This window comes from Manacus candei, unplaced genomic scaffold (assembly GCF_025592945.1).
Source record: "Manacus candei isolate 608988 ecotype Guabito, Panama unplaced genomic scaffold, ASM2559294v1 h1tg000089l, whole genome shotgun sequence".
Taxonomy (NCBI): Eukaryota; Metazoa; Chordata; class Aves; order Passeriformes; family Pipridae; genus Manacus; species Manacus candei.
The window spans coordinates 981,783-1,112,891 of record NW_026138137.1 but is presented as its reverse complement, the minus strand read 5'-3'; the positions used below and the strand labels follow the sequence as shown (position 1 = coordinate 1,112,891).

The 131,109-nt window shown below is 38.3% G+C and overlaps 1 protein-coding gene across 1 annotated transcript; it reads right to left on the bottom strand.

The window, feature by feature from the left end:
- Positions 1–33,903: 33,903 nt before the first annotated feature.
- VIPR2 (vasoactive intestinal peptide receptor 2) lies at positions 33,904–87,954 on the bottom strand. The gene is made up of 13 exons (XM_051812871.1): positions 87,653–87,954; positions 84,680–84,782; positions 73,034–73,141; positions 69,295–69,392; positions 56,333–56,430; positions 53,590–53,731; positions 51,456–51,606; positions 50,502–50,562; positions 48,203–48,272; positions 44,103–44,194; positions 41,156–41,285; positions 41,028–41,069; positions 33,904–39,468 (listed from the first exon to the last, which is right to left on the bottom strand). The coding sequence occupies exons 1-13, from the start codon at positions 87,701–87,703 to the stop codon at positions 39,298–39,300; spliced, it is 1,317 nt and encodes a 438-aa protein (XP_051668831.1). The 5' UTR covers positions 87,704–87,954; the 3' UTR covers positions 33,904–39,297.
- Positions 87,955–131,109: the final 43,155 nt, after the last annotated feature.

The window sequence follows — 131,109 nt, the reverse complement described above, 5'->3', positions numbered from 1 at the left end:
GAGGTATCTTCAACACTTCTCTTAAGGCAGTATAAACTGTCCCCTCACATCTCCATGCTGTCAAAACTTCTCTTGTCTCAGATGGGTGAAATCAGAGTCTCCCCTCCAGAGGCAGGGTTGCATCTGTGAAAATCTAGTAAGTGTGGACAAACTTTTAATGACAAATTACATTTACTTCATTTTTCAGTACCTTCATGGAAACACAAAAAAGAATGAAGATGTGTCCCTAAATTGCCAGAATGTTACTTAACAGCTTTGCACAGGCTGGAAAATGGAGCTGATAATAGGCTCACTAAGTGAACATCAACACTGAGAGAAAGTACAGGTTAGGACAGCTTAAGACAATCACATGGCTCCTGCACTGAGGTTGATGTACACCCTGTTTCATGAAGCTCCCAGCAACTAGGTATCACCCCAGAGTCATTTCAGTTTGGGCACCAGATTTCTGAGAGATAGACTAAAAGGAAGGATTTTTTTCTAGGTTTTCTATAAATGCAACAAACCAAGTATGTTGGAAAGACCTCAGAAGTCCAGAGGTACAATTTGAAGTAAATTCCAGAGATTTTCAGCAGCATTGTGTGAGATTTCCATCAGTGAGACTGTGATTAGGTTTATTTCTCTGAAGGGACAGAGGATGGTGAAAGGCAGTATCTGACTTGGTGTCTGGTCAGGGGGGAGCAACTCTGGAGCTGAGTACAGGAAAGGAGGTCACTTTTAGAGAGTGGTGGCTAAATGCAGCTAATCTCACTTCTCACACCCAAATCATGGTGATGTGTGGTTCTGAATTCAGGTCCACTGAAACTCAGAAAGGTTTTTTCCTTTGGGGAAGTGGGGTTAAGTGGGGTGAGTAACCTCTGCTTGCATGTACACAATTTGCTGCCAGTGAGTGTGCCACTTGCTCATCTCTGGGAACAGCACTTGCTGATAGACTGAAGCCATAAATGCAGTTATTTTGCTCATGTCATCACCATTCCTCTTGGACATGATACTCTGCACCCACCTATCACACAGAGCTGCTGCTTGATACAGTGATGAGTGCTGAACTTCTTCCCTCTGCAAAAAATAACACACAGGTCAGCCCTCTTGTTTTTGGCTCATGGCTTTTCATCATCTCATAGTACAAGCTGTAATGAAGTATCCTTTTAAATTTCTTTTGACATATGCTATTAAGAGCACAGTATGGTGCCCCTGCTTCTTGCTGGTACTTGAACTTCTGTCTGTTGTCTTCCTCTGGCCCACAGACTCCCAGGAGTGAGAAGCTGGCACGCGATGATGCCGTGTGTGGCAGAACAGAATAGCCCAAATACGCCAGCAAAGGTCATAATCCCATCAGCTGCCTTTGGAGATTGGTGATATTGTAGGAGAAAGAAAGACTGGAAAAGCTCAACACGAGCTGTTAAGTATGAACTCACTGCAGAGTCAGGCAGTGAAGTTAAGCTCTGTTTGCTTTGGCTGGCTCTTCTGCGGACAGTTCACACACACCTCATTTCGGGTGGGGTTTTTCATGGTTTGTAACATCACTGATCATTGTTACAATTTGAGATATAGCTAAATTCTGAATGTTTGAGCATCAGTGTTTACTTCTCACAAACAATGGCTGGGATTGCTCTGTGCCACACTTCAACTGCTTTTTTTAACTGCAGGGCGTTAGTGTGCACAAAAATTGGTTTGGGTAGAAGCAAGGGAGAATGCATTTTTCTCCAGCTCCTTCAGAGACCACAGAGTCATGCTGGCTCCCTTTGACATTAATTTAGGTAAAGATTCACCAAAGCCTTGGTAAACTCAGATTTGGTTAGCTAAGGGTGGATTTCAGCATTCACCTTAAAGAAGGTATGTGCTGCAGTGCCTGGTTGAATCATTGCTTGTTTTCCACTGTTTAAGAAGAAAATCTCTGCCAAATCTCCAAGTCTGTGCCAGGTGAGTTTGGTCCTTTCTCCACTCAAGAGAGCATAACTACTCTTGTACGTTGGTCACCAGTCATACCCATCCTAAACATAGAGTAGAAATCCATGAAGGGTCCAACCTCCAGTTCCAGTTACATTTCCCTGCCTCAAGTTGTCTGACCTGCATCAGAACCAGCACATACTTTTCATTGACAGTGAGGACACCAAAGTGCAAAACTGGTTGTGCTTCAGCATGACAGAACAGACCAGTTTACAATGTATAATTTTGCCCATGCTAAAGTCTGCTGATAAGCTTCCTCTCTTTATGTTTGCTAACCATGGTGGCAATTTGTGTGGACTGCTCCCAGGAGAAACAAAACTGTCTAACTCTCACAGGTGGGATGTAAGGTTAAAAAAAAAAGGAGCTCACCTACAAAAAAATAGTCTAAGCATCTGCTTCTTGTCAAACAAGTATGAGAAGACATAAAAGCTGGGCATGTGGACAGTCCTTGCATTGGAACTATTCACATTACATCCTCAGCTGCAAGCAGAAAAGCAAATTTCAGCTTCTGTAGCTGATTGTTTACTGACTTTGGGACACTCCCAAACGTGCTGACACAAGTCAAGTGGTTTAAGCTAACTCATTGCACTTTGCAGTTAAGGTAAATAAAAAGCAGGTGGTGGCTCAGCAGCTCTATGGAGATGGATGGAGTACCAAGCAGCAGCTCAGTTTCTGATGAATATGGAACATCCCAGAGGATAATGCAGTGAGGTTAAGGAGAAAAATATGAAACAGTGGGGTTTGCAAATTCAGTAACTCTTCCTCTTAGTAGTTCAATTCTTGTTACAGCAAAGGGATGGGAAAGGCAGGTAAATTTTATGAGTTGCTTATTTTCTGGAATTCTCAGGTTTTGATTAAGAACCAAGTGACCTCGTAACTCCTAAGTGTCCTGTCATATCTTTCTTTAGGAATTTTTCTTTTCATTATTTTGTAATTCAAAAGTGCAGGAACCACTTTTGAAATGAAAAATCCTTTCTATACTATTGTTTTGTGTCTAGCTATTTTAAAAATACCTTTATCATGGTCTTTTACATCTGTTGTTAGTAGGCAGCATCAACAGCAACACTTTCCTATTAATTTGGCTCAGTTTCTGCTCCTCCTGCTTTGTTCTATCATTGGCATTTCTACTACAGCCCTGGATGGTTTTTATTTGTCAAACTGCAGTTTAAAGTTTTATGTTAACTTGCTTTTTCTGATTTAATGCATTTCTATTTAGTGATTTCCATCATCAAGACACTATTTTGCCAAGCTGACCTTTGAATACTTATCAGAGTTATTTCTAAAAATAGGATCTCATACCCCATAAACAGTCTGTACCTCAAATTATTAGAGCAGCAATTTATAAGTAACATATGGTGACTCTATCTATATAACTCCTGTTAAATTGTCTGCAGTAATAGTAGTGGAAGTAGACTTTAGGGAGAGCTACTCAAGAGAATAATCTATGAACATCTTAATACACAATGGGAAGTAACGGAAAAGTTAGAATGATGAAAGTGTACATCACTGTCTGCAGACATACCAGTGTAGGCAGAAGTTAAGAGATGAAATGGAATAGAAGAAACTATGGTTACAATACATATAGACCATAGAAAGCTTAAATGTGAAAATGAGTTAGTAAAATATTCTTGAGAATGCTGAACAAAAAATACAATGTTAGTCTGCCTTCTGAACATCTCACAGCATCTGGGGATATTTTAGAGTAAGGAATAATCTTTTCAAATATTCCTTTTTCTACCATACTGGGGAAAACTGCAGAAGAAAAGTTTATAGGTACTTACTGACTGGCTGAGTGAACTGAAGGGAATACGTGTTGTGATGCCAGATCCTGAGGAAAGTTTAAGAAAGTCAGTGAGGTCAACTCCCTGGTATTTTTCTAGTCCCAAAAGCAACTTGATTAGGCCACACATTTTGGAAATCTCACTTGTTTCCAAACTCTGGGACTTGTGGAATTGTTAAGAAAGGAAAGTGGTGGGTGAAATCCTGGAAAGACTGCCAGGTAAAGAATTAAAGGCCAGTAGCATACTTAGTGCCAGGCAGCATGTTTTGCATTGAACACTGATCAAACAAATTTATGTGCAATGATGGAAACTGCCTTTGTCTCAAACATATACTGTCAGTATATACAGAACAAGGAAGACAGGTGTGTGGTGGTGGTGGGTGCTGTATGTCACATCACTATTGTGGTGGATGCATATTCACTTTATATGGGGTGGATGAGGTCCAGGCTGGGTCATTTGACACGGGTGACCCCACAGTGGAGAGCTGCAGGTACTGGGAAACGAGAGGGGTTGAAAGAAGTACATGAATCTGCACAGGGTTGCTGTGTTAGGGGTCAGTAAGGGAGCTAAGGAGGATCTCCAGGGCTTTTTAGCTCCCTCTGAATTTCTAAAGTTATTCCAAATGCAGCCACTGCTGACAAAAATTGGCAGCTTGGTTACATTCAGAACAAGAACCTGATGGTACAGTGCACAAGCCCAGTATTCCCTATCTCAAGCAGTGAAAATAGTTCACAGCTGTCATGTCTGGTCAGATGAGTTTTTGCAGACTACAGAGGGTCAGATTATTCATATAGTTTAAAGCAAGGCTGTGTTCCCACAGCTGAAAGGGATGGAATTATTGTAGACTGTTTGCAGCTAAATATCCTCCATTCTGGAAGTTATTTAGCCTTGATGTGAGAGGAAAACCTTGGCTCTGCTAAAGCTAGTGGAAAAATTCCCATCAAATTCAACAGTGGTAAAGTTTCAGTTTTAACTTTCTGAGATAACCTGCCCCAATTTCTAGAGTAGGTGTTACTCAAGGGGGCATTTTCTACCCTATGACATGACCTTTGCCGTCCCAGTTGCTAGCTGGGAAACCAAGGGAAGAGTCAGCCCTTTCAAGCTTCGGAAAAGCAGCCTGTCCTTCTTGACCTTTCCATCAGCCCTAATTAGAGTAATTACAATAAATATTATGGGAAGTTCACCATAGACACTTTTCATGCCTTTATGTTGCTTAAAAAACAGCCAAACTGATTTCTTGGTCACTCATTAACTGTGTAGGCATTGATGCTGTTAGAAAGTGAAAACTAGAAATCTTCTCTAGAAGATTCATTATGATTTATGTGCCTTTCTAACTGCTGAGTGACCAGATTCTGTTTTGAGATTCTCTGTTATAAATTCAAATAAATGATGGAAAGGAGGACTGGGAAAGGCCTGCTGTTTCATTACCCTTTCTGCATCTGTTAAGAACAATACACCTTTAGCAGGTATGTCTGAGGCATGCACACAGTGTGTAGTCCCAGGCATAAATTTTAATGCATGTATGGGAAATTCTTTCATCTCCCTTGGTGATCTACTGTAGGATTTATCAGTTCCTACAGCACACATTCTTTCCTAACCCAGATTCCTCTGTCTGCAAATAGAGTTGATTCAATGTTGTTTAACATCAATGGAAAAACCTGGATTATCCTATTCTGTAATAATTCTTCTATGTATATGAAAACTACTATCATGTTTCTGCAACACTTCTCTATTGTAGAATGAATAAAGATAATTCTTCCAAATTTTTCTGAGAGGCTGAGGGCTTTAAAAGTTTTTGTTCTTTTATTTCTTTCTTCTAAGGCTTCTTGTTTGTCTAGAACAATAAGTGAAATGTCCAGGGCAAAATGTTGTACTACAGCAACAACACTCTGTTGTTAATAGATGGACTCGTGTGAAGGGAATAAAAATGTAGAATGACTTGCACTTAAAATAAAATTAATTCAAAATGCCATTAACTAGGTTATCACAATTTTCACTAAGCAAAGAAAATCTGTCATTGACTGACCTGCTGCCTGTAATACAGCACCACTTAATATATTATTCTTTAAAAGACAATTCATAAAATAATTGTCCTCTTTTTTGTCTGCTTTTCTACTGTTCCCATCCAGCAAGAAACTTTCATGACCTCAGTTTTGGTAGTGCTATTTGGCTGCTGCAGAGGGAAAAAGGACTAGTTTTTCAGTTATACTGCCTACTATTTAATCCTGATTTATTTTCTGCCCTAAGTACTGACAGCACCTTTCAGATTTTGTGGCCTTGCCAGGACTGAAATGCAATGTCTGCATTGTAATATCTGCATGTCTTCCACTGGGTGACCAGGCTCACATTCTTACTGGCTTCACTGTGCAGCAAGGACAGGTTACACATACCACTGCTGGGGGCTGGAGTGACACCTGGTCTAACAGAGCAACAGGGAAAATGAAATGCTTATGTTCTCCCAAAGATTAATTACTGTTGAAGATGAGGACAGAATTTCTCCAATAATTAGAATTGGTACCTGGAACAAAGGGTAGCTAGCACTTATTCTCTTCATCTGCCTGGAAAACAAAACAACATTTAGCTTGAGATAGTGTGAAGGAAGTTTTTATTTCCCTTTAAGTACAGAAATTCTCCTCTAGGACTGAGTTTGAAATATGCAAAGGAGGCTTATGTGCAGTGGGACAGAAGCCATCTCCAGCTGTGGAATTGGCCCAAGTCATGAAATAGGAAGTGCTTGTTTTAAAGTGTGCGAGACACTGTCCTGGCTCACAGCACAAGTTATGCATCTTCCCCTTCCTGCAGGCCTGCAGTGTGTGTTGATGGCTGAACACACAGTCCTTGGCCACAGTGGAAAGAGGCTGTCTGGATAACAAAGGAAATGGAAGATTTGTTACTAGGCAGAACAGTCATTTCTAGCTGATCCTTGTCCTTAATGACACTGGAGTGTGCTGTTGGGATGGATGCAGCTCCTTTCCTGAGATTGAGCACTATCTAAAAACAATTGGTGCTGTGTTTCTGACAGCCATCCCAAGTAATTATCACCCTGGTAGATAAAAGGGAAACAAAATTTAAAACTTCGGAGGGAAATGAGGATAACTCCATCTCTGAAAAAGAATTCTTTAATGCTTTCTCATTCCAAACTTCATCTATCTTGTTTGAATTATGTTCAGACTTACTCTGACCAGACTCTGCTCCTCTTCCTCTCCCATATATATATACACCATTGGTTAAATGTGTGTCCAGACCTGGTCTAAAGCCCAGTCCCCTTTAACATTCACATCATTAACTTGCAAATGCACATTCTGGTTCAGATTTAGTCTAAGACCCAGGGCACTCAGAAGGATATTGCTGTGTGTGCCAGGTTTCTCAAGTTGGGCTTGGGCTTTTGTACTCTGAGCTGGGAGGAAATGCTCGGGGCTGAGTTTGCCGCAGCTGCAGAGCGTGACCCTGAGCGTGGATCATGGTAACCCCCACCCAGCAGCCCCTGTGTCAGAGGGAGCAGCAGCCTGGGCTATCAGAGCCTGGTGTCAGAGCCAGCTGAAGTCAACTTCGCTCTCAGCAGCAATGCAGATGTGTCTTTGTGCTCTCTGTGGTAGCCAAAATGCACAAATGTAAATGTCTCTTTGCTTTCTACCATCAGCCATGAAAAATGTTGGAAGCTGTCATACGAGTGCTATTTCTTTTATCATCTCTTTAAAAAAGTGTATGAGAGAAAAACAGAGGAAGAGAACCAGATAGAAATTAGTATTTAGTGTTACCTGAAATCATAGTAAATGCTGCCCGGTGGAGCAATTTTTCACAGATAAATCAGCTGACTTGGTAACAAGTGTGAAATGCCATTGTAATGAGCATGGGGCAGCAAATCCATGCAGTGTCTTCAGTGAAGAGAAGCCAGTGGGTGAGTTGGTAGTACTGGTAGCATGAGCTCCACCTCTGGAGGGAAATCCTCAAAAGTGAGAGGAGCAAACAAAAAGACAAAATGTGTTCTCAGCTCCTGGCTATAGAGCCATGTACTTTGGAAAACTGCACAGGAAGTGTAGTATTCCTTCAAGTGCTGCGGTAGAGAAAATATATGTTTGTTACAGCCAAGAGTAAGCTGTAAAATACAACAAATAGAGAACAGTCATTAAAAAGGTACTGACTAGTTTAATTTAAATTGGAGGATAGTCAAGTTTTGGCAGTGGTATAGTTCATATTCCTATAAAAGATGAACCCATCTCTGACTGTAACAGGGCTGTCCCTTTATATTTCATTGTCAGAAAAGTTATTAACTGCAAAATGCTGCTTGGCCCTCATAAAACTGTACTCAGGTTTGGAGTGCTTTATTTATGGGAGAAGCAGTGTGATGACACTTTAAATGCTTTCTCTCTGAATGGTGGTAATGATTTAAAGATTACTTAAGTGATTTTCTCAAGCAGTCCTATATTGAGAAAACTGAAATGTATGAAAAGTGTTGCCATGTAAATGTCAGTGAAAGTAATTAAGCAGTGAGAAATTTAAGATGGTATAATTTGTCTCCCTTTTCTCTCCTCTATGGAGATTTTTTAAAAGTAAGCAGAACTGTAATGTCCTGGGAAATATTTTGGGATAACCATATGACATGATTTAAGAAAGGGTTGCCATCTCTTCTATTGCAGTTGCCTCGTGGTATTTCTGTAAATGTTCAGAATGTAGTAAAAATGAACTGTACACTGGATCCCTAAATGTAATTTAATGGCACACATTCACTTCTGAGTGTAGACTGCTATGTCCATTAGAGCAGAAAATAATTTATCAGGAGACCACTCTCCTGAAAGTTATTGAATGTTTCAGAATAAAAAGAAATGGGCTGCTAAGCGTGTTGTCCAGTGATTCTATGAATTTCTGTTAATGGAAGATGTTTAATACAGATGAAGCTGTGCGTTTCAGAAATTGTTTAGCAAGGTTTATCAGGAGAGGTGCTTCAGTCTTCACTCCACAAAAATGCTGAAGTAATGGTTTAGATTAAGTTGATTCTTGAGGATAGAGGTTGAAAGGTAATTTCCTGAGGTTTCTTACAGAAGATTGGGTGTTCCTTGATTCTATGATCTATTTACAAAACCAGTCAAATTAAGATTAAAAAAATGACAAGGCATTTTGTAGAACTAGAACAGATTTTCTAATAATCTTTCTGTGATTTTTTTTTAAGTTCAGCATGGATATCACTGAGAAATTATCTCTTTTCTTGTATATATATATTCTAATGTAAATATCATGATGCTGATGTACCTGTATGTGATTAATTTTTCCATATGCCATGTTCTCTACTCAGTGAAATCATTCATTATTTTCTGTACAGCAGCATGTATTTCATTAGATGTTTTTTCCCTCCTGCAGAGACAGATACCTCTGAAAAAACATTTATCACTGATTACTGCAGAAAATATTCTTGAATTTTAAGATATGTGGAGTTTCTCTTCCCTTTGATTTCTTGACTTATGCTGTTTTCCATGTAAAAATTTTTTCCAAGACAAAATCTGCTGTGTGGCCCTTCATTTAATTACAACTTATTATTATGTTCAATTCTTTTTCTACCATTAACAAGACTGCATTATTTTATTAGTATTTTTATTAATTTATAGAGATTATCAAGCAATCTTTTTTATCTTGAAGAAATGATGGCTTTACTATTTACTTAAATAGAGATTTTACTACACAAAAAATCAAGAAACCCTCTGTTGCATGTAGGTAGTGTTTTTCTGATGTTAAAGGTAGTGTATATTGTGAATATACAACATACATATTTATAACTGAAACTGGAACAGCATTCTGCAGCAGCATCTTAAAGGTTGATATTTCTGTAGGTTGTTATGGAAATTATATTTCAGATATTAATACTTTACTTCAATGGACAGAATTTTGCATGGCCCTAATCAATAACAGATTTTATCCCATCGCTACAGGGTATGTGCTGCAACATTCATGCTAAGTGTGGGATGTCCTGATTCGGGAAGGGCACATGAGTTGACTGTTGGGTGTTCTGGGAAAAAGAGGAAGCAGAGATTGGAGTGGTGCAGTTTGGAGTCCACTGCAACATGGTCATTGAAGTTTCAGGTTCCATCAGATTTTTTGTTTTTGTAATTTAGTACACAGTTGCTGTCTACCCCAAAGTGTCTTCCTGGCATCAGTGGTACTGATGAATCTGGAAGGGTGAGTTTTTTCTCTGGTGTCCCAGTCATCCAGTGACATCTGATAACATGCTTATGTTCCTCCAAGATCACAGTATCAGCCTCCTTGCCAAATGACTTGATCAACAGAGTTGCTGAGAAGCTGCAGCTTCTCACCAGGAGACATGACTTGCCTGGTAGTGAGCAAACACAATTATTATTTTCAGATTATTAAGAAGCATAAAGTTTTTTACAGTTAAAAAGCAACCAACAAAATAAACAACGTGGTGAAACAGTGATTTCAAAACCTGACCACTTTCTAACATCGTCAGAGTCAACATCAGATAAAAAGACTTTCAAAAAGAAGATCCCTATAAGAGGTTGCAATGAAAACCATTCCCCTGGCCAGTATCTTACAGCTATAGCCCAGTATTTTGGTCCCATATATCCAGTATAGAAGTATTTTGGACAAAATGGAGAAAAAACTGGTTTAGCCCTCTTGTCTGAAGTAAGCCTTGGTTCATTTGGCAACACCTTTTGATGATGTCCCACTCCTTTTGGGCCTGCCATGTCTCAGTCTGCAATTCCACATGGGCAGAGAGTGATCTCTCAGTCCTCAGCTAGACCCAACCCTAGCTCTGAACTTTGATTAATGGAAAATCCTTAGGAATATCTGCATCTTCAGAAAGGATCTGGTGAATATGAATTACTCAGGACCAGTGCAAAATGCTATGGACCTCTGAAAAAAACCATATATTCATTCCCTCATCCTCTCCTTGCTCTATAGCCTAGATATGACTCTGGTCATCCCATTCCTCCACTAGTGACCTGTTTCCCTCCTGCCCTTGGTACAGTGGGATGGTCCCTCACCCCACATTTCATTTGGACTGCCAAACAACCCTGAGGCCAAGAACAAAAGGTCTTCTTTGTGTTTGATTTTCTCTGAGCATATTTTATCCAGTAGTTTCAAAACTCTACATATTTTATAAACATTAGTTGGATTTATCGCCTGTGACTTTGTGCTCTTCTTCCAGGAATTAGCTCTTTGAAGTACTTTCTCAGAGAATATTACAACTATGATATGTCTGTTCCATTGTAAACTTACTGACACTCCTCTGTCTTTTCAGATAGATAACATGACCAGTTCCCAGACTGCTAGAATTTAAACTCATCTCTTAAGCATGGATCAGCTAAGTACAGTGAACAGATATCCCTGATGTCTTCCCATGCTTTGGAGATTCCAAAGCCAATGGTTTCTAGGAAAGGAAGAATACCTCTCAAGCTGGTAATTGCTTTAAACCCTGTGACTTGTTCTGTCCAATTTCAGATGTCAGTACTCAAGGACATGATTGCTCTGAGTGTAAAATTAAAATCAGAGGAGAGAAATTTATCTAATGCATATTATAAACAGAGAACTTATTTGAAGATCTATAATGCTCCACGAAGAAAAATATGGGTCCAAGGATTCTTGTTGTCATGAGGACAACAGAAAGGACAGAGTCCTTGAGTGGCAGTATTCCTGTCATTCCTGTCCCTGGCCAACTACAGAGGAGATGCAACTGTGCAACACTGGGACAATCTAACAACCTGATTTTAATGAAAGACTTATATAGACAATTCAGTCACATGTGTAAGTGCTATCGTCCTTTTGCTCAAAGACTAACACCAGATTACAGAACGTGACAACCTTTATCCCTCCTGGTGAAGCTGAGCCCTTAGAACAAAATGGAAAGGGAGAGTCACAGAACTGGAACTAAAGTGCTGCTTGTTGATGAGTAGTTTTTCTGGGAAAAGGGGCTTGGGGTATGGCAACACCCAATCACCAAAGTATTTTAATTAATGGTCTTTAGTATAAAACACATGAGCAGCAGAGGAAGTCAGGACTGGAACCCTGATAACTTCTAAAACATCAGTGTCCATCTTATTTTCTCTATTTCTATATTTGTGCCTTACAAAAGCAAATGTAGGGAATGTAGAGAATGAGAAAACCTATCCCTGTCTCTAGATAGTTTTTTGAAATCAGCTTTTCTGAAGGTGATTCACATCCAGTCTCCAGTTTTGGTTGAAGAACTAGGAAGCATTGGCCTATTATCATGATTCCAACCTAAGGAAGTAAATTAAAAATCTGGGTTCTTGCACTAAAAGTTATTATCTTGGCTCTCATCTTCTTCTTCTCTAAGTGTCTGTTGGTTTTGTGTGTTTGATCTGCCATTGTAGAGATAATCACAGAACACTTTCTCTATTGTAAAGAACTAATGAAAGGGAAACCAAAGGACAAGTTGAAAGAATGGTATTGAAATACACTTCTGGGATTGAACAGCTTGAGTAAATCATAGAATGGGTTGAGATGGAAGGCATCTTAAAGTTCATCTACTTCCAAGGCCCCTATCATCGACTGGGACACTTCCCTCTCACCAGGTTGCTCAAAGCTCCACCCAACCTGGCCTTGAACACTTCCAGGGATGGGGCAGCCAAGCTGTGGCAACAAGCAAGCTCTGGGCAACCTGTTCCAGTGCCTCACCATCCTCACAGCAAAAATTTCTTCTCAATATCTAATCTGAACCTACTCCCTTTCAATTTAAAGCCATTACCCCTTGTCTTGTCCCTCCATGCCCTTGTAAATGTCCCTCTCCAGCTCTCTTGAGTAGCCCCATTTAGGTACCAGAAGGTGCTCTAAGGTCTCTCTGGAGTCTTCTCTTCTTCAGGCTGAACAAGCCCAACTCTCTCAGTCTGTCTCCATAGGAGAGGTGCTTCAGCCCCTGCGTCCCAGGTCACACTTCTTTTTGTGCAGCCCAGGATATTTGAACATTGGGACTTCGCAGGGTAAAGTCACTCTTTTAAAGGCTTTAAATTTTAGCAATAAATATTGCTAAAAATGTTCAAGGATTTGATTGCAGAGGTGGTAGAAGATGTTCTTTGTACATGAAGACACTTACATGGGAGTTAGAAAACAGAAATGTTTTAACAGTTTTGAAAACTATTAGGAATTCAATCCCAAATTCCATAATCCCCAACATTGTTTAACATGGATTTGTTGCTCGCGTGGGTGCCTTTTGTGTTGCTCTTACTGATATTATCATTGTTATCACAAAATATATTACACTTTGTTCTTTAATGATTAATCACTCTGCTTACCTATTAACGAAAGCAGTAAATGGGATTCTTATTTCTTTCCTCTCTGCTGAGGAGACCATTTTATATAGTTTTCTTACAGCAGACAAAAGGAAAAATAGAGACTGGTTATTGTGAATTGCTGCTATGGATACAAACATCTTTTCTCTCTCTGTTCTAAGACCGCATGGTGCGCTTGTTAACACATTAGCTGAAAGGTATTTAAAGCATAATATAACTTTATTTCATTAAGATTTACTGCTCATCTTATTTGGTTATAGTCCTTTCTGCAGAAACAAATGTCAAAGGTCCATTTTCCCTGTAAATTATAAAACTTCAAAACTAAGACATACAAACTTTTAGTGTTGATGTTAATCAGAACTGACAGCCTCATAGGGTACATAAAAAAGACCAGAACTGACTAAAGAGGCATTTACTACACAGATAAGCCTTTACTAGCAATATATCAAACATTTTCAATTAACTCTTTAAACAAAATTTGGAGGAAATTAACTTGTGATATTCTTTGTGTAGTAATCCTTATGCTATTGCTGACATATATGTAGGTCAGTGTTATTTCACTGAGAACACTAAACGGCCCATTTTGCCTAAAGACATCCATCTCTGTGATGGAAAAAAGCTCAAGCCTAAAACCATCAAGATAAACAGACAAAAGAAATAATTTAGTTCAGCACTGTAAGGAAATGGGTTGTACTTCTTCCCCAGATTAAATAAACAAACACTTATATGAGTGCTCTGTGTGAAGTGACGTGATTTGTTTCACACGTCCACTCAGCGTTGTGTTCACAGTGTATCTCACATGGAGGATAACAAAGGGAATAGCTCTCACATTTGTTGTTTGACTGTGGTAGAAATACAATACATGCTAGTTACTGCTAGTGAAAAGCTGTTGTTGCAATTTTGTGAGACTCCCTGATACTTATTTCATTTTGGGCTCTATGTAGGTGACATTTTCAAAGACCTTCAACACTGAGTCATGTGAACTATGCAAATGACTATTTGCACATGTAAACTGTGTGCTAGCACACACATAAGTGTGAATTATAACTACAAACTTTATCCAGTTTGCTTGAAAAAATCCCAACTTGAGGGACATGTGCACTGAACACTTGCACCCAAGGAACCCTTCAGTCTGTTCTTCTGTGTTACTTTTAGTGCCAAACCACGGGCACAAAGAATCAGAAGGTAATATTTTAGCAATATATGATAATATTTGCAGGACCTAAAATACCTAACCATATGGAGTGTTGTGTGCCTATTCTTTGCTCTATTGAGTTATGTAGCTCTTATAAAATAAAATTTCAGGACCTTTTCAAGTTCTTACTAGTTAAGACAATGTTTGTTGTAAGGAACTAGACCACTGCAGTCTGGGACTTGATCCAAATTCTATTTAAATCTCTTGAAAATCAGGTGATGACTGGTCATACTGTGTCTTGGGCACATGCTTTATGTTCATGCAATTCTTAATCAAAAATAAATGTTATACCCATGAAGCAGGCACATGAGTGATTTGCTTAGTCAAGATCTATGGAAAAAAAGAAATTATTCTGTCAGCGCATAATGGTAATTATCTTGTCCTGCTTGGCTTCTAAAGCAGTTCCCTGTAACTTGAACTAGTTCAATACTAATTCACTGAATACCTAGAACCAGGGATACTGTGACATTAAATTAACGTAAATAGCTTTGTAGCAACCTGACAGCAACTCAACTGGCATTGCAACTATCTTCATCCGTTTTGCCTGGTGTCACTACAAACTGATGTGTTTTACTGGGACTTTTGTTAATGGGGTGCATTAGTTTATATATGAGCCACTACTGAGTGTATCCATATTTTCCACTTATTTACTTTGGGTAGCTAATAAAATAATTTCAAAAAATTAATTATGGTTTTTCTTCCCTTAATGTTTGATCTCACAATAATCTTATTAAATGCTGAGATACGAAATGATCATAAAACCAAGCTTTGTTTTAAACATTGAGCAAATTTTCAGACTACCTATGAAGCAATTTAATAACCTACTCTACAAATGGCACACAGCAAACACTACTGCAAACCACAAGACATTGCACAATTACAGGTTTTGTTTAAAGACTGTCAGAGCAGGCAGACTTGGATTTATCAGAACAGATTTATTTACTTTGACAATTTATGCCTTGACTTAGTTTACTGATGTACTCCAGCAGATAAGATGTTTCGTAGATTACTTTTGGAATAGCCACTTGTAAATATTCATAGATAAATGTCTGTTGAAAATATGTTCATGATGAATTTCGATGGAAACCTTCATCAAGCAAACCCACTCATGGGAGCTCTTGCTGTGGCATAATACATGATTAATGGACAGCTGAGAATGGGCCTTGAATGCTGTGAGGGGCTCTTAATGAAGAAGGCTACAAATAATTTATATTAAGAGGGAAAATTATTATCTGGCGTTGTTCAAGAATAATCTTTACTAAATCCAGAAAAAGCAGGCTGTCATGGCTCTGAGAGCAGCCCTGTCAGGGCTTTTGCTGCTGCTGTAGGTGTCCCTGTCCATGGGCTGTGGGGCCAGGCTCCTGGCTGTCCCCAGCCCCGAGGAAGTGGCCAATGCCCGAGGCTGCTACTGCTGCTTCCCAGCTGTCCAGGTTGGGAGCAGGATGGGCCTTGCCTGTCCTTGCCTGTCCTGCCTGTCCTATCCTTGCCTGTCCTTGCCTGTCCTGCCTGTCCAGGTGCCCCTGCACTCCCAAACCCTCCCACGGGGAGCTGTCAGACTGCAGGGCCCTGACCTGCAGACTGAGCCTGCATGGGCAGGTAGGAAGAAACAGTGGGTTTTGGCGATGTTTTTCAAGATTTAAAGACTTTATTTAAGAATTAGACACAAATTGACCAAAAGAGGCAAACATACCCTGAGGCACATCAGGCACAGGATCACTGGCTAGTTGAAGGAGGTGATTGTCCTGCTCTACTTGGTGCTGGTGCAGCCTCACCTCAAGCACCGTGTGCAGTTTTGGGCATCACAATATAAGAAGGGAAAAATACTGGAAAGTGTCCAAAGGAGGGCAAAGAAGAATGGTGAAAGACATAGGGGGGAAGTCATAAAAGGAGTGGCTGAGGTCACTTGGGTTGTTCACCCTGGAGAAGAGGACACTGAGGGGAAGCCTCATGGTGACCTACAGCTTTCTCACAGGGGGAAGTGGAGGGGCAGACACTGATCCCTTCTCTCTGGGGATCAGTGTCAGGACTCAACAGAACAGCATGAAGCTGAGTTAGGGGAGGTTTAGGTTAGATATTGGGAAAAGGTTCTTCTCTCAGAAGGTGGCTGGGAACAGTAACAGGCTCCCCAGGGAAGTGGGCACAGCACCAACCCTGCCAGAGCTCAAGAATTGTTTGGACAATACTCTCAGGCACATGGTGTGTTTTTGGGGTGGTCCTGCGGTGGGCCAGGAGATGGATTCTATGACCCTTGTGGGTTTCTCCCAACTCATGATATTCTATGATCCCATGATTCTACGGAAAAGACTAAGAGTGCCAGAGAATTAAAGATCATCACATTTTATTTAAGATATGACATTGAGATTTGTTTCACAAATAACTCAACTGCTGCTGAACCCTGCAGAAATGAGAGAAGAACCTCAGATAGTCAAGTGACTTAAAGATACAAATTAAAACTGTGAATTTAAAGTTGCTTTGAGGATTTTCATTCCAATGGTGAATGCAGTGTAGAATCATCTATTGTGGGAAAATCATAACCCTACTTCATTGAAAGCAACAAATCCTTTATGACTGAGGTGAGTCCAATGCCAAACACTTCTATGGCAATAGTGTGGTATGAAGTAAAGTCCTTCAGGGACTGCAAGGAAGACACAATTCCTCTGAGAATAGCTGATCTGAGTGCCATACTTCCTATCCCTGTACTGGGAAATACTCTAGAGAAAAGTAACCCATTGTCTCCATAAATGAAGGTTTTGTAAGAAACATTTATTGCAAAAACACAGAAAAAGTAATAGAATGTTTTGTGTCAGGGCATTTAAAGACACTTGAGTGTATGGTAAAAAAATTTCCTTGAAGTTGTATCATTGCAAGTGCAATGGAAAAATAAGCAACAAACACTAAAGCAGCAGCAACAAATGACTGAAGTTCCCCAAATACAATAATTTGAACTCTTAAGTCAACTATATAAAGAGTGAAAATTAAAGTCTGTATTCCTCCCTCTCAATGTTCCTGTAGAAAACGACCTTTCCATCACTTCAGGTTTGTTTTTCCAAAGTTCCTAAATTATGAAGTGTCATAATTGCGTGTGAACTGCAATGGTGAGAGAGCCAAAATAGCTATAGGAAGTGTGTGTTGGAACAATCATCAAATCAGTATTAGATATAGGAAAAAAAACCCCTAAAACAATCAGCAAGGAAAGAATCTGTCATATGGAAGAAAGAGTGAAGACAGAAACAGAATGGAAAAAACATTGTTTTCATTATTAGAGCAGACTTTGGGAGGACTTGGCAAGATGAATACTGGCTAGTCAAAATAACAGTGATTAAAGAGGTATCTCTTCACCACATCACTGTGGGCTTTTGCAGGTCAGTGGCTCCAAAGGTTGCTGTTGCTCAAGACACATTGAGGTTGGGTAGAGAGGGGAGGCAACCACAGACATTCATCTACCAAAATATTTTTTAAACTGATCATGGCATTCAATTAAACTGAATTTAGGAAGCCTTGCTTTAGGTTCACAGATGTTCCAGAGGATAAGACATTGCCTTATCTTTTTAGCTGTTACTAATAATTATGTATTTGCAAAAAGAAAAATAGTAGTTCGATTTAAAACACCAAACCATTTACCGTGTGTCTCTTTAGAAAAGTCCTCCATGAGATTTTTTTTTATTAATGTAATTTAACTAAAATAAATTCCATGAAATTATTGACCTGGTCATATTTTTCAATTTTGTAAGCAATCCATGGTAAACTAATAATCATTACTTTTACCTGAAATTACCCTACTGTCTCTCAAACATTTGTGATCATAAGCCTAGTGAAAAGGAGTTTTGGACAATGTTTGAGAATTAGAATTTCTTTTTTTATTTATTTAGATAAAACCATTTCTATTAAAGGAAGAGGCTTTCTCTTCCAAGCTCTCCAAATACAGCCATACCAAAAATCTGTAGTTGAAACAACTGTTTTTAGTGATTGGGTTTGGGCTGGTGTGCTTTTGTTTCTTTGGTTGGTTTAGTTTGATTTTCTATTTTCATTTCCCTGGGAATCAAATTACTCCACTTAAGGGCTGCATTGATTTTACTCAACTCTAATTGCAGTATTTCCTAAGAAAGGGAAAAACCATGTGAGAAAAAAAAAGTGAGAGGCTTATCAGGAGATGGTTGTGAAAAGAAATGGACATAATATACAGTTTTTTACATTCTGTTTTCCACTGATTATAAATTACTTTTCAATCAACTCAAAATACTTTGGCTATGTCATGTAATGAAAAGAAAAACCAAATGTCACAGAAAAGAATATTCTGCTGATAGAAGGTTTTAAATTCATGTTCAATAAGTGTTTTTTGCTCAACTATTTCATGTAAATCCATAGGACTTCTGTGCTGTAAAGCTTCCAAGGTAGGGTGTTCTGAAAAGAAGAAATTGAATGCATTATGAATGAGGTTCCTGATGTATCCTTTTCTGAGGTATATTTTGCTTTAAGACAGGTTTATTCTGGGACATATGCCTTTCAAAAGACTGTAGATGGGCAGTAAACCCCTCAGCTGTAAATATATATGGCATAAAATGAGACACATATACATGCACCACAGTCACTCAGAAAGGTGCCTTTAGATAATTTTGTGAAAATGGTATTTTACTACTCAGTGATGGTCAAAAGTCAAAGAAAATATCAAATATTAAACAACAATCTTTACTTAATACAAACAGAAATTATCATTGTAGAAATCAATGGGGGAACCACTTCTTTAACACTGTGTGCATCTCTGGTTCCTGTTGGAAAAGAGGTGCAGCAAATCTAGAGGCAATCCAAAGTGGGAAGAAAAACACAATCAGGGGGACAGAGCATCTACAGTATTGAGACAGATTAAATAGCTGCTGTGGGTTAACCCCAACAGGCAGCTCGGCCCCACACAGCCGCTTGCTTATTCTCCATCACTGTGAAGGGGAGGGAAACAGAAGGGTGAAAGTGAGAAAACTTATGGGTTCAGATGAAGACAATTTAACAGATAAAGTAGAAGCCACACACACAAGCAAAGCAAAACAAGGAATTCATCCACCACCTCCCATGGGCAGGCCATGCCCAGGAAAGCGGGGCTCCATCACATGTAACAGTGACTTGGCAAGACAAACACCACCACTCCAAACCTCCCCCCTTCCTCCTTCTTCCCTCAGCTTTTATTGCTGAGCATGGTCTCATATGATGTGGGACATCCCTTTGGTCAGCTGGGGTCAGCTGTCCTGGCTGTACCCTCTCATAATTTCTTGTGCACCCCCAGCCCTTGCTGGAGAGACAGTGTGAGAAACAGAGAAGGCTTTGACCTTGTGTAAGGGCTGCTCAGCAACAGCTAAAACATCCCTGTGGTCTCAATATTGTTTCAGTCACAAATTCAAAACAGCACCCTACAAGCTGCTACAAAGAGAATTAACTCAATCTCAGTCAAATCCAGGACAGCATCCCAGCACTTCCCAGCACTTGGTTTAGAAGAGTGATGACTGCAGAGAGGTGCTCTAGAGCCAACTCAAGCATGGGCAACAGGGCAATGTTGTTCACAACTTCTCTAATAGAAAACTTAAGGGATGCTCAATTAAATTATTGTTACAGTATTAAAATAAAAATAATTACTTCTTCAGACCACACATAGTGAAATTGCAGTATTCAGACTTTGAGAATGCTGTGGCAGTCAAAAAGATGTAATTGCGTTGGGTTCAGTTAATGGAGGCCAAGTCTAACACTGGATATTAAGCAGTTTCTGGATGCAAGTTTGACTCAAGGTGCTCCCAGGCTTATGATAAGCTGGAAACTGGGATAACAGAGAGAAAAGAATATTTTTATCCATAGTTTTCTTCCCATCACTTTTCCTTCTGCATCCACCAGAAATTCCTGCCAGACGTGGACTAATCACCTGGGCTGATCTCTGGATGGGTACAATATGGCATTTATGCTCTTATTCTCCAAGAACTTATTAACAAGTGAACACAAACCAAGACTGTGGAAGTGAAAATCATCATCCCTGGCAGAGCCAGTTTGTCTTCAGCCATCTCTAAACATCACTCTCCGGGGCTCTAGGAAGTTCAGTTCACATTGCACATAAGTGAAAAGACTGAAAATGTGTCTGTAAAAATAAAGCTCTTTGGAGATGTGAATTAAATAATGTCATCTTGGCACTATTTAGAAGAATGGAAAAAATCCTCAATGCTATCCCTGCACTTATATAAGCAGTAAATGCAGGTTATGGATGGATGTTATCATAAACTATGCTCACAATCACCTTGCTACTCTCTGCAATTGCCAGGGAAAAACATTTCTGCAAGAATATAAAGATAATGGTACAGTTAAATTTAGTCGACTATTTTAATCTTAAAATTCAGCCTCTAAACACATGTAATTGATAGTATATGAATGAGTCATGGAAATTTGCTTTTTTATGAAGAAAATTACTAATGTTCAGTTCTGGATTTTTTCATTACTTTTTATATCACTGGTATCCTTCCAGTATGCAATTTAATCATCCTTGATTCACAACATTTATAGTAATTTAAATGTATTTCAGATGCTGGTAACATGGCTTCTGCCATTTAAAATGCTCATGAGTTTCTAAGCTATTCTACTTTACTTTTGTTCTTTATGAGCAGATTGTTATTTATGAAGTCTTTAATGATAAACTCCTGCTTTCCTTAGGCTGGAGTGCATCCCTTTCACAGGCAGCTTGCCAGATCCTCTGCACTGTGCTTCCAGTCCAGCACAACTGGGAAGGTCAGTTGTGACCGGCAGAGAAAAAGCACTGGGACCAAAAGGGCCAAGGAAGTTCTGAGAGGTGCAGGATGGATATTTTGACGAGTTCTGATATTGTGGTGTCCTGCAATTTCCCCCACTCTGCCTTGCAGGGTTGTGCTGTCATGGAGAACTGTGCTAAGTGCACACTTCCAGGTATCCTTCCAGTTGTACACTGCTTTGACTGTGCTGCTTTTGAAGACAGGTTGAGCTCGGTATATTTCCCACTTAAAGCAAGCAGAAAAGAAGTTGATATTCAAATATTATTTCAATTAACTTTTAAAATGATAACCAGAACTTTCAAAAATGATGATGACTGCTCTCCAGCTGCACTCACTCAGCAAATCATTTGAGTGTGTTTGCATGTCAGGGCAGCCCCATGGCACTGCCAGGAGGGCTGGTAAAGAGACCAAGTGGATTTTGGGAAGAAATGAACCTGTCACAGCCAGTGGGACTAGTCATGATGTTGTCACAGAACTCTGAAAGTCCTCAAGCTGGGAAGGCATGGAAGCTGCTGTCTCATCCATTCACATGACTTTGGCATCTCCTTCTTTTTAGTTACATAACATATATGGAATGTTGCTTGTGACTCTTGACTGTGATGTATATGGTGTGCAGCTCACTTGAAGCTCACACTTCAAGTATTCCAGCAAAATGCTCCCATTGCCATGGCTGCCCAAGAACTGGTAAGCCAACTCTGTCCTCATTTGCAATGGAACACATTTCAGGGACATCTCCACTGCTTTCTATAAACAATTTGGAGCTAGAGACATGAAGTATGGCCCCTTTCTGGCCAGAAAAAAGCCCCACAAGTGCATTTCTAGTAATTTAAATAGGTAGCAGCATGTAGTCATACATGTTTCTGAGAAACAGATTTGAATAACTGCATTAAATTGACAACATTATTTCATCAACATGGAAGTCAGCCCATTTTCAGTGTTCCTTGCCACTAAAGGTGACAACTGAAAATGTGAGTTAGGCAGCAGAAGATGGGGATTAATATGAGCAGTGTAGGAAAAAACCTGAAATGGCAGGCAATCCCATTTAGGGTGGAAGGAGATATCAAAGGAATTCCTCAGGAATCAGACTTGAGACTAATCTTATTTAAAACCAATTATGAATTAAATCCATAAGGCCTTGGTCCAGAAATGTAGGAATTTACTCATGAAACCTGCTGGTAACACAAAGACAAGAAAAATCATCCATACAGAGGGATTTATTATGTAAAGGAAATATAGTTATATGGCACTTGAGATCAAAATGTTAGAAAAGGGATTAAACATAACGTGAGATGGCAGCCCATTAAGCAAAAGAGCTGTTACTATAAACTTTGGCTATGAAGTGCCACCCCTGGAGGTTCCAAGGCTTGGCTAGACAAAGCTAAAGCTGTCATCATCCAAGCTGGCAATGGTTTCTCTCTGAGAGGAGAACTGAACTAGTGATCCAGAGATCTTTTCCAACCACATTTCTATGTTTTTGTGAGAACAAATGTGAGAATGAAAAATGGCTCTATTTGTCACATCATGGACTATGACCTACCATTGCTATTCTGAGGAAGATTTTGCAGTCCCAGAAGGTCTTTGGGAAGATATTTCTTATAGAAATAGGAAGTGATTTGAGAAAATTTGGGTTTCCAAGTGGGATATTTTATACTGCTGTAGTGACTTGTGCTCAGGAAAGATTAATTTTAATTTAAAAATGTGCTAAAAGAGCAGGATGGGACTAGGAGTTAGTTAGGGTTTGGGATGTATCTGCCTAGACCTTTGAACTGTAGGAAGTGTGTTATAAAACACAAACTATTTTTGGAGATTTTAGACACAAAATCAGGCTTTACTGGAAAATAAATTAAATTAATATTTGAAAAAAATGTAAGGTAGAAGCAAATTATCAAGGAATCTAATTTAGAAGGGATTCTGGGGTGACTGCAGTCTGGACTGTAGGATACATTGCAATGTTATGTTCTTACTTTTCTTCCAAAGCTCTGAATAATGTAGGATTTGAGAGACTTCATCATGCTGATAATCTGATGGCAGGTAAGGAAGCAATAGAGAGTAAGATTTTTTTATTTTTTGGGGGACAGGGGTGGGGTGGAAGAAGGAGAAAGAGGCTATTTTAGAGTACAAATATGACTCAAAACAAGTCAAGTCTCAGGAGAGCTGAAGTTATAGCAAAATAGCAGGGCTAGGATTCAGAAGATCTGGATTATATCCTGGACTGCCACAGACTTCCTGTATGATCTAAGCATATCAGAAATATTCAGTTTTCCTCCTAGAAAAAATGTGATTAGTTCTATCATGGTAATAAACTGGAAGAATTTATTAACTGATATTTTTCAAGTACCGTAACACACTTGCTTGAGACAGTATAGAGCCCCAAAAGATTGATATAAATTATATTTCATCACTGTACATAGCAGGGTGTCTACACCTGGAACGTATTCTGTTTCTTGGTAGAAGTCTAAATTATTCAGGCACTGCAGATTTTTACCATGAAATATAATCTTATCTTTCACACAGTAAAATTAATTTTCTTTTATTTCTCTCTTCATCATTCATTCTTCAGCCCTTTCTCTTGAAGCTACTAATATTTCTCTGCATTCATACTTTACCAATTGTTTCAGTTCTACAGAGATTCAACTTGCAGCTGCTCTGAAAGGCCACAGGTAGGTCTTTATACTATCCCCACACATGGGCACAGAGGTATGGGTCTTTCTTTTTGGTTTAAGCAGCCTCTGACTCCCTTTTCCTACCCCCATTCCTTTGTCTACAACAACTCTCAGCGTGCCAAATTAACAATTTGCAGGGTGACATGAAGAAACAGAGCCCAGAACTGCTCCAAGGTAAAAATAACCATATTTTGCAGGGTGATTTTCTTTTGGGATGGATATCCACAGGCAGATGCCTTTGCCAAGGCATCAGAGAGAAGGTCACATTGATCAGCACCACACTTTGTGTGTGTGCTAAAATGCTGCCATTCCCTTCCCTCTCCCGCTGTCCCAGGAACTTGTGGAGAAGATTGCTCTACACCAGCTGTCTGCTGCTGGTTTTCAGGAGAGGGATAGAAACCAAACCTCAGCTTTCAGCTCCACTCCTGTAAAACTAATCTAACAGATAATGTGAATTGACAGCCCCTGCAGTATCATTAACAAAACAGTTTGATTGCTTAATTAACTGCCTGATCACAGTCGTGCTCCTTTCCAACAAAACCACTTCAATTGCCCTTTCCAGCCCCATACAGCAGTAAGCTGCTCTTTTCACAAAATCCCTCAGAGCTGGCAATACATGGGGCATGCAGCATTATTTAAATTCTGGATGTCACTCTCAGAAATAAATACTGTGAGCTGAAAACCAGCCAATATGCCCATGATTTATTCATGAATGGAATAGGATATTCATGCAATGGGGACCTAAACACGATGTATTAAGGAAAGGGATAAAGTGCCTTTGTTTCATTTTCACCACCTGTGATGTCCTTAGATCGTTTTACAACCTCACAGGGAGAAAACGGGTCTGAATCTGGCAAAAAATATGTTTTGAAAATTATTCGTATGATGATACAAAAGGTTTTACTAACCATTTTCAAAAGGACATGGCATATGAAAGCAACAGAAAGGAATGAAAGTATAAAATGGGAAACACTACACAATTTCAAGGATAAAATTTTCCTTATTGGGGAAAGAAGTATCATAAGGCAACAGCAAGGAAGAAGCAAAAGAAGCAAAATTTTGTAACAAACAAATGGGCTTTCAAGCTTGTGTGGACACATCAAAATTCTGGCTGTTGAATACTGTTTTTACAGAGGGCTAAAAGCAAGGGAAGGCAGGAAGAAGCTGCTGCTTAAAACTCCATCTTAACATCTTAAATCTTAAAACTCCATCTTAACATCACGGAGTTAGTTCCACCTTCACTGAAGCTGAGATGAAGGAACCAAAGAAAGCTTTTGTAATTAAATACAGTCAACTGATATTTTGCTATTTTAATTTTTTTGCAAATCTGTAGTGTTTCTGGAATGGCAGAGTCTAAGGCATTTGATGTGTAATGAAGCTTTTTGTTCTTCTGGGAGCGGAAATCCTGAATAAAAGCATCAGTACATCAGAGTGTTTTCATCTGCCTAAGCAGCCTGGAAACTTCTATCTTAAGAGGCTGGAGAAGGGAAGGAATATCTTCCAGCCATCAGCCATAATAAGAAAGTGTCTTGGTGTGCAGTAAAGCAGCATGGAGCAACACAGAGCAACGTTCCAACCTGGAGGCTAGAAGCCCATAAGGAACTGCAATGCCTTAGACTTGAAACTTCAGACTAATACAAGCATTGTATTATACAGCACAGAAACATTGCACTTAGAAGATGCACTAGTCAGCTCAACAAAAATAGCTGAAAAGAAATTTACCCTTTTAGAAAGGACAGTCTACAGCAGGGTAGGACTGGCAAAAAGAAAATCAGTCTTGGAGGAGTGCTATGGAATAGTTAAAGTGCAACACAGGGAACTGGGTGTTGCATGTGTCATGGGTGTGAGTCATGAACCCTTTGGGTTAGAAAGAAAACAAGCAGATGTTGGTACAGTAGCAATGCTTAGGTGTGTTTTTCCTGAAGCATTTCATGTAGGTGACTGTGAGATAATTGATTTGATTTAGTATGTCACGCTGTGCCATATGATACAGCAATGCATTTAGAAATGTTTCTAAATATATAAATATTCAAACAACAAAAAACTCTCTTGAAAACTAGCAGACATATACACAGTACTCAGTTTGCAACAGGTAGTTGCAGTCTTTATCCCTATTTGACACAGATTATTTCCCTTTGTGGAACATCTCATAGAATCAAGTTGAATGATTATTGGAGTAAAACGGTATTTGAAGTAACTTTATGATAATCTGACAGTACACAGATAAATGGAAAGTCAAACCTCACTTTTAAGCCCATATAGTTGGCTATTTCTGGAACACTAATTTTATCTGTAGGCAAATCTGATATCGCTGTTGACTTGAGAAAGTCACAAGTTCTCGCTTTCTTATTTTTCCCCATCAAAGATGTGGCTTTAGCAACAATTATCTCATTTGGATAACTTAAGATCCTTAAGTACTTTAAATACACTGTACCATTCTCAAGTGCAATCATTAATTACACAGAAACTCCTGCACTAAGTGTCCTGTGTCAGTGTATTGCATCCTATTTTTCAGTGTCCAGGCATTATCCCTGGAGTTTGTTAATTTGGTACTAAAACAGCATGTCATATATCAAACAGTATTACTGGGGATGGAGGGTGGGGGTGGAGAAAAAGATGAAAAAAACTGTGTATGGGAAACAAGTCTGTAGAAAGAAACAGGAATGGATGTGTCATTCAGAATTACTCTTTTTTACAAGTAGTGCTCTAGATTACCATGGTTATTGTCCATCCATAACATATAACAATTTTAAAAAATAGGTTTGCATTGGAGGTTACAAGGAAAGTCTAGTGGGCTCCTCTCTCTACTTGTTTGAATTCCTCATCTACATGAGAATGGCTGATTTTTAAAGAATGCTAAGTGATATTGAGACCTAGATGGACATGTGTGTTTACTTGTTTACTGTCAGTTGAAACGCATCTAGAAGCTTGCTCCAAGTTATTATTCACCAAGAAAAGAAGAAATAAAATCGGACCTCGTGGCCATCTGCATCTCGGCTGGTCCTGTATCCTCAAAATCTGTGACTATTTTTAATTTACTCTAGCTCTCTTCTTCTACTTTAATGTAGTCATAGGTCTGGTAGAACTACTCCAAGTAATGCTACATCAAATCTCTCAAGTTCAAGTTCTTAGTAATTAACTGATAAAAGCCATCTTGATTTAAGTAACTGCCATGATATTCTCAAGCCATGTATCAGATCAGTACTTGAAATACCATAACAGGGTTTAAAACAAACATTTTTAAGGAGATATGTGAAAGAATAAACAGAAAACTTGAGCAATGACAGCGAGACTTTCTGATGTTTGAGCCAGAGATCCTGCTGGAACTCACAACTGGAAGGTCATATTGCAAGTCTGAAGCTGTCTGCACTGCTGTCCAATGGCCCCAGATGAGATTGCTGTGGTTTTAATTACCCACTGAAATAAGTCAACTAAAGCCTTCAAAAGAGCTCCCTTAGCACTGGTGTAGCTGATCCAAGCCCTTCCCTTATGCTCTTCTAGTGGGGTGTCAATTTATGTCAATACCAAGATCACTAGGAAAGGGTTTCAGACCCTTCTGTGTGAGGCTCTGGTGGATTCTTCTTGGCTCTGCCCATGGCAGTATGGGTGCTCAAGGCTCATTTCTGCTGCATGTTGACATGCTTTGGTCTTCCAGCTCCCTGCCTTGGCACTTGCCCTCTTAGCTTAGTGTTCCAGTCTGTTTTCTTCCCTGAGGGGTATCATGACTGCCTTGTCTCAGCTGTAGCTCTGATCTTGTTTTCCTCCTGCCATAACGATTCTGAAAATGTATCAAGAGACCATAATAAGGTGCAGACCAGTGTCAGCAAATATGTCCACATAAATTACAGGGAAATATTTACAACATCATAAAATATTCACAGTGTTACAAAAGAAGAAACTATGTCTTGAGGAAATGCAAAAGATGAGTTACAAACATGCTGTGGGATGGGTAAGTTTTGGTAAGGAGTTCTCAAGATTGTATATAATTTACACAACGGAAATCATGAAGTATAAGCGGGGAAGAACAAGCACTGATGCTCTAAAATATGTTTATGATCAGCAAAAACAGCATCTTGAGTTCTGCTGATGTTTTAGGACTTATATATAGGTTTAAAGCTTGAAATGTGCTCAGCGAGATACCTGAATGGGCCTGAGAGAATATGTTTCCTTTGTAGGGGATGGGCACATATTCCTGACTGGTACCAAACTGAAACTTGTACACCCCCAGCAGATACAATAACACAGAAGTTGAAAATTTGAATATTTAAAGCAGTATAAATTTATGGTAAAGAGATTTCCAGATGCTTTTGGTTTTTGTTCATTGCAGGAGAAGAACTAAAACATATCGCAGAAGACTTATTTTAAAGCAGCAACTATTTTCATGAAAAGAACTACTATGATACCATGACATGTGTGAATCCCACTTGAGGAAGAATTGTACACAAAGCATCGGTCTTTCACCATTCACAGCTTGTGACAAACATCTGCCCTGACAGGACTTCTACCCTGTTAAAATTGTTTGCCCTGTTAAGATTGTTTAATGCCTGTTGCTGAGGGACATGGAGTACAGACTGAATGAAGCTCTCAGGAATAGCAGGGACATAGCTGAGGTTGGGATAGGTCATAGGTTACCTTGCAGGAATTTGACTCAGCACGTCTAAAATTTATGACTTCACAAAGGCAGATGGCAAACTTTAAGCTATATTAATAAACAAAATGTTAACTATGTTCAAGTAGAAAACTGAAAGGCAAATTAATGAGTCATTGAAAAACTGGCATTCTACTTAGCTGGTTTTGAGCTGTACTTTGATGGTTAGCAGACTGCTGGCTACTGGGATTGTACTGTTAGTGAATCGTTTGCAATTAAAGAGGTACAACATGGACAGCTGTGAAGGAGTGAAAGCCAAGATTATTGTGTTTTGGTTTGGGAGAATCATAGAATAAAGTTATGTTGGGTCTAAATAAAAATAAATCTCTGATACAGGGGAAATACTTCAAGCCATATGAAAGTATAGAGAATGTTATTTTTCCATTACTGATTTTGGCTTTGTGAATCACAGCTAATATAATCCATCAGCAGACACAGCTAATGCCACAGTGTTTAAGGTTGGTAATGAGACCATGATTTATATTTAAAACCTCCCAAATGTATTCCCTTATTGGTTTATTGGTGTGAAAATGCTTTCTTAGTCTGATGGTGTGAAAGCCTTCTGTATTTTCTATCTTAGAAGTTCAATCAGTGCTTCCCGATTCTATTATTTACTCAGAAAAGTTTCCATTTTGTCATACACAGAAAGCAAAAAACGTCCTTCATGTCATCAAAAATGTGTAAAATTTCTGGGTAGGAGGAGAGAAATGTAGACCATCAGTGACAGGTGAATTGTACCTGAACTGTTTTTTTTTCAGACTGTATGTCTTAGATCCAAAAACTGGAACAAAACTGCTCAGGTTTTATATGCAGTGCACATTTCTGAAAATTTAGGTTCTAGTTTAGCTTCACATATACAAAATGGAAAAATATTTTGGAAGATCATTCCCAATTTCTCATTAAAATGGTCCTCAGGTAGTGATTGACTCAAATGGGATCTTCAGCAGAGCTCTTGGCTTCCTATTATGACCCTTTTTCCACCCACTTCATCCTATATGTGGCCTCCCCAAACCAACCTTCCCTTCCCACTTCCATCCTTCTAGAGTATAATTGTATTTCCTCAAAGTAAGATCCTAGCTTTGACCCCAATTTATTCCCCAACTTCACATGCTTTCTTTTTATGTTTTTCTTCTATTTTATCACTTTACATTAATCTGATTTTTTTAAATGTTCTAAAGCAGTTGACTACAAGTTAGTTGTGAAGGTCAGAAGCCATTTTCCACCCAATGAGCCAACCAAATACTTCAGTATCCAGATTGTCCAAAGAAACCTCTATTTTTTTAAACCTGATGACACATTGAATCAGGAAAGTTAAAACCACTTGAAAACATTGCCAAATGCTGAGATGAATAATTACAAATCAGAGGAAATAAACTATTCAGCCCAGACATTTGGAGAACATATATAGAAGTACAGTTGTACTATTCATGGATCAGTATATGAATAGGTAATTGGAAGAACTTTTCTACTCTTGGGATGAATACAGAGCACAATAGAGGGAGAAGATGAACTGAGACTAAAATTCTCTTTATACTGCTCACATTTCTTTCAAAGTATCTACGTCACAGCAGTTTCCATTCATTCAGGCACAATGGAGCCACATCAGACTGAATCTACAGCTGAAACAAGTGACTGAAATAGCATTAATAGAGAGTTTTATGATAGCAATTGACAACAGATCAAAACCTAATGATTTTTGTGACTAATTCTTCTGTATAAACTCTCAGATTTGAAATAGTTTGTAACAGTTTGTAACTTTTTTTTCTAACTTTTCCTATTTCTTTCCAAGACTTTGGACATATTAATACAGTTAAGATCCTATAGTCTGATGTAAGTCTAGGAAGTATGAGTGCATGGGTCATGAAGTCTAATCCCCTACTGGTTTAGATTCATACCACATTACTCCCCTTAAGCCATATAAACAGGAATCTAAAAGTGGAATTTTCCTTGCATGCCATGAGACTTTTTCAAAACCTCACTCCCCCCGTGACTGCAAACAACTTTCTAACTTCCAGCTTCAGTTTATGTGATGCCACTCAATATTTGACTTATTCTTGTGTAAATTCGCATAGGTAGCAGAACCATAGAAATTTCCTCCTGCTGATTTTTGCACATCCAAGAACAATTGTTACTCGACTTTAATCCTTTCAGACTAAACTCTCTCCCTCCTCATTAAGATGTTTCAAAGCATTGCTATAAATTCTATATTTCACTCTAGTGAACATCAGAAAGGGTTGTAAAGTAAGTGTATTCCTACTGAATATCGTGGGAGTGGGACAATAAAAGCAGGGATCACCCTGTTTAAATTAAGATTTAGATTTTGTAAGCAGATGAAAGAGTGGGAAAAGTTCAACATGTCTATAGCACAGCCCTGTCAGACTGCCAGTGAGAGGGAAATTGTGTATGAGGAGCAGCAGCACTGCCAGGAATTGGTGGACCTTCTACAGGGACAAGGTAAGGTCTCCACTGGGGCAGGACATGGAATATCCCAGAGGCAGGATCAGTACTTGGGCTGGGTTTTTGGCTTTGCATTCAGTAAAAAAGGCAAATACAAACAGAACACTTAATTGAGATTGTTAAAGTTAGATAGAAATTAATTAGGCCTAAATGACAAAAAACCCCAATATTGCCCCTGTTTTTCAAGCCACACTCACTGTTTGGTGAATCAGGACAGGTAACCAGAGCTATACCCTGAACAAGGTATACTGGGCTTTCAAAGGAAAGGATTTTTAAAAGGGCTTATTAACAATATTAACTCCATATGTTTCCGGATGAAATGGTACTTTCAAGTGTCTAAATTGATAAATTATGGCCCTAATCCAAGAAACAGGATGTTATGGTCTTTATAGGCAAATGAAAATGATTTTTTAAAGATGTTGCCTATTTGAGGGAAATAACGTTTTTCTTCATGGTTTTATTGTTTAGTAATAAGGTCAAGTTAAGCATTTTTTAAAACAGGACATATGATTTTGGGTTTTATCTGAATAACAGAAGCTATAATCTACAGGAATGATTAAATTGTCCAGTTCATCACCTGGCTACAGCACAATCATCCTCTACAGCACAATTTTGTGTATTACTCAGATTATACTTTAATTTTCAAATTGCTTCTCGTAAATGTAGTTCTGTATAACAGAATATCCCCCAGTAGTCAGGATCCATTATTAATTACACAGTTATAAACTTGCTTACTGATTCCCTCATTATTTGCAGGGTATTTTTTCATATCCTACAGAGACAGGCAGGCAAAGCCCAAGGCATTAATTAGGAGCAGGTAAAGAATGTAAGCAGGAAACCAGGGATAAGCAGTGGCCAAAGGCTATTGCTAAATAAAGCCTTTCTGAACAGAAAATTTCACAGCTTAACAGGATTGTGTTGAGAAGCAGTCTCAGTCACAAAGGCACCAGCTCAGAAATACAGAAGAGCTTCAACATAAAGCACAGCTCTTTGTTCAAATTTCTGTTGTCTTCCAAATCCAATATTCATATTTAATGGAATATCCTGGGGCACCGACTATATTTGGTAGGATGTTACTAGAAAGATATTTATTTGTCCTGTGTGAAAAATCTGTAACTAGTTTGATACAACACATACTTATTTAATGGTTTGATGCAACATATATCTACTTTTTAAATTATTTGATCCAATAGTCAACCTAAATTGCCTGTCACCTAGCTCAAAATATATCCCAGTCTACACTAAGGATATTAAAATTCAATCAATTATAAATAATAGAACTAAATTAACAAAGAGCATTTCATTTTAATCAGTTGGACACATAGGGTCTGATTATTTAGGACTTTGTATTAACTCAATAGCACTGTGCAGCCCAAGGAACTTCCTTTGCACACTGGAATGACCTTTATCCTGTCAGAGTCACCTCAGTAAAACTCTGTCTTTATACAGGACACTGTGACTGTGGGGTAGATGGCTGCTGTTCCTGAGCACAGGCTCTCAGGCCTCTCACTGAGTGCTCTGTTCCTCCTTGTTCTCTGTGTAAATCCCCTTTTAGACTGTCTGTCTGTCACCTAAATGCCAACCTCTGCCTGGGTACCAGCAGAACTAGGAAAAGCACTGTAAACACTACTGGAATTGGGAGATGGATGGGGATTTGGCTTACACACTGCCAAGAGAAAACAAGATATCCTGTAAAAGGAACCTCATTCTACAATCCACACCCAAACTTACACAGGCATACACGTGCACACACACACAGAGTTTGCAATAGCTTTTCTCTTGCTGTCTGCTGTAGTTCTTTGGTTCAGCTCTGTTACAGAGACGAAGGCGAGACAGTCTTTCTGATTTTTTGCACCATCCCAACCTCCAATCTCCTTTACTTTTTCAAACGTCCCAGTTAGAAGCTCCTTGATGCAGTCAGAGGGAAGAGCTTTGTGCTATACTCAAACCTCCTGTGGGCCAATGTTTACGAGTACAGAGCTAAGAGGCTCCTGCAGTCAGTGCTGCCAAGTGTGACCATGCTAAAGTTGTCATAGAAGTGTTTGCTTCTGGAGTGCAGGCTCTCTTACTCTCCCCGTCCACAACACACCGACTTTTGTTTTTATTCTGGGGATAACCCTTTCTCTAGCTGTTATCCAGAACTTCTGTAAGGGACCAATTTTTTGCATTTGACGGGACTCGGAGTAGCCGTGGAAATCTGCAGGCACTGTTGCCAGAACTGATGGGTGCCAGTCCCCTTACCAATGCCCCTACTCATCTGCACTGTGCCTGTCCTGCACATTTAGACTCATCAGCTGTAGAGTAGCTCACCTGCAGACATCAAGGTGACCTGGGGCTGCCCCTTTAGCAATGAGGAACAGAGGACATGCATGTGGGTGAGGACACTGAAGTGCTTTGCAGACATGCTACTGATTGCAGAAGAGTCCACACTGATGCAGCTCATACAAGCACACACATAAGGCGGGAGAGGATGAGATCTCTAGTCCCAAAGGGTCAGAAGAGCCCTCTGTGTGTAGCTTCTGTGATACACAGATACACACAGAAAGGGAAAGAGTCTCTGGTCCACGTGAGATGGCAAAACAGTGCTTCATCCTTTGTCCCTCCTAGATGTTGCTGCCAGGGCAGGCACTGCCCCATGAGGTGCCACCTCCTCCTCCACAAGTACTCACCTCTCTCTGACCCCACCAGCAATGCACCGTCGCCAATATCTTCCCTGTGCCCATTCCCATTACTTTTAGGAGAGAAAAATGTGATATATAGTGTTGCTTCTACAGGAGACATTTCATAGCTTTCCTTTGTTCTAGCTCCATTGTACTGTGCTTTGGACAGATACCTGCACATCTGAGAGGTAATTGAGCAATCAAGTTTTAAGCCAGTCACAGCAAGTAAAAAATAGCTGCTGACCACAGAGGTGTTGACATACACAACACCTGGGTCTGCTCTGTGTGTGTGCCATTCTCATGCCCCTGTAAGCACATATAGGTTGCTGGAAGATATGCAGAGTATCTCTTGGAGGGACTGTTTTTCTTTAACAGTCCCTTTCTTTTTCTTAGAGCTGCTGAATTAAAAAGTGAAATATTAACTTACCCACATTTTTCAGCATGGCCCTGACCCACTGAATCAATAAGAAAACTGCATCTTTATACAGAATATTTTTTTAAACATAAATAACAGAATTTTTGTGCAAAACTTTTAAAATTTTTATTCTCTGATTCCTCTTCAGTCCATTATGGTGTTATTAGCTACTATTATCTCTAATAGCATAAAGATGTAAACACTTATTTGTTCACAGCTTTATATATAACATTTCAGAGAAGGCTGTTAGGTATGTGACATTAAAAACCAAAACCAGAAAAGAAAAAAAAAGCAAAACCAGAAGAAAAGTATAGTGAATTACAGTATGAAATCTATTTACACACATTAATCTATACAACATCATAGTCTGTACATTTTGTAAAAAATAATCACATTCATTTACATAATCTTTACCATACTTGACAGATAAAAAGTATCAACAAAGATGACAAAAGAGAATTCCAAAGTAATACTCATACTAATGTACCATGATAAAAAAACCTGTTGATTATCATAAACTTATTACAGTGCTTTGGGAAATAGAGGGGGTTGGGACATTTCAGTCACTGTTCTAGCTGACAATGGAAATGTTACTGACTTAGATTGAACTACATAACGTTATCACTGGGCAGAACCAGATTCAACACAGAGTGCTTAAACCATATTACAGAATGCTTCTTTTAAATGTTATCCTGATGTGCTCTTACAACACACATGTTAGAACACCTTTGTTTTTTTCATCAGTAGAATAGCACTGCACACTAACTTCTGCTATTTGGTCATGTCAGGGTAGCACTGAGAGTCCATGGCTTATATAGGCACTCACGGCAACATGAAGGTACTTTTTTTAGTAAAAGTATTTCCTGTCTCACTATGCATGGACAGTAACTGCTTGGACAATAACCCTTTTACACATAGCAGATTTCTCTGTAGGTTACTTGCTGGTTCTTCCTTTTTATCAGACATATTTAGTCCTTGCTTTTTCATTAGGGATGTCTGAAAAAAATCTGTGTATAGTGAATTTGGACTTTGCGTCTGATTGCTTAGCTGAACTGGGTAAATTCACAGTCAACAGAAGATGTTTTTTAGAACTTACAAAAATAGGAGGCAAATGATGCAGATGATTCATCTCAGTCATTACCCATAGAGTGTGTGACACGTGCACCTGCCAATGCCTTATTTCATAAATCTGTCCCAGACAGTCTCTGGTTTGCTGAGGGTCTGTGTCTGTTGTTTTCCCTTTCATCAGGTTAAAGGCAAAGGAAAGCTGTCTGGGCTGAATCAAGACATGAAGCAGATGCTTCTGAATGGGGTAGGCTGCCTCCATAGAAAGCTTTTTGTAATGGTATTTGCCAGCATTTAGCTATTGTTGCTACAGTACAGTCCCAATATATGCTTAAACTGGGTAGTTCTTCAGCTGGCTGCCCCCAGCACCCATCACCATGCCCTTCAGGGGCAGTCTGTTGGGCTCTCATGCACTCCAGCACAGAGCACTTCCTTAAATACATGTCAAATTCTTAAAATTTCATGAAAATCAGCACTGCTGGTGGGATCTTCCATTCCCTGAAATTTTGAATTACACTGCACATTTCTCAGAGGAGGGCACTATTACCCAGATAACTGAATGATCTCTTCTGGAGAGATTCATCTTGCCTCACTGTATATGTAGAGTGATTAATTTAATTACTAGCCAGATGCCCTGGGCTCATTTTACAGTGAATACAGAAAAAAAGGTGATCCAGCTTACCCACCTTAAATGCCCAGTTGAACATGGAATGAATAATCTTCAACTAGTGCCTATTTCCCTAAGATGACTATGGAAGGCACTTAAAAGGAATCTTTAACTCAGAGATAGATATCCAGCTTTTAGATAACGAAACCATGGCAGATGAATTTCCCCCACATTTATGGAGTACCTGGCTGAAATATACTCAGCAGAGGAAAATTTAACTCAATGTGTGCTATATATTTAGATTTAATCATGGGTAGTAACTAGAAAGCAAACTGTTGCTGTGCTTCTCAGGCACCAGTAGCAGTTAATGCTGACAGAAATCAGTCGTAATGAGTGGTGCCTCCAAAGAAGGTAAAGTACAATTAACCACAGTACCAGAGAGTGAACTGTATTGTCATTCTTGTTCAGTAACTACAAGGTGTGCTACTGGCTTTTCAATGGGGATAAAAAAAACCAGATTCCCTGCTCTGAAGACTTTACAACTCAGCTTGGACCCTGATGCAACCAAAGGGAGAAAGGCAATAAAGGAATAAAGAAAAGAAGGAAAACTACGTGACAAGGATGTGCAGAAAAGGTTATGCTTGTTTGCAGCCTCTACTTCCTCCCCTCATGCTGCTGGGAATGAGCAAGATCTAGATTTGAGGATGACAGAAGGCCAAATGATGCTTCCTTGCATTGTTCTTTTGACTCTTAAGAGTCACCATAGCAAAAATGTTTAATTCCATACTCCTGTGCAAAATGCAGTGAAAGACAAAGCCGTGAGAAGCTATCTTGTTCTGGGTGTTGTAAAGACGTAAAATACAAGTAAAATCAAGTTCCAGATTTCTCAAACTGTTCTGCACCTTTTACATACATTTCAATAGGATGTGTATCTGTACAAGAAAAGGCAGCTGGAAGTCAAACAGGTGATGAGAGGGTTGATGTTGTAAGTTTGCATAAAATTGTTTGGAAATCAGAAATTTCTGGGGAGTAAAAGCAAGCAAGCACAGTGCCCTCTAGACCTTTACTGCCATGATAATGCTTCCACAAAGCACTATGAAGTTAAACTGTCTCTCAGAAAGCATCCTTTCTGTATTGAGATTATCAATAGAGGGATGAGGTTTTACAAAGTTCTATACTTTTCCCCTATGTGAAAGAAAAATGTAGGCAGCACCTCTTTCCCCTGTGTGACATTCTTTGCACATCCACATAGTCCTTTACAAACTTAGTGATACCATCTCTGTTCTCCCACTGGTGCAACTTGTCTCATATGGTACTACATCCTACATGAAAAGTGGAATCAAGTCCAAATGCATCTGCAAACTGCTAAAGGACACAATGCTGTTTTGTTGCAACTTAAAATGTGTTTTCTTATTAAGACTCTTCTGTTTTATAATCCAGAAATAATTAAAATGCAGATTTTCTCCATGCTCATCTAATTAGAACAAAGATGGGTTTCTCTAGGATACAATGTATTATAAACACGTATAATTGGTGATGCATCATGCAGAACAGACTGATGGAAATGATTGCTTGAAACCCCTGTTTCTGCACCATCACACTGTCTGTGTGTCAATTCATTCATATAACCTCATTTGAGCAAAAAGGTGAGCATGCTTTAATGCTTGTCACATGTGCCTTTCTACCCTTGAAATCTGGGGAAAAAAAGAACATCCTGCACATCACACCTCAGGGAACTGAGTAGTCACAATGCCACTTCAGACAAAGAAGCCTAAAGTGGACAGATGTTTAATTTAGGTATGGAAGCAACTCCTAAAGCTCCAATGGTTCTTAATATATTTGCAAATAAGAATTTGTTATAAGGTTGTTGAGAGATCCAGGAAAATTACTAAATTTTAACAATGGTTTCTGAATCTAAAGCCTTTGGGAATATATTTAGTTTAAATATATATGTAGGGGTGTACCTTTAGACCCCCATGGGACTGCCTTTGTACAGACCATTTCCATCTAGAATCTCATAGCTATTTCACCAATTGACAGCAGAAAACACTCTGAGTGACTGGAGGTGATCAGTAGCTTCTTTAAAGTCAAGTTTGGCAAAGTAGCAATTCATGAAGTGGTTATTGTTTAACCCAAATGATACCTACTGGGTAAAGACTGGTGTCATGGAACATTTACCACACTACCTGTTCTTCAGAACCCATGAGAACCATGAGGCCTTTTCTATCTTTGGTCTGACAAAACTTTGTATCTCTCTGGGGTAATCCCGTGAAAATAAATTGTGTTTGACTGGATAAATAGCTAGATTAAATCAGATTTGTGGGGACACTTTAACAGCTGCTGACAATATTCCCAATACTGGTAATATTTTCAAAAATGTACGTGTATGCCTGCCAAGACATACCCTTGATGCTGTTCTTGCCTTTATCTGACAAGACCTTAAATTCTGCCAGTTCTATACAATCTGTTGTCTGAAATAAAAGGACATTTGCCTTTATGGAGGCACTAATACCAATATGTGTTATTCCCACATGTTATGAATAGTGGACATGGTTAAAAGTAACAAGGGAAGTAAACATCATTTGGATTATTTCTTTTAAAGAGTGCAAATGTTCTGTGTATTTTTGTAAAACTCTATGAGTTCTATCTCTTTTTTAAAGAAATGTGGTTGCATGAGAGTCTTGGCATTGTTAAGAATTCCTTCTTTATGCCTTTTATGGTAATTTTTAGGGATTCTGCCCAATTTTTTTTTTCTAGAATCACTGTTAGGACTAAATTTTAAATCATCTCAGATAGATACAGAATTAAATAAAACTAAAAGAATTTACTTTATTCTTTAAATGGGAGTTGTAACTTCATTGCAATATTCCTTGTTTTAGCTGCCAAGTATGTAGTTCTAGAGACATATTTTAATGAAAATACTATATAAAAATGGTATTTTTAATGGTTAATTGAAATGGTTAATTAATCCAAGGCTGTTATTCCTATGTGAGGCTGCTTGAGCAATAAAACACCTCTGAAGAAAATTGCTTAATGAAAGATTGACAAAAACCTCTCATTTTAAATAGAAGAGGACAACTGGTGATTGGAACATCACTATTGGAAAATGCTGAAGTTTTAATCAAAACTTTTATAGCAGTCTTTTCTGTTGGACTGTAAATGTAGCCCTACTTTCTGCACCTAAACTTAAAACTAGGCACTTTTGAAAGTAACAACAGGATTAGAATCAATTTCTGTAGAAAGTAATCTTTGAAATTTATACAATTAGCCAAGAAGTACTACCTTTTACTCTCTGTATAAATAATGTTCATGATTTCCTGGATTAGCACCCTGAACTCCCACTGTGGTTAATTATAGTCTTAGATTTCTTTACTTTTATTGTATTTTCCATACTCAGAAAAGAATTTCCTTATCCTTAAGGAAATAAATGTTTCCTTAAGTATAAACAAAATATAAGAAATTTTCTTGCTTCCCATCTTAACCCTTACAACATGTGCCAAAGCAGTTGCATTGAGCAGGATACCATGCATCAATCTTGGAGCCACACTGGAGGGTAAAGGGATCATTATGGAAAATGAGCTGCTGAATTCTTATGGCTAGCAAACTGCAAGAGAACACCAGAATTAATATGAACACCATTTAAACAAAACAGAAAGCATCCATGGGGCAGGTTTCTCTGTTATTAACAGAGAAACGGTTGGCACAAACCAATTTCCCGAATACCAACATGTAGAAAAGCAAAGCACTAAACTGTACATATTATAAAATATCACATCAAGCTGCATAATGAATGATATATTCCACAGTTTTTCACGTTTTGAGGGACCTAGCTCATTTATATCATGGTGGTCTCTGTCTGCATAAACGAGTGAGCCCTTGAATTCCGGTGGAGCTGAGAAACACTTTCTGATCCATTTCGAGAAATCGAAGAGTGGAGCCTGTAATCCCTTCCTGCTGTCTGCTTCCAACACAAACTACGCCATTTTCTTTTCAGCTCCCCCTGCACCTGTGTTAAAAAGAAAATGCACACTGTGAGCTGAAAATGTTCTTCATGTGAGGAACCCATGTATTGGCAGTTGAATGGGGACCTCTAGGAGTAGAATCATTGAATGGTTTGGGTTGGAAGGGACCTTAAAGTTCATCTTGTTCCAAACCCCTGCCATGGGCAGGGGAACCTTTCACCAGACCAGATTGCTCCAAGTCCCATCCAAACTGGCCTTGAACACTTCTAGTGATGGGGCATCCCTGTTACAGTGTCTCCACCACCCTCAGGGAAAAGATTTCTTCCTTACATGCAGTCTAAGTCCACTACATTTCAGTTTAAAATTGTTACCCCCTGTAGGTTATTATAAGGCTGGAAGGCTCCTATAAAGTCTCCCCAGAGTCTTCTCTTCTCCAGGCTGAACAATCCCTGCTCCCTCAGCCTGCCTTCATAGGAGAGGTATTCCAGCCTACTGAAGAGTTTTCAGGCCCTCCTCTGGACTCACTCAAGCAGGTCCATGTCTTCTTTGTACTGATGAAAATCACCTCTCCCAACCTGCTGGCCATGCCTCTTTTGATGCAGAATATAATTGGGTTTCTGGGCTGCAAATGCACATTGCCAGCTCATGTCCCAGTTTTCACCCCCCAGTATCCCCAAGCCCAGACTGCTCTCAATCCCTTCATCCCCCAGTCAGCATTGCACTGACCCAGGTGCAGGGCCTTGCACTTATCCCCGTTGAACTTCATGAGGTTCCCATGGGCCCATTCCACATGCCTGTCATGGTCCCTCTGGATGGCATCCCTTCCCTCTGGAGTATAAAACCACTTTTTACAAAGATTACAGAACTGATGCAAAGGCTGTGTCTACACTGTGAGGAGATGCCCCAAGGCCACTTTCAAAATCAGTTTTGTATCACTTGTGCTGCAACATTAGCTTTTGGTATCTAGCTATTAATCACATGTACTTAAAGCATAGAATCAAATGATTAGCCCAAAAATCAGGCATCTCATGAATATGAAAGATTAGAATAGCACTCAGGAGACCTGAATGACAATTCCCTGTGCAGGCAGGTGTCTTCTTCAGACAGATTCCTCCTGTCAGGTACTGCATGGTGGCTGACATCAAAAGGAAATCCTTTCATCTTTCTCAGTTGAGATTAGGAAAGCTGCCACATGCTTAGCACTTCTGAAAAAATCTGCTGCTGTTTTGGGGGTTAGATACTGTCAGGAGATTACCCCTAAATACTTACTAAATGGTGTTTCAAGTCTTGAGTAAATTTCTACACTTGTTGCACTTCACTTGCACAGTCCACACTGCTTCTAACAGAGCCAGATTAGATCATGTTAAATAACAGACAACACCAAGACCTCAGTTTGCAAGGAATTAGATTTTAAATAGCTCTTAAAACTCTTCACCCAAATACACTGATTTCTCCTGTTGCATAGAAACTGTCACATATAGATTCCATAAATAGGAATGCAAACTTCTAAAACAGCTCCATGTATCAGAATGGAATCATAGGGGCATTTATACATTAACTGAAAACAATATTTAACATTCTCAGTAGGAAAGGTGAGACTTACTTCACTGTTCAAAAAACAATACAGGACTGCAACAATCAACCCCTGGAAAGAGAAAATATTTCTTAGTTAGTAGGCAGCACAAACCTAGGGCGATAAAACTTCTTTTGAACAAAAACTGTAAAATTTACCTGAAAAGATCCCAAACACAACTCAAAGATTATTTTATAATTATTGGAACTGCGGTCAGGAAATAGAGCAAACACTGTGTAGTGAACTCCAAATAATGGAATAAGCAACAATGTGGATTTTGCAAGTCTCCTGGGCAAATAAAAGAGAAAAAGCTGAAATTTAATGGTAAGCTCTAGTTTTACTGGGATAAGTTTACATACATCTCGTAAAACTTCAGATTTATAAATAGTAAGAGTAATTTATTACAAATTGTTTTCAGACCTGCTATGAGATTAGTCCCACAGTCACCTCCCAAATTGACATGCCAAATTCCATAATATACTTGATCTTGCTGACCTTGCACTCTTCCAAAAGCTGCTGAAAGGCTGCAGGGCCTCTCTAAACCATAAGTCCCTTTTCCAGACCCGTTCTCTGCTGTGGTTGACTAACAGCCACCTCCCAGCCTGGTTCCGTGGCATGGGTTTTGAGTGCAGGATTTACTGCATTATTCCACAGGACCACGTTCAACAAAGTGTTACTTGTTGATATCAAACCTCTTGAGATATTTTTTACTTGGCGTGAAAAGTTCAGATTTGAAAGGAATGATGCCTTCCTGAAAAGTCATACTGACAGATCCTCATGTATGGAAGGTAATATCTCTCTTTTGAAGTTAATTGCTGTTAATTTTTTTTTAAAATGTGCAGCTTCATGGTAAGTTTGTACATTGCACATACACAGCATGCAAATAATACCTAGGAGATGTAATCCAGAATAATCTCAGCTGTGAGATTTTCATGAGCAACTTCAGATTTATCCCCAAGTACTAAAATTTCATAGATTTACTGCTGGTTTTCAGCATACACCATTAACTAATTTTCAATGTTGTCAATCACATAACAGATTTTAGCAGAAGACACTATGGAAGTTAAGGAAGGAGAACTTTAAATTACTAAGTGGGGCAGCTCTGACAAACTGCCTGTGAAACTACTGAAATGATGAATTGCTAATTATATCTTGTCTGTCACTTACTTCACTCTAATAATATCAGTTTTATATATTATACAGGGCCAGTCATGCACGATTATGGATGTCTGATATCAGATAAAATTCAGGGAGTTACGATGTTGAGTTCTATAATTCATCAATGTCTTGATTAATATAACTTGATTCAACATTGAAAGGCTGCTGTTGTGAATTCACGTATTTTAACAGAAAATTCAAGGTATTTCAAGTAGTTTTATTTTTTCTGTGTCAGTCTTCATAGCCTTCCTTTGTTCATAATGTCCCAGAGGCTGCATCTGAGGCTGCATCTGTTTATGTGTAAATAATCAGTTCTGACAGCAAAGTTTCTCAAGAATAGTAAAACCCTCACATCTAAAGATGCTACCAGTAAGTGGGACAAATAGGATTTCCTCAGCAGAAGAAATTAATTTACAGCTGGGGGAAATGACACTGGCAGCAAATTTCCTGGTTTCCCAAGTTAAATGGAAAACCGATTTTATTTGAATTTAACCTTATCCACTGCAAAAGTAAAGTGAGCAACAAAAAGGATGGAACCATGTACAAGCAGGTTCAGAAGAAGGGAAGAAAAATGGTGACTTGAATGAGTGGTATACATTGTAGATTCATATTTCACTCCATTGTTGTTGTAATGATTTTTGTCTAACTGATGTTTCTTTCTCTATACTGCACTTACATTTTAGTGAAGGAAAGGGACAGAAAAAATAGCCTTATTCTTCTCTGCATTTTAGAAACAGGCAATCAAATGCTAACAGCAAAGAATTCACAGGACTGAATAATAAAGGACAAGGTTGTTATTAGTGAGAACATTTCATATTATAAAATATTGTAGAAAACTGTGGAAAATTATGGAACTGAAAGTCAGTCTAGTCACATTGATTTTTCTGTGGCCCATCAGGTATTCATTTTTTGCATAAAATGTGCCACATTCTTTACAAAAGACATAAGGTTCTACTTCTCTTAGCTTTAAAGTTATTCTTTACTTCAGCACACTATGTTTTATCAGCTTTTAGGACAGGAATTCTGTATTTTTTAAATCAAGAAAAGGTGTTATCCAGGAACACGTTTTCAAAGGCCACTTTCATGGTTTTGAATTTTCAGTGTTCGTGTTGGGTTTTGTCACTGAAGTATCATATTGACACCCTGAAGTCTCAAACTCAATGTCTATATCTGGGCTTTAAAATAAGACCTACTACCACAGACCCTTGATTGTGGATTATAGAGTCCAGCAGATATTATAATAAACAACAATAACTGATACAGCAATATAATAAAAAACAAAATCAATTTTAGCAATGTATTTGAATTGCTGCCAACATTCCCTGATTCTAAAGCTGCGGAAAGACGGGACATTAGCATTTGATGTCCAAACCAAAACACAAAAGAAGAAAGTCTAAACACAAAGGAAGTTGATCTAAATCAGACACAACTGTTTTCCTATAGAAAATAAAGCTGGTATTTTAAATCAAACCTCATACTTAGCTTCTAACTTCCTGGGAACAATGTAACTTCTTTTCAGCTCTTAAAATATATGTAAATATTACAAAAAAGTATTTTAGAAATGAAAAATTTTAAAAAAAAATTTAAGGAGGTTCAAGCAAAATGTTTCAAACTTGGAACTTTTGTTATGTCAAAATGAAATATTTATACATGAAAAGAAAGATAATACTCTCCATATATTTTATATCAGCCTATTCATTCATGGATTAAACTCAAAATCAAGCTTGTTGGTCTTTATGAAAGTGACTATTTTTTATTGAATTTATTGTTCAACAAAAATTATATTCTATATTTCAAAATAGTGATAACCTTTCTTAAACCATATCTAAAAGTAGTTCTGAATTAAATGTAATTATGGTATCACAGCAATTGTTAGAATATTTCAGCAGATGAAACCTCATAGAGATCATTTGGGTTCTGTTTATGATATCTAAAAATATGACTCACTTGTACTGTGATTGGTCATTTCCTCCAACATCTGGAGATCTTAACTTCTGCAGTAAGATTCTTATAATACTAATGAAAAGTATAAAATTCACCTGCAAAGAAAACAAATATAATGGCTACTTCTGACTTCTCCACTCAATACGCAGCACAAAAAAACGTTTATCAAGTCAGACAAGTCAACTAAGCAGTAAGTTGTGGAACTCCCACCAGAACACATCAAGCTCTGCATTGCCAAAACTATTGTCTGTTTTGGGCAGCACTAGGTTTGTCATGTGAGAGCACCTCTGCATGCCCACCAGTTCTGGTCTGGCTGGCAAAAGTCTCTGAAAGCCCCAGTTGTCAGAAATACCCTCCTTCCAAAAGCGTAGATGAAGACAAGTTTCCTAGCAGGATGGGACACTGAATATGATTTGCTGCAGTCAAGCACTGTCCTACATTGTCACGTGGATTCACAACCGGAACCCCAGAGAGAGTTTGGAACCTCTCTTGCTCCTCAGCTTGACTTTCAGTATTTTCTGTCTGAATTAGGGGAAGAGAAGATTGTTACACAGCTGATCTATCTACTCCAATCAAGCACAAAAAGGGCCTCTCACAAGTATCTGTCTTAGATATTGATGCAGACATTATGACTGAAGGAATGACAGAACAGTCAGGGTTGGAAGGGAACTCTGGAGATCATGTAGTCCAACCCTCAACTGAATCCTTGCAGTCCAATTCTCATGATAGCCCTCTAAGGCAGAACAGTAACATTATTTTATTTCATATTTTATTGAATATTTTATTTCAAAAAACCCACAAACATTAGGACCAGATAATGATCAGTCTAGAAAATCGAAGTACAAAACTCAGTAGATCCTAAGTGTCATTGCCATTATTTCTTCAGCCTGGGCTTTTGGTATCTTGTGATCATCAGCCCTTCTGGTGCTGGGTTGTTTGGTGCAGTCAAGAAAACCTCACTCTAATATAGCATTTCCATACTAAAGTGAGGGAACACTTGGATTCACACCTTCACAGCAACAAAGTGCACCGAAAACCACCAGTACAGCTGTGTAAACAGCTGCATCAAATGTACACATCTTAGGATAAATTAATCTAGAGAAAAATTTCTATCACTGTGAAAATGAAAATTTTATTATTTTAAACTAAATCCATCCCAAAGCCCAAAACCTAGAGATGGGATATGCAAGCAGACAGTGCCTGTCCCACTGTTATAAATCTCTATCTCGATGTATCAGTGAAACTCTTCTTTTTCCACTCCTAACAATTTGGCTGTAAGCTTTTCAAGCTCAATGAATTTCTGTGCCTTCTCTGGCACAACCTGTACAATTTAGGATGTTAATAAATAAACCATAATCAAAACAATATTTGTCCCTCTGTACTTAAAATTTTGTTTGAAATGACAGGTGAAGGGAAGTGACAGGAACTGACAGGGGTGAAAATTATATCTAGGGTTTTTTTTAAAGAAGAATAAGAAAGAAATATTAGAAAATACAGGCTTTTGCTGAACTTAACATATGTTTTTCAGGCACATGATTACTTAGAAGGTTTCTTTGATGCAAGACTCCCATAAAGGTAACAGACAGAAGCCTGTTATTGCAGATTGTATCTGCAGACTTAATGCATCAGTGTACACACCAAGGTATATATACTTTGTCATATGCACAGGAGCCAATATAAGTGGACAAGGAGAGAGCTTTCATTTTATTATACACTCGTTAGCCACAAAATAAGAGAAGAAAAAAAAATCTTTATTCTGTATTTACAAGGGGAATGACAGAATAATTTATTGTTCTTCACAAGTATCCCTATTTTCTAGTGTAACAGAATAAACTGTCATCCCCTTGGTTTCTGAGGCATCACATCAACTGCAGAACTACTCTCAGGTGACTCACATTCTTGACTGACATTTATATATTACGTTCAAGTCTTTTTTTCAAACACATACTTTGTTATCTGTAAGCACAATTTTGTATTAATGAAAAACTTACATTCTTGTTTGGAGACTGTAACAGTCCTTGGTACTACTGAGCTTGCAAATCCAGCTAACTGAAACTGGATATCAAGATCTAAAGGGGGCAACTTTCACTGCCTTAGTCCAGTGGATCGAATTAATTTCTCTAGGATTTCATTGAATTCATTATTTTTTAAAATCCTTTGAAGCATGTGTATGATTTAGAATAGTATTTTTCAACAATATATAAAACAAATAATGCCCAGGAATTTTACTTTTAGTGTTGCAACTTTTCAGTCCCATAAAATCATCTGAGCATAATGCCTTTAAATAACATAGAATATGGATACTGTTCAATGAAGATCTAAGAACAGGAACATGAGAAAATAACGTGAATGTAGAAAAACTACAAGACAGACAAATGATGGCTCTTTAGTGGAGTAACAGCAAGATGCTGCTCATACTCTGTTCTACTTCTGACAATAAGTTTTTGAGTTCAAACAAATTGTCTGAGCATGTATCATTTAAACTGGCTTCTTCTTGCTTCTTTCTTTATATTTAATCCCTTACACTACCTGCAATGTGAGATAATAAGAAAAACATTTCTTAGTTACTTTGATGGGACAGAAGTACTGTTTCCACATGAACGTCACTCCTTCCCAAACGAGAGCAGTTTATGGAAATGGAACTATGGAGAAGGAAGCTGTGGCAGCATTTGCTGAATGGAGAATATGGGTAAGAGCACATTAATTTGAAATAGTCACCCCCAGCTAATAACTCTGAAGTGGGTACAGCATGAAGCATGAAAGTCTGCCAAACCATTCTGAAGCCAAAACTGTCACGAGGAGATATCAGGGAAGGTTTCTGATACACTGAATTAACTGGAGCCATTGCCACTTTGCAAAATGGTACCAGAACTCACTCTCACAATACTGTTGGATAGATCAGACTTTATCTGACTGACCAGTACTCCATTCTCTTAATTCCTGGCTCATTCCCCAGACTTTGCTAAGATCCATCTTCAATTCAGGCCTGCCAACGTGCCCCAGCGTAACTTCCAGGTCTAGGACTCCTTTGGAAAACATTGCTTTTTGGCACACAAAGTCTCATTTCTTTACCAGATAGTTCTTTAAAATGAGCATCCAGAGAACAGACTTTCATCTTTCTGTAAACACCAGGTGGTTTGTTTTGCTTTTATCTTTCAGCATATTTTCTTCACTCTGGATCATTCCCGATTCTCCGGCTCCTTTGTGGTACAGGTATTCTCTTCATGCTGTAGAACATCCATTTCTTCATAACATAAAATACCTCTTCTGTGAATCCTTACCTTATGTTATTTCACACATATGCCTACTATGCTTTCTTTTTAAACTGCAGAATCCACTCTGATGAAGATGAGAGGAAGTTCTCTCAAAAGGATTTTTAGCAGGCACAGGTTGAAAGACAAGCCCAAGAGTAATATGAACTTCTGAAATCTTGTGTAATCTAATAAAGTCCCAGTTTTACTGCCTACAATTTTAAAAATGAGGCAAGTGTACCTAAAAATATATCAATTTGCATTCTGACTGTTTTCAGAAATGGACATGTATTCATTTATGCCCAAAGTTAATTACACAATCATTAAACTGAATAGGAATATTATTATACTACCCCAGTAATTCTAATGAGCTCCACACAGGAAAAGTCCTGTGAAATATTCTCAAATGGTATTATTTTGCAAATACTTCAATATATATATATATCAGTAGGTTACCAATTAAAGAAAGATATACACAGTCATAGTTTTTTATGACTACAATAATATCAGATTCTCAATTGCAAGTCTATCCATTTACACACAAAATCAAATCTGCAATTCATTGAAAAGTATAATTAGATTTTTGCTTCCTCCAGGCTCATAAACAGGAGAAACGTTAAAGAAAGAACAACATACAAATAAAAGCAACTGCTCATTTAATAGAATGCAGATAAATTTTAAAGGCAACAAATTTTAATGGCCTTGGCATCTGTTTAACATTTCTCCTACAGCACAATTTCTTTTCATTAAAACAGAATTCTTGCCTATCTGTAACTAGCAGTAAAGAATAATGGCTATATGCACTGCAGAATGCTGAACAGATCTATAATTCATGCTTCAAAGTTTACTTACTATAATAGAAATTAAAATTGGTATTCGTATAACCCACCAGGGACCACCATGCTCATTTGTATCCCAGCAACTACAAAAAAAAAAAAGAGTGAAAAAGATGTTGACATTAATATCATCTGGCAAGCAAGACCTATGAAGAAAATGATTTTTTATATGCAAGTCAAAGCACACTAAAATAATGCCTGTTCTAGCCTAGAATTTGGCATTCAATAACTTCCTGCTTTTAAGTTTGTTTCTTGTTTTATTATGAATACTCCATTCCTCCGCTTGAAACACTGCAACCAGGTGTGGAGTCCTCAGCCCAAGAACGATGTGGACCTGTTAGAAGCGGTCCAGAGGAGGCCATGAAGATGTTTAGAGGGTTGCAGTACCTCTCCTACAAAAGCAGGCTGAGAGAGCTGGGGACTGTTAGGCCCAGAGAGATCTTGTGTGTTTTCAGAACTTAAAGGGGGCTTATGAAAGACAGGGAGAGTAATTTTGACCAGATATGTAGTGATAGGATAAGGGAGAATGGTTTCAAACTAAAAGAGGAGAGATTTAGACGTTAGGAAGAAATCTTTTACTCACAGAATTGCAGAGTTGTTCAGGTTGGAAAAGACCTCCAAGATCATCAAGTCCAACCTTTGACGGATCATCATGTTGTCAACTAGACAATGGCACTAAGTGCCACATCCAGTCATTTCTTGAACACCTCCAGGGATGGTGACTCTACCAGCTCCCTGGGCAGTTCATTCCAACGCTTGACAACCCTTTCCATGACGAAATTCTTCCTCATGTCTAATCTGAACCTCCCCTGATGCAGCTTGAGACTATGTTCTCTTGTCCTGTTGCTTGTTACCTGGGAGGGGAGACTGATTCCCAACTGGCTACAAACTCCTTCCAGGGAGTTGTAGAGAGTGATAAGGTCTCTCCTGAGCCTCCTTTCCTCCAGACTGAACACCCCCAGCTCCCTCAAACACTCCTCATAGGACTTACTCTCTAGAACCTTCACCAGCTTCATTACCCTGCTCTGGACAAACTCTGTCACCTCAATGTCTTTCTTGAAGCGATGGGCCCAGAACTGGACACAATACTCAAGGTGCATTACTCTGAGCTATCAAGGCACTGGAACAGGTTGCTCAGAGAAACTGTGGATGCCCCATCCCTGGAAGTGTTAAGGTCAGACTGGATGTAACCTGGTCTAGTGGGCCCATGGCAGGAGGAGTTGAAACTAGAGGATCTTGAAGGCCCCTTCCAACCCAAACCATTCTATGGTTCTATGAAATCAGTTAAAACATCAGGCACTCTAAGCTGTGCCATTAGACATTGTGGGGACATTGGCCTTTGAGGACACCAAGCTCAGTTTCACTTTGTGTAAGGACACTTTCCCAATATGCATTTAACAGTGGCTTCTGGGTAGCAGGAAGATCTAAAGAAAGTGACAGATACAACTGAAATGACATAATTTCTTGTGGGATATTTAGGTTACAGACGGCTAGAACTGCTTTAGGAAAATGTGAAACTGAACCTGAAGCTTCGTCTGAAAAACTGTATATTTAATTTTCACTGTGGGTTCAGCACTTTTGATCCAAATGGTCACAGTGCTCTGAAAGGTTAGTCATATTAGAGATTTATTACCCTTCAGAGTTCCTCTGTAATCACAATGACAAAGGAAAAAGAAGTTTGCCTTTGGTTTACATGTTAGAGGTCTTGCAAAGAGAGGCTTAAAATTACGTAGGACATGATTTTTCAGTTTAATTACAGAATCAGTTGCAAAATATTAGTTAGTCTGGCAAGACATGACTGTGAAAACTGTTTGTCTCATCAGCTAGGATTGCTCTCCAATTCCCTGGAGCCAGCATGAGCATCCAGTCTGATCTTCCTACAAAATTCTTATCTCAGTTCCCCTTTTCATGCCGGGAGCCAGGCCTAGCTCTGGTCAGCTATACTTTTACCTGATTGTGTGGATCTTACGTAAGTTTACATCACATCACTTCACTTCCCACGTCCCCACTGCCATTTTAAATATTATTGCTTTGATTTCCTAAGCATATAGCTTTAAATGTGGGTGTCAAGGGGTAACATTAGTCATAACCTATCTCTGCCCTCTCTGCCCTTTGAGTTTTTCAAATAAACAGCAAACATAAACCCATGCTGAAGAGTTCCAAACACCTGTCCCTTTATTGTCATCTGAAATATCAGTTCTGTGCTCGTCCCCTTCAGAAGAGTAAACCACCTTTGTGTGAATACCACGTATCCAAGGCAAGGATTGTACTGGCACAGATGGAGGCTTTGAGATTTTTCTCCCACACACACTTACCCAGTGTCCTCTAAAATGATCCGTGTCACTGTCCATGTAATAATGAATATGGTAGGAATTCCTGAAAAATGCCAAAGAGCACGATCACAAAAATATAAGTTCACAAAAAAAAAGTTCAGCCTGCTAGTAATCAATTATTCCCCAGACACAGAGCACATATAAACAGTTCATTGAATGGAGGGAGAGGCACATCTGATGAGCTACATGATGTCAGCAACGTATTACAAACAAAGGCTGCAGGGAAGTGGATTTATTTCTTACAAAAATGCAACCATAATGACTAATATGCAAACCCCATGCTTTTCTTAGGTTTCTTGCAATCTTTCAGAGTGACTTACAGGGTGACAGATACAAGTTATGCATTACCAATGCACTTCCAAGGACTGCAATATAAAATCGAAGTATAAATCATTTCATAAGGAACCTTGTCCACACACTGGTTTATTCCCATTTCCCAGCAACACCTAAATGTTTTATAACCACCTATTACTGGAAGCTTTAAAGTGCTCCATATAAATATCATTGCACTTTCTTTTAGGGAAAGTATTTAAAACCAGATGAACAATATCTTTGAGCTTTCCAAAAAGGCAAATAGTGTAATGTAGCTCACAGCTTTGCAGCTAAATTTTATTTTTCCTCCTAAACGAGGACAGCTGAACCATGTGTTTTCTGGTGGCAGTCCTTGCACCATCCTATATCCTGAACATGGTGCAGATTGGTACAGGTCAGAGCTGTGCCAGGGAGAAAGCCAGTAGTTATGCTCCAGCAGTTTTGTGCCTGCTCTCTCCCGTGGTACAGCAGCTGTAACCTGTGCTGGAGCTGAACTGAGGAACCTGGGAGTCTGAGGAGTCACCCAGGAGAAAAAGCAGGACTACCTTGGTATGAAATATTGACCCTGACTGATACATAAATACAGCAAAAAAACCCATTATTGGATGATATTTAAATTCTTACCCCATCCTATCAGCAGGTAGATTGTGAAGTGTCTGTTGGGGGAGAATATTAGCACAAGAAGGATGTGGAGGTAAAGTCCTTCAACTAAGAGCCAGTAAAAGTTTGCCATAACACCATACTGAAAAAATACCAAAATTGCCTTGCAGCCCACCTGAAACATGAGAATAGGGATCAAATTTGTTGCAGGAAAGATGCTGTATTATTCTGTTATTAATATAGCCTATAGATCTTAGCTCTTTGTGTAATATTAGTAACCCAGGTCCAGTAGAAATTTTTTTCTTCAGTTAATCAAATTGGGACATAGTAAATGTTACTATATATATAGAAAGAAAATTAATTATTAAATAAATATTTAGAAGACTCTCATTGCAAATTCACTCAGAAATGTTGAAAACTTCATATAATAAATATTGAAAAATATGTTGGTTATAAATAAATGCATATATTTGCAACAGTTTGTAAATGAATGGCTATTAGATTAAATGATCATCTATTTGGAGGCTAATAAATATATTCTAATCCCAGCTGGCTTCTCAACACAGTAAAAATTAACAAAGAAACTGCTTTATGAATTTTTCAAGGCTAAATGGGAAATTGAGTGAAAAATATAACTTTACGCGATGAAAAAGTTGACTGGACTTTTAAAAATTATGTTTTCCCTTTAGAAAATGCTTTAGTGTTTCTTAATTAACAAAACATGTAGGCTTGTATCATAAAATGATACTTATAATCTGTGTGTTGCTTTTCAGAATTAATTTTCAGATGTCTGTGCTGCTGATGTTCCCCGGTGCTGGCTGCTGCTACTTTGGCACTTCCCAGCAGGAATCTGGGATGTGAGAATTGAATATGAAAATATTTCTGCTGAGAATGTGCTGAGAAATGTGATGATATGGTAAAAGTAGCAGATTAAACAAACTGGACCAAATAAAATCCCTCGTTTCTCCCGGCTTTTCTCACTCCTCCCTTTTAAATACCCTACACACCTCCACTTTTTCTGTTAAAATTCCAAGTACACCTGATACCTAAGCAGATAAACTTACCCATTCAGTGACTGATTCCTCTCTCTAAATATTGATATCTATTAAGACATGAGATGCAGTCCCCAGCTGCTAAGTCAGAAGGGCAATAGACGACATTAGAGATATTTCTTCATACCCAGCAGCCCCCTGTGGTGTCTCAGACATCTCAGTGCATCCCAAGTAACATACATGCCTATATTTATTCCTGTGAACATGCCTACACAAACAACTAAGTAGCAGCCCAAAGGCTTGAATTCATCTCACCTATAATCTTTCAAGGACCTAAGAACTTCTGATTACCCCTGGCAGTCTATCCAAGAGCAACTTTGCCTGCTTGGGGTCTACTAACTCAGTTCCTATTTTTCTCCATTAGAAATATCCCAGAATATGAATTTCTACATACAGCTTGACATGCTGTATGTATGTCTTGTTAAGCACTTCACATTTTGGGACAATGGCTTCATCAGGACAAAAATATCTTCTTACATATTTCTCTCACAAGCTTAAATTGTAATATATTAAAATCAGAAGGTATTCTTGACTGAAACAACAGGGACAGAGAATGGAGAATATCATATAGTGGTCAGTTTTTTAACAGCAAGACTTGAGATTTTTTTAATCCCTGTGCATGAAAATGCAGTACACATATCAGCTTGCTAAGAATGCAGATGACAACACTTCTGTCATAGCCTGAAAGTACAGAGGAGTTAATGAAGACACCTCCTGCAAATATTTAATTTCCTGAGTTATTTCTCTCCCTCCATTGACACCTGTCCAATTCCTGCACCCTTGATAAAGCTGCTGGAACACTTCCAGACCAGCTGCCTTTAATCACTCCCAGCTGATGGTAATCCTGTTTGTCTTCAACTCTCCCAGCTGATTACTGCAGTGGCCATATTTATTCTGCACTGTAGATGGTTATGATTTGTCTTGGCAGATGACATGGACATGCAAACATTAACGTCTCCTACTTGTACTGCAACCTTCTTTCTCTGTCTCCTTCTAACAGAATTGCCTACACTGACACCTTGGTATTCCTAAATATTGAAAAGGATCAGGGAGGAAAATTTAGTGACAATCCAATATTGCACCAGGTAGCAAATGAGGTTTCTTACCCATGAGGTTTGATCCTCTGGACAGTGAGCTGTGTTGGAGCTGGAATAGAGAATATCATCCTTGACTAAAACAGAGATTGCTCTTAGAATGAAAGAGAGGAACAGGTTCAGATGGATGTAGTTCCGAGTACAATGAAGTTTTCTAAGAAGAGATTTAAAAACAGGTGTTTTAGATTATGATGCAGAAATTGTTGAACAGACTTCTATTACTCTGAAAACATTTCTTAGTACTATGAACCCTGAGTAAGAGCCTACCCTTTTCTTCTCTGTCATTTAACCAGTGCTGCCTTGCTGGTTTTTTTCTCTCTTACTCCTTCTGTCTATAGTATCACAGACTACAAGATCCAGTGGTATTTCTCCCACGTTTTAACATAAGCTGGCAATTAATGGATTATTATACCCTTCTGTGTGTGCACTCATTCCAATATTTTTCTTGAAAATAAAAGTTTTATTATCTTGGATATATTTCATACATGCTCTCACATGTTTTTTTCTGGTTTTGTTCTTTTATTTAACTCCTGCATTTTGCTATGTAATGGTTTTTCATCCTAGGATGGGAGTGTATGCAGGAGCAATTAAAAACTTATTCAAAACATTTGATCTCCTATCCTCTCTATTCAATGAGATTTAAAGCTTCTCTTCTTTGGCCCATCGGTCATGTGAGAGCCTGACAAACAAATAAAAGATTAAATACCAAGTAAGTGAATGAGTGCTCAGGGGAAGCAGGCTATAAGTTGAGGGCTTTTCACTTAAAATACATTCCCTTCAAGACCTTCCAATTTAAAAGATCCTTTTTATAGCAAACCCCCAGAAAGCAAACTGCTAAGAGGTTTTTGTGGTCAAAACCAGCACCTTGATCTGCACCTGGAAACAGGCCAGAAGCCAAGGCATTTCAGCAAGCAGTGAACAAATGAAGATGCAGCAGGATGTTCTGGCAGTGTGCACTGGCAACTTCCCAGTAGTCTCCCAGTTTTGATTTTTACCAAACCTATATAACCTATTCTGAAACTACTAAAGCAACGATAGTTACAGTGAGTGTAGGGAAATAAAAAACAGATCCACCTTTCTAGCCCCCACTTTGGCAAAAGACAACCAGGCTGAATAATACCAGACTGAACTTGAAGCATTGTCAAAAATCCAGTGATTGCTGTGGCCATGCACGTCCTTTCCTGAAATAGGTCCTGAGAAAAACTGAAATACCACTATTATGTCAGATTGCATCATATATTCCTATGGAATTCAGAGATACATGAAAACTGCAAATGTGAGGAAACCATTTTTCTTGAGTAACTAAGGTAGATGATTAGTTATTCATCCCATTCAGCAGCTGAAATAATAGATACTGGATATATACAAGCTTGTCAAACCAATATTTTGGAGGTAGTGGACAAAAAGTAATATTATTTGGGATGTGTATGATGCTCCAGAATAACATAGAAATTCTGTTCTGTAACTGAAAAAAAAGCTACCATGCTTATTAATTTGATATGATTCCCTCACAATACAAAACTACTGTGTGAGGAACATTTACAGACACTAGATGCACATGACAGCACATCTTATAGAAATGATGGAGATTCATATTTTTCTCCTTAAGAAATACATCTCAGAGAACCTGACTTTTTTTTAAGGTTTTGTTATACAGGACTGACCCCAAAGGAAGTATAGTAAGATCTATAATGTCAGTGTTATGTAGAAATATGGTGTTCTACAATTTATTTTCACTCTCACCTGGAACAAACCAACCTTCTTGAAACTTCTGGTGATGGGCAACGTTCAGGTGTCTATAATTCTCTGTATTAAATGCATTGTTAGGTTTTAGAAATTTTGAAAATGCATGATCTGCCTGTGTCATTTGCTGGTAGAATATAACCATGAGTGACTCAATCTTTTTCAGAGGTATTCCAAATATAATTATGGGTTACCTATCTGCTCTGAATAGTCTATGACTATTTAAATATTGAAAAAATCTGATGTCAGACTGAAATGCTTACAGAACTCGACATAGGAATAGTCCACCAGAGGAACGAGGCTCTGGCAAACAACATGCTGTACTCTACACATTATGTGTTGTTTGCAGTGAGGTGGGGCTCAGTCTCTTATGCCATGACTCAAGAGAAAAGATGAGAGGAATGGCTTTAAGCTGCAACAGGGGAGATTCAGATTAGAAATTTGAACTTTTCACAATAAATTGCCCAGGGTGGAGTCTGTCTCTGGAAGTGTTCAGGAGGAGCCTGGATGTGGCACATGTGGACACAGTTTAGGGATGATTGATAAGGTTGCTAGGTTGACAGCTGGACTAGATGATCTTGAAGGTGATTCTGTGATTTACAACTCCACTTGGACAAATTAATGATTACCTTTGATTACAGTAACCCTGGACACTACTCAGAAGCTTCTGCAAAATACTGCTACCCACTTGTCCAGTGTTGTGACCGGCATCCTACTAATGCTCAAGAGCAATTCATGCTGTTGATTTTAATAATGAAATAGAAAATGCTTTATAAAATCCATTCCTAAATGGCTATTCTTTCTTACATCAGTTGTAATGCCTGTAAATTTGTGAAGTGCTTTGAAACTTTTTAATATTATCAGTGCTAGCAAAAATCAAGACAGCATTACATTATTGTCAGCTGTTTAAATGAGAAAAGTGCAAAACCAATGCATTTTCTAAATATATGAGCAATCAGACAACAGTTAAAGCCACCTTATTATTGTTAGTTTACTCATGAAAAATACATACCTGAAAAGGCAAAGAATTATACTCCCTGTTGTAAGAGCAATCAGAGATACACTGTGTCCAAGGGTATAAATTGCTTTCACCCTCACATAGAAGTTGACCTGAACAGAAAAATATATATGCAGAAACCACTTACTAATATGTAAAATTGACTGTGAAGTGATATAATTGACCATTAAATAGCTCTGAAGGCTACAGCATTATTTTCACTCTCTGCTCTACAGTACATGATGAGGATGTTATATCTCTATTCCAACACATTTTTGCAATGCAGCATCTCTAGCCAATTGACTTCAGTAGAAAATTCAGCCTCAGGAACTCAAGACTTAGACACACAAGCTGGTACCATTCCAGTTGATTATACCATGTCAATGAAGTCAAAAAAAGCATCAGATTCATACACTTCCATAAACACAAACTAGGAAGAATGAGCCAGTTAAAGAATGGATTATCGCTAAAAGAGATAATTTCTCTCAGCCCTTCTGCTCTAGTGAACTTTGTAATGCATGCATATATGAATTTAATTTTAAAGACTTGTTTAAATCTCATTAATTTACCATTCTAAATGTTCAAATACTTTCCTAAATTCTGACCCCAAACAACCCTTTCGTTCTTTAGTAGTTTGCTACAACTTGGAAAGGAAATTTTTCAACAGAACAAAAACAGGCTGAAATGCCCAGTCTGCTGATTGACTTCAGTTATCTTTAAATTTACCTGCTCATATTACATATAAGTCCTTTTCTGAATGACAACATCAAGAAAAATAATGCTAAATATCCTCAGAATTAATCTGCTTCATTTCTGCTTACAATAAAAACATTAGACTGACTTAAATTTCCATTCAAGCCAGATAAAATATTTAAAGCTTTTTATAATATTACGAAATTAAAAATTTTAATAGCTATGTAGAAAGTGATATGGATAACAGACAGAATTTCAATATTTAGTGCACATAGTTATCACTAACCTTCTCAAATAATATTTTTAAAACGTAGCAAGGAAGCAATACTTTTAAATAAACTAAGATAGCAAAAGGAAGTGCAAATCACCTAATTCATTTATTTTTATATCATTAAAAGGCCAAGTAAAGAGGTAATTTTAGCAAACCTGATTCATGACGAAATTAGCTGAGCATCCACTTTGCGCATATTATACAGATGTGGAAAAGATGAACTGAAATGTGAAATGAAGAATCTCACAAGTGCACTGTTGTAGATATGGTTAAAGGGGAAAAATATGGGAAACAAATGCCAGAGATCATAAGTGCATTCATAGCAGCTGTCCTGCTTGTTAGGAGCTGAAAGTGGTAAACACAGTGTCACAGGAAACAAAAATCTCTTTTAAATTGGAAAAGTAAGCTGTGATGACCTTTTTGACAACTGTCCTGACATGTTAATGTTTTGTTTGCTTTACTTCAGAAATAAAGAAGGAAAATATGGACTTAACAAAGTTTCCAGTGTCATCTGAATGACCACAAGAGAGTTCCCTAGACAAAATCCTGAATAAATCCTGTCTTCTTTTTTTTTTTTTTTTTAATTTGTGTCCCTGACTGATTGAAATAGTAAAATCTGAAGCACTACTTAATTGATCTCTATAAAGAACCTGGTGTATATCTGCAGAGCCCTACTACACTCCTACTACAGTGTGGGTATGAATCATAGGCTCTATTTCACTGAGCATTAGGTGTCTACACTGCAAATATAAACATCTCAGGCAATGTAGGGTCTCTTCATAGGGTCTTCTAGGAAGCACTTCTTGTATTTATGTCAGCAGTCAACATGGACTTCTTTGGATATACTTCTAGAGACAGTGAAGAGGCCCCACAGTGACTAATTAAAGTGCAGCTACCCAGAGTGTACCAACATTTGTCCTTCTATGGACACCCATGTGAATCCTGTGTTTGCTAAATAGGACTCTTAAGTAGTGCAATAATTCTGAATGGAACACTAAGCACAGAATTATTGCAATTGTGACTTTTTTTTTTTGCAAATGAAATTTATCTTTCTCAAATGTGACATTTACGTGGTGGATGTGAAGAACTTTTTGATTTGGAGGCAATTCAGGCTTCTATTTGTATATTCAGTAGAAATGTCTTCAGTAGATATGGGGTCTTCAAATGCCAACAAGATGATGACAGAGCTTGTTGTGGAACTGCTGTGTATCATTTCTAATCTTTACACTATATTTGCTACTCCTGTTGTGCACAAGGTCAGGAAATAAGATTCCTTTTCTTCCAGAATACTGTTGATGGGGAAATGGGGGTGCCAAAATGTTGTCATTTATTGGAGAAGCCTTTTTCTATGGTTTTGCAGAACATGTCAGGTTGAATAAATGAAGGAGGGTGCTCAAAGTATTTGTAGAGTTCTTGATGCCATGGACTTCTGTAATTACTGCTGAGAAACCGGTTGTCACTATATTCCCAAAAAACTGCCTGGAGAATGGCTGATGTTCCTTTTGCTATGACAGAAGCCAAATTAAGAAGTGTAGGGATGATGTGCAGTGCTTGTCTGTAGGCATAGTTTTTAGAGCTCTTCAAAAATGAGCCAAACTGGGGAGTGTAATTCTGCCATTCTAGCAGGGAATTGAAGAGCAGCTCTTCAGAACTGATTTTGTGTGAAGTTACGTTAATTTTGAAAAAATATTTTTAGAATTGTATTTGAAAACAATTTTAGAAACATTGTTCACTATTGTTAATGCTGAGTGGAAGATTCCTCTTTCACTTTCGTGGAAAAAATTAATTGGTGGAGACACACTTTTAAAAGTAACAGTGATGTTCAACATCACGTTACTGCAGAGTAGAGACAGGTGTCTCCCCAGGAATCCTAAAACCACACACATACCACCTGGTAAGAGTGCACGCAGGGGCACTTTACATCTCTCCCATCTTCTTATCTTGGGGAACTACCAAGTAGCTTAACAAATCCTGACATGTTAAAATAACCATTGACCTCCTGTAATTTGTATTTTTTTAATAGCCTTCAACAGGGAAGCACCTCAGCCTGGGCTTCTGAGGTAAGTTGTGTCCTTGGCCCTTCACATTGCCCAGTAGAAATTACCTCCTCCCTCCTTTTCAGATTTCTCATTGCGCTAGAAAATCTTAAAGCAGCTATAAGGCTCCTTTTTGCTGCTGAGCCCCAGTGTGCTATGAGTTGATCATATGATTTGCTCCAAAAACAGTCTTTGGTTTGCCTAAGAGGAGAAATAACTCTGAGACAAGAAATATGTGAGACTGACACATTCCAACTCATGCATCCACTGTATTCCAGACTAGTTGCCTCTGGCTAGATATTAAACCTTCTCCCGTCACCTCCTTGGTTCATTCCCTTGTGCCTCCTCTCACACCTGACACTTGGGCTGGGCCTTTGTCCTGGGTTTGGCTGGGAAAGAGTTGATTTCCTTCCTAGCAGCTCATAGGGCGCTGTTTTGGATTTGTGATGAAAACCCTGTTGATGACACGGGAATGTTTTAGCTATTGCTCAACAGTGTTCCTTTTCCTGCTTCTCAGGCTGCTCCACCAGGGGGGGCTGGGGGACCACGAGAGTTTGGGAGGGGACAGAGCTGGGACAGCTGACCCCAGCTGACCAAAGGGATATCCTAAACCATATGGGTTCCTTGTCTTCCAATTGCTTCTTCTGATGCAATTATTTGCAATGCAACAAGTTTGCTGCTAATAAAACAGTGACCACTTCTGTAGTCATGTCATTCTCTCAACTATGTATTGTATTTTTATTATGTTAATAATCCTTTAAGAGGCCTAAGCATATCAGATATAGTGAGAGATTTTATATTCTCACTATTTATATTTTTTTGGTTTTATCTTGGAAGGTTTTGTTTAGGAAATATATAAATTGGTGCTAAATATATCAAACTTCTGTCTGTGTTTAGTCTACATTGCCTTTGCTCACTTTTCCATACTTTTTCCCATCTTTTTCAGAAGGAATTGCACTTCTACATTCTTTTTCTCTCCTAATTCTTTTCACAGGCACAGCACCTATTCTACTGTCACAAATTAGAACACAGGATCAAGGGATTTACAGATCCTCTGTCACTATTTTCTTTAGATGGCATGCACTAAGATGTTTATAGGAATGATTCTGGACCAGAAGTAATCATTGGGAAATTGTAGTAAGACAAATGTTCTCATGGGAAAGCCTTGATTCTGATCTGTTACTTTTGCCAATAAAGTATACTGCACAAGGTTTTTGACTGACCTGTCTGTAATAATGCCTCCAGAACTTCCTGGAGATTTATATCTAACTCACAACCTTTTGGTGTTCATGGTTAAGTGGATAAATTGCCAGCTTTGGAGGCTGTCAGTTTGTAAATGCATCAAATAGACTGAAAGAATAGCATATAAAACAAACAAAAAAAAGATGTTATTTTAAAAAAATGTTCAGAAACATTTTAAGAGAAGAAAGTAACTCAAATGAATTTCCAGGCAGTCTCAGAATTCCACACAAATTTATCTAATTGCATTTCTGAGACTATTTTTATGTCAATGGAGTGAATTTCCAAAGTCAGTAGTAAAATCATCTGCTAAAGGACATGGTGAATGGTCCAGAAATCCCCTGAAGGCAGTAAAGGTTTCCCATCAGAGACATCCTTGACTTCAGTTGTCTCGTGCTTTAGATATTAGCAACTTTCAACTGGGATAATTTTAGTCCTTAGAAAATATCTGATGGCCAATTCCATAGCACTGCTAAGAAACACAGGAGACATCACATTTGCGTCCTCCCTGCCTCTCTGTAAGTGCCATTTGTCACCTCTGTGGGCAGTCAGAACTATGTTTCACTGTGTCTGTAACACGGAATGTTGAAAGATCCTTCACCTTGTCAATTTTTGAAGGCACTATAAAACCTCATTTTCAAACTGGGAGCTGGACTATTGTCTAGTAACTCCACCTGTGGACGTAGATGCATAAATTGCATTAAACTCCACAAACTTACCAAAATTGTTGCCATCTATAAACAAACTTGCACGACAGATGTTATTACAGAATTGAAAGTATTACTTTAAATATATTCCTGCCATTAGACTATGGAATAAGAGAATTTTTTTTGTACTTTGGCATAAAGAAAGTAGTTGTTAAAGCTGCAATGGGTTGATTGAAACATGCCCAACAAGAAAGCTGGGTTTGTTTAATTCTTTTGTCATTCCAGACCATCTTGAAAAATCTGTCTAGATTTGATTTCAGAAAAACTCCATTGACTGACACTTTTGAAACTGGACCTATCTGATTTAAGAATTCTTAAATGAAGGGAAAAAAAGATTAAACCCCACATGAACTTACTAACAAACATCAGTTGCCAGCCACACTGCTACAACTATGCCTGTAATTTAGCCTCTAGTTCTGTTCTCTGAGCTTGACAGGAGCTGTCAGGCAGCCTGCATGGAAAGGGACTCCCGTCACTTCTCCCCCTTCTCTCCCAGAGACAACAGAAGAGATTGTCTTCCTCCAGAAAAAAAAACTATGTTATTTAATAAAGTGTTTCTGGCATTCTGTACACAACAAATAGTCTGGCTAAAATCAAAACAAGAACCCTGTGTACTTCTAGGCCAGCACAGCAGCTGTTGGTATCAGCAGGACTGAGTCTGTCTGCTGGCCATTCATCTGCCAAAAGGATGACTGTGAAATAGCTGCATGGAGATATGTCAGCAAGGAAGACAATCAGCTGGGAGTGCTTTGATGTTACCTTAATACTGACCATGGTCATTTTGTTCAAGCTAAGTACAAGTAAATAGGAAATAATTACACAATTGAAATTATTTTATCACATGACAGAGATTTTTAATTATTCTCTATTCTACACTTGTTATGGTGGAAAAGAACACATTTCCTTCTTTTCAAACAATTTTATTGGTTTAGTTTTATAATAGTCAGAAGTCTTAAATGCTTTAAAATTTTCTACTGATCAGAGATTAATCTTGCTCCTCAAAGTGTTGCAGAACTTAGTAAACACTAACCCATTTTTAATCCATTACATCAAAAATTACAGTTATTCAAATTCAGGTGTTTTGATTTTCAAAAAAATTTAGATGATTGGAATGTTCTAGATGATTAGCATGAAGCACTTTAGCAGCATCAAAGATAATGCAATCATGCTGCTGCTTAAATTTCCTGTATCAACGCAAATAGAGGTGTCTTAATTTGCCTGTAAAGCCTCTATAACTTTTACTGACTCAACAAAAAAAATTAGTAAATGGTGTTCTCAAATTATATGCTAATTAAATATACCCATGACCCCTATAAAGACAAAGAATTAAATTCCACATTGTGTTGGGGCAGTTGAAAACCAGGAATTTGATTGGACTAATATTGACTTAGTTATAGCTATTAGATATTTGTCATTCATCTTTATTTTATCTGGTACATTTAGAAACAAACTCTTTATATTGCATTGCTGCAAAACAAACAGGCAAAGCAATACCAAATCTAATGGCACATAAAAATCCATGTCTTTTATGTAAGATGGGCGTATCTTGTTTCTTTCTTACTACTCTGTCTGAACTATAATCAGCCAGGTCTCAACTAACCTTCAGTTTTAACCTCTGAACTTAAAAAAAAAAAGTGCAAGATTGGCAGGAGTAAAATGACTGCAACAACAGTATGGATTGACCAAAACAGAATTTCAAACTAAATTATATTTCTAAAATGTTATAATACAGAAGAAATATCGAAATGCCTTTAGATTTTACAGCTGTATTCAAAGCACAAACTGATTCGAATCATACACATGACATTGAAATACCATTAGGAAATTGAAATGACATAAACTTTTCTGCAAGTCTAAAAAAATTAGTACTTTTGCAACGGTAGTAAGAACAGCTGCCTCTGCAAAATATTCATGGGATTATGTGAGCGATACTGATTCCAAAACTGAAACCTGACAACTTATTTCTAAAGTTCTGAGAAAAATATTAGTATTAAAACCACTAAGCTAAACTCAATAGGTGGTCAGGCACAGAAAAAATCAGTAGCTTATGATTTTCAGAAAACAAATAATGGAAATGTTTACAAAAATCATAAATGCTTTCTAAAAATCTAATCCTAAAATGTTTCCTCTTCTTTTGTGGCTACCTAATGTTAATAGGTTTTAAAAGGGTACAAACCCCCACACTTATAAAAATAAATTGAATTAGTGTAAGTTTGTGTAACTTATGTTATCTTCAATAAATTTTTTGTAAAATCTATTCTTGGGCATACCTGTGTTTTGTTTTCTTAGAAAAGACACCTGTTTCAGCTAATGTTTCCTTTAGTTTTGTATTATTTTTACTATATTCGGGAGATAGAAGTCTTCTGTTTATTTACAGAATAGCACAGAAGCTTCCTAGGCAAAATTGACAGTTACCCAGTGGATCTTTCAACCTCAGCCTTGGTTTGGAAGGACCTCTAGGGGTGAGAAGGTACCTCCATGCTGAAGGACAAAACCCTGGAGAAAGTTTAGGGCTTAACTCTTTGTCCAAAGGTGTTTTGCTGTTGACCAGAAGTCACCCTTAATGTAAAAGAAAATACCTCACCTCTTTATTCATTTACCCAGAAATATGATTGATCATTACTCAGAATTTATGACCATTATCATCCCAAGTCACTCTTCATTTTGTTTACTACAAACACATAGTAAAGTTGGTATTTCTCAGAGTATTCAATAATCTGTATACAAGTAATTAATGATATCCCTTTTCTGACTTTTCTCTTCCAATTCACCCTAAGCCTAAACATCACTCAAAAAAGATGAGACCAGAATTGCCATAAGTCTCTCTTAATAAAAGTAGTGTCATTAATTTTAATTATGTCAGTCAGAATGTCTTCCTATTTAAAGTTCCCTAACTGTGGTGGGAGGGATGACAATTTTAGAAATGCACAAACTTCAACATTTTCCTGTGTGAATCTGTATCAGCAGATGTATCTGTGAATGTGAACTTTCTCATGACATACCTATATTCTGCAGTTTATTGGATAGCCTGCAATTAAAGTAAATTTCCTCTGTGTTCCACGAGAGACAATATCAGCTAATATTCAATCCTAGTCCTCCCTTGACGTCAGTGGAAGATTTTGCATTTATTTTAAGGAGTACCCGCCTCCTAATTGTTCCACATGGAAAAATAAATGAAAAAATGCAGAAAACATAAATAAATATAACAAGACTTACAGGTACGTGCAAAAAGCATTGGTAGATGGCTGCCTTGAGTTTCATTTTGTTGAGAGGCAAGTATTCAATTTAGAATCAATACAAACAACCCATTAGTCCAGTGCAGTGACCCACTCTGCAGACAGCACTAATGCATCTGTTTTCTAAAGGTAGCTGCAGACATTCAAGACGGTTTGTGTCAGCCCTGACCTCACTGCCCTGACTCCACGTGCCCTGGGTGGTGTGTCTCCAGCACACTCACGATGTTCTCTCTGGCAGCTGCCTAAGAGTGAACGCTTTAGGAAACCAGCAAAATGGGGGAATACTTCCTCCATGGATGATGCTCCTACTTAATGTACAAGCTGCAGCAGTATCACCATGTTTAATAGCCCTGAGGATCCTTCTCTTCATGAGTTTGTCTTTGTACAACACTACACATTCAAATCACACAGCCTGTAACTTGTGTATGTTGGGGCTTTTGTGTGATCTAATAAATCTCGGGCCAATTCACACTAAGATTAGACAAAGCTGTATTAAGTGATTCAGTCATTATTTTAAATAAAAATTTAAAGCACATTTCAGCGCTTTACATTCACCAGACACCTTGCTGTATATTAATAGTCCTGACACAGAGAGTTTAATACTCTCTGATGACAGTTAGGACATGACTCCAGTTTGTCTGGTCTAGATAGAAGATGTCAAAATATGCTAAGGAAAGGTTGCAGTGGGGTTTGAGTTGGGTTAACATACCTTGATGTGTGTTTCTAGAATGGTCAAATCCAGCTCTTTATTTTACGGTTGTGCTGCCATGAGCTCCACAGAAATAAAAAATGGAAAAAAAGGACACTTATTTGAGTACCTGAGATGAAGCTAAAACTTGATCTTGAAGGTTAGCAGTAACTAGTTGACTTACAGAAAAGGGTCGGGAGGTATTAATAAAGGTTTTGCTGTGGTAACAACATACAAACATTTTGTTCAGACATCGTCATTGTCCTGCTTTAACTCCAGCAGCAACAAAGGATGCTTTGTGTCATAACACAACTCCTCAATCTCTCCCTCCTCCTCCTGCCTCCCCACCCCACTGCCCTGTGGGATGGGGAGGGGAACTGGGAAGCGTAAAAACCTACATTGAGATAACAACACAAGCAATGCCCAACACAATTGCTCAGCACCCACTGACCGATGCCATCTCCAAGCAGCAAAAGGCATCTCCCAGCCAACTCCTCCCAGTTTATACTCTGGGTATGACATTCTGGTAAGATTGACGGAGAGATAGACAACAGGTTAGCAAAGGCATACAGTGCTCTTGGAAAACTCCACAAAAGAGTATGGTGTAATAAATACTTGAAGAAAAGTACAAAGATCAGTGTTTACAGAGCCATAGTGCTGTCTACTCTCCTGCATGGTTCCGAATCATGGGTCATCTACCACCACCACCTGCGTCTCCTAGAACGCTTCCATCAACGCTGCCTCCGTACAATCCTAAACATCCACTGGTCAGATCATGTGACCAATACATCTGTTCTAGAACAAGCAGCAGTCACAAGTATTGAGGCCATGTTGCTGAGAGCACAGCTGCGATGGGCAGGGTACGTCTCCAGGATGAAGGACCAACCACCACCTCCCTAAGATCCTGCTCTATGGTGAACTTGCCACTGGCTGCCGCATGAGAGGAGCCCTGAAGAAAAGATACAAGGACTCCCTGAAACAACATCTCAGCCTTGGTCATATTGATCATCATAACTGGTCTACTCTGGCCTCCAATCGGGAGGCCTGGAGACACACCATCTGTAACGCAGCTGTCTCCTTCGAGAACACACGCAGGATCACTCTCGAGGAGAAAAGACAATGCAGAAAGAACCGTGCCTTGCAGAATACACCATCTAAGGAGTCTTTCTGCTGTGCCTTTTGCAATCGGATATGTCTGTCACATATTGGCCTCATAAGCCACCAGCGTGCCTGTAACAAATGTGGATAGAGCCTTCCCAAATCTTTGTTCGCGAAGCCCAGCCATGATGATGATGATGATGATGATGATGATGATGATGATGATGACGACTTTCTGTGCTATGGAATACCTCTCTGGCCAGTTCAGGTCAGCTGTCCTGGCTTTGCTCTCTCCCACCTCCTTGTGCACCTGCTCGCTGGCAGAACATGGGAATCTGAAAAGTCCTTGACTCAGGGTAAGCACTACTTAGCAACAGCTAAAACATCAGTGTGTTATCAACATTAGTCTCATGCTAAATTCAAAACACGGACCTGTAACAGCTACTAGGAAGAAAATTAACCCTATCACAGTTGAAAGCAGGACAGTCATACTTGTCAAATTGATCTCCTATAAATAACGGTAGGACCAGTAAACACTACATGGATCTAACATAGAATTAAGCAAGGGTTCTGTATCAGACACTCATTGCTAATTTCAAAATGTTAAGAAAATAGTTTCTTTTCATATAAGCTACAAATAGACAATTTGACACAGAATAAAAATTGAACGTTTTAGTTTGAACATAAAATCAAGGTAAACTGTTGATACAAGTTTTTTCAGCAGAGAAATAATAGATGACAAGTTTATAGTGCTTTTAAATAAGCTTTCTCATTTCAGTGTATAAACATTTTTCAGCATAAACATTTGGTGCCTGTTAGTAAATTGTTTGTTCAGTATTTGCTCATCAATTTTTATAATTTAAATCTTCTCTAGAAGTTTCAAAACTGTCCAAAAGAGATGCATATCTGGAGTGATAGGTATGTCTGTCTATATGTATATATATATATATATATATATATATATATATATATATATATATATATAAGATAAATATAAAATATGTATAGAAATAAGCCCCTCTTGCATTAAAAATATGAGTCTATATCTTTAAAGACAGAAAAAACGCACAGGAAAAAATACTACGTTGGATCTATAATGGAAACTCATTCAGCAGTGAAGATGTAGGCACCAAAGTGGCACCAAAGACAGTTTCTACCTACTCCTCTAACATTGCCTTCAAAGGAAAGCATACAGAAGAGAATTTAGGACTTACCATAGGAACAATATTTTGCCACCTTCCCTAAAATATTATCTCCTTAGTTACCTTGACTTTGAGGGCGACCTCATACACCATCTACAAAGCATATTGTTGCATGACAAATTGTGTCCAGAATACTCAGTATCCAAATACTTAGGACTTTATTTTTAGCTCTTATTGTTGAAATACTAGCTTAAAAAAAAAAAAACAACAACCGAATCACACACACCAAAACTCAAAAAAACAGCTTGATTTATGCCAAGTAAGGTGTTACCATTGAGCACTAAGATCCAAAATGAAGGAAACGTCTTCTGTGTAAACAAGTGGTTGGTGCAGAACCTCAAATACCTCCTGAAATCTCACAACTGCATGATGCTTGCATTTTTTCTATTTTCCCTATGACATATTATATCTATTATATCCTGTCTGTTGTACTTTTGCTAATGATTTTTTCAGTACCTGCTTCCCACACCTCTCTTCTGATCTTCATCCTAACATGTTTATTTTTGTTTTTTTTTCAAGGCTTTTGTAAATATTGCTGCCACTTCCTATTTCCAGTTCTCTAGGTTAATTTCTGAAAGTATAGTCAATTTGCATTTCATTCACCTCTTTCAAATTATTAATGAATATGTCAAACAAGAACTGCTTTTCTATTGTACTACTCCATTTGCTAATCAAGTGTTTCCCAGTACTTGAAATATTATCTTTTGATAATTTGAATTTTTACGTCTTGACCCATTTTCACATGTCATGACAATGTCTGGGGCACATGACAGTGTTTAAAATGGCTTTTTTAGCAGTAATACACCTGTGTTCCCAAGTTGTCAGATCATACATATTTTATAATGTTTCTTCAGAAAAGTTGGGGAAACAACATATTCTTTCAATTTTCTTTACTATCTATTTTCAACTCTAGTAATGGTTGGGCTTTCAAACACAGAAAGAGGTGGCAAAAACTGCATGCACATCTCTGCAAACCTGACAGAACATTTTTGCTACAGCTATTCCACACAAACTGAAATCCAGAAAAAAACCCCAACCAGCCAAGTATTTTTATTCATGAGAGAACTCAATCTGTTTTGGGTAGCAAGAGCTTACTGACACTATGAGCTTAAGGTTGTAAACAAAATCTTGCTCTGTTAGCCTCAGCAGGAAAACAGAGAAAAATACGTAAAATGTGATGGAAAAAAATCTCTCCCTCAATAAAAAGAACAAGAAATAGAATCTGCAAAGTGAACAAATTTGGTTTTCCATGCATAGTGTATTAAAGATATCTTGATAGCTTTCTGAAGCACTTCCAATTGCTAACACAGTTTAATGTCCAATATAAATCTGCAATAACTCTAGTAACTTAAATTAATTCTATTTTACTTATAACTTGAACAGATACCAGCAAGCAAGTGGTGCATGTACTATTGATAGATTATTACAGTATTCAGTTTGGAAATAACTTCTTTTGCATATTCTTTTGAAATAAGTGAAACTTCTTGAAATAACGCAATGCAAAACATATGGTGCATAAGCTGAGTAACACTGCAATATTAGAAATACAGATGCATTACTGCAATTATCAAGTTCTTACAGACTTGAATTTCAAACAGTTACTGAATTCTGTATTTCTGGTTTTATCTCAATCTCAACTGCAATCCAAGCATATTGCAACCAATGCTACCAGAAATTATTGCAGAATTTTCATTCAGTCTGATTTTCATTGAGTCTGAGTAAAATGGGAGTTATCTAAAAGCAGAATATGTCTGATAGATGTATTGAACACCAGCATCAAAATGAATAGAAAAAGTACTTCTCCTACCTTGTAATCATCTTCATAGTCATTATATCCACAAGTACTTAAGATGTCAGGAAAAATATCTGACCATCCATTACTTGTACAATTTTTGCTAATATTTCCTGTAAAGAAAAATTCGAGAGTTTAAATCAGAAAGATTCAAAAGTGTCCTCATCAATGAATCTTTAGACAACCTTTTTGTCATTAGTTAGTCACAACCTAACTCTGTTTCCTGTATTCTCTAGGACTCCTGTTAGAGCAACCCAGCCATTTCCCTTCACATGCTCTTCACTCACACTGCTTTGGCTTTTCCTCTGGCTTGGAGTTTCCTTTGCACCACGGAAAAACAAAAGTAAAGCCCAGCTGTGATAGCAGGATCCTCCTTCAGTGTAACAGATATTTCTGTTACGTCTGCAACAGCCTGAAGTATTTTGCTGTTTTATTTAAAGTCTTTTGGCTCACTCCATAAAGGGGGTAATTTGTAGGTAAAGTAATTTGATAGAAAAGTAATTTAAGTGAAAGTTGTTCCGGTCTCCTATTTAAGCTTTTCTGAGAAGCCAATACCAAATGATCTACTGAAGAGTTATAAAAGCTCTTAGACATTACGGTGATGAATAACTGCTACAGCAAACATTGGTAAGGTTGGTAATGAAGTTTAAAGGCCAAATCATGTTATAGGTTGAAGAACAAGGAAATAAAAATGTATGCTGAATCTCACTCTTTGAACCAATATTGAAACAATGTAGTCCAAGAAACATACAGGACCTGTAGAAGTGTGGCTGGAAAGGAATTTTGGATATCTATTTATTTCAGAAATGGTTTTCTGGTTGGAACTGAGCTAAGTTAACTCTTTACAGAAGTCACACAGATGAGATGGGGGCAACCCATGATTCCACTTCTTAATTTAATTAAAATGAATTAATGTTCATGCGCTGTGGAACATCTTCAATAAGAAAAACCTGAAGAGATTGATATCAGACTAACGAATAGTCATTAATGTTATTATAACTTACCTCTATAATGTTAATTCATGGCCAAATTCCCCTCACATTTCTTAAAGCGACTTGTATACCCATAATGCTTGAAATGCATAATAATATATTGCTTTGGTCTGGAGTGTACCACTGGTCTTTAAGTGACTTAAAGATGCCTGTTTTTCACCATAGAAAAATAAATTTATGTGTCACAGATCAGCTTTGGCCAAGAATAACCAAACTTGTTTATATACACTCCAAACTAAAGCTTTTGTTATTTTTATCTTGCTGACTGGTTACTGGAAGTTCTTCTTTGTATAAAGTTTTTGGTGGAAAGTTGTAAATATTCTACAAAATAGTTCACCAATCCACAATCTAATCTTTCCAGCTAGTAAAAAGGCCTTGACCTAAATCCACAGTGTCTCCTCAAACAACAGGACGACTTCTGCCATTTGGCATAGACATGACATTTTTAAAAGAAAATGTAACCTATTTATACATTGTGAAGAGTCTTCACTTTAAAAGTGCATCAAGATTCTCTGACTAGGCAGAGCAGAGGAACGTCTTAACAGAACCACAAATTACGTCAAAGCAATAAAAAGATTCCATGTACTCAAGGGGCTGAAGTATTTTCTGCTTCAAGTATTCTAAAGCCTTCTAACCTAAAGGCAATGTTGGGCAATGTTCTATGGAAGGCATTATTTATTTCTACTCCACCTTTTCATGCAATGAAGTATTTTGGAAGGCAACCTGATTTAAAACTTGTAACTCAACGCATACATTTGAATAAGAACTTCACAGAATAACTTTCTGAGACTCCTAAACTTACATTGTCACGTATAATACAGGGGAAACATTATAGGATAATATGACTGCTGTTACAGTAAGAGATCTTTTAATAAAAAGTTACTAATGTTCAATAGAGAATTAATTATGTGGGGTGCTTAAACTATGATCTCAAGCATCACAGAAGAAACTTAGAGTCAGGTCTCCAAAAGTTGTAAGGATGAGAAGACAAACACTTTTTTAAATTCATGATTTAAATTAAGAAATTCTTTAAAAAATTGATGGCATATAAAAATCTACTTTCGACTTGGAATACTTGTATAAAAATTAGATAGTCTAGATCATCTTGTAGTAGAATTTTAACTCCTTTAAAACAGTAAAAAGCTAAAACATACATCTCAAAAATCTGGCTAAATAAAAAGTTGGACTTCTTGTTTAAATATATTTTTGTAATTTTCTGCTATAAGAATGAAGTTTATTTGAAATGTGCTGTGTATGAATTAAATAGATAACATATTCCTGAGCATAATCAAATTATAAAGGTGCTAAGATAGTTAGATCTTAATTGAATCAACCATGCAAGATGTTTGCTGCTTTTTTCTCTGAAATTATAGAAAGACAAGATTTAAAAAGCACCCTTAATTACCCCTAAATTACCTCTAATTACCTGTAAAAAACCACCCTGTTAGTTTCACAAGCAAGAAGTAAACAGGTAGTCATGAAAAAAATCTATATCTGAGAAAATTATAGAAAATTATAAAAAGGAAGGACTCTTTCAGTCTTGCTGACACCATGCTAAGGTGAAACAGAGTTGCAGTGCACTGTGAAGGTTTCAGACTTAAATATTTATATTTGTTTTATAGTAAAATTAAAATATTGTTTCAGTAATAACTAACAGTTATGAAATAAACTCCAGAGAGAGAGTACATGCTCTGTCTGGTAAATAGACAGAAGCAGAATGATTTAATTCAGATTTTGAATTTTTGATATTTATAAGTTTGCCTTGTCTCACGACAATACCTTAATATCTTTGTTTGAGTCATTTGAATACTTTTATAGATTTCATAAGATTTAGTGAAGATAACACATACTTTCTCCTTTATAAACTGTTTAGACTATCCATGATAAACCAATCAACATTCACCAGCTCCAGGAATGAAAACCTTTGCTCATGTGTAGATTGTTTTAGTTATCTATTTTTTACTGGAACAAGATTTAATCAACAGTTTTGAGAATAAAGGTATTTTAGTCATACCCCAAGTTAACCTCAAAAACAGAATTAAATCACTGTGATGACTTTCACATTTTTCACCAGCTCCTCATGACGACAGTTTCTCACCTGAGCAATGGGGATAAGATTTTTCCTGCTGCATTATGAGATACATGTGAAATACTCTGGGTGCATCATCTATTTCCAAAACTCCACTAACATGCCACAGTGCAAAATGAAACCACAGTAAGATGAATTGACAAGATGGTGCAGAATATGGTAGATTTAAAACAGTATGAGGCACTGATAAGCTCTTTTTAAGCTCTATTAAACGGCAGAATAAAAGGTTTCATAATAACTACCCTAAATTGCAAAAGCAATAATTTTTAGGTATTATGTGTTAATGTGGGCTCATTATTCTCATGATAGCAAGGCAGAGCTCCCCTCCTAATCACAGAAGGGACAATCTGCATATGATCTTCTGGCAGTTGTTAGAGATGTCAGTCAGGCTCAGATGCCTTAATAATAATCAAAAATAGATGAAAAAAGAGCAAACAATGTCTCCAGACTTGGTGTCACTGTATTAGAATATATATTTAGTATCTGACTCAAAGAACACTGCACAGACCACAAAGACGACAATTTGGTCTTTTCATGGTGTATCACGAACAGCTCTGAAAAGAATTTTAACTCTTTAAAAAGAAAATAAAAATTCCAAATAAACCATTTTTAGCACATTATGTTACAAAATACCAGAAAGAAGCCAGTAAAAGTACACCTTAAAATAAAATACCTGGTTTTCCAGAAAAAAGGCTAAACACTTTTGGGCAAGGGACAGTGACAGTCTCTCCAATCTTTGCAGGACGCCAACAGGTGATGTTATCCCAAACTCCAACACATCCTGAAACAAAACAAGCAGTAACAGACTTGAAAGCTCAGTCTGGTCCAAATTACCCTACTGTATTTATGTTATAAAGACCTGGTGGAAGTTTTGGATAAGTGGTTCAAGAAATGTTAGACTCTTTCAAGAAAGCTGCAAAGATGTCGTTTTCTACGAAAATGTTAAGGAAATCATAAGACTCTGCTGATTAATATATTGTTTGTGAAATGTTTCATTAAAACTATAACATTGTGATGTGAGGATGCTAAGAAACAGTAAGAAATGTTTAAAAAATAACTTCCAAGCATTGATATGGATTATTAAGAACTGCAAAATTTTGAGAATCTCTTAATCACAAAATGGACTTTTCTATCTGCAGTAATATGCAGATTGAACATCACAAAGAAATATTTAAGTAGTTTGTTGGAGTCAACATGGCTCAACCATGCCATGTTTAAAGGTGTCTATCTATAGCCCATGTCTTCTAAACTAAGCAAAGAGTGATGAAAGTTTCCGGATATAAGCCTTAGGAGGACAAAAAAGTAAGGAAATGTTATTCATATTATCACAGTTCAAGTTATCTCAAAAAAAAAAAATCATGTGCAAAACTCTGGGCATTTATGTCTTCAAATAAGGCAATTGACAATTTAAATTTGTAACTAATGCTAAAGAGAAAAACAAAACTTTTATCCTGCCAGCATTATGCCCATGAGATTATTAGAAGTCTAAGAGACAGTTTGTTCCTTTCAGTAGAGAACATAAAACTTGCATTAGGAACTGCTCACATCCATACTGTTCTTCAGAATATTTATAGTATTAGCAATTCACTGTTAATTTATTCTGTGCTAGTGAGGTCATGCTCAAAATCAAGCCACATGAGTTCAATGAAGCTGGAAAAAGAATATTTAGAAGTTCTATATTTGTATTAGACCTTATTAGTGCAATTAAACTTGGACAGCTTGTGTTAACATAAAATGTGCAGCATCCTGCTTTCAAAGTTTAAGTTATTTTCAAAGTGCACATAAACTAGGGAACTGAAGAATGTGTTACAGGACCAGCAGTTGGATTTGCCCCTGGGGTGTGTCCTAGTGCAGCAAGAAGAAAAGCCAGTGGCACAGCATTCCCATGGGCCTTGCTTTCCTTTGGAAGACATCCATTTAAGTGTGATAACTGGGAGGGAACCTCTGTGGTACCACGAACAGGGTTTGGAGATGACGAATGAAGATGAGAGGAGGATGATGGAGGAAATTCTGCATTTGGTCACCAATTCCATAGAACCCTCTGTATACAGTTTCCCAAGCAACTGTAGCAAGTGCTATTCTCCAGAAGAAACACTTGCTCATGGGGATTGCCTCTTTCTTCACTCTTAGTATTGTACAGTTCTAAATGCAGCATCTGTTCTATATTCAGAAGGATGATGCCAAAAATAAGGGGTTACTAAAGGGAAACTTCACAAAGTTTATCTCTGTCTCTACATAAAGTAATGCCTTATTCCATTGCCTTGTATGCTGGATCAGCCTCTTTTGGTGTTACTAACAGTACCTCTGAGATATCTCTGATGTTGACTTGGCCATCCGTACACAACTTAAGAGGTTTACATCTGAGCAAGTCACCTTCATAGCCTTTGAAGTCAATAGAACTTCAAAATGCATGGGTGCTTCCTGAGTTGCAGTTTTGGGTCAAGATCAAGTCCAAATCTCTGTGATGCAACACTGGGGCTTATGTAAAATAAAAGAATGTTTACCTCAGCCAATTCAGGTCATGCTTCCTTCCCAATTGATTTTAAGTCAGAAACAACATCAACAACACGACATACAAATAATCAGAAAGACAAAGAAACTATTTTCTTCATCTGCCAGCACTCAGAACTACAGTGATAAAATGAAACTCTTTTGGCTTTGATGGTTGGACCGCATGATCCAGCATAAACAAGCCCTGGAGTACACAAGATTAATCATCATCTTGTAGTACTTCAGACCTTTCCATTTCATCTCCATTTCCACTAAGAGTGAGAGCTGAGGTGAGTCACGAAAGTGTTGATGCACACCCAAAGAAGCTGATGACTTTCACAGATTTTCCCTTTTGTTTAATACAAGATGATGGATTTGCTGCAGTAATGTGCAAACAAGTTCAGAGGCCTTTATAAATTTTTGTTATGCTGCTATATGGACTGGGCTAAGGTTTTACTAAACATGCAGCTGAACAAAGTAGACTTCAGAGCTCCATTTGTAAATTTGCCACAAAGAAACCACTTAAAACTCTTACTCAAGCCTCAATTAGATATAATATTATATAGAAAAGTTGAAGTCCAAATCCTATGCTTACAAAAATTAATCAACACAATTTGTATCAGATCTTGAAGCTTGCTGGAAGGAACTCAGTATGCAAGCTTTTAATGTTCAAAATTTCACAAGTCACTAATGGTTTCTGGGGAAAGTGTTTTTTATCTCTCTTTTCCCTCCATATTTTAGACTTTACAGGCATCTATGGCACAGGAGAGGATGATGCTTTTTCAGACTCCTTAAATCAAATGAATGAAATAACACCAAAGATGTATTTCCTACATCAAGACTACACTCAAATGCAATCAAAAACTGGAGTTGCTGTCATCAGAATTCCAACAATATTAAGCCTCAGGTTATGTATGTTTACAGGTTTAGTTATTATGGTATGGGAAATCTGAGAAAACTGCTGAAATATCCTGGAGGCATTTATAGTCACTGAATGACTACACTGGGGGTCTGAAAACTGGACTAGGTGTGAATGCTGAATGCTGCTAGATTTTTAGCAATATTGCAGTCATATACCTTTTTCTTCTCTTATGAAAACATATTCTAATGCAAAGGTGGGATACAATTAACGAGTCCATTCTTACTGCACTTGTATCAATCTGTCTCTTCCATCCCAAAAACATATCTCTTTTGTACAGCACGAGCTTAACTGTGCACAACAGAAACTAGCAATTTATTTCCTACTGATCTTGTAAATTAAAGATGTGGCACAACTGGAGATCTTGGTGGAGTTTCAGAGGTCTTCAAGTAGATATGCTCTTTATCCATCATAGTAACCTTTTACAACGACATATACAATGACATATGTCAGAGAGTGACAGACAACAATTCACTTCATCCTAAAACACATGAAATTAGGCCAGATTAATTGCTCACAACAATTGCCTGTTGCTTTCCAGCAACTACAAAGCAGTCTATGGCGCTTTAAATACCACACTGTTGGAACATGAAGGTGTGGTAAATACTGTCCTAAATGTTTCTCTTTCTGTACATAGAATTTCTACTTGATCAAACTTGATATTCTCCTCTCTACTCACTCTATACTATCTGTCCAGCCATTAATTCATCCAGTTTTAGGATTTCTGGACTGTCATCCGTCACTGCTGCATTCGTAAAATCATTATGTAAACTCTTATTCTCTGGAAATTTTATCCATCTTTCACATTATAGGACGGTTTCCTACTGTCTCCAAAGGATATTAATCAAGTAAGAGACAAAATATTCATAATTGCATCTTTAAATAAGTTTTATATTTTAGTTCTGGTAAGAATTTTACCAATAAAATTATAATTTTTATATAAAGCATCTAACTACAATGTTTATTTCATATAATGTCTGCAATTTTCTTTATTTATAATATTTTAAAAATATTTCAAATATCCAAAAGTATATTAATGTACACCTTTATTCTTTTATGTTCATTGATGGAATTAGTCTCTATATTTGCATGCTGCTTCAATAAATTCTCAAGCATTGAGTGGTTTTGTCCTTTCACTTTGATACGTACACATATAAAACCAATCAGCTCTTGGTCTGTGTTAGCTCCTCAACTGTTTCTGCACGTCTAGTGTTATATCCTTTACCTTCTTCTTTAACTATTGTGCTGGTTTTGGCTGGTACAGAGTTAATTTTCTTCACAGTTGCTAGTATGGGGTGTGTTTGGGATTTGTGTTGAACAGAGTGTTAATAACAGAGACGTTTTTGTTATTGCTGAGCAGGCCTTTCACAGAGCCATGGCCTCTTCTGCTATTCGTGCAGCCACGCTGGTGAGGAAGTTGGGGGTGCCTGGGGGGTTGAGAGGAGACACAGCCAGGACAGGTGACCCAACTGACAAAAGGGATATTCCAGACTATATGACATCATGCTCAGTATGTGAAGTGGGAGGAAGAAGGAAGAAGTGGGAGACATTTGGACTGATGGTGTTTGTCTTCCCAAGTTACATGTGATGGGACCCTGCTGTCCTGGGGATGACCAAACACCTGCCTGCCCTTGCGAAGCAGTGATTTAATCCCTTGCTTTGCTTTCCTTGCATGCATGGCTTTTGCTTTCCCTACTAAATTGTCTTTATCTCAACCCATGAGTTTTCCAGCTGTTACCCTTCCAATGCTCTCCCTGATCCCACTGGTGGGGAGTGAACACATGGCCTCATGGCATGTGGTAGCTGGCTGGGGTTAAACTATGAGAACTGCTAGCAAAACCAGCAAAGGGAAAAAAACAAAAGGTTCTTCATCCTTATTTCTATGGTGTCTAGAAGAACATTACTGCGCCCTATGTATAACAATCCCTTTACAATCTCTTCATTTGTATAATTTATTTCCCTGATATGTCATTCACAGCATATCCAAGGAAACAACCAAAATTCTCAGAAAACTGTTGCTCAGTTACTCACTCAAAAGTTCTCCTCTACTGATCCTCCCTCCTATTTCTCTAGATGATACTGCAGATGTTATTGTTATTATTAGCTGGTTTCAATGAGATCACTTACTTTATTTGAATGTTTGGTCTTGAATGCTTGTGATACATTTGCAGATACTTCATAACGAAAGGAAACATAACAGACTATAAACTACGTTTTGTTTCTTATTTTCTTCAGCTTACATAAGTACTGCCACCACATTCATCATCCTGCTCTTTGAGACCCAGTCTTTGAGCAACAAGTTCACTTACCTGTTTTTGCTTCTTCATCTATAAAGACATGAGACACTGGGCTTGCACTAGAAAATTTTGTTTATAGACATATTTTGTATATATGAAACCACTAGGTGGCACTTTGCATTTGGATTTAAAAATTGCTACTTCCAAGAGACCTTTAGCATTTTTTACGCTGTCTAGGCGTGCATGAAACAAGAGAGGCTTTGAAGATGAGTCAGAAAGTTGACAGCTAGCCTTGGGTTTATTTTTCAAACAGGGAAATGTTTTGATTTCTGTATTTAACTTGACAGAGCAGGAGCCATCTCACCTCTTATGGGCAATGATTTCTAGATTGCAGGTCTGTACACCACAGCATGTAACTTAAGTTGCATGGATCATACACAGACTGACATTCTTTCTGCATTTTTACACCAGTGATAAAAAAGAAAAGAAAAGCAGGTGTTAGAGAAATAGCAAGCTGGTAAACTGGAAGCAAAGTAGCAGAACTGCTTAGAGCAGCAATAGGAATAGGACAGTTGCAAAAAAGCTGTTGCTCCATGATACTTCACTGAAGTTATTTGCCATCTGCTTTTGTCAGGGCCCTGAGTGCACAAATGGGCTGTGATGGCCCTGCCCAGAGCCCCATCCATGCTCAGGTCTGGACCTTCATGTGGCACCTGATTCAGCCTCCCCAGAGCAGACCTATGTCTGTCTCTGCCCAGCCATCTCAGTGTTGTCCCTGATCCTGGTTTCCTGTGCCAGGCCGGATCCTGACCCTCCACCTGCAGGCTAATGTCCACTGCTGTCCCTGTCCCAGGGAGGTTGCACATGTCCAAGGCTGGGGCTACCCTTGGTTGTTCTCCAGCTGCCCTGGTCTGGGCGGACCCTGCCTGCCCAGGGCCCCTCAGAGCCCCTCTGCGTGGAGCTGCCTGCTTGTACTCCAAGTCATGTGAAAATGAAAACACTGGCTGCAAAGCAGTCAGGAGGCAGCTCCAATTAGTCGGAAATACTGAGGAAATGTAAAAATTTTTAATTAACAAACACTACTCATAGACAGCAAACACAATTTTGGAAGTCTACGGTATGCATCAGGTTGAACCAGTTAAAGGAATGAACGAACCAAGAGAGTTTAACTCATATTCACCTAAAATGTTTGCAGTTCATAGGTTTTTCAAAAGCCAACTCTACTACCAATAACAGTAAAAATACTGTTTCTGAGATTTCTGAGGATTTTCTGGCTTTTCACTAAACTAAACAATTCAGAAGAAATGTCTTATTTCTCTTTTGAAGAACAGTTTCCCACTAGAGAATCAAAAATCTATTAGCCAATTTTAAATTTAATGTAATTTACATATTTTTAGGGTTCTATAAGGAAATACAGAAGTTGCCAGCAGAAAAATTAAAAAAAAAAACACCCCTCACAAAAAAGAAAACAGATCTTTCTCCAAATTTTCCAGGTAAATTCTGCTTTCCAATCACTCAAAATGTCCTTTGGAGACAAGAGCATTTATTTTTGTATGACTGGACAGCATTTTATTCATACCATGAGAATGCCATTTTCTATTCTTATTCAACGGATGTATAGACAAAGCTGTAAGAGGTACCTTCACCTTCATGTTGACACAATTTTGACACCCCGTACATTCTTCCAAAAATACCAATAAATATCAATCTCTAGTTTGTATAAACACCACCACAAAACATTAAAAGTCTCTGTAAAGCACTTGGACCATATATTTCTTATAATTCGTATTATGTCTAACCCATCTGCTATCTGCTGTATTAGGCTGGAACTTTTTCAGTGTTCTGGTACTGAAGACTTTTTCCTTGTGATATTTGAATTTTGGATGTCATGGAGAGTGGACTGCCATGGCCACAGCTGTCTTTATCAGGACTCAGGTGCAAAACAGTGCAGGACAATATTTCTTTCAGAGTCTTCTGGAAAACACAATAAGTTCGCTTATGGCTGTTCGTTTTCCTTGGAATACAAATGCCATTTATTAATGTCTACTGCTGAATTTCTATTTACATTTTGGGTGGAGTTGAAATTTCAGGTCCTCAAAATCATTGCGGACAAGTGTTGCTTCTCTTCCTTCCAAAAGAGTTTGTTACTGTCACTCAGTAACATTTATTATGTGAGATTTTTGAATGAGGCTGATCAGGACATTTTCTTGTCTTCATCATTTTATTTCCTGTTGGTTATTTTTCAGTAGGCAACTCCTTTCATTCACAGTTCTTTCCCACCTTTCTCACCCAGCCTCCTCAAAAGATGAACCAGCTCTGCCTCTCTTCTGCCCTTAAATAATTAAATACAGCTTACACAAAGCCCAGACATTGTCAACACCATGAGGATGCTCAGTTTCATGTGGTGTCATTAATGATGACACTTCAATTAATGAAAGCCAAAGCACTCGAACATCCAAAGCAGTCCCTTCAGCTCCCTTAATAAAAAAATATATGAACCAAAAAGTAGCAACATGTCTCTACTACAGCTAGAAAAGCAGCAGCACAGAGATTCAGGAAAGCTAAAGTTGTTCTGCCAAGAGCTACTGGTACTGCATGAAAGAAGTTCCATGATCCCACTATCTCATTTAATTCTACTTTGAATGCTACATCAGATGACTGTAAGCAACACTGCAGGTTGAAATTGTGACTCGTTTTGCAGAGAAAATAACTGCAAAACCAAACAAAACCTGATACAAGACCTTGATGAGACAGGGAGGATAAAGAAAGGGGAACCTTGAGGAGGTTTCTTTTCATGTACCAAGAGAAAGGCCTCATCTGGCTCTGTATAAGTCTGCTATTTACTAATGTGGAGGAGAGAGTGATTGTCAGGTTGGCCTTGTTATACACAGAGGTGTGTGTGTTATACACAGATGTGGGGGTGCGGTGTGTTGGGTGGGTGTAAATACAAAATAGGCACCTTTCTTCCTGGAGAAATAACCTTAATAGCTAAATTAGTTGGATAAAAAACTTCTGGACAACTTGCCACAGCTCCAGCTTTTGAATATTCATCCCACTGTTCTGAAGAGCTTTCAGAAAAATGTGCTCTGTTTCATCCACAAGATCTTGAGCTCAGTGCTGGAATCACTGAGTGAAGTTTTACTGACAGCGTAATTCAGGAGACTGGATTATATAGCAACATTGGTCCCTCTTGCTTTAAATTTATGAATAACTAACATCATTCTGGTAGTCTTGTCTATTTTAATTTCCCATTACTAGCTGCGTTATGAAGCTTCTCTTTGAGAGGTTTATGAAATTCTTTCCAAAGTCATTTTTTCTTTTTTTCTACATCCCTTCCTCAAAGTTGTCATATCTAAAATCAAAAATGTTGTCTGACATATGGCCTCACAAAAACACATTTTGGAATGCAAGTTCCAAAAAGACACATTTAACTGTGCAACCACTCAGTCCAAGATGAATAAAAAACTCCTAGACTTCACTTTTTCATAATGAAATCTTTTTAGAACTTCTTGTTGTAAACCCTCTTAAAAAGCCTACTGACTGAGTTTTAACATTTTTGATGGTAAGTTTTCATTTTTTATTTAAAGGTGAACAGAAATGAGTCAGTTACTTTAAAAGGAAAAATTCTAAATACTGAACAAAGACAGAAATTTGCAGCAGAACAATTTTTGTGTCTTTTCATTTGCTTTATTGGGAGCTTTCTAATTTTTTTGCAAGAACACGAGACATGGGTAGCAGATAAAAAACAGATTAGTTTTTTTCCATATGGACCTCAAAATCTGTAGCTATTATGAACTATTTAGAATGCATTAATCTGCCCTTCAAAAATAAGTTTGCAAAAAAAAAACCCTCTCCCAGGCTCTCAGTTAAGGTGCATCCATACCTCAGGGGTCAAATTATAGGTGGAAAGGAGAAAACAAATGTGGATAGATGCTAATGCAGTCTTCATAAAATAAACAACTAGATGTGCTAAAGAGCACTACAGAGAGGAAGGCACTGCCACAGATCTTTGGAGAGTGACTTCTTCCCTAAATGGAGTGTAATGCTGTCCACTAATGGAAAAGTATGTGCTAATGCCTGAAAATCCCCCAAAGGGTGCAAAGCAAGAGGTGTGGATGTCTCAGACCAACCCGGTCCTGTGGGTTTAGTATATCTTTAGCATTGTTCAAAGGATATTTACACAGTCTTTATAAAGTGTTTCCTTGCAAAACATGCTATTGCTTTATTAAGCCATGGAGTAAGCAAGTCCTTTATAGACTTCATAGTCAGGGATTTTAAGTGCACTAAAGAAATTACTCAGTGAAGTTCTTCAGCCCATGTCATGATGCAGCTCAGGCAAGATGACTAAAAGATCATTTTAGAATGTCAAAAAAACCCCAACTTCGATGGCCTTTAAATATTTCCTTTATGTCTCCCTAACTGGGAGCTGAGAAGACTAGATAAGGTATTCAATAAATAATTGCCATCTAGGTCAAAGGAGAAGCTGACTGTCCCATACAATCTGGATCGTCCAAAATTCAGTACCTGTGCATGTCAGCCATATTCTGGAGCATGTGACATAGAAGTATGAAGGTTTCTCAGGTCCCCAATAAGTTAATGAAAATGTTCCACTAATTTTGACAATAGAGGTCCAAGCCTTTGGTGGAAAATCTCAGGGAACCTTAATTTTCAAATTCAAGACAGTACATTCAGATTTTGTTCCAGCTTTTGTAAGTCAGGTAGCACACACTAAAGTTAGCAAAGCATGACAAAGGCTGTATAACGATCTTTCCCATTCAGGAAAAAGTGAAATAACAGTTCTGAATTTATTATAAGGAATTACATTTCAAATGTAGTACAAGTTACATGCGGAGCTAGGACTTGGACTAGTTCCAGCTTGCCAATTTTCATAAGTAATTCTTCTTTATCAGCAGTCAGAGTATTTTTGTTCAAAATAGACCTTACATCTTTGTATGATTACAGAGAGTTTATTAGGAAAATAACAACACACGGATAATGGCTATTTTTGCTATACAAATACACATATTTAACATAAGCTACTCTCTAAAGGTTCTGGGTAAGGGTATCTATAACATGAAGCATAAAATAAATTCTCCTGTAACATTAAACACAGAGTTCATTACCACAGGGACTTTATTCCAGTCACCAACAGAATGGAATATCCCTTTAGTTTCAGATGGGAATTCAGTAAAATTCATAAATCCTTCCACTGCTGTTTTGTCACTATCTGCAGAGTTGAGTCAACACCAGACATACTGTGTCCTTTCAAGACATGAAGTTCTTTCACAGCAGTTTGCCTTCAGGAGGCACCCCTCTTCCAGTGAAAAGAGGCTGGGAAGAAAATATTGACAGAAAACTTATTTCTTCCCCTAGGGAACCCAAAATAAAGCTGGTATGCATCACAAGGATACCCTTGGAACCATCTAGCGTCTGGATGACAAAAGTGTATCTTGAGGAAAGCTTGACTTTCAAACCCTTATAACAGCTAACAGTGAATTTAATAATTCAAGATTCCATTCGTTAAGCTGGGCTACTAATTAGTTCTCCATCTGGCTGCACAATAATATTATTTATGTAGCAGCCATCTCTCTTCATCACTCATAAATAAAAAAATAGAAATCTTGATGAATTGTTCCAGTAAGGTTTTGCATTTTTCTAATTAGTGATCTGGATTAATATAAAGAAGAAATTATGGTAAAATACAAACTGTTGATGATCCTTTGAATTGTTTTATTGTATATAAACTGATATTAGAGTATGCACTGAGGGAGTTACACATTTAAATTGAGGAGAGGGGGAGAAAGCATCATAAGTTGAGACTCATGTTTATGCTCAAAGGACACTGCAGATGGCAGGTCTCTGAGGTCCTGTAATCATCTTCAGAGTGCATTTAAAACAGATTGAACACAAAAAAGACAAATAACCTACGTACCACCCAACTGAATTTATCTGTTGCCTTTGTATTCTGCTTGCTGAACAAATAGCTTTACCATCAGCTTCAACTTACAAGAAAAAATGTCATTTTTCCATAAAATTTTGTTCTCCTCACATGAAAATGTAGCAAAGAAATCTAATAAAATCTAAAAAACCCCATAAAAATTCAAAATGAAAAAATTAACTACATCTATTCCTCCTTCTTTCTTCCGTTAAATCACAGTTTGCTATGTATTTATCTTTCTATGCAGAAAGAAAATAAAAACAACAAAGTAACAGGGAGACTTTGTCTTTTGGATGTAACACTAGTGTCCAGCTTTTCCTTTGCACAACTCCAGGGTACTCTGGGTGTGAATCTGATCTTCTGTCTGCAACATTGTCTGCCTGGGAAACCCAGAGATCATTCCTACCACTAGTACTTTACTTTCAACATAACTAGAGAGAGATGCTTGGATCCAAGGCTTTCAGCTTTTCCTCAGATTTGTTCTTTCTGCTGGTGCCGTCGTCACCAGCCTGCAGTGCCCCTGCCAGTCAGAAAATACCAGCCCCTGGCACACCTCTCACAACATCCTTGCTGCAGGTGTACCTTTAATGCAAAATCACATGAATTCTGAAAACCATAAAGTCATCAGCACAGTACAGACAAGCATGGAAACCGCAACTGCAACAGTAAAGAAGGTAGAAGAAGAAAATCTTCAGTTCTCCAGTTATCTGTACATTACAGCTTATCTTCTCTTACCATTGTAGTCCACTGGCTTTGCACTCTTTAGAAGTTCCATACACCTTGTTTCCTCCTTGTGAATCTCCAACTGAAATCTGCATTCTGGATGGATACCATTCACCTGTGTCGAATTAACAAATGGGTTTTGTCTTAAAATGTGAATTAAAATGCTTTATGAAGAATGCAACTGCCAATGAGGAAAGCCACAACTTTCACTGGCACTGGTTTTGCCCAAGCACGTGCTGGCATTTTTTAACACAGTCAATGTCCATTTTAGCTTCTCACACATTGACTTTTCGTAGCAAAATGTTGAAATAATCTACTAGCATTCAGTGGCTCCTTACTGTAGCATTTCATTTAGCTTTCTAGCTCATTCCCCAATACTATGTCATGAGACCTTCTCCAGAAAAACTGTGAGCTAAACTGAAGCAGGAAAGTAAACACAGTTGCTTTTTTTCCCCCCCTTTGTAGTAAGTTAGGAAGCTGAAAGTTTAATAGAAATCACAGAACATGAAACTTGATGAAACTGCATTTGCTTTGACATGTTAAGTTTTGCTTTTCTTCCCCTTTTCACCATGTATATTTTATCTCCTGGAGGTCCCAGAGCATGATTATTTGATTCAAGCAAGTACTATTCAGGAAGAAAACTCCACTACTTAAAAATTAAAGCACTAGTGTCTTTACTCATTCTGAGCCCTGCCCCCAGTTCTTTGATTTTAAGAAAAGGTTATACATGTCCACAGGAAGAGAAACATGTAGCAGTACTGGGGAGAGAAAGAAGACCCTGGGAAGATGTACTGGAATCAGTTGGATTCAGAGAGACACACAGAGTCCATAAGAGAGTGCATGGAAGAAACTACTGACAAATGGGAAGGTTGGAAACATCACCGGAGCTAATGGGACAGTTTGATTAACTCAAATGAAATCACATCTTAAATAAATAGAATGGAAATATGCTGTACTTCACTCATCCTCACACTTGTAGTTACCAAGAAAAGGATGGTCTCCTTCCAAGTTTCTTTCTCTTTCCTCTCACTTTTTTTTGGAAGATATTTAATAACAGAATCTGGTAACAATCTCTGATGCATTACACAGTAATTTTTTTCAAATGACAATACTTAATTAAGCTGTGATTGCGGACCCAGAACCTTGGACCCAAAGCTAGGACTGAGAACCTGGTGATTCTGTAGGCTCCTTGTGGATCAGCCACTTTCACAGCTTTTAAAAATACAGTGTAATAGCCATAAGCATAATAGCAGGAGCTGTTGTTAAAACTCAAAAAATCTGTCTCTTCTCCAAATGTCTCATTTCACCATCTACAACATTGGAATCTTACGTTCTTTTCCCTGTCTTTTCTCTGTGTTTACTGTTGAAATTATATGTTTTCAGTGCAGAGTTTTTTCTTTTTAAAGACAGATATTTAACATAAATTAGAATGTCTAGAACTTGTAATAGAAATTTCAGCATTATACTGAAAATATCTACCTTTTGTTATGTATTATCTACTTTACAGAGAGCTCCTATGTAAAATAAAAGTCCCATGTATACATAATGTTTTTAATAGCATTTTCATTTCGCATAACATATTTTGGGTTTATTTTTTCTTTTTCCAATTGCAAATATTCAGTAACCAACAGTAGGTTTCCTTCTCATCAAAAAGTATTATAATTACTGGGTCTTGGAAAAGAAGGTTCCAGTAAATAGAAATGGTAAATAAGGGATAAATCAAAGCAGCCACTGCAGTTAAGAAACCAGCAGCATAAACAACTCTCTCTTGTACTTTTTAAATAACTGCAAGTTTTCCAGTATCAGTGACGTAATAGCAAAGATTACTTTGAAATGATAAATTTGCTGGTAGCTGAAGGTAACACAACATTACTTTTCAAAGCTGGGATGTACAGTCAAACTGTACTACAGGGTGTTCTAAGACACCTGTTTTGTTCGGCTTCACAAAGCAAAAGAGATTTACGGTTCAAGACTATGTGGTTCTGATCACTTCCTGAAACACATCAAGAACTCCAAAATGCATTTTGAGGGTGCTCACCACCTCTCAGGACTGGTGCTCATCTATCTTTCCCTCTGCTTAACCAAGAGTAGCTTGTCCTTTGTCACCAATGAACACAGAACCGTGTGTGCTGCGCAGTGTAAAGGTACACATTGAGCTGGAAATCCAGCCGAGGAGTCTTTCTGCATTTTAAGCAGCTTAACAATTTCTAAGGCATCCAGACCAGTAGTTTTAATGGATAAATATTTCCTCTGACAAGCAGCTTACACTCACTTTCAGCGTGGTTTCCTGACTTTTGGTGTTATACAGTAAGACCGAAGATTTAGATTCAGAGGGCAGATTTTTGGTTGGTTGGTTGGTTGGCTTTTTGTATATCATGTTTCCACCAATGTAACTGACTTTCACAAACTTTTTAAGAAATTCTTGAAAATAAAAAGATGCTAAAAGCAGGCACCCTAAAGAAGGCTGCAATTATCTGAATGCTTTGTAAGTCTCAATCCGGCGGTCGGGTTTTTCCCCGCACGATGACCGCCAGCGGCCTTCTGGACCGCCCCAGGGCAGCGCTCCGTGAAAACTCTTCGCAAACTATCGGTGCCCACCGGCCACGGGGAAAAACTGCGGGGAACAAGTGCCCGCTCGGCGGGGATGGGGACCGAGCCGGGGCGGAGCCGTCCCGGCCCTGCGGAGCGCCCGGGGGTGCGGGGCAACACCGCCGCTGCGGGCGCGGGCACGGAGCCCGCCCCGGGGGCTCGGAGAGGGAGCGCCCGAAGATCCCGGCCGGGGCTGTGGACCCGCTCCCCTCGACATCCCCGCCCAGGGACCCCCGGGAGGCACCGATGTCCTAGAGCCGCACCTGCCGCGGCTGCCGCCCGGGGAGCTGCGGGATACCGCCGGCGCGGGGGGCTCCGCACGGGCACCTCGGGGAACAGCCGGAGGTCTGGAGGGGGTGAATTTTACCCTGTGCCGCGTGCGCGCAGGAGACTTACCCGCCCCAGGCTCCAGCAGAGCGAGAGGAGGAGGATCGGCAGGTTCCTCATGCCCGCCGATTCCCGGGGCCGGCGGGCTGCGCTGCCCCGCGCCGCTCCGCGGGGCCCGTCGGAAGGCGGCGAGCGGGGTGCGGGTCCCGCCGCGGCACCATAGGGCCCGGGGGGCTCTGCCGGGGCGCCCCCGCCCCGCGGGCAGCGGCGGTGGGCGGCTCCCGCACCTGCCCCCGCTCCGGCCGCCGCCAGCTCCCGGCCCCGCCGCGTCCGTGCCCGCCGCCGCTCTGCGCTCAGCTCCTCCTCTGCCCCCCGGCTCCTGCCCGCCCGCGTCTCCCCAGCCCCTCTCCTCGTCGTCCTTTTCTCCTCCTCCCTCTCGCCGCCGCCGTCGCTCCCCCCCATAAGAGGTGCGGGTCGTTCCCCTCAGCCGGGACGCCCATCCCACCCATCCCGCCGCCCCGCAGATGGTCCCCGGCGCTCCCGGGCTCTGGACGGCACTTCCCCCTCGCTGCCCACTTTGAGGAGCCGGAGAACACCCTCTTCCCACGCATTAGTGCGCAGGGCGGCTGGGTGCCCGTCCCAACAGCGCACCGGTGCCCACACTGGGGTGCCTTTTGCCGGTGAAAACATTAAGACTTAGAGCACGGTCCGCTCAAACCAGACACGCATGAAAACCCCGTACAGATATGGGGTGCGTGAAGTGATCCCTGACAGGGTCAATCTTACCCCGGTGCAGATCAACAGCTGTATTACCAAATCTTTCGTCCCCCCGAGGGTGCTTTTTTCCCAGGTCTCAATAGAGGACCAACAGTTTAAGGACACTCCATATTACTTTCTGGCTGTTTATGCTAGGTGTCCATCTGGGTTTTGGCTCACAAGGCATATAAAGTATATAGTTAAGTGACATGTTATAGAAAAAGAAGAACTTATATGCTGGCCTTTAGCTGAGAATGAGAATATATAAGAGTTGCCTTTCCACTGTCTTATATGTGCTGTAATGTGAGTACTAGGTATTAAAACAGACTGAGAAGGCATCATAAAACTCTCCTAAGTAGTGTTATGCCACCCAAAATAACCAGCTATAAGCAAACCAAGAACACTTCTACAAAAAAGCTGAATAACATTTTCATTTTTTAATGCATACGCAAAAAATGGTGTCATATATTGAGAAGAAATTCCTGATTATAACGTGCATGATATCATTAAAAAATTACTATGAACTGTAATGAGCAGTGTTAAAAACCTACATGTTGAGAGCAGAAGGAAAGATTAATGCAGAAAGAATGTGGAAACACTAATGTAGAAAGAAAAACTTATTGGATGGCATATGATCAGATAATGAAAGCATTTTCATTGTAACAGAAAATAATACCTCTTTGGATTGATTTTGCTCTGTATGTGACAGGTGAACTGAAATTTCAAATTGCACCTACTCCTGAAGCAGCTGGGTTGGAGAAGAGCCTGCTTATGCCATTAGCTCTGAGATTCCCAGGCAGGTTCTCAGGCCAAAACTCTTGGACGTGGAGAACTGTACAATGCAATCCCTCTGATTCCTGAGACCACTGTGCAAGATTCCTCTTTGGGCTCCTCTTTGGGGTTCTGGACACAGGCAGTCTGGATGTGCTCCTCACAATTTCTTAAGAGCTACAGGTTTTTCCAAATTAAAAATCTCAGAATCATTTCTCTTATCTTTCACAAGAATCTGGTGCATCATTATTGCAAGGCTTTGGAAAATCCTGTCTTCTCTCTCTTTAGAAGATCTTTCTGGCACTTTGTGATGACTGGCATCCCACTAAGAAAGCAGTTGGTCTCAGGAGTGAAATGTATACATGTCAAGGCTCCTCAGGTGCTTCAGCAGTAAACTCTGGAGCATTCCCTGTGGAACCATCACTCAGATTGTCCCCCAGCGGGGCTGCCCCAGCAGCTGAGGACACAAGAGTTGCCAGACACCAAAACCCAGTGTTTGATTCTTCGAGCAAATGATTCATTAGGCTGTTGAAGCTGAGTAGCCTGGGAAACAAATTAACAAATTAGTGTTAACATTCTGTGTAGAAATAGTCTTGGGAGCGGTCATCATTATTCTTTCTGTGGAATGACAGAAACTAGGATCTTGGGTCGTAGTCCACATATTCTAAAACTGGCAAAGAAGTTTTGAAACTTGTATCTGTTCTATCACAAAACTGTAGACAGTCAGCTTTTTGTGATGTCTTGTCTTCAAGGAATCAGCAGTTTTAGGCAAAGAGAAATATCAAAAGTTATTTCTCAACCATTTCCTCTGTTGCTATTCCCAGTGACTCTTTGACATGAAAAAGACACATGATAAAGGAGATGTATCAAATACTAATAATTTTGTTTAGATACAGGTAAATGTTTTTTTTACTTAAGAAAATACCCAAATTATTGATAAGTGAAGTCTAGAAAATATGATTAAAATTCTTTTCAGTTAAACTTATCACAGTTCAGTGCCCTGTTATAGAGGATGTAGAAGGGAAAAAAAAAGAACAAGAATGGAACTAAACCAGCTGTGGATATATAGAGTTATATACAAAGAAGATTCATATTCTTACACAGCAAAGAGCAGATAGGTTTATGAAGGAACAAAGGAGTCATAAAAATTAAGACAGTCAGTGTTGATTTGATGTCATTTCAACAAATGGCCTGTCAAATTCAATGGAAAGATTTTATGGAGGTATCCAGGAGTCACAGAAGGACAGCAAGGACACAGAGAGAGAGGATGGAGAACAAACATGGATAGAAGTTCATCACAATAGAGGTGGTAAAAAAGTAAATGCATTTTGATTGAAATAAATATTATTTTGAATCAGCAGAGCCTGGGTATTACCCAGAAGTCAGTAAAAGTGGGAATGGAAAGTTCAGTGACAGGTAATGGACATAGTGGCAGGCAGTGCCAAGGAACTGCAAGTTCTCTGCTCCCACAGCACATGCAGGAGCAAAAAGCTTTGCTCCAGTTGCAGCTGTTGGAAAATCTTCCCACTAAGGAAAAGTATATGCCAGTACAGTTATAAGTAACAAGTACCTGCTCCCTGGCCACCTTTCTCTTCAGAATCCTCTAATACACAGTTTTAGCAATATATAGTTGATTTAGGCTTTCCATAGTGAAGCAATGACATCAATCCCCTTTGAGTTCAATTCTTATTTAAATTGCTTATGGAGTTCAAGATGTTTTGACAATTTGTATTTTATCCACAAATCTTGTTCATGTCAGTGTATAAAGAATATAAATCTGTTGCTTTCATTGTTTAAAAGGAGTTTTCTTTTGTTCAACCATCTAACAATTATATTTTACATGATGCATAACATACAGTTGCCAGAAATACCCAAATTATATGAAAAACAAGGAGGGATTTCCTCAAGGCATGTGTACAAACCATCTTAGACAACGTGCCTCTTTCAAGAGTGGCTATCTCTTGAGCTGCTTAAGCTTTTTCATGTGTTTTGAGTCCTACTTTCCAGACTACAGAGAGTTTATATGGAATGCTGTACTCAGTCTCCTTGCAAAAGGAGTGCTCTTCCTGAGTCTTTACACTTTGTGAAGATGTCAGGTCTTAATCAGACATTCCTAAACCTCCCAAATGCTCTCTCTGTTGTTATCCTGCATTTTGTTAAGTTGGTTGTTTGGGGTTTTCTCTGTAGTCCAACTACTTAAGGAAAGATTTCTTCAGCCTTGAAAATAGATTTTAGAGAGGTTTTCCAGGACAAGGGGATTGTGACTTTAATGTGTGTGTGGTTTAGATCGTTTATAATGGAGAAAATTAAAGTTCCATAAAATTTTTGCATCAGTAACTATTAACATAGATGATCTTACTGAGCCTCTCTCAGTGATCAGATGGAATACAACAAATAAGGTGACAGACCTGAGTGGGGGAAACAGAACCCGTCCTGCTCATAACAGTGGGAATTCAGACCTTGGGGACTCTCCAGGGGACATGCAGATAGACCACCATCCTTTGAGAAGTAGCACAGTGATGCTACTGCATCAAATATTTTAGCTGCAGTAAGAGGAGGTGAAATTCAGTCTCTGAATAAACAAACTGATCAGTGTGTTTTATCTGCAGCTCCAGAAAGCGTTCAGTAGTTCCAGTTATTTCGAACTTTTGCCACTGTTACCTATTGTCTTATGCCCACAGTCTCTTGAACCCAATGTTTTTTTCTTAGGCGAAGAAACAATACCTGCAAAGGGAGAGTTTTCTAAGGAAAGGTTGTCCTTAAGTGTGTCACCTCAGCTTTTTCATTCTCTTCCGTCTGAACATCCCAAGGGTGCCCTGGTGTCCAGAGGCATGAAGAGTAGCTGAGCACATTCCTTCTAGTTACGAGGCTCAAACTGCTCCACAAACCGCTTTTAGGCAGTGACCTGGGAATGGCAGTCTACCAGTGTGAACATACCAAATGCATCCCAAAAGCAGATATTCCTAGCCAGCAACAGTGATATGAAGAACTCCTCAGAGCAGTCTTTCTGTAAGGTACAAGTAGCTTGGCTACTCGAAAAGATGTTTCTGCAGAACAAACATATAAAGACATTCTAAGAATGAATGATAGTAGCTTGTTTAAAGGGATGTCTGTAATGTGGAGTCTTCAGACAGAATATGACAGAGGGACATTTTTCACCAAAGACACACAGTGTAAAGCATGCAATTTGTCCTCTCTCCCTCACATTTATAAGACTTCCATGTAATTTCAAAAGGCTGAGAGAGGTCCCTTTAGTATAATGAAACTTTTCAATTTCTTGGCCAGGGTATTCCATTTTTCTTATTTCCATTATACTCAGGTCCTTTATTACTTATTATACTCATTAAATTAATAGGTGTTCTGTTACATTCATATGTATAGGTGAAGTACAATTTGATTTTTTAAATTTATAGATTATATTTAAAATAAATAATTTGGATATCTGGCATAATGGAAAATACCTGGGTAATGCCACTTTACCTATGACTGGCTTCAAAGCTCCAGGTTTGATCAATGCTTTTTGAGACTTTTACTGGACACAAAGAAATTAAATCGTTTTATTCTGAAACAGTGAGAAGAAAATTAACCCCTTTATTTTTACAGGGTTTGTAATGGTTAGTTATGATTATGGATTTTTTGGTTTGGTTTTTTTTGGGGTTTTTTTTTACAATTTAGACTTTGCCACAAAACTCTGAAGACAAAACATGAAAACTACAGAAAAAAAAATAACTGGAAGAATAGAGAAAGGAAAAATAGAAAAAATACTAGCAGTATTTATTAAGAGGAGTCAGTACTAGCTTAATACAAGACTTTACTGAGAAAAAGTAAAATGTCTTTGTGCACAAAGAAAAGACATTAAGTTTATTCTAGATAGCTGTGAGTAAAACATTTGATACACTGGCATAGAAATTGCTTGATGAAATGATGGAGCCTAATGAAAAATCTATTTTGTCAAAATGTGATTAAATAAATCTAACCAATAATGTTGATGTATAAACAGAAGGATAAAACAAAATAGCAGTAAAGTTAATCAGAGATCATGCTAGAGTCCTGTTTATTCTTTTTAGTAATTATTTTCATTTTTGACAAAACAAAATTTGCTACTTATTCAAGGTAAGCAGCATCTGGCTATCTTATGGAGCTGGATCAAATGAAAATGAAGTCCTAGAAAATAGTTGGAAATTTAATAAAGCAAGATGGAAGGTCATGTGCAAAAGAACAACAAATGTTACCACCACGAGCTAAAGGGCAATAGCAGGAAGTCCTGTGTGTGCAAGTCAGTGTGTGGCAAATATGAGTATTAATGTGACTGTGAAAAATAAATGTGATCTTAGGACACATGGGAGAGTGACTTGCTGTAGAGTAAGAAGACTAATGAGTTTGGGTAACACATAGAGAACTGGTTGGATCTTATCTGGAGCGCTGCACATAAATTTGGCCATCTACAGTCAAGAGAGATTAATTCAGCAGATGCAGAGCAAATAAATGAAGACCTAAGGATTTTAGAGAATGTTTGGTTTAATCACCTGTGAAAATGTAAACTGAGATGAAATATGTCATCGGGAAAGGAACTATGTAGACTAAAGGAAATTTGGCAGAAATACAGGTGGATTAACCTAGGTGAGAGTAAATGTGTGGATTCATATCCAGGTAGCTGTTCTGGACAAATATTTTAACAGTGAGGACAAAGAATTTTTTTTTAAGATAGAACTTGATCAGCCAGTGGAAAGGATTTTGTACTGTCTCTGTGCACAAACAATAGACCATGATTTTCTATACATCTCTTGCAAGCCACTCTCCCACTTTGTCATAAATGTTCCCTCTTCAAACTTTTCCATCAAAAACCACTGTTCCACAGAAAATTTATTGCTGATTTTTTTTTTTTGTCTTTTTACACATAAGAAGTAGTTTTCTATACAAAGTGCACACCTTTTTGGAAAATTCTATTTTTCATCAAAAATCTGACTTTTTTTTTCCGGAAATACAAATATTTAGCTTTTGGATAAATGTGTCCATTTGGAACTTTTCAAAACAACCATAAATTTTGCTAGAGGGGAAACAGAAGTCACTACTAGGCTCTGCTTTCTGAAGGTTTTTTTATTCGCTGGAATCTTTTCTTCGTGCAAAGGAGTTTTTAGGCCAATTTGCAAAAACCGAATCTGGATTCTCATTTTTTGGTAATCTGGGAGTATCTGTATCAGGAACCCTTGTAGTGGGCTCTTCTCCAGAAACAGAGGAAAGTAAAACATTAATTTTTTTACTAAAGGATGATTAAAAAAAGAGATAGAAAATCCCAACCACTGCCAGTTGTGGTAAAGGGAGAGAGGGCAAAATAGTCAAAAGTTTAAGTGCTAGTTTTTCATTATTTTAAATTTTGGACTACAGCCAAGTAAACAATTTTTAGTCAGAGTAAGTTGCAACTTGGGGTTTTTTTTGGTTGTCAAGTTTTTGTATCTTTAGGATAGAATATTGTTTACAATGTAGTGGGTTTTTATGACACTTCAAGAAGAAGATTGAAGCTTGGCATGCCTTTGAAACTGAGAACATCATTCTGCCAAAAACTTTGACTAACCATGAGCCTAATGGGATACACATAAAGTAAGAATTTTAGAAAGAAGAGGGATGAGATTTCAGTGTAGTTATTATTAGGAAGCTTGATTTCTATTGCTTAGCTCAAGTCCACCCAGGAGATATGAAAGAAAAAATGTCATCATTAATGTAATCGAACATTTAAAGACTCTAAAATTGCTGTCTCCACTAAGAGAAAAAAATCTCTGTGTAGTAAAGTAATAAGTGAAGCCTAATCATTCAATGTAATGGGATGGGAATGACACTCTAATCAGGAATGGATTACAGAGATTTTTATGAAAAATTTTCCCGCATGACAGGAGGATAAAAGAAATATATATTGACAAAACAAGCCCTTGTAATTCACGGGAATGTTCCATGACAAAATCAGTACCACCCACTTCAGGTCCCAAGTTAAACAGAAAATGCCTGAAAAGCAGGAAAAGGGGGCTGCTATCGTTAGTGGGTGAAGACAGACAGGTATTCAGGTGAGCTGGTGTCTATCTGGAAATGAAGTATTAGGAACAGATGTGTGTTCTGTCCTTCTCTAGAGATTATATCTTTGGTACTTTGCCTTTGATTGAGATGAGCTAGCTGCTTTGAAAGGTGTTAGAAATAGATGGATAGAAAAGGAGAGCAAGATTCATGGCTGCACAGTGGTCCAGCTTCAGAGGGGCACAGGGAGGATGTCTTTGAGCAGAGAGCCTGGTGGATTGGACAGCCAGGAGTTGTGTGTTCAAACCTCTCAGGCTTATGTGACCCCAGACATCTACACTTCCCTTTCTGGAAAAGTGCATTTATTGCTGTGGTATTACACAAAAGATGGATTTTAACAACTTTGGCTTTGAACAGATGTAATAAAGTGCTTGTAGGCCCTCGATGCTTACATTTTGCTGGAAAATGGATGTCTATGGACCAGATCTTGCCCCATATTTACTCAATCATTCTTTAACAAGTGCTAACAGAACTCTGAGAGTCTAACTCTGAAATCTCTTGCTCTGGTTCTAGAGAGGTGTTGAGAGTCCTTTGGTTTGTGTAACTGCAGAGGATATTGAGGAAGCTCAGACTGGAGTCATTGAACGCTCAAGAGAAACTCAAGTATTGCCTTGTTAGTCTTAATCCTGCATTTGTGGCCCAACTCTGTTCACCTTGAGATCAATGATAATAGTGCCATTGGCTTCAGCTGGGAACAAAATCAAGCACTTGGCTATGAAACCATATAAACTCTACTCAAACCTTAAATTCCTATAAATCACACTGCTTTTTTTGAGCACGTAGCTGACTGAGCTTATGATCATCAGAGAAATGACGTCAGTCTCCTCCTTTTTCAAGTATCTTACACCAGCTATAGTGTGGGGCACCTCATATATTGAGGAATGGTATGCACTAACTAAATATGCCAGCAATTAGTTAACCAAGTCTCCCAAACTGAAATCTCAGTAGAACGGTTGTAATGCCATTTTGGGTTGAAAAATTCAGAAACTAATTCTAAGGGAAGTAATTTCCCTCCTTGAACATATACTGTTTTTAATGGAATTGTGCAGAATGATTAGTGAGAGGCAAATGTCAAAATACCAGACAGAAACTGACTCACCAGTCATAGAATTTAATATTAAGGTCAGGCTATGGAAATACAATGGCTCTCAGTCTTTATTATCTTGCACCTTATGCAGTGATTTACACTGGAGCAAAATGACTGGAGTGGATATAACATTCTGTTTTTCCAAATTTGATGGCATTTTACATATTACTTCCACAGTGGTTACCAATGACACAGGGCACAAAGCAGTTAAAACAAGACAAGAACACAAAACAAAAGAACAGGCTCAGAATATCCTAGAAGATGATTATGAGTAACTGTCTGCAGAGATGTTAAGGTTTACTTTTTTTTTTTCTTTTTAGGCTGGATTGAAATGTGACATTCCATCCAAATACAGCATAAAAAGAGCACACGCAGTGCGTGCTTTCCCTTCCTAGTCATTCTGTTTCCCCCTCGTTTTCTTAATGCATTTGCATACGCCAGCTGGTAACAAACCTTTAATGTTGATGGTTTTTATTTGAAAAACAGCTTTCATCACAGAGCTTTGATTGCATGGACTGCTCTGTAGTAAATGAGGTTCAAATTACATTGTGCTTGAACTAACTGCATCTGCTCACTGCAAGTATCTCAGTCCATAGTGGCACAGGAAAGGTTGTAAGATCAAATGCTAACACCAGGTTTCATGTAATACTAAACCTACATGTTAATGGTACTCTATGATGCTTCTCTATTACTGAAATAGCCCCAAAGTCTCAAATCCTGTAAGTCTTTGTAAGTTCTGTCCCTTAACTGCTAGTCATCAGTCTGTGTTGTTGATTTGTGTTTTGGTTGCAGTATGATGACGAATTACAGGGCTCAGATTCAAAGTGTCATCTGTTTGTGTTCTCATTGTTTACAGTTTTGCCATGTGGCCTTTCTACACTGCTGTCTATCCCCCTTCTACTGCTGGACACTAGATAGCATTTGGTAACAATTTCACTCTTTTTACCTCAACAGATTTTAGGGTCATTTGCCAACTCCCACTTGTCAAGCCATGATTGTAACTCACCTGGGGAGTGCAGTGTCTGGTTGCACTCCCAGCATCTGGGTTTCAGAATAGCCAGAAGCTGTGATTTTGACTGCAGTAGCCACAGCAACTTCAGTATTATTTCATTTTGAATATATTGCTCATAGAGGTCACTTGCCTAACTGAATCGGAAACTAAGAGTCTTTCTGTTATTTCTGAATTATGGTTTCTGAAAATTAATGTTATGTTTTTCTGTTTTCTTATAGCTACTCTGAAATATGAAGGGTTTGCCATTCTGCCAAGGGCTGAGTGCATTGATTGTGTTAATGCAGATGGGAAGAAAGATGCAGATGTGACACTGCAGAAAGGATGCATGAGGGAAGAATCAAATTCATGGAGGTAGCAAAAAGTTGAAGAAATAGACTGTTGGTCGTGGAATGATCCAGTGCAATAAATGTGCATGGAATGATAAACTATGGAAAAGTCTATAGGATGATACTCAACAGTCTGTCACTTTCTATGGAATGTGATGTCCCTGAGCCTCTGGAGTAAAGGACAAATGATGCCTTTGAGTAAGGTCTAAATATTGGTGTATCTTTCAGTTGTGGTAGGAGATATATGAACAAGAATGCCACTCCTCCTGTCTTCAAAAACAAGAATTGCATACAGAAGAGGAAGCTCAATAAAAGAGATAGTCAAAGGATAAAGCTCTGGCAAGAAGCAAAGAGCCTATTCAAAGATAACATATGAGAATTCAGACCAAGTGTGTCCCATCTTAGAAAGACAAAAAGAAATTGAGAATGGGCGGGACAAAAGGGTAGGGAAGGTTACCAGAAGATAGAAAGGAAAGAAATAAAGGAAAGAAAGAAAGGAAGGAAAGAAAGGAAGGAAAGAAAGAAAGAAAGGAAGGAAGGAAAGAAAGAAAAAGAAAAAGAAAGAAAGAAAGAAAAAGCTGGAAATGTGCTCAAAAAAAGGAAAACCATAAAAAAATAAAATTCTCTATATTACACATAAAAAGCAGAACAGGACAGGAGATGAGCTTCCAGATGGGTGTCAGTACTGATTACGTCTTTCTCAAACATATCAGTAGCAGTAATTCTGCTGGAGCATCAGTACAGCAAATAGAGGATCAAGATACATCAACATTTCAAAAAAAAGTAAGCCATAGAAAAAAACCAAAATGGATTCTTTACACTTGTGAAATTCTTTGCACCTGATTCATTGCAGTGTAGAAATGTAGAGAGTTCACCTTGGCAGAGCCTTGCTTATTAACAATGTTTCAGGAAAATCTGTCTCTTGTCAATATTTTGGTAGACATCTATGGAATAAAGAAACAAAAAGAACAGTACCTGCTAAGTCTGACAATATTCCCAAAGGATCCTGGAGGAATTTCCAAGTGGAAGAACTGAGTTGCTAACTGAGTTGCTAGTAGTGTGTGAAGTCTCACTTTAATCTTTGGTGCAGAAGGCTGGCACTGAGATGATATGGTACAAATATGGTATTGCAGGGGATAAGTATGGGTGGCATGAAGATGAATAATGGAAGTTTGCTGGTACTCTTAATAGAAAGATTAGTCAGGGCATGAAATTAACTGCCAAGCTACATTTTTCACACAATGCACCTTTCCAGAGGATACTGGTTGCTAAAAGTTTATACTGGTTAAAAACCGAACAAATTAGTAGAAGAAAAGTCCACAGAGGGTTAAATGCAAAGAAATTACCACTGTCTTAGGAAACACTTTAAATGCAAATCACTGGATTCTGGGAAAATACTCATCAAAAGCCAACTTTCTTTGTCCCATTTTTACACTGTTCTCTACATATTTGCTGTTTGCTGCTCTCAGAGACAATGTGTTGGATTAGTGTGGAAATTCTGATGGTGTTAGATTTTATGTTCCAGCAGTTTTAAGAAGCAAGTGTATTTTTGCTGGTTCTTCTGCAGGTAGTTAAATGCACACTTATTTCTTGCTGACAGGCAAGATTATTTATATTTTTATGAAAACGTATTTTTCATTTTAAGTTTGCTTAAGCACTTTTAGTGTCCACTTAATCATAAGGAAATGAAAAGCTGAAATCATACCAACCTTAAAAGATTTTATGAAAAGGCAGAATCAGCGACTAGCAACATGTATTAGCCAAGTCCACTGTACACTCTGTTCCCAAACTAGGGAGCACAGAAAGATCTATTTCAATTGATATTTTATTTGGCATATAAATATATCCTTATGCCACTTGTTCCATAAATTAATCAGGTACAACATACCTAATACAGCCCATAAGTACCCTCGTCCTTTAAGTTTAAAATAATATTCACCACTGGAGATCCAAAGAATTGCAATATATCTGGAATGAGCCAGGGTATTTCACTGCTCCCTGCAAAAAATTTGCATTAGCAATCAGTTACTGTCTGCAGTATGGCTTGCCTGTGTCAGAGGTTGAACTGAAAGATCTTCCAAGATGGTCTTTATTAGCTTTTGGCAGCATAAATGTGATATTCCTGTGGTATATCATGTTCTCCTAAGCCAAACAAAAGGAAGGAATGTCCATTTAACATGACTCCTTACCCAGGATGAATATTACAAAGTGATGGAACAAAAAGTAGGCAGAATGTAAAGAAAGAGATAATGCACCTCTCTAATGGAAAATCAATATACTGTTATGCAGAAGGACGTGAGAAAGAAAAGGGTGATACTCTGAGGCATAAGGCTACAGGTAAAAACACACTCAGTAGAAACAAGTCTCCTCCCAGCTCAAGCACAGAGCACAAAAAGGAGGGTGACTTTTGCAGACACTGTAAGGAGTGAAAAGCCTCTGGTCCCAGAGCATGGATGTGAATCTGTACATAACCACAAAGATAGTCTACTGAAGGGAGCTGTCCTCTATATGAGTGCCATTAGTTATTTGGGATGGTCTGTCAGTGTTATCCTGGAAAAGCTTTTTGTTAATGCTTTTATCACTAAACGGGAAGTAACTGATATAAGCAGTACCAGTTAGTGATTTGGGAACATGTGGTTTTTCTACAGTGGTTGGTAAGCAGCTTCATAGGAAGAACCAATTACCTCCATATTGGTATGGGAACATGAGATACTTCTTCACAGACTTGAACATTGCTCACAAGTTTGAGTTGATATGGCTGCTGCAACAAAACAAATACAGAGTGTCTTGGAAAAAACTCTGTGCACACAGAAAGAACTATTTGCTTCCTTGAATCTCATGAGGCATGTATGGATATGATAGTACCTTTGATTGTGTTATTTCTGAAGACTATCCAGATCTCTCTCACAGTTAATTATTTTTTTTTAATCTAGAAAAATCTGGCAGATGCTAAATTTAAAGAGTATTGTCCAAAGAATAACCAAAAGGAAAGTTTAAAATAGAAACAGTCCTATAAACCCCAACACCCATTGCTAATGGACAAAAGAAAAATGTATTTCAGAAAATTCTGGGCTCAGTCTTGGTACTTGCAGACTGCACCAGTGAGAATAGCTGCCAGCTCCTGCTCATTTTCCTGGAAGACTGTAATTCCCAAAAGCCCATGTCAATGTGCTGCTAGACTTTGGCTATGACTTTAAGATCCCACTGCTAGGTGAAGACTAAACAGCCTTAACATCACAAGACTGGATTGGGTCCCAATACAAATGCTCAAACTGTTTAGTTAACTCTAAATATTTATACTTACAAAATGTATTTTGGTAACAAACTGTGTATTATTTAGTAACATTTTCTGTGGAATTGGCCAGAAACAGAAATATAAATTAATTTCCTGCAAGACCAGTATGAATATATATCCTTGTCTATTATTTCTGTTCCAAACTGCTTCATTCCCCTATAATAACTTTTTCTCAGAGATAAATCTAATTTCCAAATCCTTCCTACTGCATTGTAAACAAATCAGATAAACCAGTTATAAACTAGTTCCATTCACAGGGAGAAAATGGAGATTTTAAAATGTATAATTGGGTATCAGGTCAAAGAAAACTAAATATATTCCCGTGTGCTGGCAAAGGTCTTGGTTTCCAATTCCTCATTCCAGATGAAGTGAACTAGCCTAGATATTCTGTTTGAAGGCTTTGGTACCAATTTTTGATAATGGGACCAAATATTGGCCACTGCATGGTTTTCGTGCCTTTCTACCAGACCTGCACTCATCAGCTTTAAATAAAGTTCTGACAATGAGTATTGCAAACATTTCAAAAGTTTCTCAGAGATGATATGGCTTTCCTGAGGTCAGTCTGTGGGCAGGGGGCTGAGTTTTACTCTCCTGAGCCTGAAGGCAGCATTTGGTCTCCTAGACTGCAGAAAACGAAGAGATGCTCTTCATAAAATTTCCTTGAGATTAAATTGCGGCATCTGCTCAAAATACTGAGGAAAGCTGGAACAAATAGCTACTGCATTTCCAAAAATATCAGTAGGGTAGGAAATCCACGATTCTTCTGGTTTGTGTGTATTTTTTTTGCTAATGACACAAAAACTAAACTTTCTTTCAGCAGTTTCCTAAATGAGATTGTAGTATCTCTCGTGCACTTCCTTTGATTTCTTTACTCCATTGTATGTACACAGGCACACGTGTGAATGGACTTGGTAAGTAAGATATCCTTCACCTTCCACCCCAGCTAGTAAAATAACTTCCATCAATTCCTGCCCCAAAATGCATAAAGATAAGAAAACAAGCTGTATTAAAGTAGCTGGATAAAAAAGATGGCCTAAACTTGTCGAAATACTTAGTCAACATAATATTGATTAAGGTTATTTCAGTTTCACAGCAGCTGACCTCAAAATAATAATAAAAATTGCTATCATGGTTCCAATTTCTAGAGTATTACCCTGAAATTTCCATTTTTGACCCATATTTGTATACACATTTCTTTAGGATATTTTTCATTTGCTGGACATGGAGAGAAACATCTGTTCCATTATAGCCTGTAATGCATATGTCAGCTGAGGTCATAGCTTTTTAAGCAAGAAAACTTCTCATCTTTCATGAACTCACATACTAAGATTTAAGATGAAGAGGCTTACTGGACATACTTTGCAAATTTGAACCTGTGTCTTAAAGGTGGTTTGCAAAAAATAATACCTGGATTTCTGAGGCTGTGAGACCTTTGTGATCACACTGCTGATACGTATTTGCTATCTACCATTTGGAAAAAAATGGGATGCAGGAGCTTGTTTGGGGGATTTGTTTGTTTTCTTTTTTTTTTGCCTGGAACTTAAAAAAAACTCCAATAAATATCAACTTTTCTCTCATTTTGTAGAGTCATTATTTTGAGAAAATAAAGATGCAACCTGTTAATAAATTTTTTCAAATGTGACTTATGCCAAATATTTTTTAAAGGTCTCCTGAAATCAAGTAACAAATAATGAAGAGCCATAAAAACCCAGAATATTTCGCTAGCAAAAAAAAAAAAAAATCCTTTCTGTTCTGAATGGCTCTAGTTTGACTGCCTTTGGTCACGGGATGTCATTTCTAATCTAGGATATGTCACTATTCTGTTGATCTTTTCCGACAGACTTTACAGTCTGCTCATATTAGAATAAAAGGGATATAGCTCTTTTCTTAGTTGCAAACTCATTAAACCCCATATATTATAGAAAGAGGAAGTTTTGTTTTAGCTTGTGTTATCTAGCAAAGCAAACCCTAGAGGAAGAGCTGAGGTTTTCCATAAGTATCTAATGCAATTGTTTCAATTGCTTAAACACTACTGAAACAAGCAACAAAATGCTGCAAAGTACAAAATTTTTATTCTAGACAAATATAAGCTCCTAGAATTTTAAAATCCAAATAGGATCAACCAGGAAAAAAAGTAATTGCAGGACCAATGGAAGAGAGCAACATTTTTAAGGATTTGTGTTTAGCCTTAAGTGAGAACTTTAGTGAAGGGAACTCACATGGAAGAAAAATCTTGAGGGAGGAATGCATCCATCAGTGCCTAATAAGGTAAAGTTCCCACTGACATTTTTCCCATGGTTAGAATATTTCTGATGTTTCTGTCTTCCGTGAATTCTCTTTGTAGCAAGGCCTGAACTACTACTGCATTCTTCTCTGGGAATGGATGGACTGATGGAATTCTTCCTTTTTCAATTCAACCATTTTCATAAAATTTCTGGCAACTTGGTATCTATCTTTCCATAGTAACTATGGTGGTCTGGCTTTGTGGGGTGTTGTACTTGAATGTAAACAACTGTCCTCATTATACGGTGCTGCATATAAAAACCCACTGTAAAGAGAAAAAATTGAATTAAACAAAAATACTATTCTGGATATCACTTTTTTAAGTGAGAAAATTTATTTATATTGCTCTAAGAATACGTCCTCAGCTTTAGCTTTATTTTAAGCATCCACCTTAGCTATATGATCCTACCTACTAGCAAAAATAATGACTCAAAATCTGTATAGCCTTTGCTTTCAGAGCTCAGCTGATAGTTCAGGTAGACCCATCCCCCTGTTTTCATAGATGACTGAGACACAAACAGATTAAACCAAACCAACCAAACAAACAAAAAAAACAACAACAAAACCACTACTAAAATAACAATGAAAGAAAAAAAGCCATCTTGTGGAGGATAAAGGACAAGTACAAAACTGTGATTCCCAAAACTCTGATTCAGCCATTGTTTACTGTTGGAGGAGCTGAAACTTCCCATATGCTGCATTTTCATTATGAGTTTCCCTGCTGCACGATGCTTTGCTTAGGCAACTGTCCTGTACTGTCTCAGGGCTTAACAGAGTTAAGAAACTTGTGGAGAGATTGCCCCAAAGGCCATTACACATTTCTTCATCTGTTGCCTCCTGTGTTTGGGACCCTGAAAAAAGTAACTGAGACCCAAATAATATGTTCGGTTGCACAGGAAGTCTGAAGGAGGAAATTAAGCATCTGTCTTCCAAATCCCACCTCAACATCAAGATTCTGTCCTTTTTCTTGATGTCTTATTCAGAGAAAAAAGAACTCCCCAGTGCATCATAATTGTTCTAATGTTCAAGCAGAACTGGAAGCTTTCAGGCCATGGGTCATAGCACTGTCTTGCAAGGCCTTGAAAACAGTATATTTGATTGGTGTTTTTAACTGAGAAAAAATAGTAAAGTATATTCTATTATATCCAATTTTTTTATTTTTTTACCGTGTTTCTGTTTTTCATATAATTTTGAACACAAATACTCACATGGAAAATATTTTGGATTTGGTATAATCATTATATTGACAACCAGAAACTGGAGTTACATGGCAATTGATACATACCTTTTTTTACCAATTACCTACTATGCTTCTTTTGAGTAGAATAAAGACCACAGTGCATCTTGGAAGTTGTAATTCAACCAGGTAACCTGGTTTATGGGAAAGAAATCCATTTCCCAAGAAATTCTGTGTTGGTTTTTCCAAGTGGAATCCTACCCCCACACCTGGATTCCTTTGTCACTGGAAAAAGTATTTTGTGCCCAGTGTAGTGAGTAGTTTATTTAAGAAGGGGATAGATATCTTTAAATAAAACCAGATGTCAAACCGATCAGATTTTTTTTAAATAAATGCTGTAGGTGAACTGAGACTCGGTGAAAGAATTGCACAGAGAATTTCAGTCATCTGTAGAGCAAGTTAGACTATCTATATCAATAACAGTCCATTCTTGTTTCAAAACATATGAACCTGTTTTTTAGTTATCAATATGATACCATTAAGGTGCTTACAAAAGTACATGTGCAGAAGATAGGACAAGAAGAGTTGGTCTTCCATGTAATCATTTAAATTAAAACAACCAGAATTTTAGAACTGCTGAGTTCTCACCTGCTCTTTCAGTTTGAGATGCTTCATTAGCTGTGAAATGGAAGCCTTAAATATTTAGGAAGCATTACTAGAGGTTTGCAAATCCTGCCAAACATTCACAGAAAGATTCATCAGAGCTCTAAAGTTACCAGCAAGTATCACTTGGAGATTTCCCATGATAGCATCTACTCTCAGGAACTGTAGACAAAAAGAAATTGTGACTTCTCCAAGATTAAACAGTAAGTAGACACTGTCTAACTATATCTGTTCATACTGAAGGTACAGCTGGGGCTGTGTGTCTGCTGCTCAGAAGGAGCAGTCCCTGAAACGACAGTGCACGAGGAGTGCCCTGCCTCCTGCCCCTGTGGCTGCCTGGCTGAGAGCCCACGGCCAGGCTGTGGCTGGACCTGCTGGCACATCCCTTGAGTGGGCATGAGGGTCTCCTGCTGTGCCTGTTGCCCAGTCAGGCAGTGCAGAGCTCACCCTACATATCACACTGCACAAATAAGCTTATTATAAAGAGCAGAAACAAGCTACAAACTAATTTTTTATCCCACCCCATACCTCAGTATTACAATATTTTCTAATTCTTCCATCACTCTGCCTTGTCAGCACTGTGCAACTGGTTGCAATTGTAGTTTTAAAATATTTTCTAAGTCACTTCATGCAGCTCTATGGATCAGTGGCCCAAAATATCTCTCATTGTTTTAGGAAATTTATTCCTTTTGAAAACATAAACCGGCAAATGTGATCTGTCCTGTGTGTCATGGATCCAAGTTCTGCTGGATCTCAGTGGACAGTAAAGATGAGTCATATGCTGAGCACATGTTAGAGTAAAAAACATCTGAATATCCAGATTTTTTCTGGATATTATCAAGCTCTAAAAAGCTGGGAAAGATCCTGTCAATTTGAGATGCTTAGAAATACTTGCCTTCTAAACAGCTGTTACCTGCTGTGTAGAATTCACTTTCATGGTGGCAGAAAATGTACACAGCATTCAAAAATGCTGTCCTAGGAAGAGAAAATGGTAAAAAGGGGAGAAAGGAAGGAGGGAAATAAAGAACAAAAGCAAAGAAAGGAAAGCAAATAAAGAAAATGTACTTGGTTTGGCTAGTATGGAGTTAATTTTTTTCATAGTAACTTATGTGTTGTTATGTTTTAGATTTGTTGTTGATACACATCAGTCTTTCGGGCACTGCTGAGCTCACACAGCTACCTTGGCAGCCAGGGGGCTGGAGGAGCACCAGAGGCTGAGAGGGAACACAGCTGGGACAGCTGACCCCAACTGATCAAAGGGATGTCCCACACCATGTGACGTCACACTCAGCAATCAAACTGGGGATGTTTGAACTTACAGAGTTGGTTAAGTCACCATTAAATGAGTGGAGGGGAGGGAGGGAGGCAGGCATGCAAGAAGGAAGGAAGGCAGGCAGGAAGGAAGGAAGGAAGGCAGGCAGGCAGGCAGGAAGGCAGGAGGGAAGGAGGGAAGGACCAAAGCTACAAAGCCAAGGATTCAAAAGTTTCAGAAGGGAAGACTTAAAGTTGCCTGTAAGTTTTCTGTTGGCCTTCTGGTGTGTGCATTACAATTCAGACCTTCATTACAGGATATTTATTCCTCAGTCTCTATGCCTCTTTTTATTTTATTCAATATGTGACCTTGGAGATCTTACTTAATTCATGCTATCCAAACCCTCCTCAGAACAGAGATTTGCCAATTTTCTCAATGGTTGCTTTGATGTGCTCAGTGTCAGAGTATTTGGATACTTCACAAATGGAATGGATTAATTTTCACAGCACCCAGATGAGGTGGCACATTATTATTAGCCCTTTGTAGGGACCTAGAGATGAAGGTCAAAAGCTAACTACGTAATTTTGTGTTCCAAGCTGAAATGCCTGCAGCCTGATTGCTTAGGACTTCCTACTTTCTAGCAACCTACAAACTGCAATTTTAAGATACTTTGGTGAGAGTGCTTCAGACAGTCCCAATGAAATCAACACTGAATGCCAGGCAGATGCTTCCAGAAAGGCATCTAATTCACTAACAGCCTGCGAGGACTTTCCAGTGTTTACCCCCTCATCTCCACACTGCACAACCTGCGACCTGATGTGTAACCTGGCATAGCAGGCAGAGTGTTCTGTCTTTGACATGATCAGCCAGAACTTTGTGGCAGAGAGAGGGGGAAGCCAGACTGAACCCCAGCCTCTGTGGTGCTGCTTATTTCCACTGTACCTCCAAGGACCTGTCTACCCCCACAAACTACTGCAAGAGGGGAACAAATGTTTTCCATCATGGTCTCAGCTTTTTTGAGGGACCACATGGAGACAACTTCTTCAACATCCTAGGCTTCATTACCCAGATATGTCATCCTATAGGGAGTGAATACCACTTCCTGAAGGAATCCTCTGCACCTGACTGAAACAACAAAACACATCAGCACCTTGCAGGGTCCCTCAGTGACAGCAGTTGGGCAAACTTCAGTGGGTTTTTATGTATGTGGGAGGTACTGGGGAGATAAGCTATTATTCCACTAACCAGGACAGAACGCTTCTGATCTCCCCAGTAAGTGCAGAAAAAGAAGCCCTCATAACCATCTTTAAATATTAATTGATGCCTTGCTGCTACCAGAAAGGCACTTTCCTCTATTACCTAAGGCAATAAAATAGACAGCCATCAAGTCCTAGCTCAAGCCTTCCTTTTCTTGTAGTTCAGCCTTCGGCTCTAAACAGTGACTCATTGCCTCCCATAAAACTGAACAGGCAGAAAAAGACCAGGCAATCCACTCGCAAACAGGAAAACACCAAATCAACTACAGCACACCCACACCTCCAGCATGCAGCAGCCTCACCCAAACAAGTTGTTGCACACATTCAAACTCTTGCTTGTGGTCACCATTCAGCTTACATGGCTCTGGTTTCAGAGGTGGCATGAGGAATGTCTGGGAAAGCCTTTGGCCAAAATGTGCCTGTGATAAATGTAAAGAGTCCCAAAGTGACTCATAGACCTTGGATCAGAATGTAAGCAGTGAAATGGAGAAGAAACCAGTTTAAACTTCATATAAAGAAAGGGTCTTTGCCTTTCTAGCATGGTCAACTGGGAAAGTCCCAAGACGGATCTAACTGTGATAATGATTTTCAGAGGAGCAAGGGAAGAGAAGTCTTTGAGTAGAGAGTTAAAAAAAAAGGTGAGACCAGAATCAAAAAAAGCTCTGTGTCCACAGAGCTCAGGGGGCATCACAGGTGTGGGGGAAATTGTTCCCACCAGCGTGGGAGATGACTCTGGGTGGGCAGGAGAGGCCTTGCACGAATGGTAACTTAATGTCTGAGAAGTGGGAGCTTATGAAAGCAGTGAGGAATGACAGAAGCGTGGAGGTGCTTGACTACAGGGTGAATTCTGCCTGCTTGGAGGATCAAGTCTCAGCCCTCTGCCATGAGTGCCAAAAAGGGCTTATGAAAACCAGATGGGAACACAGGCATACATTTTGCTGCCTTGACATACTCTGTGTGGGATGAGTGAGCTCTGTTGGGACCACTCATTAGCCCAGCAAAAATTAGAGTTCAGTGTTAGGTTTCTCACCAAGATTAAAGTGTCCTGGACCTCAACATAACACTTGTGCACATGACACCTTTTGAAAACTTGAGTTTTCCACCATTACATTACTTAAGTTAATTTTGGATGTCATTTCAATTTGTGAAAATGGTAAAATAACATCAGTAGAAATCCTAATAATCCTCTTAATATGATTGAAGTGTTTGTCACGGATTTCATTATGCTCTTCTGCAATGTGTTCAGTATTCCAGGGTTTAATTATGCATTATTTTTTATTATGTTCTGAACATTTTTTTTGTGTTTCTTCTGTTTCTTTCTTGTGTGCTTCAAAGACATTCTTTCTCTGTCTCTCTCCCATGCCTTCAATTTTTTTCCTTTCAATAGGTATATTGAAGGAACAGCAGAGCCTTCTTAATATTTTCAGCACTATGAAGAGAAAGGAGTAATTGCAAGGAAAGAATAGCTCAAGCTGTGCAGGCGTGGACTGCAGCATACTGAGTCTTAATAAAACCTCAGGAGAGTTACCCAGCTATTAAATACTAGTAAATATCTATTGCTGACTGATTTTTTTCAGAACTTTGCTACATACTCAAATTTTGGAAGATTTACTTAGGAATGAAGCCAGGATAACCCTCCAAACCACAAAGGTCCCCTAATTTCTCAGTGGAATGATTGTTTTAATGTGCAGTTGTTGCATATGCACCCTCACACTCCCACTTCCCACCCTCCCACACTTGTCAGTTTTTGAGAGGCATTTGGACAATACCCTTAGCAATGGGCTTTTACTTGTGATCAGCCCTGAAGTGCTCAGGGAGTTTGCCTGGATGACCATTGTAGGTCTGTTCTAATTGAGTCTATTCTATTTTATACAACATTGTAGGCAAGTTCAAACAGAGTGTTAAATGGAAAATGCTGATCAACAGTAATCAACTCTGACTACATTAATTTCTGCCAGAATAGCTATATAGAAAACATGTCTTGTAATGCTACTTTAGCCTTATCATCATGACATTGACATGCTTTTAGCATGCAAAGCTGTTCATTTGCAGTATTTCTGCACTTTTAATTAAACAGTTAATAATTACGGTTCTGTATGACACAGAAAGTGCTTGAACCACTCCTTAGAGAGTTACAAAATAATATCAAGTGAGTTTTGAATACTTCCTATGTACTCCTGTTTCATTTGAAATTGGTGAGCTACAGAGAACTGGAAACAGTAAGTACCTTTCTGAGGAACAATTAAATGAAACAAAGAAACTGCAGTCTAGATGTTAAGGGCTTCACAGTCATGCATAAATTTATTCCATAAATGCTTGAATATGCTTAGTGCCTTTTGAAGCTGCAGTGGTGAAAGCAGATTAGAGGGCAGCTCAAAACTGGAGGAAAATATTTTTGTATTGACTCTGGAAAACCAGCACCCCTGAAGGCTTCAGGAAAACATTCATCTTCCCATTTCAAGGGTACTGCACAGAGCACTCTCTCTGGGTTTGCTCTGCTTTGGTTTGATCTCTAGCTGATATTTCAAACCATTTTTACTAAACCTGTGCAGTGCCATTGAAATCAATGAGGTTGCCAAGCACACGATATTTTTAGTCAGAAAAAACCCCAAGATTAATATTTCTATTCTTTACAAACAAAGAATAATAACCTTTCTAATTTTATTTAAAAATTCCCAGAGAACACTACAGTAGATATATGATTATCTAATTAATTTAGCATAATTATTTAGCCATTTTTGAATTCTATATTTTAATTAATTTTTAATAAACCTAATTAATTAACATAATCACCCCTCTCATTTTTTTAATTGTAATTAAATTTCATGAAATTTTTCCATAGAGGTTGGTTATGCAACTTCCCTGAAATTCCATATTCATTTATTTTGGGAAGCAAAAATGCTTTTTAACCTATGGTTAAGTCTACAAAAGAATGGCCTTAAATGTCCGACTTCAGTCACATTCTTATGGCATAATCATATATTTCTAACTTATCACTGTCAGTCTGGGTAATGTTGCTCTGGTAATCAACTTCTTTATCCTTTCCACCTCTACATTAACCCTGAATACTTATGCCTTGTGGATGGGTTTGTTTATTTTTAAGCTGATAGAATGTGTGTAAATATAGACAGAAGAATGAAAAAACCTGTCTGCACTGTCGTGGCAGAACACAGATGTGACAAATCAGAAATGGTGCTGAATTCACGAGCACAAAGGAGCAGCTCAGCTTCAGGGGCCAACTAGCAGGACTTTAAGCACTTTCTCTCACTACCTGTTCCTGTCCTGTGCCCTGGAATGAGAGTGCAGTCAGGGATGGAAGCAGGGGAGAATGCAGAGGGGCAGGACTGTGTGTACACAGTGTCATTGTGAAGTGGGTTTTTCCTGTGAAATCCAGCACTGTGGCTGCTTTTTGTGTCCACATGGCAAGTCAAGGCTTCAGTCTTTGTCACTGGCCCAGTAATATCAAAAAGCTCAAGTGGTAGACTCAAGTTTTGAGTGAACTGATGATTTTTATGAAGTACTACAAATAATTTTAAAGCCCTTTCTGGTGTTCAAGAATGCATGAAGCTATTTGTCCATACACAACCAAAGTGTTTTGTTTTGTTCCCTTGGTGAAGGATTTTATGAAGACATATGCTGTCTGGCCCTAAAATTTTGCTCATGCAGCCTGTCAGAAATCAAAAAGAATGGCTGTAGGAAGAAGACAAGATGGCAAAAGGGGAATTAAATAGATACCTTGAAATAATATGAGAAAGTTTTTTTGCCAGACTCATTTGCACAACTTCAAGCTGAAGTTTCTTCCTGAGAAGAAAAAGAACAACACAACAAAACTGATTTGCTGAATTGCTGACTGCTAGAGGTCATTGGTTGCTGTTTCATTAGTTGCATACTATGTCTTGTCTCACATTTAGTATGGAGTATAAAACATTTTCAGATGCTCTGAAATATTTATGTGGAATATATGAAGAAGCATCTGCAAAATCTCAGGGTTGCATTGCAATACTGTAGAAGCAGTCAATGCAGCACAATGAACATTACTGTCTTGTGTAAGTTTGCAGCTACAAGATGTTTCCATAGACTGAAAGAGGGTCAGTTTAGATTAGATATTAGGAAGAAATTCTGTGCTATGAGGATGGTGAGACACTGGCACAGGTTGCCCAGTGAAGCTGTGGATGCCCCATCCCTGGGAGTGTTCAAAGCCAGGCTGGATGGAGCTTTGAGCAACCTGGTCTACTTGAAGGTGTCCCTGTCCATGGCAGAGGGATTGGAATTGTATGATCTCTAAGGTCACTTTCAACCCAAACCATTCTATAATTCAACTACTTTTCTGCAGTCATTATGTTTCAACCGCAACATGGGATCAGGAATAGTCCAACAATAGTTTGAAAACATTTTAGCTAATTGAGAATTATGTTCAACTGTAGCTAATGTTAGCATTGGATGATTCTTTCCACATGAGCTATTTATTAACTAGAAAATATGTTATTGAATAACCCTAACCCACTTATAATTGCAAATTGAATTCAGAGAAAGTTGTCAAATAAAATTATTACTTGTTATACACATAACTTATTTTCTACTTATTTTAGAGATAACCTGATCAAAACAGTGAAAGAGAAATCATCAGTTAGAATTTAAAAATACTGGAATAAGTTTTATCCTTTGATACAACATTTAGGCTTTTAACCAAGGAATTGGAGAACATACATCTTATCTCCCTTTCTCAAGAGTTCTTTATTCACCTCTCCCACTTTCCAAGCATCTCACTCCCCTGTTGATAGTGTACCACTAAGTGTAATAAGTTTAATACTACACTTATTACAGATATGAGGTCACTGAAGCACAACTGCACGCAGGAAGGGATAACAGCCACCCTAGGAAGTCAGTCTGTCTCAGTCACAGTATTGATGTTTTATACTTCATGCAGAGTAGGGCAGGAACATAGTGGTGAATGTGGGAACCTTTTAAAAAGAGCAGAGGATTCAACCTTAGAGCTTTAACCAAATGCTGTGACCTAACTGCAGTTTTACAGTCTATTGTCACACTTATCTTTTCATTACATCACAGCTGAGGCTGATGACTGATATTCAGATGAAACAATTTGTTGATGGACAGATGAAAACATTTAATTTAATTTTTTTTATGTTAAAGAAAGAAAAAAACATAACTTTTTTGTCTTTTTTCCCCCCACACACTGATTTTCAATTTTAGGAGATCTACCAAAAATTATTCTTTTTACTGTGAACATTTATATAATTGGTGTCGTCTCTGACATATAAGAGTAGGGGAGGTGATCATGAAGAGAGCTGCTTTCAGGAATGAGCAATTGCCTTTATTCCAAGAACAGAGAAATAGTCATAAGGAAGACTGAGATTGCAGCTTAAATTATCTAAGGAAGTTAGCAGGAAAAAGTGAGAGTGTGCTGTAACTTCTGGCTTGTGTCTCCAGTGCTCTAATCCATATACTGTTCACCAGAGTTATTATTCCTTTGTCAGTAAAATAACTGCAAAAGGATTTTGTCAAGCAGATTAACAACATTACTAATTAACATAATTTGTATTATATTTGTATTACCACAGCTCCCGTTAGAACAAGATCATCTTATCATCCTAACTGTACAAACAAATGTTTCTGATCTGTAGAGCTAGCAGCCTGGGCTCAGATAGAATAAACAAATAAGATAAATGGAAAGACTGGAGAAGAGAACAGGAGGGAAAAAGCGATAAGAACACTTAGTTGCATAGACCATGTACATGCCTAATTTCAGCTCTATTTATAAACTAGAACTAAACATGAGATATTAATGAGGTTAGTAATCCCTGCTGGCCAGCTTCATGGCTGTCAAAGGAAGGACAATTTGTCTTTAAGGAGAATATTCCTGCACCCCACTGTGTTGCTGAGCGGTATTTTATAAATGCCATGAGATTTATATAGTTACTTAATTCTGCTTTAAGAAGGCCTTACCTCCTTAAGTCAGCTATGCAAGGATAAAAGTCGTAACTCTTATGGCTGCATAATCTCTTTCATCTCCTTTAACACTTAGAAAAAATAAGGAAGTCCTTTCCCACCCCACACTCTACATGGAGACCATTTGACATATTGGGATAGAAAGTACACTTGCAACACAAATAAGTTAAATGTTTTCTTATTTTTACTGACAGGACTTGTCATAATTTCTGTTTTAGTAGTAATAAAACCTGTTATAATATGCAGATATTTTACATAGAGTCACAGAATCATAGAATATTTTGGGTTGGAAGGGACCTTAAAGATCATCTAGTTCCTGTCCCCCTGCTGTGGGCAGAAACACCTTCCACTAGACCAAGTTGCTTAGAACTCCATCCAATCTGGCCTTGAATACCTCCAGGGATGGGGCATCCACAACCTCACCACCCTCACAGTAAAGAATTTTTTTTCCCATATCTAGTCTAAACCTGCTCTCTTTCAGTGTGAAGCCATTTCCCCTTGTCCTGTCACCACATGCTTTTGTGGCTCCATCTTTCTTGCAGGCTGCCTCCAGGTACTGGAAGTCACCACAAAGCCTTCTGGTTTTCAGTCTGAACAATCCCAACTGTCTCAACCTTTCCTGACAGGAGAGGTGTTCCACCCCTCTAGTCATCTTGGTGGCCTCCTCTGGACTTGCTCCAAGAGGTCCATGTTTTTCTTGTCCTGGGGCCCTCAGACCTTGATACAGTTCTCCAGGTGGGATCTCACCAGAGCAGAGCAGAGGGACAGAATCCCCTCTCTCAATCTGCTGCCCACACTGCTTTGGATGCAGCCCAGGACACAAGTGGTTTTCTGAGCTGTGAGTGCACATGGCTGGGTCATGTCCAGCCTCTCATCCACCAGCATCCCCAAGTCCCTCTCGACAGGGCTGCTTTCCATCTGTTCATACCCCAGCCTGTGTTGGTACCGGGTTTTGCCCTGATCCAGGTGCAGCACCTTGCACTTGATCTTATTAAACCTCATGAGATTACCGTAGGCCCCCTTCTCCAGCTTGTCCAGGTCCCTCTGGATGGCATCCCATCCCTCAGGTCTGTTGACTGCACCACACAGTTTGGTGTCATCAGCAAACTTGCTGAGGGTGCACTCAATCCTTTCATCGATGTCCTTAACAAAGATATTAAATAACACAGGTCCCAGTACAGACCCCTGAGGGACACTACTTGTGACTGATGTCCATTAGGATCTAAGCCATTGACCATTACCCTCTGGCAGTTCATTACTACAGTAATAAACACATTTCAGTTATAAAACCTTTGGATTAAGATCAACAAGTCTTGTCCCTTCTTCTCTGCCTCATGAAGCTTCATCTTGACTTAAAAGACTGTGATTGCTCCTTATGGCATTGGGATTTGCTGTTAATATGTTGCTCCATGCAATTTTCCCCTTTCTCTATGTTGCTCTGCCCCAGGCAGAGATGTGCAGCCATCCCCAGGCTGACACTTCCACTCCCAGGGAACAGCGAGCAGTGGTGGTGGGGCTGGTGGATGTTGTGGGGCCTTTGTGTACACAGGAAACACACACATGTGCCTGGTTGAATACTTTCCTGACAGGTAATTCTGCCTCCAGATTGCCACAGCTACCTCTGTGTTGATTCTGGGAGACAGATCTCTCCTCTGCTTTAGTTCACACAAAGCAGAACCTGAACACAGGGAGAAATTATGTTGTTACCAGTAGCACCCAAAGGCAGCACCCAAAATCTCTCATCTTTTACTCCACCCTTCCCTCATTTCCTCATTCAGTGGTTTTGAATTATTTTCTAGGCTGGTATAAATAAGACAAACCTCCTCACGATATTCTTTTTTGGTAAGATGCTCACATCCTGTGAACTATCTGTAGAGGGAAAGATCAGCTCAGAAAAAGGGGGATTGTTTGTACTTTATGAGGAACGCTGCTGGTAGGTGGGCAGTGAATTTACAGGTAGAAAGAATATGTGTAGGAACTGCAGTCTCTCTCCATCCTGTGGGGAGGGGCTGCATGGCCCTTCTCCTGAATAAGCAGTGACTGGCACCGGGACGCCATCAGTGGCTCAAGAAAGCCATAAAACACAAGCTGCTGTGAGCAGCCCCAAGGAGATAATGAATATGAGCTTGTCCTGTTCTTACACTGGAAGGGTTTTGCTGCTGGTCAGATACCAGGCTAGACAAATCTTTGGTCTGAATAGAGCTGTCCTTGCATTTCTATGATCTTGTCAACTGTCGTCCTGTATTCTTGTATTAGGGGAATCAACTCAAATTAAAAAACTGGCCTCATCATCTATCTTACTTCTCTATCCTCCTCTCTTATCATGCACTTCTCTTTCATCTTCAAGCTTTTAGGCAATCTTAATATTTATTTTCTGTTTTTGTTTTTGTTTTCACACTGCCCCAGGTCCCTTTGGGATAGAATGAGAAAATTCTGTGAGAAAGCCTTTTCTCAGGCTATTTACAGCTTATCCATAAGCAGAAAGAACTTGAAAAAAATCATAAAAACCCAGTTCTCACAAGACTGTCCAACCCAATTTAGCAGACAAAAGCGATTCAAATAGCTTCAAAAACTATCCAGACTTTTGGGTGGTTCTCAGTCCTGAACTTTTTCAATATCTGTATTTAACATCACTGTTAGGACATCAAGGTTTGGTTCTTTATTGGCTTGCCTGCATGAAAATGGATTTTACCTTTCTTTTTTAACACAGTGAATTTTAAAGTCAATGAAGCCAGATAGGTGCCTAATTTATGTGCATTTCATCCTCTTCTAGAGCCATCAGAGATGACACATGGGACTTGGCCTTCTGATTTAGGCAGCTGCTACATGCCTAAGGTTTCGAGTGTTAAATGTTCCCTTCAGTCTCAAAGTAGAAAACACCTTGCCCCAAAACACAGAATTCACTGTGGAAAGTCTCAATACTGTGGTTGCACTCAACAGTGAAACTTGCTTTTCAGGCCATAAGCAAAGTTAGTTGTGATAAAAAGAGACAGTTTTCAAGCTTCTACATAGTGGTTTTCCAGACAGATGGCTCAGAAACTGTCCAGAAGGTAAGAAGAGTGCTCATTTTTATATTTCGTGCCTTGCCTGGAAGCTAAAAGGGAATTGGTACTGGAGAGGATCCAGTATGGATAAGTGCTTTCGCTCCTATGTTTTCCCTAACAAGAAATGTATCAGATGTAACAAGAACAGATCCAACAGGGTTGTACAGTCCTTGAGGCACAACGTTGGTCTCAGTAAATTCAGTGGCAGAACTCCCATTTACTTTAGCTGGAGTCAGGTTTTTCTCAGAAAATTTTGTCAAGAAAGACCTTTTTCCCTAAGTTCTTTAAAGAACAAACATAACTTATTTTACAGAAATTTGGAGCAGCGATTTGATTCTAAGTAGAGTCCAAATCTGTCCGCAGACAAGAAAATCAATAAAAATGAGTTTTTGCTCCTAAGCTTGAAGCAGGGGCATTGCTGCCTACTCAGTAGTGTTGAGGTTCTTTTAACTGAATTAACTGTGATATGAAAAAACCTTTACAAAGGCTGATTTACCATATTGAGAAGTAGCCTCCATTATATTCATACTCATCACCTTCAATCACATATCTACAAAGGATTAGGAAAGAGAACTGAATGGGCTATTAACCTTATGGGAGAAGTCTCTAGCTCTACAACAAAAAGACGGAATGGAAAACAGTAGTGAAGCTGATGAATTTCAGGGTTTTCAGAGTGAATTACAAGATCCTTGGTGGAGTGGAGTGCATTATTTCCTGTATACAGAACTCAGGCTGAAACAAAATCTCCTTTTGGGTTACAACTCAGAACTTACATGTTTGCAGCAAAACTATAGATGCCAACTATCTCAGCAAGACAAACACAAGAAGGTTATCACTGAGTTTTTTCAGCAGATTTGGGGACCTGCTCTCTTCACACATCATTTGTGTGGATGTTTCTTTTTTGTTTATGGCATAGTAAAATGACTTGTTGAGCTATGTTAATGCAAAGTCCTCAAACTGTCTCTTTGCATATTATGAATATCTTGGGGAAAAAAGTGATGATCAAGGGAGCCAGGCAGTGAAAGTAGAAGTAAATAGGCTGGAAAAGGTTAAGTCTCTGTTTGTGAAGATCTTCAATTGCAGATACAGCTAGAAGAGATAAAGATGGGCAGATTCAATGGAAATCTACTGAGAATTAATGTTCCAATTGTCTTTTTTCGCCCCTCCTTCTGAGTAACTAGAATTGCCCTGGAAAAATGGACAGCCAGTTCAGGATACAGGCAGGAATTTCCCAATGGTAGGTGGGATTTGGATGCAGTGGTGGGGAAGGGAGAAATGGCAAGTGGTGAGGAGGGAATGTAAGGCCAGTATGGGTGATGTCAATTAATTGTGAAAAGTTGGCACAAAAACAAGGGGGTCATGGAAATCTTAGGTTGCATGCACATATCCATACTAACATAGTTATTGCCTCACTCAAGAGGCAACTTAACTGTGTTTGCTCTTATGCTGACCCAAGAGAAATCCATGTCTGAATGATACAAATGTCTGTCCTGCTCTGTTTATAGTACTTGCAGCCAAAAATAGTCAGGCCAGGAGGGAGTCATTTAAGGAAAGCAGTTTGCTCATGAAAATGTCTTTTTTTCCTGTTGGTATATAATTAGTATATACACCACGCACTCACATGTGCGAAGTCACATCTCACAGACCAGTTTTTTCCTAAAGACCCTCCGTAAAGAAACTACTCATAATACTTTCTCACAACTTTGCTTACTAGCAGTGTTTGGAACAAAGATCCCAGTTCAAAGTCCATCGGAGTCTGTGGAAAGATGCCCATTGACTTCACTGAGATTTGGATCAGGTCCTGAGTCTTTCTCCATTTAGAAGTTGGAAAATAGGCTGCAATTTCTCATCTGTAGATACTGGACCAACTGGGCCTGAAACTAAGTGCACACAGAAGCTTCACATAGCCAAGGCTGTACCTTGCAAATGAGTCTTTTGTTTCTGTCTGCTCACGGATCACTGAGTTCTTCAAAGTCAGACAAACAAATAACGCTTCTAGTCATTGGGTTTTTCTGTCCTTACAGGGTTTGGCGGCTCTCTGAATTGTTATCTGCAAGATGTAACCATCCCTGTGGTCATGCCAGAAGATACAAATTTAGTCTTCTGCAACAATGAAAACTAGTGGGTTTTTTGGAAATTGTAGGAACATGTAGGAACATGTAGGAATAAGAAATATGTTTTGAAGAAAATTTTTCAGATTCTCTTCCTCAAAATAGATATTCTTCATTTCTCCAATAGGCTTGAATAAAAAGAAACATCTGTAGTTTAGTCTTGGCATTAGCAGACAAATTTCTTCCTAACATATTGTCTTTTTCAAAGAGGTTTTATAAACGATTTTAAATGAATGACTAGTGGAAGCTTTTGCACAATGAGGGTTGAATTGACTGTGCTGTGTCTGACCCCCTTCTTGAAAATTAATTAACTACCCTCATACTTTCTTTTTTTTTCCAGGCTTATTTTAATTTTTTTACTGCAATAGTAATCCAGCACAAGAGGTTTTTGTTTTGAGACATTACAGTTACTACTCTTGTTCATGACAAGGAGCATGAAACTAGATGATCTTTAAGGTCGCTTCCAACCAAACCCATTTTATGAACAGGCATGAATAAGAATAATAGACTAGATCCTGTTTTTCATATATGAAGAGATCTGCATTATTTTGAGGCTTTTTTTAGCATCAGTGAGAGTTTTTCTGTTGATTTCGACATGACTTTCATTGATTTGAGGCACAGGAGAAGGGCTGATAGGGGGCAAAGGTAGTTTTAAGCTAGATGTCAGCACTCTCTTATGCCTGCACCAGAGGAATCTTTTCCAAGTCTACTGTTTTATGCAGTAATACACTACTAAAGTGGCATAATTATGTGGGTGGCATAAGATTTATGATATCCTTAATTATTAATTTACTCAAGTGTTTAGGGTTTGCTTTTAACGTGACAGATGTACACACTTGTCAAGGCACCAGCTGAAGCGGCTTTTTTTTTAAACAAGGTTATTTACTTCTGGAAAAAACCCAGATGTAGACAGTTATCTATTCTTTTTTAGTTTAAATTTCATTCAGACTAATAAGAGAGTTTGTTTAATTATCTTATCTTCATTATATTTTGATGACAACTTAATTATTCGAGAAAAATTAATGATTCCTCCACTTCCCTGTGTTAAACATGAGAAGAGCATTACACACTAATTATAAGGAGGAACTACAGCTGACGTCAACAGAATTTGTGTGACTGCACATATTATAAATGAAATCAGAATATTATACAACAGCTGGAAGGCAGTCTAAGAAATAACTTTTTGAATGCCATGTTAAAGCACATGCTGACTCACATTCATTTAATTCAAGAATCTCTACACAAACAGTGTTCTTGTCTACTGACTTTTGCGTAGCCTGGAAAATGTAAATGAGCTGATTTCCATGCTAGTTCTGCCCAAATGTAGTGATTCCTATTCAAATACGTCAGTTGTACTCTGGTTAGAAATTGGCTTAAACTGCAATGAAGTCTGACTTAGAGTCTGAAGAGCTCAGGACAGTAGTCACGTCTGTAGTCACTGTGTGTGTACAAAAAGAGAAAGACCAGGAAGGGAACTCATCACCAGCTCCAGGATTTGGAAAAAAAGGAGATATTCAACATCCTTCTTGTTGTGCACAAAAGCCCATTTCAATGATTTGTGATCAATAAAAGAATACCCACGCTTTTAATCTTGGGCTGCATTTATCCCACTCCTTTCTGGGTGTAATGGATATTCTATTTTTGTAAAACTACAACACGAGCCTGATTGAGCTGTGGATTAGGAGAGATCCTGCAGACAAGAAGGGCAAGAAGAAGAAAATGGTGAACTAATTTCTAGGATAAAAAATTACTTAAAGGGGGCAAGAATGAAAAAAATTTCTCCATTAGTACCTCTGATTTCATAATCTCATAACCACAAACCAGCAGTGTTTGTGGCAGACTCCAGCACCAGTACAGATATTAATCTGCGCAGACACATGGGAGTAGACTTTTCTAAAGCCCCGATCTGTAAGTTGAAAGAAAGATCATCACTAATATATGTTCAAAGCATAGATGATAACTGTCTAGAAATGGTAGATAGTAACTAAGCTTCTTTATGTAAAGCCTTTACTGTCATTAGCACACTGACATTCACGATTCTGTAGATTAGTATGTTGGTAAGAGTGTGGCAGAATCAAGTGGATGTCCACTGAGGATCACCTCCTACTGGACTCATTCAAGAAAATGGACCTTAAATTGTCCATTAAGAAAACACCATTTACCATTTGCACAAATCATTGGTGTCACTGTCAAGATTATATTGGAAGCTTGTTTTAGCAGTACTTATTATTATTCATTATATTTAAGGTAACATTAGGGACCTTTGTTTTCTCAGGCTTTTTAGAGAAAGGTTTTCTTTTTTTGCTGCTGCTGTCCATATTTTTTTGTACCTGAAGAGAATTTACTTTGGTAGATTTTGCAGTTGCCTATGAATTTGATATGGTAATTCACTCTGTAAAAACTGATACTTTATTCCAAAACAACTTGGGGTTTACGTTTGGTATACATTTTTTTTTTAATTAAACTACCAAAGAAGATTATATTCCTACTCTGCAAAACTGTTAAGTATTGGAAACCAGAAATCTCTGGTGCATTCATGCTACTGATACAGTGCATCCTGGCTGCAGGTAAGCAGACACTGAATTTGTGTAACAGAAAATTTAGGGCCATATACTTGATATTGCATCTTCATGTCATAGATCAGAGTGAGGGGGAAAAGAAATCATCCCACTGAACACAGACCCTGCCTTCAGGGGCTGAAGTGTCTCACTGTAGCCTCAAGCACAAAGAACTCTTAGGAATCAGAAAATATGAGTGGAAAAATTGTAATCCTTCTTGGCATATACGCCTTGAGAGCATAGAGTGTCAAAGCAGTGGGGTTTTTCCTGAGTTTATAGGTTGTTCCTGTTCCCTGCACTTACCTGCCAATAATACACAGCAAATGCTGGGACAATAGTATTCTTTTAATATTTCCTCTGATCCTATGATAAGCTTCATACTCACAAAGGAAAGGGAGGGAAAACTGTATTTATCTTTGCTCTCCTCTGTAAAAATAAAGAAGTTTCCTGGTATGGAAAGAGATAAAATCACTTGGCACAAGCACTTCTAATTCACACTGGACAAAGTAAAGACAGTATTAGAAATATCAACAAGTAATGGCTGAGGAAATTCCTTAACTCTGATGATATTTTCCCAGACTTCTAGTAACAAAATACTGATTATAGATTGAATCACTGAGTGGTAAAATCCTCCAGGACTTCAGAATAGTATGATAACATAAAGGTTTAGGTGCTGATATAAATATATTTTATCTATATCATTTGATGCAAAATATGTATCTATATCTTGTCAACCTATATCCTTTCACACATACACACTCCAGGCAGGACAAGACCCCACATATCACCCCTGTGCATACAAAGCTGTTTCTGTATAATTTTTAGGACAAATAGCTTTGCCTTCCTTTTATCTGAGTGTATTCAAGACATCAAAGACAAAGTTGGGGACCATAAGTAGATGTCTTTCATGAGAAAAATTAATCTAGGTGGGGAAAAGAAAAAATTTGGGGAAAAGGTTTCTTGTTGACAGAAAAGGCAAGGCATTGCAAAATGATTAAATTGTAACAAAACAACTGAAATATAAGTGTGTCTAATTTAATCTTACTACAATTACCCTTTTTTTTTTCTCACTTGGTAACTTTGATGAAGCCACCTGGAGCATCAAAGTTTATCATTTTCTCCAGGTATATAATTTGAGCAAATAAAAACACATAATAGTTCCTAATTACCTGTTCTCTGTGCATTGGAGTAGATTCAGCTGGAGCAGTTTGCAGCACTACTGAGCAGCTTGTACCTTTGTGGGGAGGACATTTTCCTAAAAGATGGGTGCAGAGCTATTGAGATGAAAACACACTCAAATTTCTTTCTCTCATTAAGGGTTATGTGTCCTATGGTACAAAGGTGTAAAAGTAGGGAAAGTTCCTATGTTTTGAGGAGAAAAAAGTTTTACTTAGGGAAAAAAGAAGGAACAGAGACTTATACACACTGCTTCAAAGAATGATTACAGACTATAGAACTCAAGTTCAGCGTCTCTGTACAGTGCTCTGTACAGAAAAATTCTGCAAGGTGGGTTGTGTTTCATATGTAGCCTCAGAGCTTACTCTTAGTTTGGTCAAGGTGTCTCTATGCTGAGTGTGACAAGAGCTGGGTATCCATCCTCAGGTACAGCATGATGATGAGTGCAGTGGATTCTATTCTGGAACCAGGTGTTAGCCGTTCAAAATTAAAGCATCGAATTGTTGAGTTCCTGAATCTTGAGATGTATCCCTAAAGCTTTGGTTTCTGAATACTTTCTTATCCAAGAAGGTGTGAAGAAATAAGGCCAGCCAACAGGCCAGCTGGGAGGAGAAAGGGTCATTTGAGACTGAGGCAAAAATAAATTGCCATTTAAGGTTGTAATAATTTGCTGTGTGGCGAAAATGAACTTTAGTAAAGACCATTCAGGAATTCCCAGGGTCTGATGGGCTCTAGTTCTTGTTCACTACCGAAACCAATCCAGTATGCCAACCATATCCCTTCAATCCAGTTTCCACTATATTTGACCCTTAAATGTTGTCCTCTACAATGTTTCACATGTGAATAGCAACTTACAAGTGTTTTGTTGAGAGAAAGATTACCATCTTGCTAGCACTGGCAGTCAGTCTCTATTTATCCTTCCAGCAATATACAATCTTTAAGTTCCCATAGCTACCTGATATTTATAGGCACATTTATTATCCAAAACATAATTTTACTTGCGGGAAGGCACATAAATGCCCTGCATTGCAGAATGCCTGGTTTTGTTTTGGTTTTTTTCCACTCCAATATTTCTCTGAATTTATTAATCTTAGATGGGATTCACTTCACCTAAGAGGAAAATATTTGAGTGAAACATTTTGAGTCACCTTTTCCCAGCAATTTATAGAAAGAGACACCTGGGAAAAAGTAATTCATTCCAACAGTCTGAGATATGTTTTTCTCTCCAGGAGGAGCCTTTGAACCACCACTAAGATGGAGGGTGCTTATAAACCCTACCTATCTTTTAAATGGTGATTAATAAGTGAGAGGAACTCTAGACTGCTAATTTACAGAAACACTTCATACCTTCTAGGTAGTATTCTGACCAATATCAAAATCACATTTAGCTTCTGATTACAAGGATTTAACCTACTTTTTTTTTTTTCATAAAATCTTGGCTCTGAAAACTCAATTTTTGTAAACAAGAATATTTTAATATAACGAAAAAAACAGTGATATTAATTTAGTTGCACAAACTTACGATACTAACAGTCTATTCTGTTGTTATCTATGTTTTGTGCTCAACTCCACAGTGATGTCAGAGTAGTGTGCCCTATTCCTCTATTTTTAAATGTGAAAACACCTATACCAAAATCTTACTAGTTTAGATAAAAACATTTCTTTTTCAGCATAGGATTATTACCTCAAATGTGGGGTGCAGCAAGGACCGGACATGCAAGTAAATGAAGCAGAATTCCATTCCAGACAATGGAAAATTAAAAAAAAAAAAAAAAAAGAAATCCTGTGTTAAGCATATCTGGCCCTCTATTTGTCCAAAACCTGTTAAGAAAAAAGTTAGAGATTTGGTGGCCACCCTAAAATCTTCTCCAGTGATAATGCTAATATAAATCTCAGCAGTCCTACAAATGACAAGAGGACTGGACTTTATCCAGACACAGACCTCAGCACCAGCATTCTGGGACCTCACTTGGTATGGCAAAAGAGAGGATGTTTTAATTTTATCATTCTGTTGCATTTAGGGGAGCAAACTTCCTATCTGCAAAAGCCAAAGAAGTAGATGGATTCCAATCACAATGTACAACAATGGCATTGATACAAATTACTCTGTTGCTTCTGCACCAAACCACAGCTGTACTGCTACTTATACCCTGTATAAGGAAGGAAGAAATAGCCTGAATCCTCCTGGGAAGTTTCTGGACATTCCGATTTACATGGGAAATTCACTGACCGAATCAAAACCCTGAATAGTTTTTGCTTTCCTTTTTTTGTCTTTTTTTTCTTTATTTTCTTAAATTTAAATTTTGGCCTCTGTTATGTGAGCACAAATATTGTGGACATGTTGTACTTCTACATTCCCCTTGGGCTATATTTTCCAATGTACAGGGCTGCATGTCCTGGGACTCACAAAATCTCTGACCAGACAAGCAATGATATAACTCAGGTTTTTGCTATTAGGTAAGGACTACTACAGTGGATTTTTGTTACTTTTCAAAGTGCTGTTGGCAACCACTACTGGAGGAGCAGGGTATCCAGTTCTTATTTTGCTGTTTTACAAATCCACCAATGCTTCATAGTAAATTTATCCATTTCAAATCCCTGAACATCCTCAATCTTCAACAGAAAACAGATCAAGCAAGATCTTCTGTTACCAAGACTGTATTAACTAAATAGACTACGATGTACCTTGCCAAAAAGCAGGAAAAATAAAGAAAATAAATACCCAAAACATTGGCTGAATTTGACTCTTAATATACCCTTATGTAAACCAAAGAGAATAGATATGGACATTTCTTGCACTTAGAGTGGGTAAACTTCATTCAGATGCTATGTTGTGAGATACATAAACAAATTTTTGAGGGAGGTTTATAAGAAGATTACAGATTTTGCCATATTGATGCAAATGCAGAAAGTCAGAGTTCTAGGACACACAGCAGAAAGACAAAGCTTCTAAAGCTCTTGACTTCTACCAGTTGCCAGTGGACAATATAGAATGCATGAATATGTTTCTTTCTCTTAACACTCTTCATACCCCTCTTCGAGGGAAACACAAACACAAAGAACATGAATAAAGTTTCTATTATCTTTCATTTTTCCACTCAGAAAATGGGCAAGCTTTCAGCCTGCCTATTACTAACTTTAGCTTGTTTAGTTGCTTTCTTGTACCCATTTAATCAATTCTTCATGTCAAATGCTTCATGCTGACTCCAGAGCTAGCACATCAGAAAATATTTATTTCTCCTATATCTTTAGTTATTGTTTAGTCTTATCTATTATTTTCAAAATCATAATATACAGGAGATGGTCTCTCCCCATCAAAATGTAAGATTGATATGAGAATATGCTTAAAGCATATCTAGTCAGCAATTTAGGAAGTAGACAACTATTGATTTCCCTCCCCTCCGAATACTTGTTTGCTTGGATATGAGAACTACTCTGAACTTCATCATCTACTTCAGAGAGCTGCACAAGGAGATCCTATACCAGCTCATGAGATTCCACCAGCATGGTTTATTTTGTAGCCTAGGATTAATGATTTACTGGGCTAAGTATCTCAGAATGTCTTCAAGATTCCTCTGTGCTATGCACTGAAATCTATACATAAAGGTATAGTACAAATTATCTATCATATACCTTCTTTTGTTTAAACTTCACTTAGATGCTTTTTATTTATTTTTTTAAGAAAAAAAATAGGATTTTGATTTCAGAAAGCCTAGAATGTTAGTTATATGACAAAAATCCTTTTGCAAATTTTTTGCTAAAAGAGGAAGCTCTGTACGATGTACAGAAAAAATGGCCCAAAGCTTCATAATGGTATTGCAAAGCAAAACAATCTGTTTCCTTTTGTCTGTGAACCTTCAATATTGGAGCACATAGCAGAATTTTGGAGGAGATATCCAAATGTTGATTAATCTCTTAAAAAAAAAGAAATATAAGAACTTATTTTAATTGCTAGTATTAATTCCTAATACCTACTCTAACATATATATAAAAATTAAAAAAAAAAAAAAGTCTTTTTTTTCCTGGAACTGTGACTTTGATCAGCCCTAATAGTAACTTATCTGAATCAAGTTATCTTCTTCTAATCTATACTATCTGAATTTATATATATGAAAAAACACAATGAACAGATTGCAGCTGAGGGAAAAAGATTGACTCATTTATCTCTAAGAACCATTCCTGACCCAGGCCCCACCTGTCAAGGCCACAGTCTTCAGAGAATTGCACAAACTGATCAGGAAATTACAAACAGATTGCAATAGAAATATGGTAGGGATAGCCATGATAGCTCAACAACATTTTGGAAATTTCTTTTGCTGGCTGAACTGCCATTTCTTCCTTCAAATTCCTTCTCCCTCACTTCAGTTTAAAAAAAGCTTAATGGAAAAGACAATAGTAATAACAGAATTCACTCAACTGAGAAGTAATATTTTCACAGAGAAAAAACAAAAAAATATTATCAGGAAAAAAGAAAAACTTTTTAAGGGTGCCCTTTGTGGTAACCTCAATCATAAAATAAACTGTAATATCAAGAATGAGAAAATGAATTTTCAATCAAATAAATAAATAAAAAATGCATATCATGTCTTTCCAGATTGGAAAAGGGCAGATTGAAAAAGTAATCCTTTCACATTCAACTCATATAGCACAAGAGAAAAAGGGTGCATCCTGACAGATTTATGGTCTAAAAGCACTGAGAATTTCCACACTTTTCAAGGCTAATCACGTTCAGAAGGGACTTAGCTTTGGAGCAGGATATATATATTTATAGATATTCCATATATCTTCCAGTACTAAGAAGTGAAACACTAGACTACATTTTTATTTTTTTTTAAGCAAAGCAAGAACGGATGCACTTAGGGCTGGCAGCAGTAACATAGAGACACAGAACCCCAAAGAAAGTAGAAACAAGATCTCGTTTCATAGGCAGCACACAGGTGATTCAGCCCCAGCTCTGGGTGCAGACCTACGTAGGTGTAATGCTTGAGTGGCTCCAGAAGAGGCTGTGGCACCACCCACCACCTCAGACTTAGTCCAACATAATTAAAAGTAGGATTGTGCTCATCTACTTTGTGATGAGACACAATTGTTTCATAGAATCATAGGAATCATAGAAAGGCTTGGATTGGAAGGGAACTTAAAGATCATCTAGTTCCAACCCCCCATGGGGGGCAGGGGACCAGCCCAGCCATGAGCAGGGCTGCCAGCCAACAGGCCAAGTTGGCTGGCCATCCAAGTTGGCCTTGAGCAATGTCAGGGATGGGGCATCCACAGCTTCTCTGGGCAAAGAGAGAAGTTGTATTTCATCACATAGCAGTGTGGTGGTATAGATAGATCTGACTTTCTGAAGCGCTTCTATTGCTGCTCTGACCTGGCTGGACAAAAATCTTCTTCCAGGCTGAGAACCATTTTAGGAGGGTGTATTCCAGCAGGTCATTGTTGCAGCTGGCCCAAGCCAGGCCTGGGCTTGTCTGTGTTACGCTCACAGATGTAATTTCAGCCCACAGTGCCAGCTCAGGGCCTCTCAGTCACCATTTCATTTTAATTTTCCAACTCCAAGACTGAGGAACGAGGACTCATACCTGTTGATTCCTGCTGAAAAGATCGGGAAGGAAGAGTGATCAAATCCAGGTCAGAGATCAGTAGCAACCTAAAGAACAACCACAGAGTTGCCTGCCAGCAAGTGAAGGTGGAAGCATTGGCTGTACTTCTGGTGGAAGGAGAAGGGCTTACCAGCACCCCCTGCTCCTGACATGTACCCAGCAGTGCCCTGTCAGTGCAGCAATGGCTGCAGCTTTTCAGGGGTCAAAGGCAAAAGAAGTTGTGGTCCCACAGTGTCTTTAGAGGACTGTGGCCTTCACCTGTGCCATTCTGCAATGAACTGGTCTGCGTCTCCTGATGTATCCCATCCACCAGCTGAGCGTCTCTGCAGGCTCAGTCACTCATGCCTTTATCACTTTGCCAGTAAAAACAGCTCTTCTCGGCTGCAAGTGGGGAGAGAGGAGGGAGAGTGAGTTTGTCATGTCCAAAAATACTTCTTCAGAAGGATAAGCAAATCCCAATGACTTTAGAAAATTAGTACTGCATATGGCAAATAGGAAAAACTAAGAACTTTCAATAGGCATTCCAAAGTGCCACTTACCACTATAATTCAAGTAGCAATTCAATTTTCCAAGGTCTAAATTCAGCATGATGTGTAAAAAAGACACAATTCAAAAGACATATGAATTAAATGGAAATGCAAGCCAGTGTGATTCATTCCAACAGCATCATCAGCTTTATAAATGCAGGTTCAAAATATCCAAGGTCAATATATCCCAGTTATGAAAGTGAAAGGAAACTAAACTAGTGAAAATCAACAGTAACTTCAGAACTGTAATGAGGGATCTTGCAAAAGGTAACAGCTCCTTTTTTTCCCCAAGGCACGAAAGGTAACTATAACTGCAAAGATCTGAGTGTCAAAATATTCAGTGATTTGGGTTTTGTCTGAATCTGGATTCTCCCATGCAATCGAAAAAAAGAGCTAGGAAAAAAAAGAAAAAAATATTTTCTATTACCATTTCTTTATCTCATTTATGATCTCTAAGGTTTCCCAAGCCTCTCTGTGTTGCAAGTTACTTTCATTGACCCTTTTCCACGTTTTTCTGTCAGGCAGTGATACTCCCTATAGCTTCATTATTAGCACGTGCTGGAATTATGGAATTTTAGGGTAAATCTATGAATTTGTTATGAACTAATCTCTGCTCAATATTTACTATTTTTCAAAAACACTGAAGACATCCAGATGTGAATTTAGAAATTATATTGGAAGCAAAGATTAATTTCGTCTTGAGTTACTAAATTTGCAGTGACCGTATTTCTTTTGATTTAATGAATGATACAATTGACTTCCCAGTTTATAGTAGAGTATTCATCTGATTATTTCTTATATCTACATGAAAGCAAATTGTCTTAACACTCATCGCCCTTTAGTACAATGGAAAATTACAAAATATTTGGTGTTCTTCATGTTTTTATTACTGCTTACTAACCCCCCTTTTCTTACAGTACTGTTTAGTTTGCCTGTTACCTGACTGTCCTAAATAGGAGCTGTATCACTGGCAAAACACAAGTAATGTTCTGCTGTTGGATCACTCTGTCTGACTCCATCTTAAAAACATATATTCAGTGCCAATTCCCACACTGCGAGAACCTCTCTGACATCTGTCCTGCTTTTATCAATATTCTGTCTACTTCATCTGTGCAAGATATGCCCTGCTATAAAACCATTATATCATATTTACTTTCTTTTTGCTTATACAGTATTCTAAGAAGGAGGCTATCAAATATTTTCTTAAAAATTTTAGTGCCTATTTTAAGTGGGTTTTTTATATATCTCTAATACAGTCTTCTATGGCTGAAAATGTGTTCAAAGACTGGTTAAGACCAACCTTCTCTTGCTAAGCTTTCTTTCAATTCCTTTTTAAGATGCATATTTCACTTATTAATTGTGTTGTTGAACTTTTCCCAGGTTGAGCTTCATAATTTATTTAGCCCTTATAACTTAATATTAAAGATTATAGATATATTATACTATAGATATAATTTAATATTATAGGTTAATGTAATAGGCCTTGTAAGTAAGCCTACTAGTACATCTTCCAACATTTGTATCAATTTCCTTACTATTCACATAAATACTCTTGGATTTTTCTGTACTGCTTTTATTGACAGGATTTTTATTGATTTTGCTTCACATGGAAGAGTTGTGAGCTTGTTGGAGTTTTTAAAATGTTTCTTGAAAAGGTGTATTTTGGCTGATTTCCTTTTGTTGATAGATCTCTGTATTTACCCATGCTGAAGGATTACCTCTCTGGAAAATGTATTTTTTCCAGAATTTATGATACTGTCATAGAGAAAGGGCTTCAAGGTGTCCGTGTTGATGGCCTGTAATAAGTCAAGCCTTTCTGCATGTGAACTCTTTAGTTCAGTTTGAAATTGCTGTGGTAAATAGCACAAGTCTTAGTCTTCTGTGGTCAAATTTCTCTTTTATTTTTCAGAGTTGGTTTTTTTTCTTATGTTTCATCTGCTTTCTTATCATATATTATATTTGGTTCTGAGGATTAGGACTGTGGCATAGCCAGATATTCTTGTAAGTTTTTTCCAATACATATATGGTACCTGGTAGCTCTGTTGGGAGAATTCCAAATTACTTCATGGATTTCTTCATGAGGAAATATAATTCATGAGCTCCTGTGCCAGAAACAATTCAGACGTCTATGCATCATTTTAGTTTGGAAATTCATGCTATATTTGTACATTTATTCTGAGTTGTTTTCCCAGCCACCAGGTCTGAAGTTCCTCATTAACTTACTTGATGTAGACTTATTTAAATAAGCTGGGGTTGGAGTTTATGTGAAAACAGGATAAGGTCTTGCCTAGATTGTTTCCTTAGTACAGATTTGTTTTTTCCTTCTTTTTATTTGTCAAAGTTTTTTCCTAATCTAAAAAAAAAAGTTCCCCCAGAACTAGATTTAGATACTTTGACAGGAATGGAATGAGACACAGTCAGTCAGTAAATATTTCTTTAAATTAATTATTTTCCATGTCTTTTACAGTGCATGTTTTTTAATATAAGTAATAAAACCCACAATTTTTTTAACCAGGAGCCTCACTGCATATTCTCACTTTGTTGAGTTGTGCTTAAACCTGCAAACCAAACTTTAATCTCTACTTAGTCAGAGGAACCA

What these genes read in the sequence shown, in the direction of transcription:
- VIPR2 (XM_051812871.1), bottom strand. Translation starts at nt 87,703, where the DNA reads ATGAGGAACCTGCCGATCCTCCTCCTCTCGCTCTGCTGGAGCCTGGGG. An exon ending in ACTATGAAGATGATTACAAG is followed by an intron (nt 56,431 to 69,294) that starts GTAGGAGAAGTA and finishes TTTTCTGTTCAG; the next exon opens with GTCAACTTCTATGTGAGGGT. An exon ending in CAATTTTAATTTCTATTATA is followed by an intron (nt 44,195 to 48,202) that starts GTAAGTAAACTT and finishes TTTTCTTTGCAG; the next exon opens with GTGAATTTTATACTTTTCAT.